The sequence below is a fragment of the Hyla sarda genome, chromosome 6, assembly GCF_029499605.1.
Source record: "Hyla sarda isolate aHylSar1 chromosome 6, aHylSar1.hap1, whole genome shotgun sequence".
Taxonomy (NCBI): Eukaryota; Metazoa; Chordata; class Amphibia; order Anura; family Hylidae; genus Hyla; species Hyla sarda.
In genome coordinates this window covers 150,499,881-150,621,776 of record NC_079194.1, presented here as the reverse complement: position 1 = coordinate 150,621,776, position 121,896 = coordinate 150,499,881, and the positions used below count along the sequence as shown (strand labels likewise).

The window sequence follows — 121,896 nt, the reverse complement described above, 5'->3', positions numbered from 1 at the left end:
CGTATTTGGGCATAAAATCCATTCCTAAACTACGTCCCATTGTCGGGCTAGAAAAACGGTGCAGAAAATATATGTCGAAGTATGCGGCCATCAAACTATGTATAAAAAACGAAAAATACTCTACGTGTGCATGAGCGACATACATTTTTCTTATAACTAGCTTTTAATATCAGGGCAGTGGGTCTAGGACAGTTTTTCACAACCAGGGTGCCTCCAGCTGTTGCAAAACTACAACTCTCAGCATGCACGGACAGCCGAAGGCTGTCCGTGCATGCTGGGAGTTGTAGGTGTGCAACAGCTGGAGGCACCCTGGTTGGGAAAGAGAGGTCTAGGGTGTAAGATGGTAATGTGCAATACCGCCATCCTCCAGCAGGGGGCAACCTTCTGCCTGCTCTCCATCTGCTTCATCCCTGTTGCATCACCATTAATATGTAATTCTCGTGACGTCTGTGAGAACATGAGAATAAAACCTGAGCGGCGGGAGCGGGGGATGTCAGAGAACAAACACCGGGGATAACGAGAACAGCAGTCAGTACAGGGGCACAGGTACCCCGACCAGCTACACAAGCCACTGACGACTCGGGGGAGCCCGCACCCAGGAAGAGCTGCCGAACAAGGGAACACGTGGAGGAAGAGAAGGCACCCACTCACGTGGAACCAGCCAGAGAGGTGGCACCGAGCAAGAAAGAGATTCACCCCCGGAGTGCCCACCACAAGGGACTGGAGCACCCATTGAGGACACTGCAGTGAGTGTCAGACATAGGGGCACCCAGCAAGTCACCTACTTCGAGCGCAGCATCATATAGGTGGGCACTCACTGAGCTGACAGCTGACACTCAGGGTCACACTGAGGAGCAGCTCTAGAGCCAGTCTCAGTATCACATACTGACTCAGGGTACAGCACCTGCTGACTGTCCAGCATCTCCTGCGGACTGTGCACCAGCCGAAGGACCAGTCACCAGCACCACAGCGAATATGTCGGGGGGCAGCCTGAAGCGCCGGCAGTCGGGGTCCCCGGGGCCCCACGAGGAAGAGGCCAGTGAAAAAATGCTTCGGGAGAATGGAGCCGCAGCCCCGGGAGAAGAGGCGGTGGAGCTGAAGCGGACAATCACCCTGGTCAACGGTGTGGCGATCATCGTGGGCACCATCATCGGCTCAGGCATCTTTGTCACCCCCACTGGCGTGCTAAGAGAGGCGGGATCCCCCGGTTTGTCGCTGTTGGTATGGGCCATTTGCGGTATTTTCTCCATTGTGGGTGCTCTGTGTTATGCTGAGCTGGGCACTACCATCTCCAAGTCCGGGGGAGACTATGCCTATGTCCTGGAGGTGTACGGGCCGCTCCCAGCCTTCCTAAAGCTCTGGGTGGAGCTGCTCATCATCCGGCCGTCCTCACAGTACATCGTGGCCCTGGTATTCTCCACCTATCTGCTCAAACCGCTCTTCCCCACCTGCCCAGTGCCCGACGACGCTGCCAAGCTAGTGGCCTGCATGTGTGTCTGTAAGTACCCTACTGTATATACAATGTGATCTCTAGAACTGTATACACCTCCTATAGATACATTGTAACAGCTAGAACTGTACACACCTCCTATAGATACATTGTAACAGCTAGAACTGTATACACCTCCTATAGATACATTGTAACAGCTAGAACTGTATACACCTCCTATAGATACAGTGTAACAGCTAGAACTGTATACACCTCCTATAGATACATTGTAACAGCTAGAACTGTATACAACTCCTATAGATACATTGTAACAGCTAGAACTGTATACACCTCCTATAGATACAGTGTAACAGCTAGAACTGTATACACCTCCTATAGATACATTGTAACAGCTAGAACTGTATACAACTCCTATAGATACATTGTAACAGCTAGAACTGTACACACCTCCTATAGATAAATTGTAACAGCTAGAACTGTATACACCTCCTATAGATAAATTGTAACAGCTAGAACTGTATACACCTCCTATAGATAAATTGTAACAGCTAGAACTGTATACACCTCCTATAGATAAATTGTAACAGCTAGAACTGTATACACCTCCTATAGATACATTGTAACAGCTAGAACTGTACACACCTCCTATAGATACATCTATAGATACATTGTAACAGCTAGACGTGTATCCATCTCCTATAGATACATTGTAACAGCTAGAACTGTATACACCTCCTATAGATACATTGTAACAGCTAGAACTGTATACACCTCCTATAGATACATTGTAACAGCTAGAACTGTTTACACCTATAGATACATTGTAACAGCTAGAACTGTTTACACCTATAGATACATTGTAACAGCTAGAACTGTATAAATCTATAGATACATTGTAACAGCTAGAACTGTTTACACCTATAGATACATTGTAACAGCTAGAACTGTATACACATCATTTACATGCAATATAACATTTAGAACAGTATGCACCACCTATAGATATATTGTAACATCAAGAACTGTATACACCCCCTATACGAAGTGTAATAAAGTGTAACATCTAGACCTGTATAACCTTCTATAGCTACAATGTTACTCATACAACTGAATAAACCTATATATACAATGTAGCACATTGCAGTTTGCCTAGGCCCTGGTTCACCTCTGCCTATAACAAGGCACCAGTATTATAAATGGCACATGGTAGACATGGGGACCTGCTAAAATTTTTATTTTGGGGCACAGAAACTACAAGTGCATGGAACTGATACAATGTATGTTAGGAAGGTAGCTGTCTCCACCTTTTGATAGCCAAATAGGCTATGAAACCTTATTGCATTCATGCATCCAGGCAAGTATGACTATTAAAGTGATCTGATCGGTTACTATTTGACCCACTGTATATATAATATATACACTGTGTCTATAGATGTTAGGCTGGTTTCACATTGCCGGTGTGCTCCGCTCCGTTCTGGAGGATTGATTGGGTTGATGGAGCTCCACATAACGGAGCCCAACAGCAAAGTGAATGAGCCCTTACCTATAGAGGACATTCCTGTATATCACCTATAGCCTTGAAATCTGTCTGTATTTCCTGACAGCCATAGCCTCTAAAGCAAAGTGCAATGGTTCACTTTAAACACTTTATTGCTAAATCCCTATGATAAAGAATCAGGAACCTATTCTAACCTTTTATTGAATGGAGACCCAAGCAGAGCAATGTAGGGCATCTAAAACTCTTTACAGGGGTTTCCTGGCATACATAGTGTTTTACAGTCTTTATTTGGGGATATTTATAATTTATGGATAGGATATTGCTAGGTATTTGTTTCATAATCAGAAGCAACTGCTTTTTGTAAAATTGTACATATGATAAGTCTCAAACCTCCTGGAATCTTAGATGTCAGACTAAGAAAAGTCACTGCATTATACTATAATCCTACTGTTTACAGTCTCCCAGTTCTTCGGTCAACCAGACTTAGAACAGATGTTAATACATAGTATACAATCTTCAGATCATTCAGGGATGTCATGGTGCCGGCTCCTCCAAGCCTCCCTGCATAGTTTGCATCATATCTCTCAGTACTCCAGCACATGGTTCTTGGATGACTGAGGCCCCGCCTCCCATTCATTCTATCTACGAGGCTCCTCCCCTTCCCTCGTTCTCACTCCAGCATGACATCAGCTTCTAAACTACACAATATTGTTACAAACCAGTTGAAACCGGGAGAAGGAGCTTCCGATTATGTACAGCACGTTGCTCCTACCATTACAGGGCACATCCCCTGTAAAACAAGTCTAAAACCAGAAATACGGACACATTGCCAGTGGGGAACAGGGTATTATTAGATCACATCAATAGGTCATTTATACATGAGTGCATAAGGGGTATATACACATTGCGAAATGGTAATGATAAAGTAGTGTTGGGTGACAGATTAGTGGGGAGAGCGATATAGATGTATACAGAGTCCTGGAGTGTCCTTTAAAATTGAAATTATGTATTGTTCATAGACTTTGGATCATCTGCCTTATACTGTAGGGATCAGGATGTCGGTAATCAGGTGAACTGCCGTAAGATGTGTAAGAGGAGGATTCGCCGCATCTTCTAGAAAATCCTGTTTACTTTGCTGCTGATGAGATTACTGATCTAATATAGGTGTTAAGCTGGCCGTGGCCATATTAACATGTTCTAAGGAGGCTGATATTGTCATTCATACTCTCGTGTTATAACTGAGTCTTCTGTATGGGAACTGGCTATGTCTACAATTTACATGTGAATCAGTAAAATTGTGGCCATAATTAGAATTGTTCTATCAGTCTATGACAAAGCTAGAATGAAGCTTACAGGTTTGTCTGGTTTGGCATGCCCTTTTTGTTGATTAAATTGTAGCCAAAAAGATATCAATGCTGCAGCGCTGAAGTTATCATACAGGGGTGTGGAAATAGGGACTAAAACGGAGCACAATCTACTTGTACCTCATGAAAATCCACTTGTCCTGGTACACAAAATAATTTCAACCAAAATAATATGTAAATAAGGTGTTAATTAGTTTATTTATTTAGCTTTTGCATGTTTTTTCCTCCATAACAACAAAAATAATAATAATTATCATTTTTTTTACACCATTCTATAGCAATGCCAAATTTATTTAGTTTCCCTCATAATTTACTAATTAAAAAAATTGTCACGTCACGATGCTCCGGCCCCTGTATCGCCGGTCATTCCGCACAGAGCAAATTTGCTCTGTGCAGTAATGATAGCGGGGTGCTGCAGCGGAGATCCCGGGGGACCCCAGCGGCGGGACCCCCACGATCTGACATCTTATCCCCTATCCTTTGTATAGGGGATAAGATGCTAGGGGCGGAGTACCCCTTTAATTTTTTTTCTGGGGTGGTATATGATGTTAACACAATAAAAAAAAAAATTTGTTGTTGTTTTTTTTACGTTAACGCCATTGGCCGTATAGGATATATAATGTTATATTTTAATAGTTTGGACAATTACGCACGGGCCTACCAAATTTTTATATGGGAAAAGGAACTTTTAATATGGAAGGGGTTAATGTGAGGTTTTTTTTAAAACTTTTATTAATTTTTTTTTTACACTTTATTAATCCCCTCAGTCCCCTCTAGAATCACTAGATTCATCATACAGATGAATGCAGTTCTATTGAACTCCATTGATCTGTGTGATCTGTGCTCATTTGGTTAAGCCTGCTTCAGGCAGTCTCAATCACATGCAGATCCACAGCAGCCATGGAAGGAGAGGTGAGCCCTCCTGCTACCTCCATAGGGAATTGCCCCCCTGCAGTGCAATCCGCTACTCCACCAGGCATGCATTAGGTTCCGTTAGATGCCGCTGTCAGATTTGACATCGACAGTCTGATGGGTTAATAGCCGGCTGCAGCAATTGCTGCATGCGGGCTGTTAGCGGCGGCCCCCAGCTACTGAAATCAGCTGAGCGCCGCCGGGAATGGAGCAGGCTCGAGTCCTGTCCTGCTTGCCCGAAAGCACGGCTAAATCCATGAAAAATTCACCTGCTCGGTGCCCGGAACTGAATGTCCTGGGCGTTGGGCAAAAGGATTTCCACATCCCTGGAACATACCCTTTGAGTACATTCATATGTAGCGTATGTGCTTTGGAATTCATTCTGCAGATTGAATCCGCTGCATCAAGTGCGCAGCAGATCCGCAGCGAATATGGTATGTGTAAATCCACCCTTAGGCTGGGATTCCACTTGGTTGTTTTTTGGAAAACTTCCACAGCAGTTTTTGAGCCAAAGCCAAAAGTGGATCCAGCAAAAGGGAGACATAGAAGGGTATGTTCACACAGCGGAATATTCCACTGCAGCAGAGTCCCATTTATTTTGATTGGATTTTGCTGCACTGTACACACGGAGGCGTTTCTCCAGCGGATATCCTGATTCCAGCGTCTGAAAAAGAATGGACATGTCTATTCTTTCTGCGTCTCATAGACGGCAATGCATTTCCGAGCAGTCCTAGCGCTTGCCAGAACATTTAAGTGTGCGTCTGCCCTTGTTTTCCGTATGGACATTCCGCACATTTTCGGTCAAGTGAACATGGCCGAAGTCCTCAGATTCTTTTGAATACACTTCTGGCTTTGGCTCAAAAACAGTAGTGGCAATTTAAAAGAAAAACTGCCAAGTGGAAAGGCAGCTAACTCTACACAAGATCCTTTGGATAGGGGATAAGATGTTTAGGGGCGGAGTACCCCTTTTATTCTTGAGATCTTGACGATTCTAGAGAGGTTACATTTATTTAAAAAAAAATGAAAGGTTCTTTTTACACCTGATGGTTTTATTCACAAACCAATGACAAGCATAAGGCACAGTGTCCTGTGTGTCCCCACATATGCTATGTGCCAAGGCCACAGATCTGCAGTTCGGTTTTGTCCTAATTTAAACAGTTCAGTGGATAGAATATCTTCCTGCAGATCTCTTGGCTGCCGTGTCCTGTTACTGGTGGGTTTGTTTAACATTATTGTAACCTTTACTGTAGAACCAGTTCTGCTGAGAGCTGGAGGGCAAATTGTTAGCAATATTAGAGGCTGCTGAGCTGGTCCTGTGACCATGAAAAACACAGACAGCTTGTAACAGCAGGGGTCCGCTCAGGAAGGAGGGACGGCTAATGGTCACTTACTACTGTATTACTGTTATTGATATTGGATGTGTTCTACTTGTGTGCAGTGTTCATATCTAGAGATGAGCGAACTTACAGTAAATTTGATTCTTCACGAACTTCTCGGCTCAGCAGTTGATGTCTTTTCCTGCATAAATTAGTTCAGCTTTCATGTGCTCTGGTGGGCTGGAAAAGGTGGATACAGTCCTAGGAGAGTGTCTCCTAGAACTGTATCCACCTTTTCCAGCCCACGGGAGCACCTGAAAGCTGAACTAATTTATGCAGGAAAAGGCATCAACTGCCGTGCCGAGAAGTTCGTGACGAATCGAATTTACTGTAAGTTCGCTCATCTCTATTCATATCATGTATAATAAAGGCAGTATCTATCTATAAAGCAGAAGACTACTGCAGCACTCCAAAGTGTCAAGGAACACGCTGATACCGTTTATTTTCCAGCCGAAAAAGGCTGCTTGCACGCAGCTGAAACGTAGCTACTATTACTATGATGGAATAAGCGCTATCCCCGTGTTCCTCGTCGCTTTAGTGTGCTGCAGTATTCTTCTGTTTTATTTTCGAGTTGGGAGTCCTGTGACCTGGGACCCCATTGCACCCACCTTTACTGCTACACACTGTGTGCTGCTACCTTCTTTTTTCTATATCTATCTAGATACAAAGAAAGGGCGTCTGCAGCACACCGTCATAGCAAAAAGCAGTGAAGTAGCTTTATTCCAGCAATACTGATACAAAGTTTCTGTGGTCTCACAACACCATTTTCAAGCCAATGTGCAAGTGATCCATAGTGCTTTAAATAGGCAACCCCATGTGATCAATTAATTATCATATATAATACAATAAATAAAGAGCAATGAGCTAATACATGAGATTGTGACATATATCAGGCACAATATATACAAGTCCAATATTGATGAGCGTATAAAAAACAGATGCAGAGTGAAAAATACATGTAAAGTGATTAAAAAGACAAAAGTCTATATAGGGCTGCATCAATACGCATATCAAATGTAATAAATAAGAGGCGGGATGGGACGGTGGCATTTTGGACTTACCCACTGACTGTAGGTAAACAAAGAAAGCGTGTAGCTGCATCTCCGATCAGCACCGAACAGGCGCTTCCGTGTTCTCCACAATGAGCCAATCACAGGCGCAGACCAATGCATGCGTAACTTGTCACATGATCAGTATGTGACGCAACTAGCACGCACAAGCTAAACATGTGGATGCCTATTTGAAGCACTATGGATCACTTGCACATTGGCTTGAAAATGGTGTTGTGAGACCACAGAAACGTTGTTTGTATCTGTATTGCTGAAATAAAGCTACTTCACTGCTTTTTGCTACGATGGTGCGCTGCAGACGCCCTTTCTTTGTATCAAACACTTTTGGACCCAGGACCGGGGCCCCTGAGACTGCTTGCACCCACAATGCCTTCTTTAGAATACTTGGGAGTGCTGCTCTTTCTTTTTCTATCTATCTGTCTATCTATTGTCCTGTAGAAAAGCAGCACAACCCAGAGGCCAGATTAAAAGTGCAGGTGTGGGATCCTTGGTCAGAGTTTCACCATTTAATACAAAAAGGATTCACCGCAGTACTCAAGAAAATGTGAACAGAGCACTATTCCATCAAATGTAAAATTACTATATATATTTTTTAGTTCTCTCCAAAAACCTCTTTCAAGAATACACCTGTCTAGATAGTTCCCTTCAATTGCTGTGCATGAAGGGTTAATAGCTGTCTTTGGCAATGGGATTAAGGTGTTTGATCTGGCTCTGCTGCAGCTTTTTGACAACCTTCACGTCCAGGTTTCCATCTGACATATAAAGGACTTTGCCTGCGTCATTCCTTACTCCCCGCTTCTCCCAAAGTTTGTTAGTGCCAAGTCTTTATTGTTATGAAGCAGTGTTTCATAAGAGAATGTTATACTGCAGCTGCCACAAGGGGCGTCCATATTGGATGCTGCACCAATAATAAAATCTGTAAGTTTGTTGTCATAGGGGGAGATTTATCAAAACCTGTGCAGAGGAAAATTTGCCCTGTTGCAAATAGGAACCAATCAGCTCGCTTCTTTGCCCATAGCAACCAATCAGATTGTTTCTTTCATTTTGCAGAGGTCTTGTTAAAAACAAGCCCTCTGCAAAATGAAAGAAACAACCTGATTGGTTGCTATGGACAACTGGGCAAGTTTTCCTCTGCACAGGTTTTGATAAATCTCCCCCATAGTGATTAGCTGTATTTTAGAAAAAAGAAAAATACCTATAATTGGACAATTCATACAAAACACTATTACATTATTATTCCCCTTACACCTAGAAAAAAAACACCAGCAAAAACGCCAGAAAGATTACCACAGCTTTTTCTGGCGTTTTCCCTGGTGTGTGGAAACAGCCAATTTTGTCCCTGTGGCAGTTTTTTCCCTGTCTTCAGGTACCAGTCTGTGGGTCGGATGCTGAGCGCCCGGTCCACAGAGTGTAAGGAGATGAGGAGTGATGTATAGCATCGCTATTCACCTTCCCCGGCTGTATAGTATACAAGGGAGCATAGTGTACCTGTGTATACTATACAGGAGCCGGGAATCCTGTCACTATACTGACAGGACTCCCTGCTCCTATAGCCTCTTTGGGTGGTATACACAATATACATCTATAGATAGCTGTATACAGAAGAGGAGATCCCCCTTACCTCCCTCGCTCCCTGTCTCTACCGGGACTGTGTAGCTCCACCCCTAATGATGGCATCATTAGGGGTGGAGCTACAGATGGGAGGCAGAGTGGTAAGTGTGAGGCTCTGTTCACATTGTATGTTTTGTATAATGTGAACAGACCCTTCTGGCAGTGTCATTCCAGACAATGAGACTCCAGCTGTTGCTAAACTACAACTCCCAGCATGCCCAGGGGTGCTGGGAAGAGCCGGTACCATCAGGCCTGGAGCGTCAAACATGGCTCTTCTGGGGTTAGGTGGTAACAGGCTGGCGTTATATAGGCTGGGGAGGGCCAGTAACAATGGTCCTCGCCCACCCTGGTAATGTCAGGCTGTTGCTGAACACACAAAAAATGGGTTAGGACATTTGTAGCGCTCTCCGCTGGGGAGAGCACCCATAATGCAATGTTTTCCCAGACTGGGAGCCTCCAATTGTTGAAAAACTACAACTCCCAGCATGCCCAGACAGCCTTTGGCCTTTGTAGTTTAGCAATAGCTGGAGTCTCCCTGTCTGGGAAAAAACTGCCAGAAGGGTCTGTTCACTTCATCATTAGGAGGCGGAGCTACACAGACCCGGCCGGGACTGAAGCGAGGGAGGTAAGCGGACTTCGTCTTCTGTATACACTATATACACCTATCTATAGATAGCTATATATTCTGTATACCAACCAAAGGGTTAACCTACACTGTCCAGCAGTGTAAGTTAACCATTTCATTGCTGGGCTGGCACATAGCGCACAACTCAGCAAGGGGTTAAGTGAGCCAGCAATGTGTATACTGTATACACATTGCAGGCTCACTATAAGTTCTACTCTAAGGTATCAGATATAGAGACAGATCAGGCACTGCCTATGATACGCTCTCCCAATAGTAGCTCCTTTACACTAGTGCTGACCGCAAAAAGCTGTGCTCGTTGGTGCAGATTTCAGATAAATATAGGGATACATATAGGGACTGTTAAAGGGGTACTCCGCCCCTAGCATCTTATCCCCTATCCAAAGGATAGGGGATAAGATGTCAGATCGCCAGGGTCCCGCTGCTGGAGACCCCCGGGATCTCTGCTGCGGCACCGCACTATCATTACTGCACAGAGCACACTCACTCTGTGCGTAATGAAGGGCAATACATGGGCCGGAGCATTGTTAAGTCACGGCTCTGCCCCCTCGTGACGTTACGGCCCGTTCCCCTCAATACAAGTCTATGGGAGGGGGCGTGGCAGCCATCACGCCCCTCCCGTAGACTTGCATTAAGGGGGCGGGTCATGACGTCACGAGGGGGTGGAGCCGTGACGTAACAATGCTCCGGCCCATGTATTGCCCTTCATTACGCACAGAGTGAGTGTGCTCTGTGCAGTAATGATAGCGGGGTGCCGCAGCGGAGATCCCGGGGGTCCCCAGCAGCATAGGGATAGGGGATGAGATGTCTAGGGGCGGAGTACCCCTTCAAGAAGAAAGAATGAAGTTGCACTCACCAATTCGTGGACTCTTTATTCCTAAATCATAGCAGTGAAACAGGTAAAACAATGTAATTCAAAATGTAACACAGAGTATATTCAGCACTGCAAACACAGGTGGATCCCTTGATTATAGTTGCTGGATCCTACACACCTTGAAACACACTGACCCCCGTCGACACAGATTGGTAGTGCTCACGTAACAGTAATGAAGTGAATCACAAAAATATACTTTCAAAGAAATCAAGACCGGAGCACATACCAGTATTGTTGCTTGCCGTAATTTCTTTGTTTCATAACTTCAGTTTCAGGGTGTGCGGTAGAGGGAAGGGGACGTCGGGCAACGGTCCGTGTCACGCTGTAATGCGCTTCCAGTATGTGCTCTGGTCTTCCTTTCTTTGAAAAGATAAAACAATGTTTCATAGCGGGGAGCAAGAGCCGGCAAGCTCGCCAATGCGGGGCACACCAAAGAGAGGCAACTAGTTTCACGTCACCTGCTGACGCTACTTCTGGCTAAGGTGCACACATGAGCCTTCCGAGAGTGGTGGAGCAGATTAATACAAATGATTAATAAAAATGTCAGCCATTAGGGAGGATCAGGTGAACCACTTTAATCTAGTTTGGGAGCCGTGGCTCTCGTCATCACATTGCCCTGATATATGCCATTGCGTCACCTTGTATTGACTATGCTTTGTAAGAGGCCACTATACATGGGGTCTGGGATTTCCCTGATTTGGCATCATGTATGGATTATTATGCTACTGTGGCACTTAACCATACCCTGCAAGATACTTGTATTCCATTGACTGTGAGCTGTTATTTGACCGCTGGCCGAGTGTACCTGGTTCCACTGTTCCCTATAGGTCGACAGACCTGGTTTGGTTATTTGTCATGCATTGTCAAGTTGTATGTATATTACTTCACTATTCAATAAAGCTTCTTTGTTTGATGGTTAAAAAATAGCCAAACTGAAAAACTCCAAGTGGATACGGCATTTTGCAGTTTTCTATTGACTTGCAGCTAACATCTGGCCGCAGCGTTTTTTTCACAAAAATTATTTAAAAAAACAAAACAAGTGGAAACCTAGCCTTAGGATGTCCTATATATAGTGCACAGACAATTTATAAGTTTTCATATCAATGTGAGATGAAAGCTAAAGCTGATGGTCGTTGCCAGACTAAAAAAAATCACCCTTTTTATTTCTCAGCCAAGTGTCAAGGGAGGCCCTGGGAGGTGATGGTGAGCAAGAGGTATGCCAGACTATGGCACTTGAGCACCTTGGCACAGCCTCCTTGATACTTGACTAAGAAATAAAAAGGGAATTTTATATATGTTTAGCAGAAAACAGAGCTGACAGATTCTGATTAAAGGCTATAGGCACCTTTGAAGAAACAAATATTTTTTTGTCCATTAGTAGGTAAAAAAGGATAATATTTATTTCCCACCCTTTTAGTAGTAGAGAGGTTTTTGTCCTAAAACCAATCAGAAACGTATATGATGAGTTTCAGAGCCACCTCTCATGAACACTCATGGGGGACAGCACTGATATTATGGTCCATGCCTTAAAGAGGTACTCCGCCCCTAAACATCTTATCCCCTATCCAAAGTATAGGGGATAAGATGTCTGATTACGGGGGTCCTGCCGCTGCGGCACCCCAGTCATCCAGTGCACAGAGCGAACTTCGCTCCATGCCGGATGACTAGCAATGCAGCGCCGGAGGCTTGTGAGCTTATAAGCTGATCGAATATTTTGTGTGGCAGCAAAAAAGTTAAAGCTTTTGGGGGAAATGTATCAAACTTTGTGCAAAGGAACAGTGGAGCAGTTGCTGAGAGCAACCAGTCAGATTCCAGCTTTTATTTTTCAGAGGATAGAGGACTAAAAAAAAAAAAAAAAAATGAAAGCTGGAATCTGATTGGTTGTTATGGACAACTGCTCTACTGTTACTTTGCACAAGGTTTCATACATCTCCCTTTTTGTCTTTAGTGAAATTCCCCTTAGACCACTTCCACACTTCCGCAGAATTTTGTTAGTATTTTTTATCAGTGTTTGTAAGCCAAAACTATAACTAGGCCCAAAATTCAAAAGCTGTGCACATTTTCTGTTATATATTTTTTTTTCTTTTTGTGTGTTTCACTCTTGGTTTTGGCTTACAAATACTGATACAAAATATTGATAAGAATTCTGCTGTGTTCATGTGGCCTTATAGGGTTTTTTGACCTAAACTTTGGTGACGTATCCTTAGTACTTTTGAGACCCTCGCTAATAATGACAATGAGGTATCCGCTTTAATAGGCACAGAGGCGTGTCCTATTTACTCTAATGGGAGTTTCCATAAATGTGCTTCTACTTCTCTGACAGAAATGGGGGACAAAAGACCCCAGATTTATAGAGGACCTCACATGAAGTCCCCAGTCAGTATCCAAAGAATTGGAGGTGGTAGTTTAGCATTTCTTAGCATGTGTCTTTACCTTTCATAGGTTAGTTTTTGATGAAGTTCCCAGCAGTCTGGTGAGGAGAGATGAGGAGCTCAGATCATGTCAACTCGTTATTCCTGAATAGATTCTATACAGTAGCCCATACATAGGAAATATGTATTTCTGTTATTTTAGTCTTGTTTTCCGTAGTTTTGGCCTCCGGGGTCTTTCTGCTCGCATTTGATTTGAAGTAAAAAAAAAGTTGCTCATTTTTGTGCAGTAAAAGCTTGTTTTAAAATCTGCAGAGCTTCACCTGTGCATTTTCTGGCATTGTGTTTAGTCAGTGGCGTTATCATTAGGAGTCAGGAAGAAAAATTTCGGGTAGACAGTTTGTGTGCAGCAGGTGCTAACTGAATCAGTTGGATGTGGGCTCTAAAATGCGCTGTCTCCATAGATGACAATTTAAACGGATTTTGCTGAAAGAGTACCTGACCTCACAAAAACGGTTATATGCTGTTAATTATTGTATTAGAAACAACTTTCTAATACCATGTCATTACATTTTTTTTATATTTATATATTTATTTTGACTTGTAGAAACGGACCACTAGGGGTCTCCCTACATGTCCTGGTCGCAAGTCTCTCATAGAGTTCAGACTCATGCATGAGTCCTAACACTTATAGTGCAGCTTGGACACTGACAAGCACAGCGCAGATCCCTGCCTGTCAGTGCATGGCGCACCTCAGCTACATTGAACACTGCAGTGAGAAAGCTTTGAAGAGGTTTATGAAGGAAATACTGGGCAAAAATGAAAAAGAAAAACAGGTAATGAAGAGCGCAACATACCAGCAGCATAATATAAAGCAATGGAGATGGTGGCAGGTACTCTTTAAAGAATGGACATGTGCACAGTACAGCTGAATGGGAAGCTACTGCATCAGAATTTCCAAGTGGAATTTTTATGCTGAATTTCGCTCAGAAATTGGGCCCTAAGATGAAGATGTCCATTTATGAGGAATACTACTGATTCTGATGCTGAGTGACGCTACCACTGTAAGGAATTTCTTGTCTCCCGAGCAAAACTAAAGGCTTTTCAGCAAATTATTTGCACAATTCCCAAAATAATTGACGTGTCAATTTTTTTGCCGGAACCGCTTGGAAAGGCATTGCAGTCTATAGAGACGGCACATTTCCAAGTGGTCCTAGCATTGGAGGAACATGCAAATTTACAGAACGTCCTTCCGTGTTTTCCAAGCAGACATTACCCTAATTTTCAGCCTTGTGAACATATACATAGGCTAAAAACAGAACTCTTTGGGGGAAAAAAGAGCCTAAAAAATGAATCTGGGAGTCAATAGGGAAATATGAATTCTCATACTTTTATGGTGTATCCAGTAGAAAGAGGGGAGTAATAAAACTGATACAGAATTTGTCAAGTAAATACAATTTCCTGGTATCAAATAATATTACCCAGTAGGTAAGTCACCGTATAATTTTTAACGGAACTGGATTTTCCCATTGTGCAGGGTTAAAAAAACATGGAGGCTCTCTTCCAAAAACCGTTCCACATCTGTCCATGGTTTGTTTGTGCTATTGAAGCTCACCTTTCTTGTTCTGAGCTGCAATACCATTAACAACCTTTGTACAGGTGTGGTGCTGTTTTTGGCAGACCCTTTAGGCTGCATCATGTTTTAGGGGTATGGCAATTTAATCTGGCGGGAGAATCTAAAATGTAATAGCTGCCGTTTCCCTGCCGTACCCCATTCATTTCAGTGAGCCGGAGGGAGTCAGTTAGTGACTGCAGTTGGCTCATTTTTGGACCATACCAGTTTTTGTTGCTGAACTGTAAACCGTGTTCTGCTGCGGTTTCACATTGAAATTAATAGGGTACGACTTAGGCCGGCAGGAGAATTAAAAAACTGGCTGCTGTATGCCCAAATCATGATGTGAATGCACCCTTATTGCCAACCTTCATGCTTCTACCCTTGATTAGTGCTCCCTCCCTCCATCCTTGTGCAGCAGTTTCCTGATGACCTTTTTTTCACTGGAGGGCTGGTTACTTGTACTTTGTAAATATTCTATCTTGGCTTTATTATAAATCAGATATTACTGTACTGACTTTTTGCTAAACTTTTACATAGCATCCAGTCTGAACAAGTAGAACTGTAGTGTAAAGCATGGTGTAGTGTAAAGCATGCTTTGCACTCATTGGGGGAGATTTATCAAAACCTGTGTAGAGGAAGAGTGGTGCAGTTTCCCATAGCAACCAATCAGATTTCTTCTTTCATTTTTCACAGGTCTCTTTAAAAATGAAAGAAGAAATCTGATTGGTTGCCATGGGCAACTGCACCACTCTTTCTCTGCACAGTTTTTGATAAATCTCTCCCATTGTGTGACACGGGGTACTCGCCATACAATCATTTTTTTTCTTTTTCTGTGAGCCAATTAACTAGAGTCTTTGGTAGATCCAGATAGAAACATAGGCACTTATCCAGCAAGATTAACTATTTTATTGCTCAAAAACATAGAGGCACATGCTTTTTAGGCCTGAAAAAATGGCTTCACAAAGTAGAATAGTAGTGCCCCCTAAGGTCTCATGGGCTGATTTCCAGGTTACTGGATGCTGGATTTAGGCTGGTCTCACTTATAGAGAAGATTTATCAGATCTTGAAGGAACAGTGGAACAGTTGCCCATAGCAACCGGTCAAATTCCAGATTTCATTTAACAGAGGCCTTTATAAAAATGAAAGAAGTAATCTGGTTGCCATAGGAAACTACTGCACTATTCCTTTGCACAAGGTTTGATAGTTTTGAGGGAACATAAACACTTTTTACTGCTTTCTGATATTTTAACCTGCATTTTATTGATTGGGAAACACTGCTACTGGTTGTAAGCAGGAAAGTGCCACCCAAGCAATGTTTTTTAGGTGGGATTGTGTTGTACCCAGATACAGGAATCCCCATCATATTGCATCCATGGTTCATTGTTCCCATTGCAGCCTTTCACAGTACGTGAACCACATTATTGCCCAAGTACTTCCTATTTCTGAGAACATCCTGTTGATGCTGACTGTTGCCATCTTTTTCTGTATTTCAGTGCTCCTGACTGCGATTAACTGCTACAGTGTTAAAGCTGCCACCAGGGTACAGGATGCATTCGCAGCTGCAAAACTTCTCGCCCTGTGTCTGATAATAATCCTGGGATTCGTGCAGCTTGGCAAAGGTGAGCCAGTTCAATCGTGAAGCTTTAACACTCTACACCGTAGTTATCACTGACACCAGATTATAATGAATAACATGAAACACTTCATGTATGTTATTGCCAAAGGCAATGAAAAACTGCAAATTGCTTGGCTCTCAAGAAGACGTTTTAACCCCTACCTGGTACTTTGGTTAGTGACATTAAGGGAAACCGAGAGAGATTCCCTTTAATCATAATCAGAAAATGGTACCAGAAAGGTAGTGACCAAGAAATAGTGGAAACACGCTCAGCTGCTAAGGGAAGGATCCCGAATTTGGTAATTAGCAGCTTTTTGGGGGTGCCACTGCCCCTAGTCACCCCTTTACAACGGGCTCCCTACATTTCATTTATATACTATCACTGTATGGACCACGGATAGCCCAGAGCAGAGCCGCAAGGATACCAGGAACAGAAGATGCATTTTAGTCACTTGGTAGATTATTCTATGACTAAGGTCCACATGACCGAAAGGCTTCAGATCTGGTGTGCATGAAACCCCTACCGGTTATGCTGCTTTTATGCATCAATAAAATTATAGGGGGAGATTTATCAAAACCCGTGCAGAGGAAAAGTTGCTAAGTTGCCCATAGTAACCAATCAGATTATTTCTTTCATGTTTTACAAGGCTTCTGAAAACTGAAAGAAGCTATCTGATTGGTTGCATTGGGCAACTCAGCAACTTTTCCTCTGCACAGGTTTTGATAAATCTCCCCCATAGTTTTTACTGCTATTCTCCAGCTGGAAAATTGTTCCTCTGTTCCTGCTTCCACAGGATAGGAGATAAGTAGCTGATCGCAGAGATGCCTGAGTGCTGTGCTTGGGTCTCTTCAGAGCACCCTAGAAATGAATGGAGCGTTTGATGTCTGCTGCATGCACCTACTAAGCCGAGGTCCTGTACAGAAGATTGCAGAGGGTCCCAGCTGTTGTTCCCCCCCCCCCCATGATCAGCTACATATCCTCTATCCTGTAGATAGGGGATAAGATAGTTTTCCCTGGACAACCCCTTTAATGCCATAAGACAGACAATGATGAGGCCCCTCTAAAATTCTTATAACCAACAAGTGTAATAATATAGTCCACACTTGATTTAGGAACAATAAATGAAAGTAATAAAGTTACCTAGACTTTAGTATGGCAAGATATAAAAATGTAAAATAAGGATAACATGGGATACCCTGATTCTGGTTTACTCTTTATAGCCGTTGTTGTTGAAGTTATATTAATTGCAGTAAATTAGTGTTAGGAACCTGCCTGTAGATCTTTTATTTAAAAAAAAAATACCAAACATAATAATAAACAACTTAGCAATAATACAGCCTTTATTATACTCCAAAGCTGCTGTCAGTATTTAGCTGGTGGGGTCACTTAGTCATGAATTGCCATACACTTAGACTGAAGTCATTAAAAGGGTACTCCCGTGGAAAACTTTTTTTTTTTTAAATCAACTGGTGCCAGAAAGTTAAACAGATTTGTAAATTACTTCTATTAAAAAAACCTTAATCCTTCCAGTACTTATTAGCTGCTGAATACTACAGAGGAAATGGTTTTCTTTTTGAAACACAGAGCTCTCTGCTGACATCATGACCACAGTGCTCTCTGCTGATATCTCTTTCCATTTTTAGGATTTTCTCCATCTCTTGGCAGTTCTTAAAATGAACAGAGATGTCAGCAGAGAGCACTGTGGGCATGATGTCAGCAGAGAGCTCTGTGTTCCAAAAAGAAAACCATTTCCTCTGTAGTATTCAGCAGCTAATAAGTACTGGAAGGATTAAGATTTTTTAATAGAAGTAATTTACAAATCTGTTTAACCTCTGCGCCCGGTTCTGGTATTTAAAACGGGGTCACGCCGTGACCCTGCATCATACCGGGTCGGGCCCGGCGGCTAATGATAGCCGGGACCCTGGGCTAATAGCGTGCAGCACCAATCGTTGTGCCGCACGCTAATAACCTTTTAAACGCAGCGCCGTGTCTAAAACTAAAGTGAAAAGCTTCCCGGCAGCTCAGTCGGGCTGATCGGGACTATCGCAATAAAATCGCGATGTCCAGATCAGCTAGGATGTGAGCGGAGGTCCCCTTACCTTTCTCCATGGCGTTTGATTGCTCTAAGCCTGAGCTACAGGCTTGAGAAATCAACCCCCTATAACGCTGATCCATGCAAAGCTATGAAATATAACCCTTCCAGTACTTATCAGCTGCTCTATACTACAGAGGAAGTTGAAGTTGACACCTCCGCCAATGTCAGGAACTGTCCAGAGCAGGATAGGTTTGCTATGGTGATTTGCTCCTACTCTGGACAGTTCCTGACACAGACAGAGGTGGCAGCAGAGACACTGTGGTCAGACAGAAAAGAACAACTCAACTTCCTCTGTTGTGAACAGCAGCTGATGAGTACTGGAAGGATTAATATTTTTTAATAGAAGTAATGAACAAATCTGTTTAACTTTCTTGAGCCAGTTGATATGAATTTTTTTTTTTTCCACCGGAGTACCCCTTTAAGCTCAACTATGAAGCTTGGGGTGGCAGCATCATGTTGTGGAGGTGTCTTGCTGCAGAATAGACTGCTGAACTTCTCTTACTGCACTTACTATTCTGCTGATTGGGTCACTGTGTACATATACTACATTACTTCATGTACATGTACTGAGTAACATCTGTATTGGACTGCAGAACTACACTCACAGTTCTGCTCATATAGTCAGTGTTTACTTATGTTGCTTATTTTGAGTTACATCCTGTATTACACTCCAGAACTGCACTCACTATTCTGCTGTTGGAGTCACTGGCCCTCATTTACTATTCTAAACCCGACCTCTTTTGTCGGTTTTTTTTGGCGCATCTTTGTCTGCGCCATGTCGCAGACATCGTGCGCCAGTCTGCGACACCATGCGACATTTTTTCCCGACGGACCCGACATTTCTGAGCTTTCCCACGTATTTATTAAGGTTTCCAACCCGAATTTGTTGTATTGTTGTGGATTTTTTCCCGACAGCTCAGAGGAGTTGGAAACCAAAACCAACAAAACCCACGTGCGACAAACAGGATGCGACATAATAATAAATACCAGGGGAAAAAAGCAGTCGGGTAAGAAAGCAAGATAGACTTACAACCCGATTTTCTAAGTAAATGAGGGCCACTGTGTACACATATTACTTAATTTGTGTTTTACTGGTCCTGAGTTACTGCCAAAGTTATACTCCTAAGCCACACTCCCAATGCTACAGACTCCAGAGAAATCAGAAATCTCCCACCACTCCCTGCCTGTTCAGTTTCTGCTCACAATTTGCTCTGGTGATTTGTAATTTGGGAAGCGTCATCTTTACACCAGACTTTGCATATTCATCTGATGGCAGAAAGAAGAACTGTCCCTGCATTTCCACAGGCTTATTAACTCTTTCCTATAATAGCCAGCAGAATCATGATTGCTACATTTGTCTATACAAGCTGCTTTTATCTAAATGATGTGTGCAATCTTTACAGGAAAATGCACGAATATTATTCCTACATGCAGATGTTTGGATTTTATAAAGATTCTAGTATTTTAAGTCCTGTGGGGGAATGGAGATCAGTCTGTATGTTTTCGAGCAGTGATTAGTTTTGCAGGAATTATAAATGATTGCTCCGTTGTTGGGAAGCACGTGTCTCGGCTTCCCCCGCTGCGTTACAACTTCACATGCCAACAGCCATCACAAGAGTTGAACACCTCGGCTGGAATTAATATGATAAGGCCGCTGCTTGCCTCATCAGAAAATCTCGCCCTAAGAGGATTACCTCCAAATCCCACTTATTTTGCATGGCTTTGTACCCAAAGCAACCTGTCTTCTGTCTGCCCGGGTGTTGTACCCACTGCTTAAACTCAGACTGAATGTTTATCTAATTAGTCAAAGCTTGGCGTCTTCTCACCACAAGAACAACCCACAATACAAATCATATTTTATCCTTGTATATTGTACTTAATGCATGGGGTTTAGAGGCTAGGGATGCTATGTGGGGTGTTATGAGACTTAACAGATCCTTTGCTTTATTTATCTGGCACTGATTTTGAGTTGTATAGAGTCTGTGGCTTTGTTTACACAGCATATATTTAGTTGAATATTAAATGCCAGAATACATATAGAAATGTGTGCAGTGTACACCTGTTGTTTTCAATGGGAATAAATGCTGTGGCTCAAATTTGTTTTAGTGCACTTTTAAAAAAAGGTGAGATGTCACTTATTCTGAACGCATTTGAAATGCACATTGGAAATGCAGGAAAAGGTTAAATATGTTTAAAAAAACAATGTGTTAAAAGTAACAAAATATGCTGCAGAAATCCCAAACTACTCTCAGGAAAAATATGCCTTGTGAATGTATCAGTATACTCCAGTCACAACCAAAACTGCATTTACAATTCTGTCGAATGCTGCTTGAAATTTGTCTGCACTCAATCCCGTAGCACATTATGTGGACATATTGTACTAATATGCTGTACAATGGCAGATGTAAACACTACAGAGGAGAATTATCAAACCTTGTGCATAGTAACATATTGCCCATAGTAGTTTTGATAAATCTCCATCTACATCTTTCACAGTGTATCACAGCAATACATAGTCTATGGGACAGCAGTGACATGTAAAGTCCTGCAGCCTGAGAAACAGGGAATCTGAATAATAATGCAGCATAAAGCATGAGGTAACTTTAAGACCAGTATGGTGACAAATGATGTATAAAAGTGGCTAAAATGTTATATAGATTTAAGCCTGCACCAAGGAATGTAATGAGAGGTCACTCCTCCCAACCGGTGGCACCCATTTTCAGAGGGACACTGTAAAAGCCTCAGCACTCCTCCTGTCAGGGACAAGTACAACTAGGTCACGAAGTTGGAGAGCTCACTTCAGGACTCAGATTTGAATTTCAAAGCTTGAGTGACTGAAGCTTTGGGATATTTGCATTTTGGAGTTGGAATAGGAGGCAACAAAAAGCAATTTATATAGGACATTTGATGGAATACAGCCAAGAACATCCTAACTGAGAGGCTGTTCTGATGTTCATTACATAGTCTTTCTTCACCCAAGTTCTATTTTTAGAAAAAGCTGATTAATAAAGCAGGATGGGTTCCAACATGGGGTGGCTGCTTCTCTGTTGCTTATAACCAAGGTATTTTTAGTGAAGTTGTCAGACAACACATCCCAAGCAACAAGTCTGTGTCTGGTCTTTAGACCAAATTACAATTTGCTAAAGTGTTGTTCATCTATAGATATATGGCTGCTATTAAAGGGGTATTCCGCCCCTAGACATCTTATCCCCTATCCAAAGGATAGGGGATAAGATGTCAGATCGCCGCGGTCCCCCTGCTGGGGACCCCCGGGATCCCCGCTGCGGCACCGCGCACCGCACCGCGGCAGAGCGAGTTCTCTCTGTGCGTAATGACGGGCGATACGGGGGACGGAGCAGCGTGACATCATGGCTCCGCCCCTCGTGACATCACGGCCCGTCCCCTTAATGCAAGTCTATGGGAGGGGGCATGATGACCGCCACGCCCCCTCCCATAGACTTGTGTTGAAAGGGGCGGGCCGTGACATCACGAGGGGCGGAGCCGCGACGTAACGATGCTCCGGCCCCTGTACTGCCCATCATTACGTGCAGAGCGAACTCGCTCTGTGCTGTAATGATAGCGCGGTGCCGCAGCAGGGATCCCAGGGGTCCCCAGCAGTGGGACCACGGTGATCTGACATCTTATCCCCTATCCTTTGGATAGGGGATAAGATGTCTAGGGGCGGAATACCCCTTTAAAATCAAGTCTCAGTTAGCCCTCCCGACGTTTCACTTCGCTCCCTTGAGAAAGTCAGGGGAGCTGACGAAACGTCGGGAGGGCTAACTGAGACTTGATTTTAATAGCAGTCTGTAGATGAACAATATAATACACACTTATAGCAACCATAGCGTATGGTGCATATGAAAGCGAGCATGCCAAACCAAAGGGTGTGAGGATAATATTAATGAACATTGGCTGTATTTTTAAGTGACACTCACGTTCAGTAGTTCAGATATTCTGGTCTTATAATAATCACATAAAGAATTGTTTTTAGTGGGAGATTTCTAGTTTAGGGCTTATCCCTTGGGGGGGTGACCCCTAAAGGTTGTTGCCAGTTTCTGAGGTAGACTGTTCCTTAGTTATACAGTTCTTATTGTAAAGAAGGCCTATTGCTTCTGGAGATGGAACCTTTTTTCTCCAAGCAGAGGCATTGGCAGTTTGTCTTTTGGGGGATTTTACCTGAAACCTGTTTTTCACCATATTTTGTTGATGTTTGATTGATCCCGAGCAAAATCTTATTGAGCATCTGTAGTATTTGTTTAAAAACAATTTGTTCAATGGTGGTTTGACTGTGAAGAACTTATAGTATCTGCTGCTAATTTTTTGGCACCGCATACCATGGGAAACATTCTTGAGATATTGTGGAGTTCATGTACCACAGGACGCATTCTGACATAATGTGGAGTTAATGTACCACAGGACGCATTCTGAGATCTTGTGGAGTTCATGTACCACAGGACACAGAATATTTAGTATACACTGAATTCTAGTATGCACTGAAATAAAAGGTCATGTGACTCGTCTGGTTATTTGATAACTGCACCCACACATCTCCCTACATCCTGGATTTGATGATTGTACAGTGTTATGTATGGACGCCAGCGCTGAATTCTTATCTGGTGTCTACATGTTACAATAGACTCCCATAGTACGTTAAACACCCCCCCCCCCCCATTGAAATGCAATCTAATACCTCCCTGTCATCCACTTGTATGAAGTGGTGAAGTTACACTCATTGCTTAGTACTATGTAAATTTTAATGTGTTTATGTATGTGTTAAAGGGTACCTCTCATCCAAAAAACGTTTGATATATTATAGATTAATGTATGCAGAATAACTTTATAATTGCATGTTATTAAAAAATATGCTTCTTTCTATTTAATTTTCCACTTTGAAGAAATGACCACTAGGGGTCTCCCTACCAGTCCTGGCAGCAAGCATTTCAGACTCATGCTGGAGTCCTAAACACTACGAGCTGCCAGTCTGCTTTGTTCACAAAGGAGAACACTCAGAGCTGCCAGCCTGCTTTGTTCACAGCCTCTTTGGCTGTGAACAAAGCAGGCTGGCAGCTCTGAGTGTTTAGGACTCCAGCATGATTCAGAAATGCTTGCTGACAGGACTGATCGGGAAAAATACAATAGAAAGAAGCATATTTTTTATTAACATGCTATTGGAAAGTTATTCAACATTCATTAATCTAAAATATATCAAAAGTTTATTTGATGAGAGGTACCCTTTAAGGCTCATGTTTGAGCCATATATTTAGTGCTAATGACAGAATGGGTTTTCATCCTCTGAGATCATAGAAATATTCCAGAGCTTTATTAACCCAAAGAGTGTGAGACCAGAGGGTCAGCGCCTTGTTTTTTATGCTAGGTTGATTTTCTCCTCAAAGGGATTTTCTGGAGAGAAAGAAAAAGAAAAGCAGTGTAATGTCTAGCCGATCACTTAGAGCATATAGATAATGTGCATATCACTCATTCAGGGTATGTAATGTATAGACTGCTGCTTTGCCCTGGTTTACAGGAAAATGAAGCCAAGATCCTGTGATGAAAACATTCAGGAAGCAGGAAATAATTCCCTTTATGCAGGCGCTGCAGTATATCAGTAGTGATGCAAAAAAAGTAGAACTTATTCCAACATGATAAAAATGGTCACACAACACATTTCAGGGGACAGAATTCTTCATCAGATTGGCAAACCTGAAATTCTGTTGAACTTCTGTTCACTGATGTAAAACTTGAGCCAATGTTGGAGTACAGCAGCACCTGCCCAAAATTTGTACATTGATCAGCCATAGCCTTAAAACCACCTGCTTTCCAATGCGGTGATTTTTGACATTTACTTTTTTAGTTTTTTTAATCCTTTGAACCTTTTTCATCCTTAACTTTGTTTTTTTAGTTTTAATTTTTTTTGCTAATGATTTGTATATATATTTTTATTTTAACAATTATTGTACCATATAATGTACGGTATTCATAAAAATACATATCTGCAGTTATGTGTAGGTAAGTGGTACATGTCAAAGTACCATTCACATGAATACCAATAACCAAGGTTTCTCAGCAGGAATTTGCCCAGAGCATTACCTTCTTCCTATAGTACATTTTGGTGCCATCGTTTCCCTAGAAAAAGTGACTCACAGGCACCTGACTAACTTCATGATGTACAAGGAAATGTGATTTATCTGACAAGCCACATTCTTTTATTGCTCCATGTGCTGCAGTCTGACCAATCTGCAGCTATGCATCAAGCTCTGTGATGCCCAGTGTGTTTTGGCACCTTTCTGTCATAGTCAGCATCGGCTTCTTCATGATTTGTGCTGCATCAGCTTTTCTGTGGAATTAGACCTGATGGGCTACTCTATCCAACCCTACCCTACCTCTGCACATCAATGAGCCTTTAGCAGTCTTGTCACTGGTTCACCACTTGTCCTTCCGTGTACCATTTTTGTTAGGTACTATTCACTTCATACTGGGGACACCCCCCACAAGACCTGAAGATCAGTCAGATCATTGCGCTTTCCCATAAAATCTGAATTTTCATTTGCTTTATTTTTTTATGCCTTATTTATTCCATCTCTTAACAAGACAATTAATATGTCTTCACTTTACTGTGGTTTTTATATTCTAGCCAATCATATGAGAATATTTGTGTGCATGAGCAGTTTTAGACTAGTGTAATACAGCCACATTTCTGCTTCCATATGGATATATATATATGTGCCTGTACACGAGTTAGGTTATGTTTGTTAATGTATGTATGTCACAATATGTGATTAATGGTTATATATACTGTATTCGTGTATTATTGTGTGTGTTTTTTTTATCTATATGACAGTATGTTTGCGTTTACATGTAATATAAACCTTTGTGTGTCCCTGGCCTAAAGTGTTAGATGGCATTTTGCCTTTGAGGTCATGGGGCACATGTGACATGTCACAAAGCAGATTAGGCTGAGACTCTGCACACAGTTAGTCCTTTGGCTAGTCAGCTGCTTTAGCTAGGACTGTTTGGCTCAATTTATGCCCTGTCTAACCCTGTCATGTGTTTTACATATGGATCACTACTGGTGTGTCTATATGGTACAGGGATTCTGCAGCCTGTGATATACTGTAGAGCACGACAATAAGTCAGAGGTTGTCCAGTGAAAAACAACTTATTCCTTATCCACAGGATAGGGGATAAGTGCCTGATTGCCGGGGTCCGACTGCAGGGACCACCCTGCAATCTTCACAACAGGACCTCCTTTTTATGGGAGCAACGAAAATACTTTGAGTACAGCACTTGGGCATTTTCAGCGTTCTCATACGTGACACCTGCAGAGTAGGATCTTGTTCTGGACATTGCTAGGGGATCCCAGTGGTTGGACCTTCTGGGTTCAAATACTTATGCCCTAGCCTGTTAATAGGGGGAAAAGTGGTTTTTCACTAGACAATGCTTATAATAAAAAATTAAAAAAAAACTCTATGATGTAAATGCAGTTTGTTTTTTGTTTCTTTTCCATGATAGTTTTCCCAAGTAGGAGTCTGATTCTGCCAAGGACAGTTTATGTTATGGGTAGGAGCGTCCTTGTATAGAAGTTACATGGCAGACAGTAGTATGACATTCTTATGAGCTATCTTCATCCATTTCTTGGTTATACTTATTTCAAGATATCAGTATGCGGCAATCAATATAGCCTTTATTACAGGTCCTAGAAGAGAGTAATCTGGCACATTATGCAGTGGTGTTGATCCATAACACAGTGCTTTTAGAATGAATTCGGGTAGAAAACAGACATGGTGCACATCTACAATCTTGTATAATGATCTGATTGCTTCTCAGCATAGTATCAAAAACTAACAGGTTGTTAGTATACATTTTTGATCAAAAAGTACAAGCCCACTCGCCACGTCAAGGCCACCTATTTAGAGTGGGTCCCTAAAGTCCCTAGCATAAAATGGCGACAGAGCGGCCCCAATGCCTCTCAAACTAGTCTATGGGCCGCACCCGCCCCCCCCCCCCCCCGCAGACACAGCGCCACGGCAGCAACGGACGCCGCACAGCACCACACCAGTGTGAACAAGGTGTAATAGCACACTTACCATGCTCTCCCAGTCAGACTGGGAGGCTGCCAGGAAAGAAATGGCCCTTGTGTAGCTAACTGCTACTTATATGGAGTTGGGCTTAGGGGGTGGGGAAGAGTGCAGACACATGTTCAAACAAAAGAAAGGAGGGGATAGAAAACACAGTGTGAAATTGGGTAGAAAACAGACATGGTCGCACATCTACAATCTTGTATAATGATCTGATTGCTTCTCAGCATAATATCAAAAACTAACCGGTTGTTAGTGTACATTTTGGATCAAAAAGTGCTTTTAGACAAGCCCGTACTTCCGGTACCTCCTTTTACACAGTGGGGCAAAAAAGTGTTTAGTCAGCCACCAATTGTGCATGTTCTCCCACTTAAAAAGATGAGAGAGGCCTGTAATTCATCATAGGTATACCTCAACTATGAGAGACAGAATGAGAAAAAAAAAGTCCATAAAATCACATTGTCTGATTTTTAAAGAATTTATTTGCAAATTGTGGTGGAAAATAAGTATTTGGTCCCCAACAAACAAGCAAGATTTCTGGCTCTCACAGACCTGTAACTTCTTTAAGAGTCTCCTCTGTCCTCCACTTGTTACCTGTATTAATGGCACCTGTTTGAACTTGTTATCAGTATAAAAGACACCTGTCCACAACCTCAAACAGTCACACTCCAAACTCCACTATGACAAAGGGCAAAGCTGTCGAAGGACACCAGAAACAAAATTGTAGACCTGCACCAGGCTTGGAAGACTGAATCTGCAATAGGCAAACAGCTTGGTGTGAAGACATCAACTGTGGGAGCAAGAATTAGAAAATGGAAGACCTATGAGACCACTGATAATCTCCCTCAATCTGGGGCTCCACGCAAGATCTTACCCCGTGGTGTCAAAATGATCACAAGGACGGTGAGCAAAAATCCTAGAACCACATGGGGAGGGGGGCTAGTAAATAACCTGCAGAGAGCTGGGACCAAAGTAACAAAGGCTTCTATCAGTAACACACTACGCCACCAGGGACTCAAATCATGCAGTGCCAGACGTGTCCCCCTGCTTAACCCTTTGAGGACCAAGGGACGTATTTGTCCCATGTTTTTAATTGCCTGTATCAGGCAATTAAAACCGTGGGACAAATACATCCCTTGGTCCTCAAAGGATTAAGCCAGTACATGTCTGGGCCCGTCTAAAGTTTTCTAGAGAGCATTTGGATGATCCAGAAGAGGATTGGGAGAATGTCATATGGTCAGATGAAACCAAAGTAGAACTTTTTGGTAAAAACTCAACTCGCCGTGTTTGGAGGAAAAAGAATGCTGAGTTGCATCCAAAGAACACCATACCTACTGTGAAGCATGGGGATGGAAACATCATGCTTTGGGGCTGTTTTTCAGCAAAGGGACCAGGACGACTGATCTGTGTAAAGGAAAGAATGAATGGGGCCATGTATCGTGAGATTTTGAGTGATAACCTCCTTACATGAGCAAGGGCATTAAAGATGAAATGTGGCTGGATCTTTCAGCATAACAATGATCCCAAACACACCGCCCGGGCAACGAAGGAGTGGCTTCATAAGAAGCGTCCTGGAATGACCTAGCCAGTCTCCAGATCTCAACCCCATGGAAAACCTGTGGAGGGAGTTGAAAGTCCGTGTTGCCCAGCGACAGCCCCAAAACATCACTGTTCTAGAGGAGATCTGCATGGAGAAATGAGCCAAAATACTAGCAACAGTGTGTGAAAGACTTACAGAAAACGTTTGACCTCTGTCATTGCCAACAAAGGGTATATAACAAAGTATTGAGATTTACTTTTATTATTGACCAAATACTTATTTTCCACCATCATTTGCAAATAAATTCTTTAAAAATCAGACAATGTGATTTTATGGATTTTTTGTTTCTCGTTATGTCTCTCATAGTTGAGGTATACCTATGATGAAAATTACAAGCCTCTCATCTTTTTAAGTGGGAGAACTTGCACAATTTGCTGGCTGACTAAATTCTTTTTTGCCCCACTGTATAACATGCTCTACTGTATATTTTACAACAATATACAGTACTGTACAGACTCTGTAAGGCCACACATAGTGACAGTGACATGTTATATTGTGCATCTAGAAGTATCTCACTTAATGTGTATTTGGATAGACAAGATATTGTTAATAAGAGCATGTACTTTGTTCTTTTCCCAATATATTTATGTCCATTTTATTCTTATAGGAGATGTCAGCAACTTGAGCCCAGAACATGCCTTTGACAACACCAGTCAGGATGTTGGCAAATGGGTCCTGGCCTTATACAGTGGACTTTTTGCTTATGGAGGATGGTAAGTTGACTGTTATCAATGAATAAGCAGCAAGTACACAATAGGCTCTGCCTGATTTGTAACATTCGTAATTACATAGGAGATTTATCCAGCTCCGTAGTAGATTTTTTTTCCTGCAAAATAGTCACACATACTTGCGCTTGTGCGACTTTTCGATACATGCTGCGACTTTTAGATTTTTGCTTATTCCAAAGCACATTTCTGAAATCTGCTCACGTAGTAATTTTTTTTTTTTACTTTGCAGTGGTCATGTTTTTATTAAATGTGATAGTCGCTATTTATGAAGAAAAAAAAGTCTCATCTCCATTTAAAAGTCGAATATGTATTCCAGGTCCAACCTGGCTTACAGAAAGTGCATACGTCTGCAGATAAGGACATTAACACCCACTTTAACAACTGTTCTTGTTCTGCATCATGAAACAAAGTGACTAAATTAATGTTAATGTTAATTATAGAAAAAATGTATTATATAACTAATAACCGAGCCCATTTTGACCCTAAGGGCCAGAGCATTTTTTGCACATCTGACCACTGTCACTTTAAGTATTAATAACTCGTGGATGCTTGCACTTATGAATTTGATTCCAAGATCGTTTTTTCGTTACATATTCTACTTTATGTTAGTGGTAAATTTGCGTCGATACTTCATCATTTCGTGGTGAAGAATTCCAAAATTTCATGAAAATATTTTATATTTTGCATTTTTTGAACTTTGAAGCTCTCTGCTTGTAAGGAAAATAGACATACCAAATTATTTATATATTGACTCACATGCACAATATGTCTACTTTATGTTTGCATCATAAAGTTGTCATGTTTTTACTTTTTGGAGACATCAGAGGGCTACAAAGTATAGCAGCAATTTTCCAATTTTGAAAGTAAATTTCAAAATCCGAATTTTTCAGGGACCAGTTCAGTTTTGAAGTGAATTTTTGAGGGTCTTTATGTTAGAAATACCCCATTATGAAAACTGCACCCCTCAATGTATTCAAAATGACATTCAGAAAGTTTGTTAACCCTTTAGGTGTTTCACAGGAATAGCAGCAAAGGGGAGGCAAAACATTCAAAATCTTCATTTTTTACACTAACATGTTATTGTAGACCCATGTTTTTTATTTTTACAAGGGGTAAAATGAGAAAAAGCTCCCCCAAAATATATAACCCAATTTCTCTTGAGTAAGGAAATACCTCATATGTGGATGTAAAGTGCTTTGTGGGCGCACTAGAGGGCTCAGAAGAGAGAGAGCGACAATGGGATTTTGGAGAGGGAATCTTGCTGAAATGGTTTTTGGGGGGCATGTCGCATTTAGGAAGCCCCTATGGTGCCAGAACAGCGAAAAACACCCCACATGGTATACTATTTGGGAAACTACACCCCTCAAGGAACGTAACAAGTGGTACAGTGAGCCTTAACACCCCACAGGTGTTTGACGAATTTTCAATAAAGTTGGACGTGAAAATGAGAAATTTTTTTTTTCACTAAAAATGCTGATGTTACCCCAAATTTTTTATTTTCACAAGGGGTAATAGGTGAAAATGTCCCCCAAAATTTGAAACGCCATTTCTCTCGAGTAAGGAAATACCTCATATGTGGATGTAAAGTTCTCTGCGGGTGCACTAGAGGGCTCAAAAGGGAAGGAGCGACATTGGGCTTTTGGAAAGCGAATTTCGCTGAAGTGGTTTTTGGGGGGCATGTCACATTTAGGAAGCCCCCATGGTGCCAGAACAGCAAAAAACACCCCACATGGCACACTATTTGGGAAACTACACCCCTCAAGGAACGTAACAAGGGTGCATTGAGCATTTACACCCCACTGGCGTTTGACAGATCTTTGTAATAGTGGGCTGTGCAAATGAAATATTTGATTTTCACGGACTACTGTTTCAAAAATCTGTCACCTGTGGGGTGTAAATGCTCACTGTACCACTTGTTTCGTTCCATGAGGGGGTGTAGTTTCAAAAATGGGGTCACATGTGGGTATTTATTTTTTTTACGTTCATGTCAGAACCGCTGTAACCAGCAGCCACCCTTGTGTAAATCACCAGTTTATGCCTCACGTGTACATAGTGCGCTTTCACTCCTGAGCCTTGTTGTGCACCCGCAGAGCATTTTACGCCCACATATGGTGTATTTCCGTACTTGGGAGAAATAGTGTTACGAATTTTGGGGGTCTTTATTTCCTTTTACCTCTTATGATGCTGGTGTAGACCCCACCTTTACCTTTTCATAAGGGGTAAAAGGAGAAAAAGCCCCACAGAAATTGTAGCGCAATTTCTCCCGAGTATGGAAATACCCCTTATGTGGCCCTAAACTGTTTCCTTGAAATATGACAGGGCTCTGAATTGAGAGAGCGCCATGGGCATTTGAGGCCTAAATTAGGGATTTTCATTGTGGTGGACCCGGATGGAAGCGTTACACTTTCCTCCTCCACCAAAAATATTGTACGTCAGTTTTGCCCAAACAGGGTGCCTTCAGCTGTTGCAAAACTCCTAACATACCTGGATAGTCAATGGCTGTCCGGCAATACTGGGAGTTGTTATTTTGCAACAGCTGGAGGCTCCGTTTTGGAAAAACTGACGTACAAGACGTTTTGTAATTTTTATTGGGGTGGGGGGGACAGTTTAAGGGTATATGTATTGTTTTACTCTTTATTTAGGGTTAGTGTAGTGTAGCGTAATGTTTTTAGGGTACATTCACACCGGCGGGGGTTTACAATGAGTTTCCCGCTGCAGCGGAAAATTAGCTGCATCTCAGACTTGAAGCGGGAAACTTGCTGTAAACCCCCCGCCCATGTGAATGTACCCTGGGGGGGGGGGGTCAAAACTACAATTCCCAGCATGCATGGTCTGTCAGTGCATGCTGGGAGTTATAGTTTTGCAACAGCAGGAGGCACACGGGTTGGGAAACACTGAATTAGGAAACAGACAATGTTTCCCAACCAGTGTGCCTCCAGTTGTTGCAATACTAAAACTCCCAGCAGACCAGACAGTCGAAGGGCATGTTGGGAGTTGTAGTTATGCAACAACTGGAGGAGAACAGTTTGGCGACCACTGTGTGGTGGTCTCCAAACTGTAGCCCTCCAGATGTTGCAAGACTTCAACTCCAAGCATGCCCAAACTGCCCAGGCATGCTGGGAGTTGTAGTTCGGCAACATCTGAATGGCCAGATGTTGCCGAACTACAACTCCCACCATGCCTGGACAGTCTCGGTATGCTTTGAATTGACATCTGGAGCGCTACAGTTTGGACACCGCTGTATAGTGGTCTCCAAACAGTGCCCTGTCCACTGAGACTGTCCAGGCATGCTAGGAGTTATAGTTTTGCAACATCTGAAGGGCCAGATGTTACAGAACTACAACTCTCAGCATGTCTGGGCATGCTGAGAGTTGTAGTTTTGCAACATCTGGAAGGACAGTGGTCCCCAAACTGTGGCCCTGTGCAGCCAAAGACTGTCTGGGCATGCTGGGAGTTGTAGTTTGGAAACTCATAGAAGCAGCAGTGAAGATCACTTTATGGCAATCTTCACTGCTGCATCTGGGACACCGCAGCCGCTGCCTCCACTTGCCTGTCAGCCGCCGGTCTCTGATCCCCACATCCACCTCGCTCCTATCCTTCAGGGTGATTGGGGCTGTCTCTGACAGTTCCGATCATCCCTTTTTTCTGGTCTATCGGGTCATCAGAGACCCGATCAGCCCGGAATCGCCACGAATCGCTGATCGCCACGAATTGCCCCCAAGGCATTGAAATCATTCAGCAGGCATCCCATTCCGATCCCTGTCTGGCTAGCATCATGGATCGAAATTCCTACGAGCATACAGGTACGCCCTTGGTCCTTAAGTACCAGGGCGCAAGGACGTACCCATACGCCCGTGGTTCCCAACAGGTTAAGGTTGAAAATATACACAGCACACCTTGTTAATTTTAGGACATGTACATACTGGCATACCCACTACATTTTAAAATTAATGTTGTGTTAAAATAGAATAAGGCACAAAATAATTGTGTAAGAATGTTTACAGACTACATAAATAACCCATATGTGGCACGAAAATTTTTTCCTTAAAAAAAAATAAATAAATAAATAAATAAATAAAACATCCATAGTAATATAGCTTCATGCACATTTTGGGGTGGTTAACGGACTGAGCCTTTTTTTTTCTTTTTTTGTGGCTTCACTATTGTTTATGTGCCTGTTGGTGCTGCGCTGTCTTCCTTCCTGAACTCCGACCTCAACGCAGCTAGCTAGACTCCGCCCACCAACATCACAAAATCCGGGCTCAAAATTAAACAAAAAAGTTAGAGTACGGCTATTCATGGTGCAGATTAGTATGCTTTTAATATTTTTTAATTTCTGAGGAGGGTGGATGGGTTGTTGCGGGATAGTTGGAGTGCAGCTATTTAGTGCCAGGAGGCCAGTCAGGGTGTCACCCGATGCGGTACGCCCCCCCTCCCCGCCACTCTCTAGCAATGCTACTGGTAATAAAGGGTAGATAAAGAACTTCGGCTATTAACATAAGGGAAAACTTTTCTGCTTTAAAAAATGCTTTTGTAAGCTGGTTTCCCGGGTTTTGCCTATGTGTGAGTTATTTATCAAGGTCGTGCGACTATTTGATAAATAAGTCGCATGTAAGCAAAAGTAAATTTAAAAAAAAATTGTCAAATAAAAGCCATATGTTTTAAAAAGAAGTATAAATCTCCTTCATAATTGATTGATACATTGCTAAGGCTGTGTTTACACACTGCAGCTAATAAGCAGTACTGCAGCTAATTACTGCATGCGTTTTTGCTGCAAATTACCACAATTTGCATAATTTGCATAACCATGGTAAACCGCAGAATTTGTACCAAGATTTCAGTCATTTTCATCTAAACTGCATCCAATAATTAGCTGCTGCTGTACCACTTATTAGCTGCATCATCTCAACACTGTCTAACAGTTTTCTTTTATTCTCATTGCAGGAATTACTTGAATTTTGTTACAGAAGAAATGATAGAACCTTACAAGTGAGTAGCCTGTCAGCTTTCACTGTCCTAACACTGGGGAAAAAATAAATAAGTGATACTTACCTACCTTTGTCCCACACGGCTCCCATTGTGGTTTCTTTCAGTCTCCCACTGCTCATTTATTCTCCTTGCTTCTTAGATGAGATGTCTCAGCAGGAACTGCCTGCTCAGCAATCTTTGTTTTTGCTTTTTTTTTTTTTTAAAGGTTTTATTTTTGTAATTTTAAATGCGTACAAGAAATACAGAAATACAGAACTAGAAATTACAAAACCATAAGCATAAGCAATGTGACATTTAGGTGATACCATATATACACTGCTCCAAAAAATAAAGGGAACACGAAGATATCACATCCTAGATCTGAATGAATGAACTAATCGTATGGAATACTTTCATCTTTACATAGTTGAATGTGCTGACAAGAAAATCACACAAAAATTATCAATGGAAATTAAATTTATCAACCCATGGAGGTCTGGATATGGAGTCACACTCAAAATCTAAGTGGAAAACCACACTACAGGCTGATCCAACTTTGATGTCCTTAAAATGAGTCAAAATTAGGCTCGGTAGTGTGTGTGGCCTCCACGTGCCCGTATGACCTCCCTACAACGCCTGGACATGCTCCTGATGAGGTAGCAGATGGTCTCCTGAGGGATGTCCTCCTGGACTAAAGCATCTGCCAACTCCTGGACAGTCTGTGGTGGATGGAGCGAGACATGATGTCCCAGATGTGCTCAAACGGATTCAGGTCTGGGGAACAGGTGGGCCAGTTATAGCATCAATGCTTTCATCTGGGAAGAGCACAGGGCGCCAGTGGCGAATTTGCCAATCTTGGTGTTCTCTGGCAAATGCCAAGCGTCCTGCACGGTGTTGGGTTGTATGCCCCCACCTATGGATCTTGGGCCCTCATACCACCCTTATGGAGTCGGTTTCTGACCGTTTGAGTGGACAAATGCACATTTGTGGCTTGCAGGGCTCTAGCAGTGCTCCTCCTGCTCCTCCTTGCACAAAGGCGGAGGTATCGGTCCTGCTGCTGGGTTGTTTCCCTCTTACAGCCACCTCCATGTCTCCCGATGTACTGGCCTGTCTCCTGGTACCGCCTCCATGTTCTGGACACTACGCTGACAGACAGAGCAAACCTTCTTGCCACAGCTCGCATTGATGTGCCATCCTGCATGAGCTGCACAACCTGAGCCACTTGTGTGGGTTGTAGACTCCGTCTCATGCTACCACTAGAGTGAAAGCACTGCCAGCATTCAAAAGTGACCAAAACATCAGCCAGAAAGCATAGGAACTGAAAAGTGGTCTGTGGTCACCACCTGCAGAACCACTCCTTTTATTGGGGGTGTCTTTCTAATTGCCTATAATTTCCACCTGTTGTCTGTTCCATTTGCACAACAGCATGTAAATTTGATTGTCAATCAGTGTTGCTTCCTGAGTGGACAGTGTGATTTCACAGAAGTGTGATTGACTTGGAGTTACATTGTGTTGTTTAGGTGTTCCCTTTATTTTTTTGAGCAGTGTAGATAAAGCTGTAGAACAATCAGACTAACTGAACACAAAAACCACCACTCATATGCAGTGGTGTCCTCTCTTGGCCAGTGATTGGCTTAGGCGGTCCTTCTGATGGAGACTGGGGTAGGTAAGTATCACTTATTTAATTTTTACCCCAGTCCCAGCATAATATAAAAAATATACAGGAATCCCCCCCCCCCCTTAAAAAAGACAAGTTTACTTGCTATTTGATACCCCTTTAACAGAATAACATTAAGAGGGAGCCTGTCACCACTGAACCAGGCTCCCTTATTACAACTATCATGGATTTGCTCTGAAAGGCTGCAGTGCTTCAGAGAAATCATATTTTAATTATCTACAAGGATTCAGGCTTTGATTTACCCTGGGCAGGATCAGAGTTCAGAAGCAGTAACAACACCTGATACAGACAGTGTACCAGAAACACAGAAACAAGCCGTGAGTAATCAACAGGTATCGGCAATATGGTGGGGACAGGTATGGTCAGTAGTCAGCCAGAGGTCCATACACAGGTATCAGTATTTTGGTGGAAACAAGCATGGTCAATAGTTAGTATACAGGTATCAGCAAAACAGTGGAGACAAGCATGGTCAGTAGTCACAGGTCAGTACACAGGTATCAGGAATATGTTTGAGGGTAAGACAGGAGCATGGTCAGTACTTATCCAGAGTTTGGTATACAATTAGTTGTAGCAGTATGTGAGCAGAGAGTGATGAGCTTGGTCAAGACAAGAAGCACAGTAATCTTACTGAAAAGAAGTGGAAAGGCCAGGCCTATATGGGAAGTCCAGGGTTGGAGCCAGACTGGAATCTCAGCAGTCAAGAACCTAGGTAACAAGTTCAGCCCAGGAGCTGTCCAGCAAGCTCAATGAGAAAAACTGCTGCCTGGAACACAAGAGATTTATCAAAACCTGTGTAGAAGAAGAGTGGGGCAGTTGTCCATAGCAACCAATCAGATTGTTTCTTTAATTTTCCAGAGACTTTTTCTGAAAATCAAGACATCAATTTGATTGGTTGCTCTGGGCAAATGCACCATTTTTCCTCTACAGAGGTTTTGATAAATCTCAGGTATCAGGAATATTTGTGTTTGAATCTTGAAACTCTGTAAATAATTGTTTATCTCTACAGGAACCTACCTCGTGCTATCATCATTTCCCTGCCTATAGTCACCTTGGTTTACGTCCTGACCAACCTGGCATATTTCACAACTCTTACCCCTGAGCAGATGTTGTCCTCAGAGGCTGTGGCTGTGGTATGTGACTGATATCATAGAAACATTTTATGCTTACTAAATACAATACTTGATGTCATCAGAAGTCTGACACTGCTAAAAGAATAATTAGTTAAAAAAATCGAAAAAATGTAGGATGATGATGCTTGGTGCTAGCATGATGCTTTGCAAAAGGAACTTAAAGGAGTACTCCACCCCTAGACATCTTATCTCCTATCCAAAGGATAAGATACGATGTCTGATCGTAGGGGTCCTGCCACTGGGGACACCCGGGATCTCGGCTGCGGCACTCCGCTGTCATCACTGCACAGAGCAAACTAGCTCTGTGCGTAAAGACGGACGATACAGGGGCTTGAGCATCGTGACGTCACAACCACCCCCCCCCCTGTTACATCACGGCCCGCCCCTTTAATGCAAGTCTATGGGAGGAGCGTTACGGCCGTCATGCCCCCTCCCATAGACTTGCATTGAGGGGGCGGGGCATGACGTCACACAGGGCGGAGTCCTGACTTCACGATACTCCGTCCCTGTGGTCCTCACGCTGCACACTCGGAGCCTCCAGCGCTGCGGAGAGCTTTCAAAGGTGGGTGCTGAATGATAGATTGGAGGGACCTCCGCGATCAGACATCTTATCCCCTATCCTTTGGATAGGGGATAAGATGTATTAGGACTGGAGTACCCCTTTTAATTCAAAGACAGTTGTTTCTAGTCCACTTTACTACTGGAAGGAGTTACAGCTGTTTGGAACACACATTATTTATTTATAAATAAAAATTATTTCCCCAAACATCCCATTACACGTGAATTCCTGAGTCATAATCAAGGTGTTAAAAGTTCTGTGTAGGCATTTCTTTTAATGAAGTATACGCTTTCATCGAACAAAAAAGGACATATATACAATGCAATCAGTGTACAAAAATCAGCAAACATAGCATAAAAGTAGACAGGCAGTAGTTTTCAAACCTTTTTCTGGATATCATGGTGTTCAGACATTTTTTTTAGCTATGTATGTTTGTAGGAAAGCTAGTGGCAAGCGATCTGGATACTAGGAGTTGCCTCATTAGAAAGGGATCTACTCTCACTCCTGTAATGCTACATCAGAATGCAGACTTGCCTAGATGTATGAACCACCTGAGTATCTTGGTTATACGGCTAATGTTATATTGTGACAATTGTTCCTTGTATTGTTTACTCCATCGGTTCTATGTGATAATACTGTACATTGTTTCCTTTATTACACCAGGATTTTGGGAACTATCACTTAGGAGTCATGGCCTGGATCATCCCTGTCTTTGTGGGATTGTCTTGCTTTGGTTCTGTAAACGGGTCACTGTTTACCTCCTCCAGGTAATGAAGGTTCTAGAAACGAAACCCAGATTGACTACTTATTTTCACGTGTATTTACAGTTAATGAACATGTTGATGTAGCATGACAAAGGAATTGCATTCTGTCAAAGCAAAGAAGAACCAACCTAATTACAGAGGCTGTAATATCAAAAACACCCTTAGGACAACCCAGAGCTAGCTGACGTCTTTGATGGGTTCACATATATGAGATGTCTTGTGCCAGGCTGTATCAGTTTTGCTGTGATTGGCAGCACAATTTTAAGTAGCAGCTCTAGGAAGTGCTCAATAAATGTAAAGTTATGCACCTTGACAGTAGTTATAGTATAGCTGCTTATGGGATGCAATAAGAAAAGAACTAACTTTAAACCATTTTTCCTTCAATGCCAAGCAGCAGCTGCTAAAGCAGATACTTTAATGGTACATCAAATGTTGACTAAAACTTAACATTTAATAGGTGCAACTAAAACTGTCCTCCAAAACCTGGACAGAAAAACACCACATGTGCAATAAGTGTAAATTAATGAAGATTCTGCTCCAAATACAAATATAAAGATTCAGCACATTAGCTGCACTCAGATATTAGATATTCTTTAACCAAATAGTACCAGCCTAGCTGATTCTGTCCCTTTCCCCATGATTCGGGAGGGGTCTCAGGGTGGGACAACAGGAGGGGGTTGGTAGGGAGCCTGTTAAATACTATGCTATCCCTAGATAGCCTACCCCTAGGCGGGGTGGGCGTCCTAATAAGGACGGTCCCGCACAGGAACCTATTCCCTGTTGTACTGTCACCACCCTACAATAAACTCACTTGCTAGCTACTCAATATGATTGACTACCTGCGGGGCCAATACCCTAATGCTGATCTATATATAATAGTAATATTTATGATCAGTCAGAGCAGAGGAGTCAGGGCTGCAAGGAGATGGTCAACCTTAGTATAGTCAGAGAAATGACAGTATATATCCCTTTCCCCTTTAAGGCTAATATGACACAAATTCCCTACTGATATATGGATATCATTCGTACATGTGCATAGCAGCAAGAGGATACAGCACTATCACCATTCCATATTAATCATAAGGTATAAATCAGACCATTTAGCTGGGATACTTATGGTTTGTAGTCATGAAGATGCATGGTTAACGTCTCGACGCGTTTCTTACTATCCCGTTCATCAGGAGACCGATAAGGATATAGATAGAGGATAAGGAGCACGCCATCCATGTGCACCCTGCAGCGATATCAGAGGGTTCTGTGCGGCTACTGATCTGGCGCACGATGCGCCCTTAAGTATCAGGTGAACCGCACGCCAGCACACCCATTGCGATTCACGGTGGAACGCACACTCGCGTCATTTCCGGTTGAGACTGGAAATGACATATCGTATTGTATGCGAGCTTACACAGGTAAGTATATTAAATATAATTCAAAACTGGTCCTAAGTTACCGAACTATTCCAATATAAGTGAGAGATATACCTCATATTAATTTCGGTGCATTATGTGAAGTAATTACGGTCGTTTAGATAGATGATGGTCCTTTAGGGGCATCATTCTGTTATCCTGCCGACCAATCAGGTTAGCTTTAGTATAGATATTAGCTATGAGTAACTAGGACCAAACCCCAGGTTTCAGTACTTTTACTCTGGGTCCTAGGTGTCTGGTATATTTTCCCTCAAAGGTACCTATATGTGTGAAAAAAATTGTGTCAGCACTTTTTGCCGGCATCAAAATGCAAAAAGATAGATTAAAACCGGCACTATCTCGTGCCAAATGGGCAGGCTTTCTACCTAGTTGGGGTAAACCTGAGATTTAGTATTCGTAGGGTATACCTTTCGGAGGTATAAACAGTATTTAGCTAGACAATGGATTTATATAAAACATCCGAAGGATAATGCCTCATTTAGGCCATGGGGAGAAAATGATCTTATCCTATAAATCCATCTGAGTTCCCTCTGCAGAAGTAATTTATCAAAATCTCCTCCCCTCATTGGCGGACGTACAACCTCAATTGTGGTGAAACATATCACCTTCTCATCCCCTGCATGTTTTTCATGTATATGCCGCGCAATAGGGGTGTTCCGATTATGTCTTATATCACCCATATGTTCACCAATTCTCCTTCTTGCCTCCCTTATGGTTTTCCCCACATAATCGAGGGGGCAGGGGCATTGACAGAGATATATCAGGCCCTTCGTTTTACAATTGGTTAACTCTCTGGAATAGAAGGTTTCACCTGTAGATGAACTTTTCCATGTGTTTGTGCGTTTCATTAGGGGACAAAAAGAACATGTACCACAGGGAAAGTTCCCAACCGTTGTGTGTTGAAGCCAAGTCCCTCGTGATTTGGGTCTGGAGTAGTGGCTGTGAACCAGCCTATCTTTTAAACTCCTTCCTTTCCGAAATGTGATAAGGGGACGGTCAGCAACAAATTCACTTATATGAGGGTCAGCCCGGAGGATGTCCCAGTGTTTAGATAAAATGTCATACACAGTAGACGATCTGTCATCATATGTTGCAATGATACGTGTCCTTATATCCTCCTGTCTAGGCCCATTTGGGGTCAATAAACCTTCTCGATGAAGGCTCCTGGCATGACCAAATGCCTTCTGTAGGCAGTCCTCCGGGTACCCCCTCATTTTAAATCTGTCCTTTAGGATGTGGGCTTGTTTAAAAAATTCTTCATTCGAGGAGCAATTGCGTCTCACTCTAATATACTGCCCTTTAGGGATACCTTTTTTTTGGGATGTCGGATGGTAACTGGACCAATGTAACAATGAGTTCGTTGCTGTGGCCTTTCTGTATAGTGTGGTAGAGAGGTTCCCCATCTGATCTTTAACGACCAGTACATCCAAAAAGGGGAGACTTTTTTCATTAATTTCAGAAGTGAAAAATAGGCCAAATGTGTTATTGTTTAGAAATTTTATGAAGTCCTCAAATTCCACTTTTGTACCTCCCCATAAAACGAATACATCGTCGATGTATCTAAGCCAAAGATGTATTTTTGATGGCCATATTATTTCATCTTCGGGTGGAAATACGGCAGTATCCTCCCACCACCCCAACATCAAGTTTGCATATGTAGGGGCGCAGGGGCTCCCCATCGCCGTCCCCTTAGTTTGATGATATATCCGGCGATCAAATGTAAATACATTATGGGTGAGGACAAATTGTAACAACGAAATGACAAATTCATTGTGTGCCGTGAATTGATTACCACGTGTTCTTTAAAAATGCCGTACAGCTAGTATACCCTTATCGTGTGGAATCGAGCTGTACAACGATTCCACATCGATACTAGCTAAGAGCATCGACTCGTCAACTGGGACCTCTGATATACGTCTCAGAAAATCAGTAGTATCGCGAATATGGGAGGGGAGTGATGTGACAAAGTCCCGCAAGATCCTATCTATATACAGACTGATGCCTTGTGTCAGGGAGTTTATCCCTGACACAATTGGCCTACCTTTCAACGGATTAATCCCTTTATGAATTTTGGGCAATCCGTAAAAGGTGGCCATTGTGGGATTCTTTGGAAAAAGATAGTCCAATTCCTGATTACTTATCAGATTATTATCTTTCGCCTCGGACAGAATATTCCACAATTCCCTCTGAAATATAGGAAGGGGATTTTGTTCAAGGATACGATAGCTTGAGGGGTTATTGAGAATGTCCAGACACATCTTCCTATATGGATCATGGTCCATTATTACTAGGTTCCCACCTTTGTCACTAGATTTTATAATTATACTGTCATCTTCCTCAAGATTTTTTAAGGCTATGTTTTCTTCACGGCTCAGATTATGTTTGACAGGTTTCCCTGTTTGTATAGACTCAATCTCTCTTGTAACAATTTCTAGGAAGATGTCAATACTTGTGACATCAGATATAGGTGGCATCCTAGAGCTTTTTGCCTTTAAATCAGAGAACGGACCTAGTCCAGGATCATTCTCCCCCTCTTCCATCAGGTCCCTCAGCATTGTTACTGTAGGGAGATCCTCCTCGAGAATCCCTAGTTCCTCACATTGACGTTTGTTATGAAATTTAAAGAAACGGTGCCATTTGAGTTTACGGCAAAACAAATGGAGATCTTTTACCCACTCGAGATTTATGATCTCGAAATTATCATTGTTTCCCTCTCTTTTTGTAGATTTTATTTCTTGTCATTGGAATAGTTCGGTAACTTAGGACCAGTTTTGAATTATATTTAATATACTTACCTGTGTAAGCTTGCATACAATACGATATGTCATTTCCGGTCTCAACTGGAAATGACGCGAGTGTGCGTTCCACCGTGAATCGCAATGGGTGTGCTGGCGTGCGGTTCACCTGATACTTAAGGGCGCATCGTGCGCCAGATCAGTAGCCGCACAGAACCCTCTGATATCGCTGCAGGGTGCACATGGATGGCGTGCTCCTTATCCTCTATCTATATCCTTATCGGTCTCCTGATGAACGGGATAGTAAGAAACGCGTCGAGACGTTAACCATGCATCTTCATGACTACAAACCATAAGTATCCCAGCTAAATGGTCTGATTTATACCTTATGATTAATATGGAATGGTGATAGTGCTGTATCCTCTTGCTGCTATGCACATGTACGAATGATATCCATATATCAGTAGGGAATTTGTGTCATATTAGCCTTAAAGGGGAAAGGGATATATACTGTCATTTCTCTGACTATACTAAGGTTGACCATCTCCTTGCAGCCCTGACTCCTCTGCTCTGACTGATCATAAATATTACTATTATATATAGATCAGCATTAGGGTATTGGCCCCGCAGGTAGTCAATCATATTGAGTAGCTAGCAAGTGAGTTTATTGTAGGGTGGTGACAGTACAACAGGGAATAGGTTCCTGTGCGGGACCGTCCTTATTAGGACGCCCACCCCGCCTAGGGGTAGGCTATCTAGGGATAGCATAGTATTTAACAGGCTCCCTACCAACCCCCTCCTGTTGTCCCACCCTGAGACCCCTCCCGAATTATGGGGAAAGGGACAGAATCAGCTAGGCTGGTACTATTTGGTTAAAGAATATCTAATATCTGAGTGCAGCTAATGTGCTGAATCTTTATATTTGTATTTGGAGCAGAATCTTCATTAATTTACACTTATTGCACATGTGGTGTTTTTCTGTCCAGGTTTTGGAGGACAGTTTTAGTTGTACCTATTAAATGTTAAGTTTTAGTCTACATTTTCAGATCATATAATTGTTGGTAGACCATACATCCCAATTTTTGTTACATCAAATGTTGACAAAAATACTATTTTGCTTCCTTATATTGGGGATCACTACAAATGTTGCGCCCAACAAATTAGTTATATAGAATTGTTTAGTTGTTAAAATGCTATTATTTTAGCGGTTTGGTTATTTTCTTGACTTTTACCAAATAATCTGATACCAGTTCGTTAAGGCCTCGTTTATACTCAGTGGCCCACATTTATCATTGTCTTTAGACTGTTTTTTGTGTCTAAAAAAGGAGCAAGCAGGGTTTTTTGCCCCTTTTTGTTTACACATTTCTGATGATTTTGAGTGGCAATCCGCTGATTTTGAGTGGCAATCCACTGATTTTGGCAATAGACGTGATATGGAAGGGATTTATCATTGCACCTTTTTGTAAAAAGGAGTAAAAAAAGGTGCAAAGCCACTGAAAAGTCTCTAAAACGACACCAGCCCAGACTTGGCTTAGCTTTTTGGTGTATGTGAAGACAGAAATTTCAGAAAATGTGACCTGCACAAAATTTATCAAAGCTCTTTGACCATTTAATAAATGTGGTGCTCCTACACATTATCAGCACACAAAAAAAGGTGTAGAAAAATGCTTCACTTACACTACAATGATAAATGTGGACCAGTGTCTGAGCATTTTTTTACGTTTATTTCACACATTTTCCTTCTGTTAATATGCCATACCTAGAGTGTACTTTGTTTAAAAAAAAAAAAAGGTCAAAATGCTACAATTTTTTCTTATAGTGTGTGTATACCATAGTTCACTTAACTCCTGGCCACTGGAAAAACTTTTGGCGCGAAAAGTATCGACCACATTTTCAAAAGGCTTTGTTCCGCGGTTTACACTGTTTACGTCAGTTTTGTAAACGTGGGCGTGTCCACGAATGTTGTCAGCTTTACATGATATTTTTAAAGAGGTGAAAGTCCAGTTTACATCAAAAAATTCACACCAGCCTTTTAGAAATCACAAATGTAGTTTTTTTTCTTACTTTTTTTTGTGAGTAGGTGTTATTTAAGCAATTATTAAAAAAAAGAGATAATTATTATTGAATAATGTTATTAAAAAAAAAAATTTAATTTATTTTTTTCTTGGTCACTCACATTTAAGCTCAGAAATGTTTTATTCATACAGTTATCGCTTGTCTGGGCACTAGCAACCATGGAATATTTTGTGAGATATTTCCACCAGAATTTTCTGCAATTATGGCGCAAAAAAATCCAATTTGGCGCAAAAAAAATAAACTAAAGTGGCGCGAAAATGAATTTTCACATATTTTCAAAGCAGCGCAGGAGACCTTTCAAAATGTGAGAAGAAAGAAAAAAGGTGTGAATAATATCGCCGGAACAGAAATGACAGCAGTTTTTGAGAATCTCCCCCACTGTGTTCACAAAACTACATAGGGGTAGTGAATGAGAGGACAAAAAAAATAAAAACATACTCTTCCCATAGCTTGCCATTGGTCAAGTGCTATTGCTGCTTCCTGACCCCTGTGTGAATTTATAAAAAGGTTTTTTTAACACTCTTATAAAATGTGTACCTGTCATTTCAAAAGATCTCTAACCCCCTTAAAATAGTCCTATTCTGACCCCTATAACTTTTTTATTCTTCAGTATGCGGGCTTATTTTTTTGCACTGTGATCTCAAGTTTGTTATCGGTACCATGATTGTTTTGACCTGACTTTTTGATCACTTTTTATCCATTTTTTTAGGGTATACAAAGTGACCAAAAATACGCTATTTTTTAACTTTGTTAAACTTTATTTTTTATTTTTTTACACTTTTAGTCCCCTTAAGGGACTTTTAGGAGGAATCATTAGATTCCTCATACAGATCAATGTGGTTCCATAGGGGCAGTGTGAGAGCTCATTTTTTGGGCACAGGGGGCGATCCACCCCATTGGACCACCAGGGAGCAGTTAAAGGTACCTTTTAGATGTCGCTGTCAGCTTTTAGAGCGGCGATCTAAAGGGTTAATAGCAGGCCACAGCGATCTCCGCGTGTCGGCTATTAATGCCAGCCCTCAGCCACAAAAATGGGGACCAGTACCATACCTGCTTAACGGCACATGAACATATGTACACATCCATGGTCGTTAAGGGGTTAAAACATGCCTGGTTTCTGATTTACTCTCCAGAGTGGTGACAAGCTGATTTTAGTTCTCTCACTTCTGTTATTGAGCTCCTGAGAGTCTCATCCATAGTGCACAGCTATTTCTCATTCTCTCCATTTCAGGAGGAGGAACCAGAGCTGGGCTCTTTGCCAGTAGCACACACACACAGGCTATGCCACACTTAGTTGCCTAGCCAATCACAGCACAATACTCAGTGCTGATGTGCCATGACATAGTGCTGGTGAAAGTGCACTGAACAGGCTGACTCTCCTGGGGGATGCTTTAAACAATAAACTTTTAAAATGGCATGTGGAGGGAACAAGGGATTACTGATGCACTGGGTTTTCAGGCTATGAGAGCAGAAATACGAAAGCAGCACCAGCAGCAATGAAGGGGTTACACTAGCTGCTGCTGAGAAGGGATGGCTGAGGGGGAGATTACACTGCAGCACAATGAACATACAGCAATACATACACTGGCAAATACACAATGAGCAGCTGCTCTAATTTTTATATGGGTGGTTATAGATTAAAGGTAAACTTTGATTTACCTTTGTGGATCATCTTCAGCAGGCAGACTGATTCATTTTGCAGGCACTCAGCCCTGCCCCCACTTTTTGTGTTTTGTCCTAAATCTCATTGTTACTAGGACAGAAATCACCTGACAACAGACAGTGGACAACAAATTGCACACCTAGTGGCCAAGACTTAAGTGGTGCTTTATTGAGTAAGGAGTCATTTTTTGAAAATTAAATTATTTATGAATATGAACTCGACTGAATAAACAGTACAATTTAAGGATGTTCTTAAATCCAAAGTGTGTGAGTGTGTGTGTTTTTTTTTTTTCTCTCAGGTTGTTCTTTGTTGGGGCCAGAGAAGGACATCTGCCCTCTCTCCTATCAATGATTCATCCCAGACTGCTAACCCCGATGCCTTCTCTCATCTTCACGGTATATGCATTCAGGTGTACTCTGCACATGGCTTCAGTATAAGTGCTCTTGCTGTCTGTCATATGCGTATAGCATGTTTTTTAAGTGTCCTTGTCATTACAACAAAAAAGAGACCTGTCAAAAGCATTGATCAGTGGGGGACTTGAGTGTTCTGTAGATATAGTTGGAAGAAGCATGCTGTTTGTTTCTCTCTCCATCTCCATTTCCCTTCGATCATCGTCTTGCTGCACAAAACAAACTCCCATTATAACTCTATGAAGCTTGTCTTGTGAAGCGAGACAGAGATTGCAGGGAGTGAAGCACATAACTATGCGCTTTTCACAACTACATCCAGAAATTGTGGGTATTTAAACACCTAGACTATGACTGATCAGAACTTTTGACATGTCTCTGCATCGTGTCCGAAGTTTTTTTTTATAATGAGGAATGCTTTAATTCCATACTGAGGTGACTGCCTGTCTGTCTTTGGGATGGAAAACTTGTAGGGTAAATTCACACGTAATAGATTGGCTGTCCAGATTTGATTGCAAACAATCTGCAGAAAAATACAGTAGCGGCATATTGAACGGGGACATTTCTTAAAAACCTGAGCAGAGGAAAAGTTAACCAGTTGCCCATACTTAGAAGTAATCTGATTGGTTGCTTTGAACAACGGGTCAACTTTTCCTTTGCACAGGTTTTAAAAAAATCTTCCCCGTATTCAGCCTATTGCTCTATAGTGTTGATCCAAAGGAAAGAAAAAAGCCCCAAAAGATAAAAGCTAACTTTCCCAATTTTAGTTCCTGACTGCAAATCTGGATCAACAACTCCTATCCAGAGTCTAGGGACCATTTGGGAACCTGTGCAGAGGAAAACCTGACTAGTTGCCCATAGCAACCAATCAGAATTTTATATTTTTTAGAGGCCTTTTCAAAAATGAAGCGATCTGATTGGTTGCTATGGGTAACTGGTCAGCTTTTTTTCTGCACAGGTTTTGATAAATTTCCCTATATTACCTGTAATGTTATTATATTTCAGAAATGCATCCCGACCCCTTTTGTACTTTTTTATTGAATTTGCCAACACAGAGAGTTTTATAGTCTTAGTGCTCTTGGGGTAAGTTCACAATACTGAATTTCTACGCTGAATTTCCATGTGGAAATTTTGCTTGCAGCAGCCTTCCATTGATCTCAATGGGAGGCTGTTTCTCTGTGCACAGAGTGGAAGGTCAGCTTATGGAACTTTCCACGAGGAATCCATTCTGCTGAAAGAATAAATATGTCATTTTTTTTGCCGGAATCTGCCTGGAACGACACAGACATTAAGCACCGATTCCAAAGGAGACTGCTGCACATGGAATTTCCTTGTGGAAATTCTACAGTGTGAATATACCCTTACATTAAAGAATCCCTTTCTTTGTTGGTGTACAATTTTTTTTTCTCTAGGTGTAGATGATGTTATACATACAGTCCTGAGTATAAGAAGATCATGGGAGAAATCTTTGTAGTGCCCCATGGCATATTTATACATAGTTTTAAATCTTAGAAAACCTCTTTAAAGAAGCACATCGGGAGATGTTTTTTTGCTTATATAGCGTATCATTGGATGATAATAAATATTAATGTAGAGGTTCTTGTGTTTATGCGTTTTAGCTCATGTGGCAGGTATGGTTTTAGCCATATTGATTTCTATTTCCACACTTAAATGATTTTGCCTACAATGCTACATTTCCCATAAATCATCTGGTTTTACAGAAAGAGGGGGTGGGGGTTTCATAACTACATGTCTCCAAATGAGATCACCTAGTGATCTAATCACCTGGCTAGATGCCAGCAGCCTAAACTGCTGAAACTCATGAGTGAGTGTGGATCAGTTCATATTATGTGGAGTTTTGATGCATTTTCTTATACAAACTGCATTTTTAGGAGACATATTGCATGAGACAAATGTTAAAGGGGAACTCCGGTGGAGGAAAAAAAAATTCAAATCAACTGGCTCCAGAAAATTAAACAGATTTGTAAATTACTTCTATTTAAAAATTTCAACCCTTCCAGTACTTATCAGCTGCCTAAACTACAGATATACTATAGAGAAATTTGTGAGTTTTTTTCCAGTCTGACAACAGTGCTCTCTGCTGACACCTCTGTCCATGTCAGGAACTCCAGAGCTGGAGAGGTATTCAATGGGGATTTGCTTCTAATCTGGACAGTGCCTGACACAGACAAAGGGGTCAGCAGAGAGCACTGTTGTCAGGCTGCAAAAAACTTCACAAATGTCTCTATATTATACAGCAGCTGATAAGTAGTAGAAGGCTTCAGATTTTTTAATAGAAGTAATTTACAAATCTGTTTAACTTTCTGGCACCAGTTGATTTGAATGCATTTGTTTTCCACTTGTTTCCACCGGAGTTCCCCTTTAACTTGTTTAGTTTTTACTGAACTATTGTAGCATTTTTACCATGTATTGTGTTTTTGGGCTGTGATTTAATAAAATTACTGTATAAATTACAAATTTTTACCGCCATTTGTGCAATCACAGTGAATTAGAATGAGTTGACATGCCCCCTCCATGCATCTCTATGTGATATCCGAATATACACAAGCGATGTATCTCCTGCTCCCCCATAGAGATGCATGGAGGCGGCGTGTTGACCACCACTTTGTGCAGTGGTCGACAGTGCTCCCTGCACAGAGCGGTAGGCGCTCAGTGCATGAGAGTGGGGCGAAGGGCAGGAAATCACGGGGGGTTCTGTGGATAGGTGATAAGTAGTTAAGAACTGGAGTTTCCCTTTAACAACAGATTTTCTGTGGGTCAGGCTGTTGATGACTTGACCCAGTTGCAGTAATGAATTACATGAATGCAGCTTCTGGAATAAAACAGATGTTACTGTAGGATCAGTGATGGCGTGTTTGGGCAAAAAAAGACCTTGAGTGCTTCTTTAAGTTGATTTGCCTATAGCTAGAAAAACACTTTAAGTCAGGGAATAGAATGTGGGCTCCATGTTGGGGATTTTTGGACTATTTTTCTGTTCTGCTCAGTTTGATATGTGAGAGAGAGGATGAGCATGATGTGCATATTCTATTAGTTTTGTAAACGGGAGGCAGAGGGCAGTCAGCTGCTGAACATATGATCTCACTGTTTTATTGAGAAGAGATTTCAATTGAGGAATCTTGTATATGAGAATAAATACCCCAAACCGAAGAACTACATGGAAATATAAATCCCTGAGTTATTCTCTGATCTCAGTCATCTCTTATATGGGTAACAGAGCTTGTTAACAGTCACAAATGGACTCCCATCTTTACACAGTCCCTGAATGGCACATAACCCTATATTGTTATGTCGAAATTACACTCCTCCAAACAACCCCTCACCATATTCTGCTTCTGCTGCCTGTGTGCTAGTCTTCACTGTAGCTCTGGAATTTTATTTATCATTTACAATTCATAGCACCAACATATTCTGTAACAAGTGTCTGTTTATAAATACTCACAACCAACAAGATCTCTTTATTTATTGTATACAACAAATCTATGATTGTTTTCCCTGCCTCATCCTTTTCCTTATTCTCCTCACAGTGCGCCATGACGCTGCTTTATGCCTTCTCGAATGACATCTTTTCAGTCATCAATTTCTTCAGCTTCTTTAACTGGCTCTGTGTGGCTCTGGCGATCGTTGGGATGTTGTGGCTCAGATACAAGAAACCAGAATTAGAGAGACCCATTAAGGTAATTTACTCATAGACCAAATGAAAGGTGGTCCAACAGAACACTAATTTCCCACACCACTTAAAATTGTTTGTACTTTATTTTCAATTTTACACATTAAGGTAAGGAATCGATAAGTCGGGAACCAAAAGGTCCAGTTATGAAAGGAAGTATAACTGAATAGAAGTGCAGCATTTTCCTGCCCCAAAGAACTGTAGGAAGATTTGCTATTAATAATTTTGAGAAAATGTCGAAAAACTCAAATGCTTGTCACCCAGCTAGTAGATAATAGATGTTGCTCAGCTTTCCCAGAAGCAATTTTAAAGGGATATTTCCATCTCAAACTTTCATAACACATGTTTAGCATATGCAATAAATGTCTTATAGATGCAGGTCCCACCTTTTACACCCATGCCTTGAAAACAAAGGCCCCCCAGCTCTGTTCAAACTAGTTGCAATGGCTGGGATTCTAAAAACATCTGATCATGCTGTTTTAAGCAGTTTATGTAAGTCCCTTAGACGTTAATGGGAGTTGTGTAAACATCATAGCGCTGCCATCTAGTCTGTTTCCGTAGCTCCCCAATTTACTGGAATAGTGCAGCTATACAAGTTACATATACTGCATAAAACAGCTCACTTTTGTGTTTTTAATATCGTGGAACCACAACCAGCATGGACAGGCTGAGGGGCCTTCAAGGTACAAAACCCAGAGATGGGATCCTTGTTCATAAGAGTTTTATAGAATATTCTGGTGATATACCATAAAAGTTTGAGATGGTAATACCTGTTTTATTAAAAGAGAATACAGTGGTGAAAATCTTGCAATAAGTGAGGTTGTATTTTTCAGGTGAAATTCTCTATTATATCTGTTGTCTGTACTTGTTGCGTAGCATCCCTTAGGCTGGTTCAGTTAAGTAAGTCCTATTAAACTAATACCAGGCCGCGTGTCTGGCAGACAGTGACTCCTGGGCGTGGTGGTGGTGGTGGTGGGGGTATCTGGGGGGTGGATGTGCAGCTTGTAAGGACCTGAGAGATTATGTACAATTACATCTATAAAAGATAAAGACACTAAATCATGTTAAACCTCAGGAATTCATCATCTTCCTGCAGACAATAATGGTGGCCAGGAGGCAGCTTTTATATCCACAGCTCAGTTAATGTAGTTTCTGCTGCAGAGTAACTGAGCGATGACATTGGCAGATACCTCCATTTAACGACAATAATACGATAAGAAGCATAAATGATGCCCTGCGGCTGCACAGATATCAAATCACAAACTAAAAAAAAGTCCCGAATTTGCACTCACACCATCGTTGTACCAGCATACTCTACTTCAGAATGACACAAACTTTAGGGTCTTTCTCCGGCTAAAGACTCGCCTCAAAATTGAAAATACTCTGTTTCACAGACATACAACGGAGGGAATCCCTTATAGAAGCATCCCCAGCAAAAATGTTATTCTGTGGACAGTTTTGAGGAAATGATTGTATTGGAAAATTGCTGAACCTTTCGTTTCACAGGGATTTAGCTAATTTACATAAAACTCTATTATACTTTATATTGAAATAACTTCATTTATGGGGGATAGCAGTACAATAATAAAAGCATGGTGCTAGAAAGATTTAAGTGCAATCTGCCTATTATGTCTATGGAGCAGCACAGAGCTGATCCCTGCTTACAGATAAGTTGTGTTGAATCATCATGCGCACTCCCCTGCTCTTTTATTAGAATACTTTGAATGTCAATTTATTAATACAACATTATTAAGAGAAGTGCACCTGTTAGCTGCAAGAGAGATGCTTAGAATAACATGCAAGGCTGGCCTCTGGCATAGTTGGGAACTGTCCCATGGCTACTGAAATCAATTACCATAATAACAGGATATATATATATATATATATATATATATATATATATATATATATATATATATATATATATACACAGTCATGGCCGTAAATGTTGGCCCCCTGGAATTTTTTCTAGAAAATTAAGTATTTCTCTCAGAAAAGGGTTGCAGTAACACATGTTTTGCTATACACATTTATTCCCTTTGTGTGTATTGGAACAAACTAAAAATGAGGAAAAAAAGCTAATTGGACATAATGTCACACCAAACTCCAAACATGGGCTGTACAAAATTATTGGCACCCTTTCAAAATTGTGGAAAAATAAGATTGTTCCAAGCATGTGATTCTACTTTAAACTCACCTGGGGCAAGGAACAGGTGTGGGCAATATAAAAATCACACCTGAAAGCAGATAAAAAGGAGAGAAGTTCACTTAGTCTTTGCATTGTGTGTCTGTGTGTGCCACACTAAGCATGGGCAACAGAAAGAGGACAAGAGAACTGTCTGAGGACTTGAGAACCAAAATTGTCGAAAAATATCAACAATTTCAAGGTTACAAGTCCATCTCCAGAGATCTAGATTTGCCTTTGTCCACAGTGCGCAACATTATCAAGAAGTATGCAACCCATGGCACTGTAGCTAATCTCCCTGGGCATGGACAGAAGAGAACAATTGATGAAAGGTGTCAACGCAAGATAGTCCAGATGGTGAAGAAGCAGCCCCAAACAAGTTCCAAAGATATTCAAGCTGTCCTGCAGTCTCAAAGCATCGGTGTCAGCCAAACTATCTGTTGACATTTAAATGAAATGAAACGCTATGGCAGGAGACCCAGGAGGACCCCACTGCTGACACAGAAACATAAAAAAGCAAGACTACATTTTGCCAAAATGAACTTGAGTAAGCCAAAATCCTTCTGGGAAAACGTCTTGTGGACAGATGAGACCAAGATAGAGCTTTTTGGTAAAGCACATCATTCTACTGTTTACCAAAAACTGAATGAGGCTTACAAAGAAAAGAACACAGTACCTACAGTGAAATATGGTGGAGGTTCAATGATGTTTTGGAGTTGTTTTGCTGCCTCTGGCACTGGGTGCCTTGAATGTGTGCAAGGCATCATGAAATCTGAGGATTGCCATCAGATTTTGGGTCACACTGTACAGCCCAGTGTCAGAAAGCTGGGTTTGCGTCCGAGATCTTGGGTCTTCCAGCTGAACAATGACCCCAAACATATGTCAAAAAGCACCCAGAAATGGATGGCAACAAAGTGCTGGAGACTTCTGACGTGGCCAGCAATAAGTCGAGAGCTAAATCCAATTGAACACCTGTGGAGAGATCTTAAAATTGCTGTTGGGAAAAGGCGCCCTTCCAATAAGAGAGACCTGGAGCAGTTAGCAAAGGAAGAGTCGTCCAACATTCCGGCTGAGAGGTGTAAGAAGCTTAATGATGGTTATAGGAAGCGACTGATTTCAGTTATTTTTTCCAAAGGGTGTGCAACCAAATATTAAGTTTGGTGTGAAATTATGTCCAATTTGATTTTTTTCTTTTGGTTTAGTTCCAATACAAAGGGAATAAACGTGTATAGCAAAACATGTGTTACTGCAATCCTTTTCTGTGAGAAATACTTCATTTTCTTGAAAAATTTCAGGGGTGCAAACATTTATGGCCATGACTGTAAATATATATATGTGTGTGTATATATATATATATATATATATATATATATATACATACACACACACACAGACACACACACACATATATAGGGTTGCTATTTTGACAGTTCTCTAATAAATTTACTAAAAGGAGTATTCCAGGATTTTTTTTATCTGCCTTTAAGCCCATGATGCCACGTTATAATACTGTGTAATATGCTTTTATTACCTCTGTGTTCACATTTTTTTTACCATTGTCTCTTTCCCAGCATTCCATGTGGCCAGAGACAATATGTCATAAGTCACATGGTCTCCAGATGGGGCAGGGCTTTGCTGCAGTGGGTGGGCAGATAGCAGGGTGGAAGGAATTTACTGAAGTACTGCTATCCATCCACCCACTGCAGCATAGCCATACCCCACCTGTAGACCATGTAACTTGTGACATATTGTCTCTGGCCACATGGAATGCTGGGAAAGGTCACAGCCAATGGTGAAAAAAATAGACTTGAACTACAGCAATTCCAGGTGTGGGTCATGTGCATGAAATAGGAACAAAGCAGCACGTGGAGGTAATAGAAGCATATTACACAGTATTATAACTTTGCATCATGGGCTCAAAGGCAGATTTAAAAAAAAATATCCTGTAATACCCCTTTAATTCATTAGTAACAGTGGAATTCAAAGCTAAAATCTCAGATAACCAGAGAGCAGTGAGGTCCATAAAGTGAACGGTAAATTGGCCCTAGAAACTGTAGAAAGGCACAATGGCATTTTTACAATGTTTCCACCACTTTAGTCTAAACACACAGCACTTGCTGCGCTCCTTTGATCTCAGTTGGATCCAGTTTAAGAGTCCATTTTTCCTGCCCCCCTGTGCTGATGTTATGAACTAGCTCAGACAACAGCCAAGGGGGAAAGAGAGGGCAGAATTTCTGACCACTGCTCCTCTTCCGCGGCCTGTTTGCAGGTCATTGTTTCAAAGTTTCCTGGAGAAGTTCACCTGCTGAGGGAAGTGGCCATTCACACACAGTGTGAAGCCTTAAAACACTGGGAATGCAGGGGAGACAGGAATAGTTACAGCAACCAGGGCTGCCCCATGAGATGAGGGTACAGGTGGAGCACACACATATACATATATATATACATATATATATATATATATATATATATATATTAAGTGCATTATGTATATTTGGGTCACTGTGTATATACATTACTTATTCTATACTAATCCTGAGCTACATTCTGTGTTATGCTCCAGAGCTGCACTGTGTGTTCTCCACCTGCACCCTCAGATCATGGGGCAGCCTTGGGTTTAGTAGAGCTCTGGAGTATAATACGGGAAGTTCCAGGATAAGTAATGTAATGTATGTACACTGTGCTCTCTGTGACAGTGACTATGCTGATTATGTAGTTTTGCTCTACATATACTGCATAGCGGAGTCAAAGGTAACGTGCGCCTAGTATGTTTCCCATTTTTTAATCTGTCTGAAAAAGTAACCTGCATTACATTAATACAAGTATATATTTGGGTGTGATCAAGGTAAAGTCTTACCCGCTTTTTTCTCATTGTAGCTGAATCTCGCACTCCCTATCTTCTTCATCCTTGCCTGTATCTTCCTCATCGTCGTATCATTTTACATGACCCCCATTGAGTGTGGAATCGGTTTTGTCATCATATTATCAGGGGTCCCTGTTTACTACTTTGGCGTCTGGTGGCAGAACAAGCCTGAATGGGCACAGCAGGCTATACGTAAGTATTACTTTTTATACACATCATAGTCTATGTGCCTTAGCACTGGGTTGTGACTCTTCCTGTTGGGCTGGGAAGGGACACTGTTGCCAAGACCAGTTTGTTATGAAAGGTGGGAGCCAATGATCTCCGAGGTAGGAGACAGGCCCCATTCTAGAGATTGCTAGGTGGTCCCAGTGGTCAGACCCCCTTGATTAGACCCTTACTCCCTAGATAGGGGATAAGTTTTATTTGTAAGTCTTTACATTTGCTGTCTGGCTTAAGAGTAATGAATCTGGTTTCTATGTTTCTCCATAGATTCCACAACGGTCTTATTACAGAAGATGATGGAGGTTGTCCCTCAAGAATCCTAAACTCCTATAATGCACTGTCTCTGTGGTTATGCACAAGAAAACAGTAGTTCTTAAAGGAGCTGACTAAATGTTACTTTACATAAGTTACAAACAGAACCATCAGCCCAGTTCATTGCTGGGCAATTATCAAGCAAAGATCCCCAAATACTGACTAAAGCCCCCCCCCCTCCCCCCTTCTTCACAACCCCAAAAATATATGCAGTTTCTTATCCAACCCCCTGACCCTAGACCTCTGACCCTGTCAGTATTGTGGGGTCATCATTTTTGTAGAGTGGTCGTCTTTTTGTGTTTTTTTTTTTTTTTATGAAGAAAACTCTTGACATAGAATTTTAGTTACCTCAGAAGCAAAATGACCTCAAAGGTCTCAAAAGAAATGATCTCAATTTTGAGTCAAATAAAGTTGATGACTGATCCTGTGACAACAAGGTCTACTCTCCTAAAGTCTCTTCAAGGATTTTTTTTTGGCTGATATTAACTTGGACTCTGGAATCACTGGACCCTAGAATCACTGACCAGGCTGACTGCACAGCTGGAAATCCAAACTTGTTTCCTCTGCTTCAGGACTAGATGTGATTCTTTTATACAATTACCATGAACTACACTGCCTAGTCAATGGAAGCTTCTTACATAGAACTGCCAGCTTCTGGCGGTATTCTATTCGCTGTTGTCTGGGCCATCCTCTCCAGTGATACAAAGTTTAATCTGATTTGAAAACGTTTTTATATTTTGTAAAAAAAAAGAAAAAATTTTATCTACATATAGCACTTAATGTCCAGCGTTGCTGTGACCGTAACTATGCTCATCCCAAACTACTCCATTCAAGTTTAATATATGCATTGCAGTACAGATGTAACCATAGATGGGGAAAACATTATGTTCACTACTTTCGAGGAGGTGGAGAATGATACAGGAAGTAAAATGTGTCATTCCCCGCCTTCAAGGCACTGTACTAGGCAGTGTGTACATTTGCCAAGAATTTCCCTTTTAATGATAAGAACTATAATCTGATCATTTACGTTATGGAAGAACTTTCCAGAGAAACTAACCAAATCCCAGGATGTGATCCTTCAACCCCTGAGAGCCAGTCATAAAGGTTTACCATTTATTAGGGTCCCAGTCCACTACCTAGAAGAAAAAAAATTAAGGTGAAATTCCCCATAAAGGGATACATTCATATTAGAGCAGCTCATTATTATGATATAATCACATACACAAAATATGGTCTGTTACCCTACATGACTGTTTAGTAGTCCTCTCCATACAGTACAGTCTGTTTTGGATTTTTTATGTTATATTTTATGTTTTAGATACTAATTTAAATTAATTTACTTAAATCTTTTAGAATATATTTTTATTTATTCCTGTATCTATATATATGTTTCTAGTCTTGAAATCCGTAATATATAATATACTTTTTAGGTATTTCAAAGGGTGACTTAACCTCTGAACACACTGATATATAATCTACACACCATGGGGAGATTTATCAAATCCTGCCCAGAGGATCATTGCTTCTTTTATTTTTCAGAGGCCTTTTAAAATATTAAAGAAGCGATCTGATTGGTAAATATAGGTAACTGGCAACTTTTCCTCTGCACAGGTTTTGATAATTCCACCCCCCTCCCTCCCTCCCCCTTTGATTGGTTAAAAAGTGACGGGGCATTTGCTTTTGCACCATGAAAACACTCCAGGTTCTACTATTCAGAAGACTAGAGGTTTATAACTTGAATGAACTTATAATCTTAACACTGAGTTTCCTAGTTATAGTGGTGACACTTGTCCTTAGTGAGACTTTTCTATTTTTTTTCTGTTTGTTGTCTTATAATGTTGAGTAGTTTTTATCCCGTGCAACTTCTTATTACTTTACTAAATTTGATAAGGTAATAGATTTATATACTTGTTTCTTTTGTTGTCGTATTTATTTTTTATTTTTTCCCATTTTATTTACAATTAACTTTCAATATGTCACTTAAGGGTACAGTCACACATATCGTATCCACTGCAGATCTGCTGGGGATTTGATGCGGTGGTCAACTATTTATTTGTATTGATTTGACAGCATGAAATCTGCAGCAGGTACGATGTTTGATCATACCCTAAAGGGCAGTTGACTGGTATTTCTGTTACAGTTTCATCTGCCTCCACTCACTTCACATAGTCTGATGTTCAGTTTTATTTTATGAATATTGATGCATAATATACCCTGTGGATGGGGAAGTAATTCTGTTGTGCATTTCAGCAGGGTTATCAGTTCCTAGTGAATTGTTTAATGAAAGTTTGTTGCCAGGTGTACGGCATAAAACCAAATACTGCCTCGTCATGATTCTTCATAGATGAGGCTTTAGCCAATAATAAGTTATTTGCTGGAAACTAACTGCTGTTAACACATCTGTTCTTTTTTTTATTTCGGACCTATGGGGGAGATTTATCAATGTGTGTCTGTGTGTAGCCACTTTACAGCCCTTTTCTTTTGCTGTGTTTTTAGGCTATGTGCGCCAAATTTATCAAAACGGCACACAGACTTGGATAAATTTTGTACAAATGAAATATCACCTCAGAACTTGCTGTGGGATGTCACTTTTCTAAGTCAAGGCAGAAGTGGTATGAATTTGCGCATTATTTTTGTGCCTTAAAAAAAGACGCAGTTATTAAATCTCGTTTACTGCATAGTCAAGAATGAAGCACTGCATTTTACAGTCCCTTTTGCCACAGTTGTCAATTTTAAAATTGCACAATTTTTTTGCACAAAAATTAATTGCACAAAAATGTTGCACCAAATTTCAGCCAATAAAATGTCAGGAAGGCAATGATAAATCTCCCCCTATGTGTAGGACTTTGGGGTAGTATGGTGATGTAAGTTTTGTTGTTGAGGACCTGCGGGTCTTATTTACTTAATATTACCTTGGCTAATAACACATAAATACCCAATACCAGCATCACAGATTATGACTCTCCTCAAGGAGAAAAATTCTCCCTTTAGTGCCACGAGGATCAGCCTGTCACTGCCAACACCCTGCACTGTACTGACACGAAACAATCACCCCGAAACAGCTCTCTGCAGATGGCTTTTTTTTCTTCTGGAGAGATTTTTGGTTTGGCATACATTTTCAGTCAGTTTTGAAGGCTCTGAGTTGGAGTGAAACACTGACTTTTTAGATTTATCAAAACCTGTGCACAGGAAGAGTGGTGCAGTTGCCCATAGCAACCAATCAGATCGCTTCTTTCATTTTTAAAGAGGCTTGTGAAAAATGAAAGAAGTGATCTGATTGGTTTCTATGGGCAACTGGAGAACTTTTCCTCTGGACAGGTTTTGATAAATCTCCCCTATTATGCTTGTCACAGCAAAAGTACTCCAGCCCTAATACATCTTATCCCCTATGCAAAGGATGGGGGATAAGAGTTCTGGTCGCGGGGGTCCCGCCGCTGACCCCCCCCCCCCCCCCCCCCCCGCAATCTGTCATTGCGCACCCACCTTTGTGAGCTCTCCGCAGCGCTGGAGGCTCCAAATGTGTAGCATGACGTCCACGGGGCCAGAGTATTGTGACGCCACGACTCCGCCCCATGTGAAGTCACGCCCCTCCTCCTCAATTCATGTCTATGGGAGGGGCGTGACGGCCAGCGGCAGGACCCCCGCGATCAGACATCTTATCCCCTATCCTTTGGATAGGGGATAAGATGTATTAGGGACAGAGTACCCCTTTAATATTGTAATTTGTGTAATAATTTCCGTATCACAATATTTGTGGCATTGATATACCTGCCCAGTTGGCTGCCAATGCAGGCTTAATGGACTAACTGTCCCTTTTATAACATACAGTCTTGTAGTATTAATGTATTGAGAGTTACCAGGATTAGGTCAATAAGATATCTGTCCTGTTCTGAAAGAGACAGCAATTTTGTTTGTATTGTCAGTCCCGCTTTCTGTTACGCCTACTAGCTTTGGCAGTCCTAACCATTCTGAGTTTTAACCCTGTGTCTGTTAAGTTTCAAAATGTTTTGCTTCACAGTGTGTGCCTCTGTGATAGGGGATGGCCCTTTACAAGGTACATACCATTGGCCACAGCCACATTATCCTTAACTTAATGCACTCCTGTTCACCAGTTGTTTATTCACAGGGAAAACAAATGTATAATATAAATTAGATAAAATTAGATTTTTAGATAATTTTTACTATACAGTAGTATATTTATCCACACATAGAACCAACCATCAAAACACAGGTGACAATTTATTAGATGTAGGGTCACACATGGTGTAAACGCAATGTATTTCACACTGGACAAAATCTGCTGCACATCAGGAAATACGCTGCATATTCTCCGATGAGGCTTGGAGGTGGGCCTGCTGTTACAGTCATGCCGCCTGTCGCCAAACCTTATTGCACACACACAGTGCTGCTGCCTGGTATCCCTGTGTGTCTGCTCAATAAAGAATACACAACGTATTTCCTAATTTAAGGAAAAGGACCCCCCCTAAATGATACCAGTCATTCTCCTTATAAATCTTCCCTCCACATCATGTGCTAAGAGATAATTGGAGACATTCCTGTCCTTTAAGCCCTTGTGGGACCATCATCCTTTTATGTTTACTTGTGTTACATTTTCACATGTGCTTTTTATGCTTTTCATTGTATTCTTATTATTAGGGACTGGTAAAGTCCTGGAATTCTTGTGTTATTGTTTGTACCTAGAATAAACGGTATTAGTATTCTTTTTAATAGAGTTATAGAAATTTGAGGCCTTTGCAGTATTCTTGCTAGAGCTGGATGTAGAGTTACTTGATATTGAATTTTTGTGGATTTTGTTTTATGTCTTGTTTGTTTTTTTTCTTTTCCCCTGAATAAAGTTGACCACTTAAATAAATGCATATATAGTATGTGTCTGTGTATTTGGTAAGGAGTTTGTTAAATAAAATGCTGCGTTGGTTTTGAGTTGAAAGACTATTCCATGTAGACATGTTAGAGGTTATATTGCTCCTGGAAGGATTTTGCACATTTGCATCACAAAACTACACATGTTTTATTTCATTTGTTCTAACTGAAGAAATCTGTAATACATATTTTGACATAGCAAACAAGGAAAAGTGTCACATTCAACAAATTTCACACAGTCTCATGATTCAGTGCATGCTATAACAAATAAAAACAGAAAAGTCAGCACATCAGAGATACCTCCATATTTAAAAGAATAAATAAATACATTTATAAGGCCAAAAAAAGGTCTGCAATGGTCTTAATGGGAAAAAGACACTTAGTTAACCTCGCCAGTGGCGTATATCCTCAAAAGGCGCAGAGGGGTGACTTTTGGAGGGCATGTGCTGTTTGCACAAGGCGGGGAGGGAAGTCAGAGAAGACTGGAAGGAGGTGTAGCTTTAGGGTTGATTTGCATCACCAAAAGTTGCAGAAATCTACACCAACCCAGAGTTGGTGTATATTTCTGCCATTGGACGCAATGGCAGCCAACAACTGTTTGGAATTACTAAAGCCCATTGGATATACTTTGTTCATTTATGTATAATGTATGAAAACACCACACATAGTAAATATCCCTACTGGGTTAAATTTATGCAAAAATGTACCACTTTTTTTCACATATGTGCCTCTCAAAGAACTTAACAATAAAAAAGGGCAGGGCTTAGCAGGAGGGGTGTCAACTCCCACAGCCTGATAGATTTACTAGACTTTATGCCTGAAATTGACGTAAATAAATGGGCATTGTCAGATTCAAAAACTTTTTATATGTTGTATATCTCTGCAACCTTTCTAATATACATCATCAGAAAAGTTTATTTCCTTTTTATATAAATCATGGCTTATAAAATCATGGCTTTGTCTAAGCTGAAGCACAGGCCTATTTACAAAGTCCAGTAAGTGAGGGTGGGCTAGCACTCCTGTCTGATTGGACAGGAGAGAGCACAGAGGAGTGCTATCAGACAGGAGAGAGCACAGGGGAGTCCTATCAGACAGGACAGAGCACAGAGGAGTGCTATCAGACAGGAGAGAGCACAGAGGAGTCCTATGAGACAGGAGAGAGCACAGAGGAGTCCTATCAGACAGGAGAGAGCACAGAGGAGTCCTATCAGACAGGAGAGAGCACAGAGGAGTCCTATCAGACAGGAGAGAGCACAGAGGAGTCCTATCAGACAGGAGAGAGCACAGAGGAGTACTATCAGACAGGAGAGAGCACAGAGGAGTACTATCAGACAGGAGAGAGCACAGATGAATACGATCAGACAGGAGAGAGCACAGAGGAGTCCTATCAGACAGGAGAGAGCACAGAGGAGTCCTATCAAACAGGAGAGAGAACAGAGGAGTCCTATCAGACAGGAGAGAGCACAGAGGAGTCCTATCAAACAGGAGAGAGCGCAGAGGAGTCCTATCAGACAGGAGTGAGCACAGAGGAATACTAGCCCACCCTCACTTACTGGACTTTGTCCATTGCTGTGCTTCGGCTTGGACAAAGCCATGATTTTATAAGTCATGATTTCTAGTACAATTTCCTTAGGAAGTATATTAAAAAGGTTAATGTTTTGCCAAGATTGTACAACATATAAAACGTTTTTGTATCTGACAGTGCCCATTTAAAGAATAAATCTGTGTCATCTTATAGCTGTTGTAGATTTCAGTGTGGCACATGAGCAGTCAAAGAAGTGCCAAATTTATTAAGAGGCCTGCAGCTCTTAATGAATTTGGTGCATCTTATTCCAAGACACCTTGCATTAAGACCTGTGTCAATTTTAATACTGCCTATTACAGGGTGGGCATTTATATGAATACACCTTAATAAAATGGGAATGGTTGGTGATATTAACTTCCTGTTTGTGGCACATTAGTATATGTGAGGGGGGAAACTTTTCAAGATGGGTGGTGACCATGGCAGCCATTTTGAAGTCGGACATTTTGAATCCAACTTTTTTTTTTCAATAGGAAAAGGGTCATTTGACACATCAAACTTATTGGGAATTTCACAAGAAAAACAATGATGTGCTTGGTTTTAACGTAACTTTATTGTTTCATGAGTTATGTACAAGTTTCTGACCACTTATAAAATGTGTTCAATGTGCTGCCCATTGTGTTGGATTGTCAATGCAACCCTCTTCTCCCACTCTTCACACACTGATAGCAACACCGCAGGAGAAATGCTAGCACAGGCTTCCAGTATCTGTAGTTTCAGGTGCTGCAGAATGGGCAAATCAAAAATTGGAACAGGACCCTCAGTTTACGCAGAAGATTTCGTTCAGTGATGAGGCAAACTTTTATGTGAATGGTGAAGTTATCAAACAAAACCACCGCTATTGGTCTGACACTAACCCACATTGGATAGCTCCTTCCAAGACTGTTGGAACACAAAAATTGATGGTTTGGGGTACAAAGATAGTGGGGCCATTCTTCATCAATGGAAACCTCAAGGCCAGTGGAATGTGAAATTGCTAAATGATGATGTGTTTCCCTCTTTATGCACTGAAGCTGGCACGTTCCCTGAGTTTTTCCAGCAAGATGGTGCACCACCACATTTCGGGTGTCAGGTTCGAGCATTCCTAGATGAACAGTTTCCTGGAAAGTGGATTGGCCGTCGTGGGCCAGTTGAATATCCCCCAAGGTCTCCCCCGATCTGACCCCCTTGGACTTTTATCTTTGGGGTCATGTGAAGGCAATTGTCTATGCTGTGAAGATACGAGATGTGCAGCACCTGAAACTACGGATACTGGAAGCCTGTGCTAGCATTTCTCCTGCGGTGTTGCTATCAGTGTGTGAAGAGTGGGAGAAGAGGTTTGCATTGACAATCCAACACAATGGGCAGCACATTGAACACATTTTATAAGTGGTCAGAAACTTGTAAATAACTCATGAAAGAATAAAGTTACTTTAAAACCAAGCACATCACTGTTTTTCTTTTGAAATTCCCAATAAGTTTGATGTGTCACATGACCCTCTTCCTATTGAAAAAACAAAAGCTGGATTCAAAATGTCCGACTTCAAAATGGCCGCCATGGTCACCACCCATCTTGAAAAGTTTCCCCCCTCACATATACTAATGTGCCACAAACAGGAAGTTAATATCACCAACCATTCCCATTTTATTAAGGTGTATCCATATAAATGGCCCACCCTGTAGATAGATATACAGTAAATGTGAACCTTATAACAGATTCCTGTCCTACAGAATTAAAGCTTCATTGTATGGAAATTACATGTGTGGCCCCAGAGTACAACATAAAATCAAGTGAACACGTTTCCTGTAGATACATTTCCATTTTAATCCACATTAGAATGTTAAAATGAAGTGAACTAAGTGACTTTGAACAAGGCATGATTACCAGTCCTAGACTAGCCAGGAACAGGATTTCAAAAATTGCCACCCTTGTGAGATTTTCTTGGTGTTGATATTATAATAGTGTGATTCAAGAAATACAGCCATCAGAGGTGGATCCTTGTTGATGAAAAGGGTCAGAGAAGGATGTCAAGACTTGCTCTGAAGAACAAGCCATGCAAAGATATAACGGCCAACAACCAGTTTGAGTGCCATTGTGGTATAAGGCTAAGTTTCCACTTGTTTTTTTCCAATTCTGCTGCACAGCGTTTTTTCGGCCCCAAAAAACGCTGTGGCTAGATTTTAGCTGTAAATCAATGAGAAATCTCAAAATTCTTTTTCCACTCTACATCTTTCAGTTTTCATTCTTTTTTGGCGTTTTATCACTCTTTTTTTGGCGTTTTTCAGCTCCTTTGGCGTTTTTTTTTTTCCTTAAATCATGGCGTTTTTCTCCCATAGAAGTCTGTGGGAGAAAAAAAAATGCTAAGAAAAATGACATGTGGGTTTTAACTGGCGTTTTTGCAGGCGGTTTTTATTCTTTTTTGGACATTAGCAATCCAGAAAAGTGATGGAGATACCTTTTTTATTTTTATTTCGTAGGGTACCATTAAAAAAAATATTAAAAAAGATACAGTAGTGATGGAAAAAATTGTATTTAAAAATATGTATCTTAATTATAACAAAATTTGAATACATTTTAAATGGATCAATTTATGTGGTCGGGCAGGGCACTAAAAATGTAGCCGACAATAATAAAAATGTAGTGTGTGTGTGTTTTTTTTTAGGTAGTTATACTACTCCCAACATAGAAACATAGAATGTGTCGGCAGATAAGAACCATTTGGCCCATCTAGTCTGCCCAATAATCTGAATACTATGAATAGTCCCTGGCCCTATCTTATATGAAGGATAGCCTTATGCTTATCCCATGCATGCTTAATCTCCTTCACTGTATTTGCAGTGACCACTTCTGCAGGAAGGCTATTCCATGCATCCACTACTCTCTCAGTAAAGTAATACTTCCTGATATTACTTTTGAACCTTTGCCCCTCTAATTTAAAACTATGTCCTCTTGTGGTAGTTTTACTTCTTTTAAATATACTCTCCTCCTTTACCATGTTGATTCCCTTTATGTATTTAAAAGTCTCTATCATATCCCCTCTGTCTCTTCTTTCTTCCAAGCTATATATGTTAAGGTCCTTTAACCTTTCCTGGTACATTTTATCCTGCAATCCATGTACTAGTTTAGTATCTTCTCTGAACTCTCTCTAGAGTATCTATATCCTTCTGGAGATACGGTCTCCAGTACTGCACACAATACTCCAAGTGAGGCCTCGCCAGTGTTCTGTACAGCGGCATGAGCACTTCTCTCTTTCTACTGCTTATACCTCTCCCTATACATCCAAGCATTCTGCTAGCGTTTCCTGCTGCTCTATTACATTGTCTTCCTACCTTTAAGTCTTCCGAAATAATTACTCCTAAATCCCTCTCCTCAGATACTGAGGTCAGGGCTGTGTCAAATATTCTATATTCTGCCAGAGGGTTTTTACGCCCCAGGTGCATTATCTTGCACTTATCCACATTAAATTTCAGTTGCCAGAGTTCTGACCATTCTCGTTTGCCTAAATCTTTTTCCATTTGGGGGATCCCTCCAGGAACATCAACCCTGTTACATATCTTTGTGTCATCAGCAAAAAGACATACCTTACCATCGAGACCTTCTGTAATATCGCTAATGAAGATATTAAACAATATTGGTCCCAGTACAGATCCCTGAGGTATCCCACTGGTGACAAGACCTTGCTCTGAATATTCTCCATTGACTACAACCCTCTGTTGTCTGTTACTCAACCACTGCCTAATCCACTCAACAATATTGGAGTCCAAGCATGGAACACACTGTTCCATGATAGGAGTAGTAGTACCTGTACTAATTGACAGTTCACCTGTGTCACTTCTGACACCCGTTGCGATCCTCCTGTATAATGTATAGATGCGGCCGGCCGCTTTTCTATAGTCCCCTGCACTGCTGTATATATACACCTATTCATATTTCCCGCAGACAGCTGTGATTGGCCAGATGGTTCAAGCCAATCACAACTCTCTGTGGGAAATATGAATAGTTGTATATATACGTCAGTGCAGGGGACCATAGAAGAGCAGCCAGCCGCATCTATACATTAAACAGGAGGATCACAGCGGGTGTCAGGAGTGACACTCGCTGCGATCTGTCTATTAATGCAGGTACTACAGCTCCCAGCATGGAGCAGAGTGTGCTCCATGTTGGGAGCAGTAGTACCTGCAGTTAAGGACAGATCACAGCATGTGTAACTCCTGACACCCGCTGCGATCATCCTTCATCCCTGATATGCGGAGCGGGTTTCTCCTGCGCTCGCATCTCTGCTCTGTACTCCGGCCGGCCACTCACTATTCATATTTCCCGCTGAGAACAGGGATTGGCTGCCACCATCCGGTCAATCCCCACTCTGGGTGGAAAATAACAATGAGTGATGTGAATTTCTATTCACATCACTAGCCGGCCCCGAGTAAAGTGCAGAGATGCTAGCGCTGTATAGAGCCGCTCCACATCTCTGCTATATTATGGATCATTGCATCGGGTGTCAGGAGTGACAGCCGGGGCGATCTGTCTATTAGTACAGGACTTACTACTCCCATCATGGAACAGTGTGTTCCATGCTGGGAGAAGTAGTACTAATTAAAAAATATATATAAAAAAAGTGAAAAACAAACACACACTACATTTTTATTATTGGAGGCTACATTTTTAATGCCCTGCCTGCCCACATAAATTGATCCTTGTTTAAAAATGTATTAACATTTCATTATAAAAAAAAAAATTTAGATTTCGTTAAATACATTTTTTCCATCATTACTGCATCCTTTGGCCCAAAGGGGCCAAAAATGCAATTTCCTCTCAAATGTGAAAACGCCAGAAAAAATGTCAGATGCAAGAAATTGCACTGGCGGTTTTTTCTGGCCTTTTTTTTAACACACACAAAAAAAACAAGTGGAAACTTAGCCTTAGGGCAACAGAAGGTAAAGACGGGGGCAAAGCTGCTGGTTCGCTGGTCAGATTAATCCAGATTCCTATTACATCATGCTGATGGCAGGATCAGAATTTAGTGCAAGAACCCCTTGTCAGGTATTAACAGTTCAGGCTGGTGGAGGTAGTGTAATTATGTAGGAGTCAAGAAATAACATATTTGCCAAGTGATAAGTTATAAATGTATATTCTAATTGGGATACTCTCTAACATCCACAGAGGAATGTTATGGTGTATTGTATTTACGTTGGATCACAATCTTGTCGGTTTAAGCATCAAACTGTGTGGTACATGTTATTTCTGTGAACATCAACTGCTTTGCTGTTTGTACCAAATAGACGTGTTACTGTAGAACTAATCATCAGTTTTTATGGTTTATTGTCTTGCTCCCCATAATATCAGGGTACAAACAGGAGGTTTCTGTGCAGGCTCCTGTCACAAGGATGGGGGACCTGCAGTTATCAGGCAGGCTCTATATCTAAATGAAAAATAGATAACAGTTGCGCTATATGATGGAATTAGTATGTGTGCCCAATTATGCTGCTAGTCTGATGGTATGGTGTCCTGTAAATCATACACAAGTATAACAAGAACTTAGAAATATATATCAGACAGCGCTATATGGGACTTAAGGTGCGATTGTTTAGAATTTAAATACCTGTATATATACCTCTAGTATGTATTGGATGATATGCCCCAATACAAAAGATGAATAATGGTAGATGGTAATATATATTTACTATGGATGTAAGCACAGTAAAAAAACAAGGAAATGAAAATAAGTTCACTTCACCGATATGGCTGTACTAATATGTTGAACATGAGCAATCAAACTGCAATGTATATATCCGTACTTGTAGTTCTGTGGTGGTGAATGAGAAATAATGCTGATGTGCAGATTTGGATTTAACTCCCGTTATAGAACCTATTTCGTACTGAATGGAAGTGATAAACCCAGTTACAATGATACAAGCATTCTTTTCCCTTTGCGGTATTGCAAATATAAAGCTGTTTGGTTTACTTGCTGTTGGATAGAGATGCCGGTTCCCACGATGCGGTACGTAATTTTTTTTAGAATCAAATTAATTCTGTCTTCATGTTGGATATTTTTTTGTGTGTTCTCTAAAGTCTTTTCATCATATCCTTTGTTGGCTGCAAGGAATGTTCTGTAGCCAAATTGGCAAGCCTTGACAGCTTTCTATATGTATAAAACTATTGCTATCTGTTGGTAATTTTACTATTTTACTATTTTCTATATTAATATTTAAATCAAAAAAATGTACCATGGTCTGGCTATATTCTGCAGTAAAATTTAAAAAATAATCATTTTTATTGATATCCTCTAAAAACCTTGTCAGACTCATGGTGTCCCCACTCCATATAAAACCACATCTCAATAAAACGCTTCCAGAGGACCAGGTTCGCACCAAAGCTTTCCCTCAGGATAAATGTGGGACTCCTCCCACAGGGCTACATATAAATTTGAATAACTTGGTGCGAACTTGGTCCCCATCGCTGTACCCCACCGTTGATTAAAAAATTGCTGTTCATACCTAAAGTAATTGTGGTTTAATATGAAAGAGATACAGTCACCAATAAATTGACTTGACTTTCCGGCATTTCAGTGTATTTATTTAAAACGTTTTCTGCAGCGGATCTGCCTTTATTGTGTTTAACAATGATGTACAATGACGTGATGTCCAAAGTACCTATAATATAGTGGTTTTGCCATTGTACATCTGCTAAAATTTCAAAAATATGCACCGTATCTTTGAGGTATGCTGGGAGTCGTTCGACACAGGGTTGTAAGTGTGTGTCTATGTACCTAGATAGATTTGCCGTGAGGCATCCAATTCCCGATATTATGGGTCTTCCTGGGGGATTAGAAATAGATTTGTGGACTTTCGGGATTTGATAAAATGCTGCAATTCTCGGTGACTTAGTTTTTATAAATTCTGCTTCTTGTTTGGATATAATCCCATTATTTAATCCTTTTATAAGTAGTTTGTCCATTTCAAATATATATTGTGTTGTGGGATCTTTGCTCAATCTCTCGTATGTACGTGTGTCATTCAATAGTCTCAGATCTATATCTAGTGAGGGCAAGGGTAGAATTCCCAAGACCTTCACTAACCAATGTCTCTTAACTTTACTCATCCACATTGATGTTCCGCCTTGTATATATGTATAATATTCAACTGTGTGTTAATTTTCTCAGTAGAATATTATCTACCAATTTTTATAACACTTTGATATATGTTTATAAATTACAATTTGGCAAATATGTTATTTCTTGAATTCTGATAATAATTTACATATTTTCCATGCTTATCTGGATCAGTAACGTCCTTTAGGCTTGAATTCCACTTGGTTTTTTTTCTGGCAGTTTTTGGAAAACTGCCACTGCAGTTTTTGAGCCAAAGTCAGAAGTGGATTCACAAGGTAGGAGAAGTGTAAGTCCTTCCTTTATATGTCCTATTCCTTATGAATACACTTATGGCTTTGGCTCAAAAACTGCAATGGCAGTTTTCCAAAAACTGCCAGAAAAAAAAAACAAGTGGAATCCTAGCCTAAGGCTAGGTTCACACTATGGAATTTCCGCCTGAAATTCCGCTTTGAAATTGCAGGCAGAAATTCCGCTTGCTAAAATGTATAGTGTAGTGAATAGGTTTCTGTTCACAAATTCACACTTCGGAATTTGTGAAGCGGAATTTGTGAATGGAAAATCCGCTTGGAAATTTCCGCGGAAAACATTGCAGTCTATTGGAGACTGCAGTGTCTGCACGGTCCTAGCGCCCACTGATTCAGTCAGCGCTGGCCGCACTCGGAATCTCCGGGCCGAAACTTTCTGCCCGGAGATGCTGTGGTCTGAACCTAGCCTAACAGTTACACCTGTGCATAAAAAAGTGTAATGGTGTAGGAAATGTTGTCTTGGCAGATCCTGGGTCCTGGATCCTCCCTGTATACAAACATTTGAACAATGGGGCTTATCTAAGCTTTGTTAGTTACCAAGGTTCACCCTTTATGACATCTCTTTATATTATTATAGAAGGACATGTGAGAAATGCAATGCACCATGCCACAAGGGTTGTATAGTCATGGATTTGTTCCATGATAAGTTTTGCTTGTTTTCTGGGACAAGGGACAAGGTAGAATGGAATGTTTGGAGCATGTCAGTATGTCCATCTAGAAGCTTTCGAATGGACTAATGTTTCTGCGGAACCATTCCAACATTTAGTGTAATCTTTGCTGCGGTTCTGAAAGCTAACAACATACTAGATGGATGTCTAATAAAGTTATTGTTATTTTTATATAAAAACTGAATAGGAGAGGATGTCAAATGCAACATTGGACTTCACTGTATCTGGTAATTCCTGATACCTTTTTTGGTATGTAGGTCAGAAGGAAGTCACGAATCCCACTACAGCATTTTTTGTGGTGTTTTTGGGTCCATGGAGTTTTTTTTTTTTTTTTTCTAATGCAGCATACTTTAATGATGGTGATTTTTCTCAGGCATTTTCCACATACTTATCTATAGGAAAATATATTGGTAAAAGCAAAACCAGAAATGTCACACCCTGTGCATACAATGCAGCCATGATTCAATACATTAGAGAGGTTGTCTCAAGTGTAAGCCAGGGGTATGTTCACACCATACATTTTTATGTAGGAAAAATATTCTGCAAAATACATAGGTGAAATCCAAAGCATATGCTCAGAATTCTGCAATTCTGTTTTATCCTTTATTGTCACAGCTTTTACTTCAGTGTTGGATGGTGGCTAGCTACTCATTGTGTTTCTTAGCAGAATGAATGACCTGTTATTTATTTCCTCTGACGTAGATTTTTAAATCCACTGTGAAAATATTGTATATCATAGGTCACCTTATGATCAACAGTGTGTATTCCTATTGAAAACAAAGGCATACATGTTACACATGATTTTCATATGTTTTCTAACACTGAATACTGGCCAATTTCTCAATTGAACTAGAATCAGCTAGTGTACTGTTCTTGATACTCTCCTATATTGCAGACACCAGGGGACGGCTTTACATCTACTACAGTAATGTTTTGCAATTAAATCTTCACAAACAAGAAGAGAAAGTACAGTTGAGTTGGTCAAATTTTCACCCATGACCTTGTATGTCAATAACAAAGCCATAATGTCTGCTGAATATTGCCAGGAGGGTCATATTCTAAGGCTGCATTCACATCATGATTCTTACATAAGGTCAACTGGATCTGACTGGGAGATGTGAAAACGGGGCGCTCCCATATCCCAACCGGACTCGGACCCCATCTCATTCATATAAATGAACCTACCGGAGTCAGATAGTGACTCTGGTGATCTGATTTTTTCCCCGTATCTGGTTATGTGACCGGACCTAAAATCGTAGTATGCTATGGTTTTAGGTACGGTCACAAAACCGGAGAGGGGGCAAAAATGAGCCCACCAGAGTCATTATCTGACTCCGGTCGGCTCATTCAAATGAATGAAATGGGGGTCGGGTCCGTTTGGGACATGGGAGCGCCTGTTTTTCACATCTCCAAGCCGGATCCGGTTCACCGTATGTAAGAATCGTGATGTGAAGGCAGCCTAACAAATCAGCAAACAATAAATGAAGACTGTAATTTGAAGATTGATGCACTGTCAAGCATGGTTAATGGTAATTGGTGGCTGACTGTATTTTGAAGTCGGGTACCCTTCCTGTTAGACAGGCCTCCTGCTTGGATAGGAAAAGTCTAAATGTTACTGAGCATATTCCATTGTTTTGCAGCCTTCCTGTGTGTGTGTAAACTTCCATATGATAACAACCTGAACATCTCACATCATAGCTCATAATGGCCATTAAACAGCATTAGTCTTTACCTTTCAAGCTGAAACAATGTGAACTCCACCTTTCCTTGTTACTTGGTTCAGAACAGCCAGAAATAGAATGTCAGCTCTATAGCCAAGGAATTCATTTAATGTTACTTCTCTGCAAATAAATGCTAAGATATTACTTTATAAAGTGCTTAGAAAAATTACAATGATGATATTATCATCCATCTAAGCAACACGTGATGACATGGGGACCTTTTGACTTTTCTCCTTTTCTGCTGTCACTTTGTTTACCAAGATTAACCTCTTTCAGTATATGAATGACCCATACAAAAATATGTCAAAAAGCAGTTCAGTGCAAGACCCCATCACAAAAAAAAAGTGGACACCCCCTTCATCTGGGAAAAAAAAGCCTTTTGTGGGTACACTCACACATGCATATTTTCTGCTGCAGATCTGCTTAGCAGATTTTGCTACCCACTGAAGTCAATGGGCAGCAAATCTGCTGCAAAAATACGCACATGTGAACGTAACCCTAATCTGTGGAATAGACTACCTCAGGGGTTGGTCACAGCAGTAACAATGAATGGCTTAAAAAAAAAGTCTTAGACAGTTTCTTGGGGGGAAAAAAAAACATTAAGGGTAAGTTTATACTTTGATTTTTTTTCATAAACTCCAAATCTGCCACGCAGCGTTTTTTTCTGGGGAAAAATGCTGCAGTCAGATGTTAGCTGCAATTTAGGGAATTGCAAAATGCTACATCCACTTGGCATTTTTTGGTTTGGTGTTTTTTCACATTGTTTGGCGTTTTTTATTTTTTTGCCTTTTTGGGCTCAGTGGGCGATTTTCAAAATCGTCAGCATGTTGAGGCTTTAGCGTTTATTTCAGGAAAATTGTGGCATTTTCTCCCATAGAAGTCTATGGGAGTGATAAATCACCATTAAAAACACAATGTAGGTTTGAACATTGGCGTTCTTGCAGGAGTTTTTTATTCCTTTTTTTTGACCAAAAAATAAATAAATCTAAAAAAGAAATGGACATAAGCTTTTTTTTTTATTGAAGTTCGCAGGTACCATGAAAAAAAATGCAGTAGGGGTGTCTGAATTTGTAAGAAAACAATTTTATATATTTGAAAATGAAATCCTTTTTTTCTTTTATTTAAAAGCACGGACCAGTTATCGGGGCAGGGAACTGATAGTCGTCCGCTTTCCTGGCTTCTGCTTTGCTGCTGAAGAAAGGACCAAAGGATGTCCTGAAACGCATCCAGCTATATATATGGTGTGAGCCATCATTTGCTGCTTCATACTAATATACTACAATACCGGAATTTCAACTAACAAAGGGCCCTGTCAATCACAGAGATCTTGAGCCACTATTGCACGCGGACACCATCCTAACTTATGACCGCTCTATCGCATTCTCCTATCGCTCACTGGCTTGTTGTAATCTCCAGCAGCGCAGACCATGATTGCATGTGGACAAGTCTAGCACGCACCAGCTGACAAAGGAGTAATCTGTCGGAATATACAGACGGTGCGGTGGAGGCTTAAAGGGGTATTGCAGGGAAAACATTTTTTTTATATTTCAACCTGCTCCAGAAAGTTAATCAGATCTGTAAATTACTTCTATTAAAAAATCTTACTCCTTCCAATAATTATCAGCTGCTGAAGTTGAGTTGTTCTTTTCTGTCTGGCAACAGTACTCTCTTCTGACATCTCTGCTTTTCTCAGGAATTGCACAGAGTAGAAGAGGTTTGCTGTGGGGATTTGCTTCTACTCTGGACAGTTCCCGAGACAGGTGTCATCAGAGAGCACTAAGACAGAAAAGAGCAACTCAACTTCAGCAGATCATAAGTACTGAAAGGATTTTTAAGAAGATGACTTTCTTAGAAGTCATTTACAACTCTGTTTCACTCTCTGGAGCCAGTTGATATATATATATCATTCACATAGGGCAGGTGAGAGGTGCAGTGCACCGGCCTGTTATGATATATACTGTTTGAGATATTGCGGAGAAGCGGGTAAGATGAGTCAATATTGTTTACAAGGACTTCGGGCATATGTGCAATTTTCATTTATTTGACAGTGGAATATTGCATCACCAATACAGAAACATTGTATTTATTAATATTGGACTATTGCTCCAGTACAGTAACATTTGATCCAGCAATTGGTGATCTGTATATACAAAGAATCTACGTATTCTAAAGGCAGGAACATTCATTAAGATGGGAGGACTAAGTCACAGACTGCCCTTAAACAACCAGCAAGGACATTACCACTACCTATCTATATCATAGCCTTTTATTTATTTTAAAAGCAGCAATTAATAGGTTCTTTTTAATTTGTCCACTATAAGTATTTATTACTGTGTTTTACATTGTGTATTTTTATTATATTTTATATTACTGAGTTAATAAATACATTTATTTATTGAGACCCTGAATCCATCTAACTTTGAGCAACATAATTCATATTTTGTATGCTATTTTTTACCAACACTGAGGGTATAGGTGGCATTCGGTTTGCCCAGTTATCAGTGTACAGGATTTAGAGGAGCCTCTCCCAAATTTTTTTTTATATAAAATGTATTCCCCACAAATTTAGGCATCCCTACTGCATCTTTCCTACATCTTTTTTTCGTGGTACCCAACAAAATTCCTGAAAACACTGCCAAAGGGGCCAAAAACACTGCCAAAGGGGCCAAAAACACTGCCAAAGGGGCCAAAAAACTTCAGAAAAAACATGTTTTTGGCCCCTCAAAAAAATGCAAAAGATAAACAAAATGGAAACTTAGCCTTAGGCTGTGTTTCAAAATTTTGGGGGAAAACTGCCACTGCAGTTTTTGAGCCAAAGCCGGAAGTGGACGCAGCGGGAAGAAGTGCACAACTAGGTTCATACTATGGAATCACTAGCTGGAAATATTTTGGCCAGAGATTGGTCTGCACTAGGACCACTGGGACATTGCCATCCCAAATTCAGTAGTGTGAACCCAACCTAAGTCTTTCCTTTATATTTCCTATTTTTTGTTAATACACTTTTTTGGCTTTGGCTGAAAAACTGAAGTGCAGAGAAAAAGTGGAGCAGTTGCCCATAGCAATCAATCAGATTGCTTCTTTAATTTTTAAAAAAGCCTCTGAAAAATAAAAGAATCAATCTGATGGGTTGCTATAAGCGATTGCTCCACTTTTCCTCTACACAGGTTCTGATTCGGGCAGGGTCGTGATGCGCCACTATGTGGGAGAGCTGGAGCTCTGTGCAGACGATTGCGGGGGGACACAGTGTTCGGTCTGAGGGGATAAGTTTTTCTGTACGCATGGAAATTTTTCTTTAATCTTTACCTGTTTCTCCTACTGGATTTATAATGTAGGTTCTTATTATGCAATTTTCCATTTAATGAATGATGATGGGTGAAGCAGAACAGCTAAAAAGACCGAGAACTATGCTTGGCTGTTGCTTCCTAATACATCTTTATTAATAATGATTAATAATAAGCAATCTTCAGATCAAGAAAAGGTAGAACCCTCATGTCATCCCAAGACAATTAAGAGAAGAACAGACTGTAGTGTAACTGTATGCAAACAAACAGCTGCTATGAAGGGAACTAGTTGGGCATGCTGGGCCAGCACCAAAAAGAGCAATATAGTCATAAACTGTGAAGTTAAAATGTGCCATCCTGTTTCTTTCTGACAATACCCCATAACACTATGTAAAGTGTGGACAGTGTTAAAGAGGTTTTCTGGAATAAAATAATTGATGGCCAATTCTCAGGATATGCCAATAATCGCAGACCAGCAGGGCGCGACACTTAGCACTCCTGTCGATCAGCGTTTCAGGAGAACAGTAGCACCCCACAATACACAGTGATGCTGGGTTCTGTTCATTGCGTAGTTGTGTAGTTGTGGGTTCTGTTCATTGTGTAGTTGTGGCTCAGATATTATTCACATGAATGTGTGCTGAGTTGCAGTAATGTGATGTCACCATTATACGATGAATGATGTGCAGCTTTCAGCTTCATTCACCGTGCAGTGCGCTGTGGCTCTCCCAAACAGCTGACTGACAGGGGTGAGGGATGTTAGCATCTTGCCAATAAGAAACGAATGGCCTATCCTAAGGATATGCCAGCAATAATTTAGGCTCCCAAAAAACCCTTTAATTATTTTATTTTATGTATATACAGCATGACAGGAATACATAAGGTTTTTCAGAAGACAGTATCACACCTGACAGACTTAGATACAGCAGCACAGCAAACAGTATGACACGTGATGGGCTTAGAATTACACTGGCTTTCTAGACAGCATTACACATGATAGGATTAGATACAGCATCTTGGCGAACAGTATCACTCATAATGGGCTTAGATACAACATTTTAGAAGAAGAATGAGAGACAAAGATACCATTTGTCCCTAGAATTTTTTTTTATAATTTATTTTATACAAAAAGTACATCATGAGAACAGATAATATGACTTGTATATTTTTAAAATTCCATAGCCATACTACATTACGAGATAATAGGAACCAGTTTTGCATCATGTTTCATGATGACTTCGTAGAAAACATCTTAACAAATAAGACTTCTATTGTGCTTCCTTCCCGGCAAATATAATAGGAAAAACATTGGCCTTTGGGCCGTCTGGATATAATTGACTAGCAAATTTCCTTCCTTCCACACATGGACTGAATGAAATCCACCCCAAACTCTAAGCCAATCAGATATCCTGTTTTGGAACACCCCCTGTCCCATCACTGGGAACACATGATTTTGACTTTTCCAATGTAACCGCTATAGTTAACGATATTATTGCTCCTGCTGTACAAGACTAAAAATGGACACTTTCCATTCTGTCTCATACAGCTGACATTGTCATGTATTGGACCCTGCCAGATATATTCGGGGGGAAAGATAGTCCAAAATCCAAAAAAGAAGCAGCACTCTGTCCTCAAAAAGGGGAAAAATGTATTTACCCATCAGTGAAAGGCAATGTGGGATTGAGTCCGATGATTGAGTCAGGGAAAAGATGCAATGATGAGAACTTAGCAGATCAATCAGCTGCATACTTAAGGGGCTTGTCCTGCAAAAGTTATCTTATTCCATATCCATAGAATAAGGGGAAAGTATCTGATCGCTGGGGGTCCGACCATTGGAATCCCCCATGATCTCCTGAACAAACCCCACAAATCCCACTCACCACCTCATATTCACTTCCATTATTAAAATGAAAGAAAATCTGAAAGCAGCATCATGTGGTTTTCTTTATGCTGTACTAGCAATGCTTCTCCCGCCCACTCCAGATGGTAACTCTGTCCCTTCAACGTATAACTACACCCCTTCAAAGACATGCTGAGGAATAGGGATCAATATTGCTGAAGGGAGAGGAGTTATCGACCAAACGGGGAGAAGCATTGTAGTACAGCATAAAGAACACCGCCATTGCTCAGAAAGGTGGATGTATATATTTTTTTCTAAGGATTAACACAGAACGGCTGATTTGAATCAGCATCACCCGCATTATTCACCTGTATTTCCTTTTAAGGTCACACCCATCTGACAAATCCTTGATTTTTCAGACAAACTAAAAAACGACATATTTCGGGAATGGGTGGACACAAAAAGCAAATTATGGGCCTTAAAGAGGATTTGTAGCCAACCCCCCAAAATTGTACTGTGAATAAATAGCTTATGGTACCATGAACACCTTTTTACAGTTTCTTGATATGCCCTTCTGTTACTAAGATATGTGGGTTAATAATTAGGGAATCAGTCAGATGGGCATGAATTTTATTTTAAAAACAGTAGTGAATACCAGGTGATGGGCAGGATTATAGATTCAGGGGTTGTGAATGCTATACATTGAGTATGCCTAATACAAACCCCCTGACTATATAATCATACCCATCACCTAATATCCACTCCCATTATAAAAATTTTGTTCACACCAATCTGACAGATTCCCTGAATATAAACCCACATATCTTAGAAATAAAATGGCGTTTCAAGAAAGTGTAAAAAATAAAATAAAAAATAAAATAAAAAATAAAAAAAAGTGTGTAATTTAGAATTAGGGCACTCTAGGCTATTTAATGATAATGCAATTTAATTTTTTAGGAGCTGGCCACAGGTTTATTATTTTTTTTTTAACTCTGCATTCTGAAAGCTATAACTTTCATATATTTCTGTTTATTCTGTCAATGTAGCTATACAATGGCTTTTTTTTTTTTTCAATTAAAGGAATACGTTGTATTTTCCAGTATCAGTATTTTGGTGTATATACCCCTTACTGATAATTCAAGAGAATTTGTCAGCACATATGTGCCACACCAACAGCCCTCAGTACCTTATGCTAAAGTGCAGGTTTCTCATAATGAAGTTATATGTAGAAAGTGCTGCCACATTTTGTAGAAATTATTCTCCTTTTCAAATGCAAAAGGTTTTTATTTGGAAAAAAAGGCATAAACAGTAGAAGAACAAATTAAATTGGGCAAATGGGGATACACAAAGAACTGGTCGGTCCAATAAGTGCATCATAAACAGGAAGAGATATACAGTAAAGTGCTCAGAAACAAACATGATCAAATAAGCAATGAATGTGCAAGAAAATGGCATAAGGATGTAAAGAAAAAGATTAAAAAAAACTAAAATGAATAATAAAAAAAAAGGCGAGCATACTAGGAAATGGTTAGGCCAGGAACCGATGAGGTACACTGAAATCACACATCCATAAGGAATTAATGAGAAGGGAAAGAAAAAAAAGCAAGTTAAGAAAAGGAAAGACCATTGGGATCTGTGTCAAAGAAGCTGGGGGAAAAAAGCTCAGAAAACAGGTATCAGGTGGTCCGTGGCAAACTGGGAAAAGACAGTAGAAGCAAAGGAGCGACAAACCATTTACACCCTGGTCGCAATTAGATCACGTCATTGTCCGACACCTTTTGGAGAAGTTCCAAACAAGGGCACGAGCGAGCACCATAGCTGTCCACATCACCAGGAGAGACGGGTAGCAAATCCCTCATATGCTGAATATGCTTGATGTCAGCAAACCAGTCTTCCAAGGTGGGGAGATCAGGAATTCTCCAACATCTAGAAATGACTGTTTTGGCTGCTTGGAGGAGGTGTCTGGACAAGGACTTTTTATATTTAGATATGGTAAATGTAGAGGAGCACCCCTACAACGTCAAACATGACTTTACGAATTGCCTTTAAAAACGGTGTATGAACATAGAATGAAATGCTGTTACCACTCTCCCCCACAATAAAATGCCCCTGTATTCATTATTTTATATCATTAAGTGGACTGACAACACCCCTGCTCCCTGCAAAACCCACCCCTGGCCCTATCTCTGCCCTGTCCCTTTTCCACCCAAACCCCAACTTAAATCAATAAATAAATTAAATAAATAAACATAACTCATTATCCTTTGGATTTTTCCAGGGCCCTCCCCACCTCTACACAATTTCCCTATCTATAGGCCCCCAAACTATAATAATGACCCTCTTGGTGTCCCACATAATTAAAGTTGGTCCACCATAAACCCCTTGAGGACTCAGGGTTTTAAAATTTTTGCACTTTTGTTTTTATTCTCCTCCTCTTATGGTAATCATAACACTTTCAATTTTCTACATACAGACCCATATGAGGGCTTGTTTTTTTGCGCCACCAATTGCACTTTGTAATGACATAAATCATTTCATAACTAAATCTACACTGAAACAAAAAAATATTATTTTTATATTATTACTTTTGGGGGCTTCCCATTCTAGACAATGCACTTTTTGGTAAAAGTTAGAACTTATGTTTATTCTGTAGGACCAAATGATTACAACAATACCAAATTTATGTAGATTTTATTCTTCAACTTTTTATACCAAAATTTGTATGGTTAAAATTGTCCTCTTCTGACCCCTATAACTTTATTTCTTAACTTTTATTATTTTTTATAGGGATGTATGAGGGATATGATTCTCTGCATTTAGACAACTATGTCCAGCGTTAACTGCGGGTCCTGGCTGCTGATAGCAATCTGGACCCACCGGGTATGAAGCACGCTCACGCTAAGGTGTTAAGTAGGTATCTCCCCCCCTCCCCACAATAGGCAGGTCGTTCTCCCATTAGGTAGGCATGTCCAAGAGTAGATAGATAGTGCCCTTATTAGGTAGTCTCCTCCATAGGCAGGTATGGCCTACGGTAGGTAGCCCTCCCCAATTAGGTACATATATTACATCCTTAGGTAGACACCTAGGTATATATGTTGATAGTAAGGGAGCCAGGTAGGTAGCCAGGTGGATAGGTAGCTAGTTAGGTAGTGAAGGTAGGTAGCTAAGTAGGAAGGTGGTAGCCAGGTAGGTAAGTATTACATTTTTATAAATTTTTTTCATCTTTATTTCTTGTTTAATTTCTATAATTTAGTTTAATAATTTGCTATCATATACATTATGTTAACTGTTTTTCTTCTGTTAATCTCTCTTTTCTTTTTTTTAAATTTCTCTGAAGATATGTGGAGCAATCTGAGTGACTGAGATTCCTCTGGGATACGTCAGACTCAGAGCGCCAACACAACTTCTGGGTTTCCCATTACAAACAGGGCCACTGAGGATTCAATGAATATACTGGGCATGCGCTAGTGTGCCAGGGACATGTCGAGTCATGTGACCCTGACGTTGCCGCTACGGATTGGTACACTATCTATCCCCATGTTGTGATGTCATTGACATGCGCAGCACACAAATGCCGACACGATCTATCTACAGTATAACTATTATACAAGTGGATTTGTTTACAATGGTAATTGCAACCGTTGCCTCCTCCGCTGCTGATTTATGTATGTATTACCACCTGTACCTGCACTTTGAGCGTATTTTAAGATTTTGTATATCTTAACAATGATGATACTGTAGGATGCATTTTTATATATTGGTATCCTTAACTGGGCACTTTATATTATGCTCTCTTCTTAACCCCTTAGGGACTCAGCCTATTTTCACCTTAAAGGGGTTATCCACCATAAGGTGATTTTAGTACGTACCTAGCTGACAGTAATGAACATGCTTAGGAAGGATCTGTGCTTGTCTTGTGGCTAAATGGCTATGTTGTGAGATTACCATAACACTGTGGCTAGCTTTTTGTGAACTAGTATTTCCTGTTTGACTTTTCTTTTTTCACTACAAATCCCACAATTCCATTTTCCTCCCTCCCACACATCAGCCAACCCACCCATTGAAACATAAATGAGCTGCATCCATTCAAAGACCTGTGGTTTTCAATAAGGGTGCCTACAGCTGTTGCATTAGTTGCAGATTGATCCCCCTCCCACCAAGCGATCCCTTCACTCATTGAAGCAGACAGGCTCCCTGTCATCAACTGACTAGTGAGTCAGGTCTCGGCCGCATTGCAACCTGGGAAAAAGCTGAGACAACAGTCATTTTGTATGCTGATAAAAATAAAAATTGGAGTGAAAATCACAGAAGAATTGTGAGAAAACTATCACATACAGGTACAGACACTACATTATGAACTACACTAACTTTACAGCCCCTGTAGCATAGTCAAGTAAAAGAAATTCCTGGAATACCCCTTTAAGGGCTTTTTCCTCCTTCCCTTCTAAAAATCATAACACTTATAATTTTGCACCTACAGACCCATATAAGGGCTTATTTTTTTAATGGTCAAACCATGAAGCTTTATTTAGCCAAAATTGCACAACAAAAAAGCCATACAGGACATCATTAAGCGTAGAAGAACAAAGGTCAATAAGACCAACAACAAATGAATACAGGTACAGTATGGTAATAACTGTTGAGACAGCAATAGTACATGGGTGAGCAAATAGACAAATTACAATGCAAACAGGTAGGCCCGTACAAGCAGTTATCCACATAACACAGGACAGACAGCGACGGCCGGCACTACGCGAGGTCATAGAAGCACCCCGCCCCCATATTCCCCTGTCAATAAAGACTGAAACCATGATGTACATCAGGGCAATAGGCGGAAGACATCCACGGATCCCATAGTGCTTCAAATTGCATAACAGTATCCTCTCTGATAGCGGACAATTTTTCATTGAGCATAATAGAGTTTACCCTATCCACAACTCTTGCACAGTCCAAAGTAGACGTCCTCCACTGTGACGCCAAATATATTCGTGCCGCCATCAAAACAAACTGGGCCAATTCAAACTGACGGTATGGCATTCTGTTAGGTCTAAGGCCCAATAAACAAAACGCAGGGGTACGTGGAACCCTAGCGGTCAAGATAGCGGCCAGAATATCCAAGATCCCAGTCCAATATCCCACCACCGTCGGACATGTCCACCATATATGAAACATGGTGCCATATTGACCGCATTCCCGAAAGCACAAGGGAGCAACTTCAGAATAAATCCTGTGCAATCGCAACGGGACCATGTATGTCCTATGTAACACTTTCAAGGCTGTTTCAGTCAGGGAGACCTGCATACTACCCTTACTCTGGGCCTCACAGTAATCTTTCCATTGAGAGGCAGACAAAGTCACATGAAGGTCAGCCTCCCAATCGTTCATAAAAGGGAGCTTTCTGTCCGGAGGCGGGGCATCCATTTTTGCATATAACAATGAGAGCAAACCAGTTGCCAGTGGATGATAAATAAGAAATGCCTCATAAAATGTAGGACGTGGAACCTTTGAGTGGGCATGTACTGTCCCAAGAATGAGAATATCTGATGTGCTCTAAACTGTTCAGACAGTGGCATGTCATATTTGTTCTTAAGAGAAGAAAAACTGTGGAACGTGCAGTGATCTAGGAAGTCATATAGCCTCACTAGTTTCTTCTCTATCCACCAATGAAAAGTGTGACAGGAGAGACCGGGGGGAAAAAGGGGGTTAGATAGGATAGGAAGATTCGGTGTAGGAGAGGACTGTAAGGAGAATTTAAAGCGAACCAGACGCCAGAGAGATAACGAATGAAGCACCAGCAACGCCGAGTTAGGAACATGGGCGGTGACCGAGTCCGTAGACCACATTAGCGCTTCAAAGGAGTATGGTGACAGCAAGGAGTTCTCGAGCCTAGTCCAACGGGGTCCCCGATCCCCCGCGTTAACTAACGCGAGTTTAGCCAATCTAGCAGAGTAACAGTATTTAATAAAGTTAGGCACTGACAACCCCCCCACCTTCATGTTGTAATGCATTATCGTCCTAGAAATGCAGGGTTTTTTAGACGTACAGACATATTTAAACACATCCTGCTGAAGGGCTTTTAGATCCCTTAACACTACAGGAATAGGGAGCGTGCGAAAAAGGTACAATAGTTTCGGTAATATAACCATTTTGATGACAGTTATCCTGCCTATCCATGAAATGTATGGATAATTCCATTTACTCAAATCTGAACGAATTCCTCCATACATTCCCGGATAGTTAGCCTTGTACAAAGTGCTTAACGATGGAGTCAGCTTGACTCCCAAATAGGGAAGGCCCGCCGAGGAATCTTTGAAGTGATAAGAGTGCGAAATAGTCGATTGAATGGAAGCTGGCACATTACAGTACATTATTTCAGATTTGGTGACATTGACTTTCAGACCCGACTGCGCAGCGAAGGGCTCCAACTGGATAAGATTCGGGAGAGATACTATGGGGTTGGTTAAAATAAGGAGTAAATCATCAGTGAATAAATTCCCCTTATAGGTAGAATCTCCAATTGTCATACCACCAATATCCGGGTGGTCTCTAATCATCTGGGCCAACGGCTCCATCGCTAATGCGAACAGCGCCGGGGACAAGGGACAACCCTGCCGTGTGCCCCGTCCTATTTTGATCGCTCGGGGGTTAGTGGTCGGCAGCTTCAAATGCGCCGCCGGATCTGAATATAGCCAAGAAAGAATATTGATAAAGGAGCCTGAAAAGCCAAATTTAGAGAGCACAGCAAATAAATAGGGCCATGTATCGAATGCTTTCTCTATGTCAAGCGCTAGTACAACTAGTGGAGTGGATGAAATTTCTGCTATATGAATCTGATCCAAGAACTTCCTTATGTTATCCGGAGCCTGGTGCCCCAGGATAAACCCTACCTGGTCCTGATGTACCAGGCTCGGGAGAAACTGGTTGAGACGTGCCACCAACATGGACGCCAAAAGTTTGGTGTCCACATTAATTAAAGAAATTGGCCTATAATTAGTCACTGTCAAAGGGTCCTTATTGGGCTTAGGAAGGACCGTCACCATTGCATCCAAGAATTTTAGGGGCAAGGGCGGCATTGTTTTAATGCAATTAAAGAACGAATGAAGATGGGGGAGCAGCAGAACTTCTTATAATAAGCCGCCGTCAGCCCATCAGGCCCGGGAGATTTCCCCATCTTCAAATGCGCCACTGCCTCCTGGACTTCCTCTACAGTGAAAGGGGCATTCAAAACCTCCCTGGCATTGGATGAAAGAGTCGGTAAAGAGACAGAGGACAAGAATGAGTGTATAGTGGAAAAAGAAAAAGGTGCAGACTCCGACTTTTGTCGGGGTGGGAAAATTGTAGACCCGGGTGCAGCCGCAAGGTATGGACTCTGTTAAAAGACGACGTCTTGCGTAGCATAGCTGCCAAAAGACGATCAGGTTTATTAGCATACTTATAATAAGTAGACTTCGTCCACAAAATGGCTTTTTCCACTCGAGAAAAGAGCAATGCATCCAGCTGCACCCGGGTCTCCTGTATAGACCTATAAAGAAATGGTAAGGGTCTAACTGATGTGCATGCTTCAACCTCTGTAGCTTCGACTCCAATGCTGTCTGCAGTTTAGTGCGGTCCTTCTTAATACCGCTAGCAATAGAAATGATCCGTCCACGTATAAACGGCTTATGCGCCAGCCAGACCCACTCCGGAGTTATCGTGGATACAACATTGGTGTCGAAGTAAGTCTGTAGGTCACCCTCCAGTTGTTGTTTCACCCTGGGTATAGTTAACAGTGCTTCATTTAAACGCCACCTGAACGGATAGGCACTAGTGGGATGTAAGTTGAACATTGCACAAACTACATCATGGTCCGACCATGCAGATGGAATATGCCTAGCGTAAAGAAGGAGCAGCAATGTAACAGTAGAAGTAAGTACCCAATCAATTCTAGTATAGTGTCTACGTGCTGGGGAAAAATATGAATAGCCTCTAGATGAACCGTTGTGCTCCCGCCATACATCCACCAGGGCATGCTCCACAAATAGCCGGTTTAAAAACCTCTGTTGGGACCCTGACCTGCGAAACGGGGCTAAACTCGATCGGTCCAAAGATCCATTATATACCATATTAAAATCTCCTGCCCAAATCAAATTATCAAAGGTCAGGGTCCCAAGTTTACCACACATTTCCCCGAAGAACTGTAACGGTCTGTCCATCAGTGCATAAGTATTAATTAAACACAGCACTTTGTCATATAGGGTGCCTAGTAAAATAATATACCGACCTTCTTCATCAAGGAGCGTTTGCTGCATATTGTAGGGAAAAGAATCATGGAGTAAGATCATCACCCCCCTACACTTAGTGTGATAGGAAGAGCAGTAACATCTATGATAGGAGCGGTGTAAGAAAGAAGGCTTTGAGGATTGGTTAAAATGAGTCTCTTGGATGCACAACACCTCAGGATGGAGTTTATCATAATCAATAAAAGCCTTGCACCTCTTGACCGGAGAATTAAATCCTCTAACATTATGTGATAGCAATTTAACCATGACATTTAGAAAATGGCCCGCTTAGTGAAGCAGTCCCCCTACACAAATGAAAAGATACAGTATTTATCGGGGTATACCACGCACCGGCCTATAACACGCACCCTCATTTTACCAAGGATATTTGGGTAAAAAAAGTTTTTTACCCAAATATCCATGGTAAAATGAGGGTGCGTGTGTGTGCGCGTGTATACCCCGATACACCCCCAGGAAAGGCAGGGGGAGAGAGGCCGTCGCTGCCCGCTTCTCTCCCCCTGCCTTTCCTGGGGTCTAGAGCCCTGCTGCTGCCGCTTCTCTCCCGCTGGCTATCTGCGCCGCTGCCCGTTCTCTCCCCCTGACTATCGGTGCCGGCGCCCCATTGCCGGCGCCGATAGCCAAGGGGAGAGAAGCGGCGCCGGCGATGGGGAAGCGGCGCCAACAGCCAGGGGGAGAGAAAGGGCAGCGGCACCCATTGCCGGCGTCGCTGCCCCGTTGCCTCCCCCCATCCCCGGTTGCATAATTACCTGTTGCCGGGGTCGGGTCCGCGCTGCTCCAGGCCTCAGGCGTGCGTCCCCTGCGTTGTTGCTATGCACTGCGCGGCGCATAGCAACGACGAAGGGGACGCACACCGGAGGCCTGAAGCAGCGCGGACCCGACCCTGGCAACAGGTAATTATGCAACCGGGGATGGGGGAGGCAACGGGCCAGCGGCGCCGGCAATCGGTGACGCTACACCTTCTTTCCCTCTGGCTGTCGGCGCCGCTGCCCCATTGCCAATGGCAATGGGGCGCCGGCACGATAGTCAGGGGGAGAGAACGGGCAGTGGCGCCGATAGCCGGGGGGAGAGAAGGGCCGGCAGCAGGGCTCTAGACCCCAGGATAGGCAGGGGCAGAGAAGCCGGCAGCGCTGGCTGTCTCTGCACCTGCAAAGCCGCTGCAGTTCATTGATTTAAAGCGCCCGCTTTAAATCATTGAACTGCAGCGGCTTATCGGTGTATAACACGCACATAGACTTTAGGCTAAAAATTTTAGCGTAAAAAGTGCGTGTTATACGCCGATAAATACAGTATATACGTACAGAACGGCTGACCGTCGCTGTCATCAAAAAGGACCCATGAATACACATGAAAAGCACACTGCACCTGAAACTAAAAAATACACAAATATCAATAAGAACAAAAAACAAAACACAAAAGTACAAACAAAGTCCAGGAAAGACAGACGGCCTTATCAAGCCACCCATCATACTTCCCGGCTCAGTCCAGGTCTGGGAGGCACCAAGCAAAAATGTACAACACCAGGGAGATATCTGGAAATGTAAATTCTCCAACTTGAAAGCAAGTCCCGGATAGAAATGTCCTGGCCAGGCATTCACAAGATGTACAATAGTCCAGTACCGAAATCAGAAGAGAACATAAAATGGCGCAAGACAAGAGCCCCCAGGTGGCCGGTCACGGAGGAGGTGGAGAGGTCGGGGCAGGTCTTGGAGCACGTTCAGGTCCACCGACAGTAGTCCAGACCCGCTGCAAACGTCCTGTACGCTAGGGCAGCGGCGGTTGCTCTGCAAGTGCTATACGTTCAGTAGCCAGGGCCTCCTTTGCTTCAGTAAGTGTGCGCACTGTATAGGGATGTTTATTAACCGTAAAGGCCAAAGAAAAAGGGAAACCCCACCTGTAATGTATGCCCTCTCTCTGCAAGGTGAGTGTTATGGGGCGAAAGTCGCGGCGCCGGGCCAGAGTAGAGGGCGCCAGATCAGTATAGATATGAACCGAGGGGGGTACCCCCAGTAATTCAGGCAGGTTCCTAGCAGCTTGGAGCAACACATCTCTCACCTCAGGATAGTGGAGCTTGAGGACAATGTCCCTCGGTAAGTCCGGGTTCTTGGGCTTAGCCAGGGCCCTGTGGATCCTGTCAAAGCTGAGCAGTTCTGGCTCTAGCTGTGGGGCCAATTCGAAGAACAAGGCAGTCACAGTCTTGGACACTTCGGTTACCAACTCCGGCAGGCCGCGGATCCTCAGATTAGCTCTCCGGGAACGATTCTCAAGGTCTTCGAGTTTCAGCTCGAGGGCCTGTAGTTGGGAGGAATGATCTGCAAGTTCCTGGCGGTCTGCGTCTAAGGCCTCCGTGAGGTCATCTATCCTGGCCTCCGAATCCGCCACTCGCTGCCCCAGGTCACGCAGTTGTGAGGAGAGGTCCGTGACTGCTTTAGTATGCTCCTTCTTAAACATCTTTTGGATATTTCTGAACATGGCAGCCGGAGTTAGATCTGCTGCATCCGGCTGCTCCTCCTCTGAGTGCTCTGCTGGCGAGCTGCCTTGCGACGCCGCCATCTTGGAGCGGGATGGGGCGCGGAAAATGTCCTGTATAGAGAAAGGTTGCGATCTCCCCTTCTGATGGGAGCGGGGCATGTTCCACTATCGGTAGGTGCTCGGCCCAGTGCTGAGGAGCCTGGTTATGGCGCTGAAAGAGGCTGAATTGCTGCAGCCGGCACGGAGCTCACGTTACATGCGACTCTCCTCATGAGCTGCACGCATGCACCCTCTCCTGAGGGCTTGTTTTTTGCATCACCAATTGTACTTTGCAAAGACATCACTTATTTTATAATATAACCTGCGACAAAACCCCCAAAAATAATTTGTGGGATAACATTTTCTTTTACTTTTGGGGGCTCCCGTTTCTACGCAGTGTAATATTTAGTAAAAATGACACTTTTAATACTTAAAAAATTATAAACTACATGCACAAAAATTAGTTAGTTTAAAATTGGCATATTATGACCCCTATAACTTTTTTATTTTTTTCGTGTGCGGGGCGGTATGAGGGCTCATTTTTTGCACCGTCATCTGTAGTTTTTATCGGTACCATTTTTGTTTTGATGGGACTTTTTTTATCACTTTTTATTAATATTTTAATGGTATATGAAGTGACCAAAAATGCACAATTTTGGACTTTTGTATTTTTTTACGCGTACACCATCGACCGTGTGGTTTAGCTAACCTTATATGATTATTTTTATTCTTTATTACATTATTTTATTTAAACTTTTAATAGGGAAAGGGTTAATGAACTTTTATAAAAAAAAAAATTACACTTTTTTTTTTTTGGCCATAGGGGGCTAAAATATGCAATCTTCTGATTGCATACACTGATGCATGGAGCAGTAGATCGCCGATCAGACAACGGAGAGGCAGGTGAGGACCCTCCCGTCGTCCGGTAAGCTGATAGGGACATCGCGATTTTGTCACGATAGTCCCGATCAGCTCCGCTGAGCTGCCAGGATTCTTTTACTTTTGTTTTAGATGCCGTGATCAACTTTGATCGCGGCGTCTAAAGGATTAATGCCGGGCATCGGCCCTATCGGCCGTGTCCGGTATTAGCCTTGGGTCCTGGCTGCCCGTAGCAACCGGGACCCACCAGGTTTAACCCATTCTCCGCCGGTGAGAACGGTTTAAACCCGTTATATGTTACAGGTACGCCCTGGGTAAGGATCGGGGATGCAGGGCGTATGCATACGCCCTGTGTCCCCAAGAGGTTAATGTACACTGTTATTCTGCCACGTTTATATTTTTATGCAAGATTGTTTATTTTAACTTTGATTAATTGTGAATTGAACTACACATGTTATATACCACTAAGTTAGTGACTTGTAAATATGCTTGAAAAAGGCTGCATGGGCAGCTGAAACGTTGCATTATTTACACATTAGAATAAAAGCTTGGGTTTGGATTAGAATAAAAGCTATTTCTTTTCAAGAGTGCTGCAGCAACTTACTTTTATGGATTTATCTGGAAGCCTTTGACCTGGGCTATTGCTGCCTGCACCTGTACACTTAATCTGTGAAGTGCTGTTCTACCTCTATTTTGTTATCAGGTAGACAAGAAAGAGAGGTAGCCAGGTAGCTTTTTAGTTTGCTAACTAAATAGATAGCCAGGTAAATAGGTAGGTAGTCAGGTAGATAGGTAGCTAGCTAAGTAGGTAGGTAGCCAAGAAGGTAGCTAGTTAGGTAGATAGCCATGTAGCTAGCTAGGTAGAAAACGAGGTAGGTAGCTAGCTATCTAGGTAGATAGCCAGGTAGCTAGCCAGGAAGGTAGCCCAATATGTAGGTAGCTGGAAGGTACCTCCCTCCACAAGTAGCCAGATATGCCCCCCCAGGATAAAAACAAAATAATAAAAAAATACTCACCTCTTGTCCAGCACAGTATAGATCACCTGTATCCTACCTCCTCCACAATGAAGGCGCTGATTAGTGATATCATCGGCGCCGGCATCAGGGCAGAGGTAATGGCCTGCTTTCATTGAAAGGCAGCTTTCAACTTTATGTGCACGTGTGTATACAGTTGAAAGCGGTGCTCGCTTGCCTGGGGATCTGAGGCAATTGTCCTGGAGTCTCCATTAGAAAGCCAACATGACTTCCGGTTCCAGCGCCATGCTGTAAAGATGCACGGCACTTCGACTTTGCTCCCGCTAGCCCTACAAAACCCTATTACCCACATCCTGTGCCCTTGACAGGGCTCTACCTGGTTCCACGGCTGTGGGACCTCTTAATAGAGAGGTACCTGCTCAGAATGAGTCACCACAATTGCTCCAAAAGCCAGGGTTCCGGCTGGCAACAGCTGTGGCGAAAAAGATATTGCCGAACCTACAGGATACTGTGATCTCTACGCTCCAGGCTACTTTACTGCAAGTGCAAGCTGAGGTGGGGTCACATGCGTAGCGGTTAACTGAAGCGGAGGGGAGAGTGGATGGCTTAGAGACTGTTACTAGTGCTATGTCCTCAAGGGTCTCAGCTACTGAGATTTGCGCTCCTATACCCGGCTGTCCTACGAGTATACCACCCGGATGAATCGATTTCCACTTTTTCTTCACCGGAAGAAGCTCATGCTGGACCTACCCAGTACATGGATCTCCCCCTTCCCCCCCCCCCCATTTCTCCATCAGGATCAGCACGGGGCGGGCATCACTCCACTCCTCCACGACAACCGCAACCGTCTCGTCTGGAGGCGTCACGTTCATCCAGCCGTGGCATTGGCGCAGATACCGCTAGAATCTCTGCATGGGACCTGCACCTTGAGAACTTACCTGCTGATCAGGACGCGAGTTCGGAGACATGTACCACTTAAGTACTTGATTGGATTCTTGTTGCTAACCTATATGCATACCTCTTAGAGTTAACTGGGAGTGGACTGAAGCTTCTATTGCGAATTTCTTGTTTTTACACATTTCTTTACTGTGTGGGAAGAAGTGAAGTCCAAAGAGATATGGGAGCTCTTATGGGTGCCTTTATAGTGAGCTCTTTCTGAGGGGGGTTTGTTTTGGGGGGATGGGGGAGGAGTTGGGATTTGTTATTTTGGGGTTCATTTGCTGTAGTTCGGAAGCACTACATCTGTATATCTAATATTCTCGCATTGCCAGTTCCACCTGTTATCTTTGTTTTATGCATGCACGTAGTTACCTGGAATGTTAAGGGCCTAAGATCTCCCCACAAACGCAATATGATCCCCAGACACCTTAAACGTTTATCTCCTGATGTTGATATGTTGCAAGCAACCCATTTAGTGGAGGAAGATTTTGTTAAAATGCTAAAATGGTGGGTAGGAAAGGTTATTGGGGCTCCAGCTGTACACAGGAAGGTGGGGGTTTAATAAGTCCATTTCTTACAAGTTGATGTCTTCTTCCTTTGACCCCGGCGGGAGGGGGTGTAGGGCACACGTTGTTAAGATCTGTGCTCCGGCCGCACACCAGGGCCATCTCCTTCTACTGCCGGCGGGGCTGGGATTCGAATTGTGGGACGTGCTGGCATTCAAACCCCAGTCCGTCACTCACCTCGGTCATCTGCCGCCTCCTCTCCTGTCTCACAGCTCTGGCACGTGTGTCCCCTTCTCCTAGGGTGTTACATAGTTACATAGTTAGTACGGTCGAAAAAAGACATATGTCCATCAAGTTCAACCAGGGAATTAACGGGTAGGGGTGTGGCGCGATATTGGGGAAGGGATGGGATTTTATATTTCTTCATAAGCATTAATCTTATTTTGTTCCAGGAATGTATCTAATCCTGTTTTAAAGCTATTAATTGTTCCTGCTGTGACCAGTTCCTGAGGTAGACCGTTCCATAAATTCACAGTCCTCACAGTAAAGAAGGCGTGTCGCCCCTTGAGACTAAACTTTTTCTTCTCCAGACGGAGGGAGTGCCCCCTCGTCCTTTGGGGGGGTTTAACCTGGAACAGTTTTTCTCCATATTTTTTGTATGGGCCATTAATATACTTATATACGTTTATCATATCCCCCCTTAAACGTCTCTTCTCAAGACTAAACAATTGTAACTCCTTTAATCGCTCCTCATAGCTAAGATGTTCCATGCCCCATATTAGTTTAGTCGCGCGTCTCTGCACCCTTTCCAACTCCGCAGTGTCCCTTTTATGGACAGGTGCCCAAAACTGAACAGCATATTCCAGGTGAGGCCGTACCAATGCTTTATAAAGGGGGAGTATTATGTCCCTGTCCCTTGAGTCCATGCCTCTTTTGATACATGACAATATCCTGCCGGCTTTGGAAGCAGCAGCCTGACATTGCATGGTATTCTGTAGTCTGTGATCTACAAGTACACCCAGATCCTTCTCTACCAGTGACTCTGCCAGTTTAATCCCCCCTAAGACATACGATGCATGCAGGTTATTAGTACCCAGATGCATAACTTTACATTTATCCACATTGAACCTCATTTGCCAAGTGGATGCCCAGACACTTAGTCTATCCAAGTCATCTTGTAACTTATGCACATCCTCTATAAACTGTACTGTGCCACAAAGCTTGGTGTCATCTGCAAAGATAGAAACAGAGCTGTTAATACCATCCTCTATATCATTGATAAATAAATTAAACAACAGCGGTCCCAGTACTGAACCTTGGGGTACACCACTAATAACCGGGGACCAATCAGAGTATGAATCATTGACCACCACTCTCTGGGTACGATCCATGAGCCAGTGTTCAATCCAGTTACAAACTAAAGTTTCCAAGCCCAAAGACCTTAACTTACCTGTCAGACGTCTATGAGGGACAGTATCAAACGCTTTAGCAAAATCCAGAAACACTATATCCACAGCCATTCCTCTGTCAAGGCTTCTACTCACCTCTTCATAAAAGCAAATTAGATTGGTTTGACAACTTCTATCCTTAGTAAACCCATGCTGGCTATCACTTATAATACAATTATCCCCTATGTATTCCTGTATGTAATCCCTTATAAGTCCTTCAAACAATTTACCCACAATGCACGTTAAACTTACCGGTCTATAGTTTCCTGGGGAAGACCTAGAGCCCTTTTTGAAGATTGGCACCACATTCGCCTTGCGCCAGTCCCTTGGCACAATACCAGATACCAGAGAATCTCTAAATATCATGAACAGGGGTACAGATATTACTGAACTTACCTCTCTAAGAACTCTTGGGTGTAGTCCATCCGGTCCTGGGGATTTGCTTACATTTATATCACTTAACTTACCTTGTACCATCTCTACATTAAGCCAGTTCAGTACATTACATGATGTGTTACCAGCACTAACCTGGCCAATGTCAGCTCCTTCTTCCATAGTGTATACAGAACTAAAGAACCCATTCAGTAGCTCCGCCTTCTCTTGATTGCCTGTGACAACCTCCCCATTATCATTATTAAGGGGTCCTACATGCTCTGTCCTTGGTTTTTTTGCATTTATATATCTAAAAAAATATTTAGGATTAGTTTTGCTTTCTTTGGCCACCTGTCTCTCATTTTGAATTTTTGCTGTTTTTATTATTACATTTTTACAGATTTTATTAAGCTCCTTGTACTGTTTAAATGTTATAGCTGACCCATCAGATTTGTATTTTTGAAGGCTATTTTTTTGTTGTTTATTGCTCTTTTAACATCATGTGTCAGCCATGTAGGATTTAGTTTTAATCGTTTATATTTGTTCCCCTTTGGTATATATTTAGCTGTATAGTTATTTAGAGTTGATTAAGGTGAGCTGGAGCTTTAAGATTTAAGGTGCCAGTACGCCCTTAATCATGTGCAACTACATGTAGGTAGTTTAGGATAGGTTTCCCCAGAGTATAAATAAAGCATTGGGATCCAGGAATAGCCACGCCCCCTGACGAAGTGCATTGGCGTGAAATGTGCGTTGGGGTAGGTGCAGGTATACATGGCTCTGCTCTGGTTATCTACTTTTCTTTCCTGAACTTTGTTGCTTATTTCCTCAGCATTCATTTCTTTGTAATTAGGTGTTCAGGTTGTTATATCTGTAGTCTTTTATTCTTGTAATGCATGTGGTATAAGTAACCATTGTCAGGGATTTTTATTGTGTACCATCTGTCTCTGCCTGTATTTCCCTGCCATTTTATCCAGCCTTGTGCACTGTGCTTGCCTATACAAATATATTTTAACATGTGTCTGTTTTATATATTATCAATAAAGTTTTGCATTGTTTCATAAACATTTTTTGCTGCTGAAATATTTTTTTTTTGTATGAATTGTGGGTGGAAAAGTGGGAAAATGTGATTATAGATCCTACCTTGATGCAACATTGTTCAGGTTTGGAAACAAACCAGGCAAACTGCTGGTGTGCTTTGCCAAAGGCTCACATGTTACTAAGGGATGTGACTGACATGAAAAACATCTGTGCCTTACTACGATCCTATTTTGAGGCTCTGTATTCTGATACAGGTGATACTTCTTTCCCTGTAAGAAGATGGATTGCGGAAGCTAACCTCTCCACCTTGACAGAATCGGATCTTGATCATTTAAATGCCCCCATTAGCACTGAGGAACTATCTAATGGCATTAAATCCTTACCGTCCGCTAAGGCCCTGGGACCGGATGGCTTCTCAGGGGATTTCTATAAACTTCTCATGCCTGAAATTACTCCCACGCTTCTGACACTATTCAATAACTATCTTAATGTTACTGGTACCTCACAGGAGATTAACACAGTGTTTATTCGGGTCATTCCAAAGCCAGATAAAGACCATACCACTCCAGATGGGTACAGGCATATATCGTTAATCAATATTGATCTAAAACTCCTTTCTAAGATCATGGCCGACCGTTTGGCTTTGGTGTTGTCCCGCCTTGTTCATCCTTCTCAAATGGGTTTCCTTAGGGGAAGGGCTACTGTAGCCAATATACGTAAAGTCCTGGCTATCCCAGATGATGTATGTCTTCACCTGGATCTGCACCCATCTCCTGCTATCTTGTCCAAAGACGCCAAGAAGGGATTTGATAGTGTGAGATGGGAGTGGCTGTGGTCAGTTATGCATGCCATGGGTTTTACTGGCAGATTTATGGATTATATCCTTATACTTTATGCTTCCCCCATGGCCCGGATTTCCCTCCCTGGTTTTCTGTCCACCCCCTTGTCCCTCAGAGAGGAACCCGTCAAGGGTCTCCCCTGTCCCCCTTATTATTTAATTTGGCACTTGAACCCCTAGCCAGGTTCTTCCACAGCAACAATGAAATTGAGGGAATCAAGGTGGGAACGACCACTCTTCGCTCAGCACTTTTCGCTGATGATATTATTATTTTTTTTGGCCAATCCAATCAGGGATTTGGGGATAGTATTTGAATCCTTCAGGGATTTTGGCCTTCAGTCAGGCTTCTGTGTCAATATTACCAAAAGTGTCATGTTAGATATTCGCCATGTGACTTGCCCCTCTGGTAGGCAACAGACGGATCCTTTGCCTATTTCTATACATGTATCCCACACCTCCATTTGATATCTGGGGATCCACATCGGTTGTTCTAACTCCCTTCATGCTTTAAATTATCCACCCCTTTTCCAGAAAATAATTGCAGAATTGCATAGATGGCAGTCCCTCCCTCTTCCCTTTATCGCACGGTGTTATTTACTTAAAATGATGAGCTTCTCAAAACTTCTGTATCCCATGCAAACTATCCCCATCCTGTTAAAGCATATTGATACTAATCGGTTGAACTCAGAATTTGTTAGGTTTATTTGGGCAGGGAAGAGACTCTAAATTGCCCTTAAAAAACTGATACTGTCGAAGGAACAGGGAGGGATACATTTTCCAGACATTAGACATTATAATTTAGTGTGTCTATTAAGACACAGGGTGGATTGGGTGAAAGGCACTAGTATCTTCTCTGTTTGTCAGATGGAAGAGGGACTGGTGGTGCCTTGGTCGCTGTCCGCTCTTCTTCACACCCGATATGCGGCTTTACCACCCTTGGTTTAATGTAGTCTACTGATACTATTATAGCCTGGAGGCGATGTCGAGAAGCCATGAAACTCCCATTCCTCCTGAGTAAGGAAATGCCACTTTGGACTCACCCGGAATTTCAGATGGGTCAACAGAATGCGCTATATCAGGTGTGGAGAGAGGCGGGCATCACTCGGGTTAAACACCTATATCATGATAGTGAACCCCGTTATTGTACCTTGGAGGAATTGACTGACTCTTACAATATAGGTAAATCCAAGAGTAAAGAAGAAAATGTCTGCACTCACCACAGGATTCCTTTAAAATCAGGACTTTATTCAGGCAGAAGGCAATGTCCATACATAAGGATACACACTCGAGTGCACAGGGAGGGAGAGCAGCTATCGGCTAGGCAGCCGAAGTATACTGGAACAACAGCACCGTTTCACGTCTGTGACGCTTCTTCCGGAAGAAGCGTCACAGAGGTGAAACGGTGCTGTTGTTCCAGTATATTTTGGCTGCCTAGCCGCTAGCTGCTCTCCCTCCCTGTGCACTCGGGTGTGAATCCTTATGTATGGACATTGCCTTTTGCCTGAATAAAGTCCTGATTTTAAAGGAATCCTGTGGTGAGTGCAGACATTTTCTTCTTTACTCTTGGATTTATGGAAATTGCCTTTTTTCCTTGATGTGTCTGGCACCCCATAGAACCACACTCACACCGGGTCATCATTACATGGTCTCTCTCAGCTGCAAGCATTAGGTGTTGCAGTGCCCATCCTATCTACGTTCTACTGTTTGTCTTACAATATAGGCCCTTCACATGTCTTACAGTACACCCAGATAATGACCTTTCTACACCCCAGACTACTACATATATGTCTGGAATGGACAATAACGCCCATTGATGCATTTCTACATAGCTCTGATGCATTGCACTCTATCTCATACCTATACTGGGAAATGAAAAGGAGGGGTAGTGATGCAGCAAGTCCTTCCCTCTTTAGATACTGGGGGGAGAAACTACACATACCTGACTTGACCAAACTGATTCTAGAGGGTTGGACCTCCGTTCGGAAAGTGGTTGTCACGGAAGTATGGAGGGAGACACAATTTAAACTCATCCATCATGCCTTGTACGGGTTTACCCTTCCGAGGACCGTCCTGATAGGATTGAATTGTGCCCTAATTGTGGTTTATTTAGATCTGACCTTCTTCACGGCTTGGTGACGTTCCCAAAAGCAAAAATCTTTTGGACTTCCTTGTTTCACCTCTTAAAGGCTAAATTGGGTTGTCAGCTTGTAGTTGACCCCTTGTTGATCTTGTTTCATATTCCACAGAATGATGCTACACTGACGCTTCTCTTACATACCGTTCTGCTAGCTGGCAAAAGAACCTTATTGATCCAATGGTTAGTACTCTCTATGCCCTCTGTTTCATTTTTTTGAGAAATGGAAAACCTTTATAGTATAATTTCTCACAGAGAGTAGCTGAGATGACAATTTCTCCATTTCTTCATTCCCAATGGTATCCACGTAGATCTGTGGCTGGGACCTAAGGTAGATTACAGATACACCCCAGAACTACTACCTCTTAGTGGGCTGTCAGCATTTTTATATCCTGTTTTATAGATTCTTGAATTTTGTAAAATGGGGAGATTGGTATACCCTCTATATATGTGGCTCTAGCCATGAATATGATTTAGGCTTCCTGAGCTCTGGGAGGCGGGAAGGGAGTTATTCAACTTGTAACTTTTTTTTATGCCCTGTTTCTGATGTACCTTGTTACCATTGTAAATTTCTGTGATTATGTTGGATATGTCAATACTGCATGCACTTACTTGCTAAGGTGTGATGCCTTGTTTTACTGTTTTATTTTATAAAATGTAAAACCTAATAAAAATTATGTTTAAAAAAAAAAAAAAAAAAAGAAAGCCAACATTTGTGCCAGGCAGCGGGCAGATAAAAGGGAAAAAAAAATTTAAAACATATTGGCAAATTGCTTCCCTCTGTCAAGGTGCTGCCCTGTAGAGGAGAGCAACAAGGCATAGATGGTCAAAAAGGAGTGTTGGGGTTTCATGGAGGACAAATAAAGGTGGTCAAAGGGAATGATTGGGCGGTGTAAGTCAACTATCCAGACATGGAGGAGAGAAAATGTTGGCACAATAAGATGGCGGCCAATCATGTATAAAAACTTCAAGGTGCTTAAAAGCACCTCCTGCTAGGACATGGTGGAAATGGAGAGGAAAGAGAGAGAACCCCCACCAATTAGCTGGAAAATGATGATGCATCCTCACTCCTTCATGTAAAGACATGAACCCCTCCCGAAATGAATCTTTAATTGTGCTTGTGCTGCTTAAAAATGAGCCTTTTCCAGTTACAAATTTGCAGGCCATGATCAATTTCCACCGACCACAGCTTGAGTGATGCCCCTGAGTGGTAGAGATTGAGGCATAAGCACTCAGGGATGTCACTCAAGCTATGGTGGGTTAAAATTTGGGCCATTAAGTTTACTAAATTATTGTTATTCATTTTTTAACCCCTTAACGACCACGGATGTAAATGTACGTCCTGGTGTGGCGGTACTTAGCGCACCAGGACATACATTTACATCCTGTGTATGACCGCGAGCATCGGAGCAGTGCTCGCGTCATACACGGCAGGATATAAACTGGCTCCAGAAAGTTAAACAGATTTATAAATTACTTCTTTAAATTACGTTCTTTTCTTTCTAAGTGCTCTCTGATGACACCTGTCTCGGGAACTGTCCAGAGTAGAAATCCCCCAAATCCCCATAGCAAACCTCTTCTACTCTGTGAAGTTCCCGAGACAAGCAGAGATGTCAGCAGAGAGCACTGTTGCCAGACAGAAAAGAACAAATCACCTTTGGCAGCTGATAATTATTGGAAGGATTAAGATTTTTTAATAGAAGTAATTTACAAATCTGTTTAAGTAATTTACAAATCTAATATGTAGTATATAATCACTGGCGCAGAGACGGTTCCCTTTTAGGCAGCCAAGATACAACAATAAGGGTCCTGGCTGGGGCCCAAATAAAAGGAATAAGCTCAAGAATAAATTGTATTTGTGTATCGGCGCACATAAAAGGAACACACATATGGGAACAAACTTACTAATGCAGTTGGTTTATTAGTGTCTGGATGAAATAAGAAGATATTGAGGAGTGAGCTGGTGTTGGTTTCGTTCACTAGGCAGAAAAAATAAATAAAGGAACGGTTTTTAGATAAATACTCCAGATACTATATCTATGTCATAGAATTGTGTCGATTTGGTAAATACTGTAGCAGGTAGACTTACTTCTATCTTTAGAGTTGAGCTATGATGCAGATAGATGCCGACCCCCCGCCTCGATGACCGTAATTGGCGGAAAACTGCTGTCTCACTCACTACATATATTTATAAGATAATCGTGGTTGAGTGATTTGAGTATATTACAATCTGCTTACATATGCACTGTAATAGTCAAGTATAAATCTACATATGGTACCATGTAATAGGCACTATGAGTGGTTGAAGGTACCTGTGATCTGAAAGTTGGTTTGCATAGATAGATCCACGGAGCGTTGTTTGTCCTGAGTTGCGGTGAAAGATACCAGTGTGCACGATACAATCCACGGGGCGTTATTCGTCCAAAGGTATAGTGTGGGTACTGAAGCACAGTCCTTCCAGGAGCCCCCAGAGGGACAGTATGACAGGCAGTCCAGATAGACAGCGGGTGAAGGCGCCGGGAGATCTGCTCCGGCCGTGAGCGTCTCACCGGTGCGACCACGCTGTGATAGTTTGCAAGGAGATCTGATTACTGAACGTGACGTCACGATTGCAGCTACAGCAAGGCGCAGGAGCCAAAGAATCATCTAATGCGTTTCGGTCAGTACGCTGACCTTCGTCAGAGATGAAAAGTCACTACTGGCTCCTGGTATTTATGCAAACTATAGATGTTAGTCCGGGCCGGCCCAATATTCATGTTCGCCTCTCTGGCAACCATACTTTCCTGATTGCCAATTTCTAGTGGGGTCTATGCACCATATCTAATCTTTATGGATAGTGTATTAATCAATATATGTCTCAGACTCCAAATCTGGGGGCTCCTGGAAGGACTGTGCTTCAGTACCCACACTATACCTTTGGACGAATAACGCCCCGTGGATTGTATCGTGCACACTGGTATCTTTCACCGCAACTCAGGACAAACAACGCTCCGTGGATCTATCTATGCAAACCAACTTTCAGATCACAGGTACCTTCAACCACTCATAGTGCCTATTACATGGTACCATATGTAGATTTATACTTGACTATTACAGTGCATATGTAAGCAGATTGTAATATACTCGAATCACTCAACCACGATTATCTTATAAATATATGTAGTGAGTGAGACAGCAGTTTTCCGCCAATTACGGTCATCGAGGCGGGGGGTCGGCATCTATCTGCATCATAGCTCAACTCTAAAGATAGAAGTAAGTCTACCTGCTACAGTATTTACCAAATCAACACAATTCTATGACATAGATATAGTATCTGGAGTATTTATCTAAAAACCGTTCCTTTATTTATTTTTTCTGCCTAGTGAACGAAACCAACACCAGCTCACTCCTCAATATCTTCTTATTTCATCCAGACACTAATAAACCAACTGCATTAGTAAGTTTGTTCCCATATGTGTGTTCCTTTTATGTGCGCCGATACACAAATACAATTTATTCTTGAATTTACAAATCTGTTTAACTTTCTGGAGCCAGTTGATATGAAAACATTTTTTTCCTGGAATACCCCTTTAAGTGGTTATTTGTTTTGCAGTATTGATGTATGTCAATGCTGCACTCAGACCCTAAGTTATACCCTTCCACCACATAGGAATACACTGGTATTATACATTGCATATGGAAGGCAGGAGCCCTTGTACAGATTTTCTATTGCGTTACAGGATTTTCAGGTTATGCCTCTGTTTGACAGCAATGTTACTAAATAGAACATCTCTCATCTAAACATCATACAAGGAACATTTGTATTCCATTACTGTAATGTATTTAGTGGTAACCACAAGTATCAGCTGAAATTTCAGTACATTTTAAAACAGCTGTACATGGATTTTTAAATAAAAAAAGAAAGAGAAAAAAGAAAAATCAAAACAGGAAAATAGCAGAAATTACAGGAAACAAAATCTTCCGGAAAGATGAAAACTGATTTTTTATAACCTCCTCGCTGTTGGAACAATCTGCTTTCATGTACAAGAGGTTTTGTTGTATAGAGGAAAATCTGACTGTGTTGAAACTGACTTATTGTTGGACAGTTTACCTTTGGAACTGATCCAGACAGGATCCTAGTTAAAGGGGTTATCCAGGAAAAAACTTTTTTTTTATATATCAACTGGCTCCAGAAAGTTAAACAGATTTATAAATTACTTTTATTAAAAAATCTTAATCCTTTCAGTACTTATGAGCTTCTGAAGTTAAGGTTGTTCGTTTCTGTCTAAGTGCTCTCTGATGACACGTGTCTCGGGAACCGCCCAGTTTAGAAAAGGTTTGCTATGGGGATTTGCTTCTAAACTGGGCGGTTCCCGAGACACGTGTCATCAGAGAGCACTTTTTAATATAAAAAAAAAGTTTTCTCCTGTAATATGCATCTCTTGCTCCTGTGGTGACACTGCAGGAGAATTGAAGAATTGCTCATCATTGACGGTCCACTCATTGTCAGGGTCCAAAGATAAAGAAAATTACACCTTCTTGACAACCTGCACTAAAATGTCTAATGCTGATAGGAGGGTGGAGTAGGAGGGGATTTATAAGTTACTTCTATTAAAAAAAAATCTTAATCCTTCCAGTACTTCTGTTACTATGTTATCATCTGCTGTATGCTCCAGAGGAAGTTGAATAGTTCTTTTCTATCTGACTACAGTACTCTCTACTGCAGGGCCGGCCCAAGACATTGTGCTGCCTGGGTCCAGAAGTGAAATGCTGTCAGCTTTGACAGCGGCCATCTAAAGGGTTAATAGGTGGCTGCGGCAATCGCTGCATGCCGGCTATTAGCAGCAGCAGCTCCCAGCTACTGAAAACTGCTGGGGTCACAGGGTATGGAGCGGGCTCCAGTCAGGAGCCCGCTCCATACACCCTGAACGGCACCATGACGGACTAGGTCAATCATGGGTCGCGAAGAAAGGGTCAAAAATCTTCTTGAGGTGTCAGGAACTGTCCAGAGTAGGAGCAAATCCCATAGCAAACCTCACCTGCTCTGGACAGTTCCTGACACAGACAGAGGTGTCAGCAGAGAGCACTGTGGTCAGACTGAAAAGAACTTTACAACTTCCTCTGGAGTATACAGCAGCTGATGTGTACTGGAAGGCTTCAGATTTTTTAATAGAAGTCATTTACAAATTTTTTTCACTTTCTGGCATCTGTTGGTTTGGAAAAAAAATGTTTTCCATCAGAGTCCCCATTTAATAGGTGTCCCACACACATGTGAAGAAATTATGGAGAGAGAAGAAAAAGGTGGGAGAAAAGTTTCAGAAAACTTTGTTGAACTTAAAGGGGAACTCCAGTGGAACAAATATGTTTTCAAATCAACTGGTGCCAGAAAGGTAAACCGATATGTAAATTACTTCTATTTAATAACTGGTAATCCTTCCAGTAATTATCAGCTGATGTATAATACAGAGGAAGTTCTTTTCTTTCCACAGTGCTCTCTGCTGACACTCTTTTTATTAGAAAAATACAAAACTTATCAAATACAAAACACAAAGCAAGCTTAACCAGCTATAACATAAATAAGAAATACTCTAGAACCAAAAACAAAACCTCATAAACAAAACCCTGCCTAACCGGCCAGCCCAGCTTTACTGAGATACTAAAATACTAAGATATTAAAGTATGCCCAAAATATCTAATCAAACACTCACACACTTACCGAAAATGAACATAAGAAAAATAAATAAATAAATAAATAAAATAGCACAACTTGGCTTGTCAAAATATAAACATAAAAGTTATCATTATCCGACTATAACTCAAAACCATCCATACTTGGGAACACGCAACAAGAAAACTAAACAGAAACGTAGCAAGCACACCTCAAAAAAAAAAAAAAAATAAAAAAATAAAATTATATTTTTTGTACATATACATACATACAAACAAAAACTATAATAGTAATAATAATAATAATAATCATCAAAATAATCATATCACACATACATTCACTTACAAAACGTCCAAATTAACTGGATCCTCTATCCGGGACTAATGAAAATACCAAAGAAAACATAAAACAGACCAAATAACTGAAATAAACTAAATAAACCACATATCAACACAGCAACTGGTCCGGCTACCATAACGCTGAAACAATATGAAACAATATAGATATAACACAATATAGGTACAAAATTACTAAATATACTATATAAATAAAATATAATATAAACAAAATATATGCACTACAGAAAACCCCTACAAAATCAATAGAAAACCCTAGGAAAAACCCTACACTAAAACTGTACCCTCACCCACACCACCCCTCCTGTACATGGGTCAGAGTCCATACCGTTCTTACAGTTCACAAAGTCCAGTCCTTAACTGACCCATGTCAGGTCCCCCAAAGATGAACACCACCACCCACAAGCACACCCTCCCCACCTAGCACTCCTCCCAACCAACTTATACACAAACTTATACAAACTGAACCACAACCCACTTTAGGCCCAAGTTTGGTCGCCTGTAAGCCCTTCATACCATATCAGCTTAAAAACAAAACAAAAATCTAGCGTGCCATGCATCAGCCCACCACCAGGGAGAAGGATGGCAGACTTGATACATTCAAAATAATTTTACACTCTTTCCCTAACTCCCCCTACAATTCTCCCTAATCCTATCCCTTCATTCAAACTAACCCTGTTCTCATCCTATCTCTGTCCCTCTGACACTGTCCCCAACCAAAATAAAGGTACTCTACCCAAAAGATCTAGTACCTAGGGCACATCAAAAGAAAACCCTCTCCACAGGAGAGAAGCCCTACTGGTACCAAGACTGCCATACTCCAAAGACCTGATCTTCCCAAGGTCACCGGTGATGTTCCTACAGACCTCCACCTCGGAGAGGATTTTCTGTTGGGTCGACACTAAACACCGTGCATTCCACGTGTAGTACCTAACCACTAAACTGACTAAGAATAAAGTGCCCCGATCCCGGCCACCCAGGTTCCTGAATGCCCCATAAGCCCACTCCTGATAGGTAAGGCCGGCAAGTTGACTCCAGCCGATGGAAGCGCCCACCCTGTTGTAAACTCCTATATTAAAGGGACAATGAAGCAGGAAATGGTCCATGCTTTCCAGCGTGTCCCCACACTCTTCTCGGGGACATCCCCGGTCATCAGAGTTCCTACACTTCAAATTGTCCCTCACATATAGCTTCCCCTGAAAGCAGCGCCAGGCCAAGTCCCAAAACTTCTGGGGGATCCTTTTCATGTTTAAAAGGTACAACCCCACCCTCAGATCCCGACCTGGGCAGTCCCTGAGCGCCAGAGGCTTCTGGAAGTGGGTCAACAGAACCCGTTTGTCAAGGAACTGCCTTGACTGGGTCCTGATCTCCCACACTCCCAGACCCCACCGACGTATCGCCTTCAGAGTCGGGGTAGCGTAAGCCGGAAGATATCCATGGGGCGTACGGAGGTCCTTCACTTGCCCTCCTGTCTCCCATTCCTGGAAGAAAGGCCGAAACCATTCCCTACAGGAGAGTACCCACGGAGAAGCCCTCTCTGACCAGAGGTTTGAGATGTTAGCTTTCAAGAAGGTGTTGGTTAAGAACACCACAGGGTTTACCATAGATAAACCCCCTAGTCTCCTCGTGCGGTACGTAACCTCCCTCTTGACTAGGTTCATCCTGTTCCCCCATAACAGTTGGAAAAACAGGTTGTAGACCCTAGTGTAGTAAGCCTCTGGCAGGATACATACGCTGCCCAGATAGATAAACAAGGGGAGCAGGTACGATTTGATCAGGTGTACCCTTTCCCTGAGGGTCATAGACCAACCCTTCCACTGGTCCACCTTCTGAGTGGCATCCTGGAGCTTACCATCCCAGTTTTTGGTGGGATAATCATCCTGGCCGAATATGATGCCCAACACTTTTGCTGACTCTTGGGGCCCTGGAAGGGTGTCCGGGAGATCAAACGTGGGATCTCCCCCTCCCAGCCAGAGAATCTCACACTTATCCCGGTTGATCTTAGACCCGGATGCCTCCGAGTAGCGGTCCACTTCCGACATCACCACATCGACCTCCTCTCGCGAGGACACGAAAATGGTGACATCGTCAGCGTACGCCACCACTCTCTGGGCGACATCCAGCTCTGCCAGGTTCATCCCGACTCCCGCCAACGGCCCACAATCTACCCTCCGGACGAAGGGATCGATTGCGAACACGTATAATAGCGGGCTCAAAGGACAACCCTGACGGACTCCGGACCCCACCTCAAAAGAGCGGCCAGACCAACCGTTCACCAGTGGGAAACTCTCTGCCCCTGCATACAAGATCTTAAGCCAATTCACAAAAGTACTCGGTAAGCCATATCTCAGGAGGACGGACCAGAGGTACTCGTGGTTCACCCGATCAAACGCTTTGGCCTGATCCAGGGACAGCAAGTACCCCTTCCAGAGACCTGCACTACTCCTCTCCACTGCCTCCCTGACACTAAGGACCGCACTTAAGGTGCTTCGGCCTGGAACAGAGCAGTGCTGGGCCCCCGAAAGGAGCCGGGGTGCAAACTTCACCAGCCGATTAAACAGTATCTTGGCCAGAAGCTTCCTGTCCGTATTGAGAAGAGCTATGGGCCTCCAATTCTCAATCCGGCTAGGATCTTTACCCTTTGATAGAAGAATCAGGGCTGACCTCCTCATTGACTTCGGCAGAGTGCCCGAGGAGAGACACTCATTGAATACCTCAGTCAAGAGGGGAGCTAAAGACTCCTTAAAGGTCCTGTACCACTCGGATGTTAAGCCATCCGGACCCGGCGACTTCTTAGGGGCGAGCCCCTCGATCGCCAGTCTCACTTCCTCTTCCCTGATTCCTTCTGCCAAAACATCAAGAGAGGGGTCTACCCCTGGCTCAGGAATGGTTTCAGCCAGGAAAGCCGACATCTTGTCTCGATCTAGATCCTTCCTCCCCAAGAGGTGCGAGTAGAAGGATCTGACGACCTCCAAGATCCCTGATCTGGACCGATTCAGAGATCCTGTACTATCAATCAGTCCTGAAATGACTTTACTACTCACTGACATCTTACAGTTTCTGTAAGGGTCGGGCGAGCGGTACTTCCCGAAATCCCTCTCAAAAACCAAAGATGCGTGCCTATCGTACTGACACCTCATCAGCAAGGACTTCACTCTAGAGATATCCTCCTGGCTACCTCCAGTCGAGACGAGAAGCTCGAGTTTCCTCCTCAGACCCTGATACAGGCGATACCTATTCAGGGACCTGAGGCTCGAGAGCTGGCGGAAGAACCCCGCAACCCGCTTCTTGAATATCTCCCACCACTCTGACTTACTACTACATAGGCCCAGTAAAGGTACCTGACTGAAGAAAATCCTCAAAGGACTGTCTTATCTCCGCTTCCTCCAGGAGGGACGAATTCAGCTTCCAATAACCTTTTCCCATCCGGGGGGTCTCTGAAACATTCAGGGAAAACAAAATCATACAGTGGTCGGAGAACTCCACCTCAACCACGGACACTGCGGAAGAGACGGCTTCCTCCTTTAAATAAAACCTATCTATCCTAGACCTGCGACTACCTTGATGATAGGTGAAACCCGTGTGGCCTGAGGGGCTCCGGATGTGGGCGTCCTCTAGGCGAGCTTCTCTAGCTATGCTAATCAGTGCCACACTATCGCAAGTCAGCGGACCATTGGAGCCTCTCCTATCTTGGGACCTCGTGACATTATTGAAGTCCCCTCCAAAGATCACTTGCCGACTCGTAAAAAGAAAGGGCTTAATCCTCATAAAGAGATCTTTACGGCCCCGCTTAGTTTGTGGGGCGTAGATGTTAATGAGCCGGAGCTCTTGTCCCTTCATGAAGACATCTAAGATCAGGCACCTCCCCATTTCTAACTCAATAACCCGTCTGCATTCAACAGGAGCTGTAAAAAGGACCGCCACCCCACTATACGGCTCAGCCGCAAGAGACCAGTGGGAGGGACCGCGCCTCCACTCTCTTCTGGCTTTTACCAGGGAGGCTAAATCTGACAACCTGGTCTCTTGCAGATACAAAATGTCGGCTTCAACACGGCCGAGAAAATCAAAGGCTGCGAATCTAGCCGTATCAGACTTTATGCTGGCACAGTTAATAGATGCCAGTGTCAGTGGGGTGAGTGCCGCCATCCTGGGTGATTGAGTTAGATGGCCTCACCCTTTAAACCTTCTTCCTCTCCTTCCCTCCACCCCCATCTGAATCGGAGGAAGACCCTTTGCCTCTTTTTAAACTCAGGGATATATCCATCCTAGGATCTTTACCTCCAGCATCTGGTGTTACCTCTCCCCCTGAGGAAACTGCCCCAGAGGAAGGAGGCTCGGCACCTCCTGGAGGCCGCACTGCCTCCGGACCCTCGAGAAGAGGAGGGGAGATGGGATCCCCAAGGGCCTCATATCGATTTGAAAGGACGATCAGAGGGTCAGAGACTGAGTTGTTCCTTCTATGGTCTGAGGCTACAACTGAAGAGGAGGACGGCGCTGCCTCACTCTTACCCTTCTTCCTCCTCTTCTTCTTTTCCTGGCCACCATTTACTGTCTGCCCCTCCTTCTCCTCCTCATCCACAGTTTCGGATTCAGAGGCATGACTGGAGGAAGGAGCATCTTGACATTCTTCCCTACGCAGTCTCCCTATCTCCTCATCCAGTTCGGCCCCACCCAAAGCCTCAGAGTTATTCTGACCTCCTTCTGAGCCAGTGTCTGGAGTGGGACCCCGAGCTACCCCTGGCACCTGGGCATTCTCAAGGGCCCTCTCCAACCTGCGCTTCTCCTCTCGCCTCCGCATAGAGGGGGTCTTATGTTTTTCCTTCACTGGCTTTGGTGCCCCCTCTCCTCCACTAGTCCCCTCCCCCGCTGGGGCAACCGTTAGGCTCTCCCCAGCTGGGGCGGTCACAGTGTTGGAGAACGAGCGTGGACACCGGCTGAACGGGTGACCTAAGTCACCACACAAGTTACACCGAATCTGCCCACAGGTGGCCGCCAGATGACCCACCCCACAGCAGAGGGCGCATATCTGCTGAGTGCAGTTGGCACTAAAGTGGTTTGGGTCACCACACCTGTGACACAGCCTCGGCTGCCCCTGGTAGAAGATCTGAATCCTGTCGCGTCCCAGAAAGGCGGCCGAAGGGATGTGGGTGACCGTGTTCCCTGAACGCCTGAGACGAACAGAAAACGTCCAGGCCCCAGACCATATATTGTGCTCGTCAAAGTTCTTCCGGGGGACGTCCGTCACCTCCCCGTACCTGCCCAGCCAGGTCATAATGTCATAACAAGAAAGTGACTCGTTACGGGTCAAAACGGTCACTTTCTTTACCATACTCTGGAGAGATACCGCTTTTACAGCGAAATCTCGCCATCCGGGCTCGTTTTTCATCAGCTCATAATTAGACCAAAAGAGATCTAGTCCTTCCGGCCTAACAAAGCTGACGTCAAACTCGGAGGAGCCGAAGGGGTGAATCAGGGCAAAGATGTCCCCAGCCCTGAAACCCATCTGGAAAAGAAGCTCCACCACCTTGCCCCTTTGGGGGCACGCATCTTCGCCTTTCCAGACCAAACGGGCCACATTCCTGCGACCTACCTCCTGCCCGTGTGTCTGGAGGGACCATACGGTCTCCCCATTCCTCTCTCGGAACGCTCCCAGACCATGTCTCTCCACCCAAAAAGACAGGTCCATCTCCTTTCCCTCTACCTGGAGCGTCCTTTCTCCTCTCTTTAGTGCCTCCAGGAGACGCCGTTGCAACTGACCTTCACCAGATGCAGGAGGTAAAGATCCTACTGAACCCCCAGCCGCCACACTTGCATAACTCCTGACGACAGGGGGGGCAGCCGGACCAGACACCGTCCCTACATCCCCGCCTAGGCCACCTGTACTGCCACAAAAGCCACTCTTATTCCTACCATCCACACCACTACTACTACTACTCTCATTCACACAACTACTCCTCCCATCTGCACCACTACCACTCCTCTCATTTACACCACTACCACCTCTCCTATTCACTCCACTATCACCACTCTTAATCACTCCACTACCACTCCTCCCATCTGCACCACTACCACTCCTCTCATTCACTCCACTATCACCACTCTCATTCACACCACTACCACTCCTCCCATCTGCACCACTACCACTCCTCCCATCTGCACCACTACCACTCCTCCCATCTGCACCACTACCACTCCTCCCATCTGCACCACTACCACTCCTCCCATCTACACCACTACCACTCCTCTCATTCACTCCACTATCACCACTCTCATTCACACCACTACCACTCCTCCCATCTGCACCACTACCACTCCTCCCATCTGCACCACTACCACTGCCACATACACCCCTCTCATCCACAGCACTACCACTCCCATCTTTCACACACCTTGTATTAACATTGCTTTTATTGACAGTATTTTTGGGATCAGCAGCTGCTTCACCCACTACCTCTGGGCTGGCCTGGACATGCTTTAGCTTGGCCTTTTTGTACATTCTCAGGTCGCCGGCGGCTGCCATTGTCGGCGACGCTGACTCCTCCTCCATTCGAGATGTCACCGCCGACATCACCTCCCGAAGCTGAGGCTGCCCCTCCAGGCGCACCTCCACCACTCCTCCTGCCACTGATGTGCAGGGACTCCCCTCTCTCACAGGGGAGATCCCTGCAGTGCCTGCGCCACACACTGTGCCCAACCGCACAGGCTCAGCAGCAGGTTCTGACACCTGGACGCTCCCCCCCCTCTCAGGGGAGTGCCCCGCAGCACCGACACTACTAGCAGCGCCCAGGGGACCGCCCCCCAAGCATAAGATCTCACCACACACCTCAGGCGCCTGGACACTCCCCCCCCTCTCAGGGAAGTGCCCCGCAGGGCTAGTAACATTGCCCACAATACTCAGGGAACCGCTCCCCTTGCAAACTGCCGCATAACTATTGCCCACTATTAGCCTGTCCTGCTCTTCCCTACCAGCAGGACGCGTGACTGTAGCACCCGCGGCCATGTTGGATGCAGCACTGTACCCCCCGTGCTGGTCCCGTTCCACAGCAGAAGCGGGATCTGGCAGGGTGGGGGGCCCAGCAGCCTGAACCAACTTTTCAGGTGGCCCAGACTGCTGGATAGGAGAGAAAACAAACTTTATCTGCTCCTCAGCCTTTTTCTTCTTCTTCTTCTTCCTCTTCCTCTCCTCAGGGCCCAGGTCCTGGCCAAAACTGAAATTTTCCAGACGGGTGGGTGACTCCTGCATCACTATGGCCCGCAGGAGCCCCCCACAGACCAGTCCACTGTCACCGCCATCATTACTGTCACTTTCCTCAGAGGTGGCTGGTAGGGCGACTTGGGCAGGGTTGATGTAATCCGCACTCGGGGTGACAGAGGTCTTAGGGGTACACTGGGTATCACACACATCCCCCTCACTCTCATCACCCTCACTGCCGCCATCTCCCTCACCACCTTCCTCCATCTTCTCCTCCGTGACACACAAGCACTCTTCCTCCCCCTGACTATCCTCTTCCTCTTTCACAGGGGTCCGCATGGTTTTATAGCGGTCTTCATTCTTTAATTTTTCTTTAAACATGCCTGCTCCCTCTACAATCAGCATTCGGGCTCTCACCACCTCCTGCTCCTCTGCCTTCAGCTCACACACCCTGGCAGCAAACTTAGCCCTCATAGCCTTGGCAGAGTTATCTGTTTGGTAGCGAGCAAACTTCAGGTCTTCCCTTATGATTTTCAGCTTTTTCCCCAGCTGCTCATATTCTACAAGATTTGCCTGCATGCGGGAACCGAAAGTAGCTAGCGACTCCCTGGGACCCTTCACCCCCCATTGCTGGGGTTCCATAGTATCAGACACAGTCCCCGAAGACATAACCATAAGCTTCTTACCGGACGCCTTGCGGTTTCCAGCGAAGGACGGGGGAGTGGGCTCCACATTACTGCGGAGCCTGCTGGATCTTCTCACCCTGTCCTTGGAATCGGCCGTAGCTCTCTCACTCCCACCCCCCTCCGGCCTAGTTCGAGGGGTGGAAGTCTGGGGCTCCATAGCAGGAGGCTCTCCCAAGGAAGCTGCCACCCTCCTGGGGAAAAGGCTGTAGGAAACACTGCTTCAATCCTCTCTCTCTGGAAGTCAGACACACCCAACAGCTGCTGTGTTCCACAGGAAGTGCTCTCTGCTGACACCTCTGTCCATGTCAAGACCTTTCCAGTGCAGGAACAATTCCCCCATAGCAAACCTCTTGTACTCTGGACAGTTCCTGACATGAGGTGTCAGCAGAGAGCACCATGGACAGAGAGAAAAGAAATTCAAAAAGAAACGAACTTCCTCTGTATTATACAGCAGCTGATAAGTACTGGAAGAATTAACATTTTTTTTATAGAAGTCATTTACAAATATGTTAAACTTTCTGGCACCATTTGATTAAAAAAAAAAATGTTTTCCACCGGAGTACCCCTTTAAGAGGTTTATACTTTCCCCATATGCCTTTATGGTTACAATATATTCTAGAGCACTATATGTGAGCATGTCTAAAAGCAGTTTCACACAAGCATAAAACAGGTGCATTTTTTTTTATTCCATATTTTTGCATTCAGAGGCTATATGTATAATAGACTAGATATATCAAGCAGCCATCATACAATCTATCATATATACGTTCTTTCCCTCTGGATGACTCCAGCAGTAGTTCAAGGACAATTACTGTTTATAAATGCAGAGAATGTAATTCCAGTTGTAACTGGTGTCTCAGACAGAGCCTATTTTATAGCTACTGAAAATATCTGCCTGCAGTTATGTTTTAATGGAAGTCCCTTAATCCATACATTTTAAAATTCCCATCTTTTAAATCCTTAAATTCCATAACAGGAAAGATTAGAGGCCAGGCTTAAACTTGAAGATTGGGTGTGGTAAATGCCAATTAACGCGCCAGCCTCGGATCTGAAGGAGCGGCAAAGGGACATAGCTAATTCAGGGACCTAGATACACTTATGATATTTAATGAAGTATGCTCACCGGTCAGATGGGTTTCGCACCTTTTATATTTGGGGTTTCATGATCTAAACCAGAATATTTTTTGCCACTTTGAATTTTGCATCAAGAATTTGTCCAAACTGTTGGAGCCCTCTTAACAGTAATTATGATACCTGCCTTGTAATGCTGGCCTTTTAGGGCCCTCATCTGCAATAAGGCCCCTTAGTGCCCACTACCCACTTATAATGCCCATTAGTGCCCCTCCTCAGTAACAGTGTAGATAAGTGACTTCTCTTTAATGCCCCTAATTAGTACTATTGTGCACTTTTTTTCATCCTATTGTGCCCCAGCTGCAAAAAAACACATAGGCATGCGCAGCCTATTGCATTAAAGCACAATGACAGACATTTATCAAGCGATTTAGTTACATTTTTTTTACAAAAAATGTCGCAGAAATGTCGCACCTGCGACTACGCGATTTTTCGTGCAACATTTTGACTGGAAAGCGAGAAAAGCAAGTTTTCCAAAACTTAACTACCTAGTAATAATTTTAAAATGGACTATGGGTAGTCAGGTATTTATTAACTGCGACAGTCGCAACCGCGCAACAAGGTTAAAAATTGACTAAATTTACTCCAGCTCAAACATGGAGCAGAAAAAGCTACTACCAAAGTAAAAAAGGAAAAATTGCTTATGTGAAAGAAAATTATCAACAAGCTGAAACCAGTTGATAAATAAGTCGCACATAAGCAAAAAAAAAAAAAAGTAAACGAAAAAGTACTAAAAAAAAGGAATACATAAGCAAACATTGATAAATGTCCCTCAATGTGTATATACACACACACACACACATAAACACACACACAAAAACACTCTTGCTTGCATGCACACATACATAAAGAGACCTGCATAATTTGCTGATGATCTCTATGTGAATTGCATTCAGTAAACCAGCCCAGGTCAGGTGCTCTGTATGAACAACTAGCAGAGTACCCGGCGTTGCCCGGTTTTTCCTTCCTAATCCTTGTTGGGGAGGAAAATAAACAAAGGAGGAAGCTTTTGACTTCATATCCCGTCCTCATATATTGTTGTCATATCCCGACCTCCTATCCCGTCATCATATCCCGACCTCCTATCCCGACCTCCTATCCCGTCCTCCTATCCCGTCCTCCTATCCCGTCCTCCAATCCCGTCCTCCAATCCCGTCCTCCTATCCCGTCCTCCTATCCCGTCCTCCTATTCCATCCTCCTATCCCGTCCTCCTATCCCGTCCTCCTTTCCCGTCCTCCTTTCCCATCCTCCTATCTCGACCTCCTTTCCCGTCCTCCTATCTCGTCCTCCTTTCCCGTCCTCCTTTCCTGTCCTCCTATCCAGTCCATCTATCCCGTCCATCTATCTCCTCCTCCTATCCCCTCCTCCTATCCCGTCCTCCTATCCCGTCCTCCTATCCCGTCCTCCTATCCCGTCCTCCTTTCCCATCCTCCTTTCCCGTCCTCCTATCCCGTCCTCCTATCCCGTCCTCCTATCCCGTCCTCCTATCCCGTCCTCCTTTCCCGTCCTCCTATCCCGACCTCCTATCCCGACCTCCTATCCCGACCTCCTATACCGACCTCCTATCCCGTCCTCCTATCCCGTCCTCCTATCCTGTTCTGCTATCATGACCTCCTATCCCATCCTCCTATCACGACCTCCTATCCCGTCTTCCTATCTTGACCTCCTATCCCGTCCTCCTATCACGACCTCCTATCCCGTCCTCAAATGTCGACCTCCTATCCCGACCTCCTATCCCATCCTCCTATCTCGACCTCCTATCCCGTCCTCCTATCCCGACCTCCTATCCCGACCTCTTATCCCGTCCATCCTATCCTGTCCTCCTATCTCGACCTCCGATCCTGACCTCCAATCCCGACCTCCTATCCTGACCTCCTATCCCGACCTCCTATCCTATGTTTGTTGTTGACATATAAGTAACATGTGTGCCAAGTTTCATGTTAATATCTTTAGCCGTTTGGACGTGACTGTGGAACATACATACACACATACACACATTGGGGTTTATTTACTAAGAGTGGAGTGGAGTTTTCTTTGTGGGTTTTGATTCCCAACAGACTACTTAAAGGGGTACTCCGGTGGAAAACATTTATATATATATATATATATATATATATATATATATATATATTAGCTGAGTACCCGGCGTTTCCCATTTTTTCCTTCCAAATCCTTGTTGTGGAGGAAAATCGACAGAAGAAGCTTTTGACTTCATATCCCGTCCTCATATATTGTTGTCATACCCCGACCTCCTATCCTGACCTCCTATCCCGACCTCCTATCTCGTCCTCATATCTCGTCCTCATATCCCTTCCTCCTATCTCGACCTCCTATCTCGACCTCCTATCACGTCCTCCTATCCCATCCTCCTATCTCGACCTCCTATCCCGACCTCCTATCCCGACCTCCTATCCCGTCCTCATATCCCTTCCTCCTATCTTGACCTCCTATCTCGACCTCCTATCCCCTCCTCATATCCTGTCCTCCTATCTCGAGCTCCTATCTAGTCCTCATATCCCGTCCTCATATCCCTTCCTCCTATCTCGACCTCCTATCTCGACCTCCTATCTCAACCTCCTATCCCGACCTCCTATCCTGTCCTCCTTTCCCGTCCCCCTATCTTGACCTCCTATCCCGACCTCCTATCTCGACCTGTAATATGTGTACCAGGTATTGAAATATCTCTAGCCGTACGGAAGTTATGTATATATCTCCAGCTGTTTGGAAGTTATGCAGTAACATATATTTCCCATAGACTTGTGTGGGACTTTAAACAAAAACCCAACCCTGGCAAATGAGGGTGAGTAAGGGTTAAATTACCTATCCTATGTTTGTTGTTGACATATAAGTAACATGTGAGCCAAGTTTCATGCTAATATCTTTAGCCCTTTGGACGTGATGCTGGAACATACACACATAAATACACACACACACACACACGTTGAGTTTTATATACATAGATATGTAGTATTATGCAAGTTTAAAACAATAAATCAGAATAATCAGTATTTGAATCTAAACTATCAGTAGGTAGCCATTTGCCCCTTTAATATGTGACAAAGATGGGTCTGACTGAGGCTGAATGAATGAATGAGTAAATGAAATAAAAATGCAGCATGAAGGAAGAAGAAATAATCTCTTAGTGTACATGGCTGAGGAAAAAATAAATAAAATCTGTAAAATATATATAAAATGAATAAACAATAGCTGTTATCATTAAAGCTGTTAACCCCTTAAGGACCAAGCGTTTTTCTGTTTTTGCACTTTCGTTTTTTTCCTCCTTACCTTTTAAAAATCATAACCCTTTCAATTTTGCACCTAAAAATCCATATGAGGGCTTATTTTTTGCACCACCAATTCTACTTTGTAATGACATTAGACATTTTACCCAGAAATCTATGGCGATATGGGGGAAAAAAAATCATTGTGCGACAAAATTGAAAAAAAAAACACCATTTAGAAAATGTTGGGGGCTTCCATTTCTACGTCGTACATTTTTCGGTAAAAATTACACTTTACTCTGTAGGTCCATACAGTTAAAATGATACCCTACTTATATAGGTTTGATTTTGTTGTACGAAAATTAATACATTTAAAATTGTCCACTTCTGACCCCTAATAATTTTTCTGCGTACAGTCTGGTATGAGGCTCATTTTTTGTGCCATGATCGGAAGTTTTAATTGGTCCCATTTTTATTTTGATCGGACTTTTTGATCGCTTTTTATTCCTTTTTTTATGGTATAAAAATGTACCAAAAATACGCTATTTTGGACTTTGGAATTTTTTTGCGCATACGTCATTGACCGTGCGGTTTCATTTATGATATATTTTTATAGTTCGGACGTTTACGCACGTGGCGATACCACATATGTTTATTTTATTATCTTTATATATTTTTTACATGGAATTTGGGAAAAGGGGGGTGATTTAAACTTTTAATAAGGATGGGGTTAATGTGTGTGTGTTTTTAAACTTTTTTTAAACTTTTTTTTTTTTTTTTTTACACTTTTAGTCCCCTTAGGGAACTTTCAGGAGGAATCATTAGATTCCTCATACAGATCATTATGGTTCCACAGAACCATATTGATCTGTGTGCTCTGCGCTCGATTGATAAATCCTGGCCCTGCCAGGCTGAATCATTCAGAGCACCGGAGCCGCCGCAGCAGGAGAGGTAAGCCCTGAGGCTACCTCAGGAGTGGATCACTTCCCCGCGATCGCGCTGTGGGGGGGCGATCCACCCCACTGGACCACCATGGACAGGATAAAGGCACCTTTAGACGCCGCTGTCAACTTTGACAGCGGCGATCTAAAGGTTTAATAGCATTCCACGGCGATCGCCGCATGTCGGCTATTAACGCCGGCCTCCAGCTACAGGAATCAGCTGGGGGCCGGCCGGTATGACTCGAGTTGGGAGCCTGCGTCATACCCCGTTAACGGCCATTGGACGAGCATAGACGTCCATGGTCGTTAACGGGTTAAACTAAAACATTAGGGTGACTAACTAACTAGAGAATTCATAGAAAGATGGTAGTGATAGCGTACACTGTCATAATAATTATATAACCATTAAGTTAGACAATATATTACAAATGGATGATTTTAAAATGAAAAAATCCCCTCTAGCAGATATTGGCTGCCGTAAACCGTTCTGGGAGAGTGGGATACCGAGAGTAATGCCGCTGGTATTGCTCAGTAACCACCCTGCTGTGCCGCCCTCACCCTTGCATTGCCGTGACTCTGCCTCCTTTTGACATCACGGAGCGCGCCGCGCATGCTACAGGGGAGGTCTAGAGGAGGAGGATGTCCGTCCTACACTGTGCGGCGATATCGCTCGCATCTGGGCCGTTTTTAGGCTTAGCGTGGCCCTGGACAAAATTAAAAGTGGGGCCCCAAAAGTCATAGTAGTGCACTAACCCGATTTGCACATTTTTGGTCTAAAAAGCAATTGAAACAAAAATGGTACTGATAAAAACTACAATTCACAGAGCAAAAAATTACCCTCATACATCCCCATATACAGAAAAATAAAAGCGTTATAGGTATCAGAATAGTAAAATTTCATGTTTTAGTATAGTTCCCCCACATTAGGTTGGCAGCATAGTTCCCCCACATTAGGATGGCAACATAGTCCCCCCCCCCCACATTAGGTTGGCAGTATAGGTCGCCCCCACATTAGGTTGGCAGTATAGTTCCCCCACATTAGGTTGGCAGTATAGTTCCCCCACATTAGGTAGGCAGCATAGTTCCCTCACATTAGGTTGTAGTTCCCCCACATCAGGTTGGCAGAATAGGTCCCCCCCATTAGGTTTGCAGTATAGTTTCCCCCACATTCGGTTGGCAGTATAGTTCCCTCCACATTAGGTTGGCAGTATAGTTCCCCCACATTAGGTTGTAGTTCCCCCACATTAAGTGCAGTATAGTTCCCCCACATTAGGTGCAGTATAGCTCCCCCACAGACATACAGCCTTCAGCCATATACAGTGTATGGCTGGAGGCTGTATGCCTATGTACTGCCCCACTTCAGTGCTCCAACCACCGCTCCTCCGGTCAGGGGTCACGATCTACTGCTATGGCCTACATGCGCTAGCTCCCGTCGGCCCCTGCGTTTTTAAAGCTAACGTGGGACCGCAGAAAGGTAAAAGATCTTTCGGGACACAGGGCTGTCCCGAATGTGACGGGGCCCCCTGCGGGCTGCTCAGCGGCAGATCCCCCCCTGGATCCGCCAATGAGCAGCCCGCAGGAGGTCCCCTGGGGGATGGGGCACGAGGTACTAGAGGCTTGATTAGGGTGTGCCCAGGCACACCCTGTGCACACGCCTATGAAAAAACAAAAAAACAAACATTAACTCACCTCCCTCCGTTACCCCGTTGCGACACTATAGCTCTTCAGTGTTCCGGTCCAGTCTCCTTCCTTGTTCTGTGTGACCGGATCATCACATCGCAGTCCGCCTTGTTCCTCCTGCCCCAGCTCCTTACACGACACTGTGCTCAGCCTATCACCGGCTGAGGTGGGACATCGCTGCGGCCGGCGATACGCTGACTGCAGTGGGATGATCCGGTCTCACGAAAGAAGGAAGGACTGGAGCGGAGGACCGAAGAGCTATAGCGTTGCAGCGGGGGAACAGAGAAAGGTGAGTTAATGTTTTGCTTTTTGTCTTGTGTTTTTGCAGCCTGGGCACAATAGGATGAAAAAAATGTGTACAATGGTACTCCTTAAAGTAAAATGCTCCCACGTAATAATGATGACCCCTATTTATTTAGTAAGGGTACACTGGTGCCCCCCCCCCCACTTAGTAATCATGCCCCTCCTCAGTGCACCCCTACTCATGTTATGTAGCAAAATTGAAATACCAAACTAGCCACAACAAACCAAGCTGCTCACTCTCTTCAGGCCTGCAGGTAATGAGCCATGATCCGATTCCCGGCTCTGGAAAGTGTAAATAGAAAAACAAGACCTCACTATATTGAAACTGGCTGGGGGGTGTGGCTAGCTGCGGCAAGATGGCGGAGGTCTGAGACAGAGCTCCGCTAGCTCACCAGTGTTTACTCCGGCAATAAAACGATTAAAGGAACTATATGTCTAAAAATATACTTTAAAATGACTCGGACCAGAATGAACAAGAAATTGCCGATTAAGATAACCACTTACTATGCAGCGAGGAGTCTGGCGAACACCCCGAATAGAAGCAAGAAGGACAGAGCGGCTTCAGCAATACAGGGCAGAGCGGACGGGCTGACTCTGATACTCAGGATCAGCACAGCAGAGAGACAGGAACCGAAAATCCCTATCTCCACCAGCAGTGAGAGGAGAACGGAGGCAGAGAAGGGACAAGCCGGGAGAAGTTTGAACTCACCCAGGGAGATGAGAGGAGGACTCGAGGCACTGAGTGAGGTGGTGGACAACAGAATGGAGTGATGTGCTGCTGGAGATCACATAAGCGCAGAGGACTGGTTTTTACTATCACAGATTGGCGACAAATCAGAGGAGAGCTGAGCAATGAAATAGTTGTCTCCGGTGAATTGACAGCAGGTGCTTTCTCCCCATGCCCCCTTGTAAGATCGACACCAGGAGCATCAGGCAGCAAAGTAAAAGCTGATCAGAGCTCTACCCCGATAAAGAGATATGGAGCAATTAAAACAACTACTGCACCATCTCTGGCTTGCTTGTCTGCCCCCATAGCCTTTAGCCCTGCGGCAAAATCCTCTGTTTGTTATAAGACACTATCTGAAAAAAACGCGGCAGGATGATATAGTTCCTATGCAAGACATGGGTCTAAGCCAGACTAGCATGATATCCTCCTCCTCAGCAACTATCTCTGATTCAATAAGGCTGCATTCACATCACGATTTCTCCAATTTCTCCATCCGACCTGAGTACACGATTTTCATAACTTAAAATCGTATGAAATCATATATAATGTCGGATCCATTGTCCTCTATTAAAAAATCAGAACCATTACACACATCCGATTTGATCCGCATCCGATTTCACACGATTTTTGTTCAGGTCTGAAATCGTGGTCAAACCCGATTTCAGACCCGAACAAAAATTGTGTGAAATCGTATGTGGATCAAATCGGATGTGTGTAATGGATCCGATTTTTTAATGGAAGTCAATGGATCTGACTTTATATACGATTTCATACGATTTTAAGTTATAAAAATTGTGTACTCAGGTCGGATGGAGAAATCGTAATGTGAATGCAGCCTAATACCTGTCTCAAAAGGGTCAATGAGACAGATGCTAGCTGATTTACAGTTCTCTTTCTCTAAAATTTTGCAGACAGCTGTAAGTAATATACAGCAAGAAATGCATACACTTGCTATCAGTACTTCTAATATAGAAGATAATGTGTGTAAGCTAACAGCTGTGCACAATACTGTAGCAAACTCTGTTAAAAGCCTCGAAGAAGAAATTGATGTCTTAAAAACAAAAGTCGCAGATATGGAGGATCGCTCCCATAGAAACAACCTCTGTATAAGGGGGGTTCCTGAAAGGGTTAGTCAAAGCGAGTTGGGAAATTATCTAAAGGAATACTTTATGACTCTGCTCCCTGATCTTACACAACTTGATTTAACCATGGATAGAGCACACAGGCTCCCCAAACCTAAATCTCTTCCTCCTTCGACTTCAAGGGATATAATAGTTAGGATGCATTTTTTTACATTAAAGAAAGAATCCTCTTTGCAAAAAGGAACTGTCCCTTAATGCCAGAAAAAAATATGAAACTTACCATCTTTTCAGATCTTTCAGCAACTACCATGATAAATGGAAAGGAATTTGCGTTAGGAACTCATATGCTCAGAGAAAAGGGAATCCCATTTACTATTGCAAACCAGACATGTTTTGTTGGGTTGTGTGACAGATTTTGGCACAATGCGCCAGATTCTGGTGCATTGCGCCAGAAATTCTGTCTGTGCCAGATTTTACGCCAGAATTGAAAAAACCCAGACTAACTCTTCATTTTGCTAAGAAAACCCGAAAAAGGGGCATGGCTGCCAGGAAAGGGGCGTGGTCACCAAAAAGGGGCGTATTCCCGACATTTTCACAAAAACCCAACATATTTAATAAGGTTTCCACAGAAAATGTGGTGGATTTGAGCTGAGGAAAACCCGACAGATCAAAGTATGTGTAAAAAAAATGCAAAGTGTAGGGAAAGTGAAAAATGTAAGGGAACCTTAGTAAATACCGTGGACATTTTTTTTGTAGGGAATTAAAACCAACAAAGAAACCTACACAACACTCTTAGTAAATGAGGGCCTATGTTGTGACTGGGGGTTAAAACCAACACAGGCAGAGGCAGAAAGCTATAATAAATCAACTATACCGCAAGTCCCAACGGAATGGGTGACGGTCACCAATAAGAAAATAAGAAATGTGTATGTTATGCCGAGCGCTCCGGGTTCCCGCTCCTCCCCGGAGCGCTCGCAGCGTTCTCCTGTTCGCAGTGCCCCGGTCAGACCCGCTGACCGGGAGCGCTGCGATAATGTCCCTAGCCGTGATGCTATCCGTGATGCGGGACCCGCCCGCTCGCGATTCACATCCCGGCCCGCTTACCAGACTCGTTCCCCGTTTGTGCTGTCCCGGCGCGCGTGGCCCCGCTCCCTAGGGCGCGCGCGCCGACTCTTTAAGATTTAAAGGGCCAGTGCACCAATGATTCGTGCCTGGTCCAATCAGTCTGATTAGCTTCCACCTGCCCCCTGTCCATATTACCTCAATTCCCCTGCACTTCCTTGCTGGATCTTGTTGCCATTGTGCCTTGAGAAAGCTATCACTGTGTTTGCCATTTCCAGTGTTCCTGACCTCTTGCCGTTGCTATTGACTACGAACCTTGCCGCCTGCCCCGACCTTCTGCTACGTCTGACCTTGCCTCTGCCTAGTCCTTCTGTCCCACGCCTTCTCAGCAGTCAGCGAGGTTGAGCCGTTGCCGGTGGATACGACCTGGTTGCTACTGCCGCAGCAAGACAATCCCGCTTTGCGGCGGGCTCTGGTGAAAACCAGTAGCAACTTAGAACCAGTCCGCCGGCACGGTCCACGCCAATCCCTCTCTGACACGGAGGATCCACATCTAGCTAGCCGAATCCTAACAGTAGATCCGGCCATGGATCCCGCTGAGATGCCGCTGCCAAGTCTCGCTGATATATTCACGGTGGTCGCCCAGCAATCCCGACTGATCGCCCAACAAGGTCACCAGCTGTCGCATTTGACCACCATGCTACAGCAACTTCAGTCACAGCTACAGCAGCTGCTACAGCAACAACCATCTCCTCCGCCGGCTCCTGCACCTCCTCCGCAGCGACCGGCCGCTCCTAACCTCCGCTTGTCCCTGCCGGACAAATTTGATGGGGACTCTAGACTCTGCCGTGGTCTCCTGTCTGGGAAGGCCCTGTCATGGACCACACCGCTCTGGGCACCTCTCTCACAGTATCCTTTGCAATCTACCCCTGTGCCTCCCGCCGAGGAGGCTATGCAAGTGGATCGGTCTCGCCTGACCCATGAAGAGAGGACTCGCCGCAGAGATAAAAATT

The 121,896-nt window shown here is 42.7% G+C and overlaps 1 protein-coding gene across 1 annotated transcript; it reads left to right on the top strand.

Annotated features, from left to right (window-relative positions):
• Positions 1 to 384: 384 nt before the first annotated feature.
• On the top strand, positions 385 to 56,338 carry SLC7A5 (solute carrier family 7 member 5). The gene is made up of 10 exons (XM_056525551.1): positions 385 to 1,498; positions 16,276 to 16,401; positions 28,779 to 28,884; positions 33,844 to 33,888; positions 36,552 to 36,675; positions 37,898 to 38,001; positions 46,198 to 46,294; positions 49,852 to 50,001; positions 55,057 to 55,234; positions 55,532 to 56,338. Exons 1-10 carry the CDS (start codon positions 976 to 978, stop codon positions 55,585 to 55,587), a joined length of 1,509 nt encoding a protein of 502 aa, XP_056381526.1. The 5' UTR covers positions 385 to 975; the 3' UTR covers positions 55,588 to 56,338.
• The last annotated feature ends 65,558 nt before the right edge of the window (positions 56,339 to 121,896 follow it).

Bases quoted from the DNA above. Each gene is read 5' to 3' on its own strand.
- SLC7A5 (XM_056525551.1), top strand. From the start codon at position 976: ATGTCGGGGGGCAGCCTGAAGCGCCGGCAGTCGGGGTCCCCGGGGCCC. The intron at 33,889-36,551 runs GTGAGTAGCCTG...TTATCTCTACAG, and splicing joins GAAATGATAGAACCTTACAA to GAACCTACCTCGTGCTATCA. The intron at 36,676-37,897 runs GTATGTGACTGA...TTATTACACCAG, and splicing joins CCTCAGAGGCTGTGGCTGTG to GATTTTGGGAACTATCACTT.